Source organism: Pituophis catenifer, unplaced genomic scaffold (genome assembly GCF_029215685.1).
Source record: "Pituophis catenifer annectens isolate HBS135680 unplaced genomic scaffold, rPitCat1.0.hap2 SCAF_1, whole genome shotgun sequence".
Lineage (NCBI taxonomy): Eukaryota > Metazoa > Chordata > Lepidosauria > Squamata > Colubridae > Pituophis > Pituophis catenifer.
The window spans coordinates 179,778,561-179,897,446 of NW_027256881.1; the positions used below are offsets into that span (position 1 = coordinate 179,778,561).

The 118,886-nt window shown below is 39.0% G+C and overlaps 2 protein-coding genes across 2 annotated transcripts; one reads left to right on the forward strand and one right to left on the reverse strand.

The window, feature by feature from the left end:
• Window positions 1-27,639: 27,639 nt before the first annotated feature.
• Window positions 27,640-49,386, reverse strand: CNBD2 (cyclic nucleotide binding domain containing 2). The gene is made up of 11 exons (XM_070956807.1): window positions 49,012-49,386; window positions 48,735-48,788; window positions 47,178-47,341; window positions 44,927-45,083; window positions 44,047-44,198; window positions 42,681-42,819; window positions 36,213-36,339; window positions 34,527-34,722; window positions 32,995-33,157; window positions 31,523-31,662; window positions 27,640-28,022 (listed from the first exon to the last, which is right to left on the reverse strand). Exons 1-11 carry the CDS (start codon window positions 49,384-49,386, stop codon window positions 27,692-27,694), a joined length of 1,998 nt encoding a protein of 665 aa, XP_070812908.1. The 3' UTR covers window positions 27,640-27,691.
• Window positions 49,387-67,163: 17,777 nt separating this feature from the next.
• Window positions 67,164-95,870, forward strand: WDR12 (WD repeat domain 12). The gene is made up of 14 exons (XM_070956808.1): window positions 67,164-67,258; window positions 70,602-70,696; window positions 71,504-71,598; window positions 80,302-80,408; window positions 81,705-81,820; window positions 82,953-83,107; window positions 84,166-84,211; window positions 85,130-85,221; window positions 85,737-85,877; window positions 85,985-86,090; window positions 88,991-89,123; window positions 89,838-89,910; window positions 94,693-94,772; window positions 95,049-95,870. Exons 1-13 carry the CDS (start codon window positions 67,218-67,220, stop codon window positions 94,768-94,770), a joined length of 1,278 nt encoding a protein of 425 aa, XP_070812909.1. The 5' UTR covers window positions 67,164-67,217; the 3' UTR covers window positions 94,771-94,772; window positions 95,049-95,870.
• The last annotated feature ends 23,016 nt before the right edge of the window (window positions 95,871-118,886 follow it).

The following is a 118,886-nucleotide window of genomic DNA, read 5'->3' on the forward strand; positions in this document are numbered from 1 at the left end:
ATTTTTTTTAACAGTATTGTAGATATTTATTTTAATATTCCTTGACAAAAAGTTCCAATTTCTCAATCTAAACCACCTGTCATATTCCTAACAGTGGTATACTTAAAAATAGTAATGGTAATAATACTTAAGCACATTTGATGACTGGAAATACATTGAGGATTGCAGAAACAGAAAATAATTACAGAAAATAATTACAGAAATTCTTCCACTATTGTATAGATCTTTTATTACTCCTCTCAAGATTTTCCTCAATGTTTTTCCCGACTGACTCTACATCTACATGGTAATTCAGAGCAATTCAAGTATAACACTAGATTCCTCGTGATTAGCTAACCTCTAAACAAAAAGGTTGCTGTGGATTACTGCATTTCTATGATCATTTTATATGGAATGAGATTCCGAAACTGAGATAAACGTCGCTATTATTAGAGTCACCTTAATAGCTGGCACGCCTACTGTTTAACACAGTAATTAGAAAAAAGAACTTGACATATTCTTATTTACTTCCCAATAGAAAAACTCTCCCCTGCAGTAAAGCAAACAGATTTGCACCAGATAGGAAGGTTTTTACCTTTTCCGATATAAATAAAACAACATGCCAAAGGAACTTTGGAACATGCAAAGGAGGAGAGGAGATCAATCTTTCATGTTGCACCAGCACAGCTGCCAAAAGACTGATTGTAATATAGAGTGCTTGGCTTTTCCTCAAAAGAGAAGCAAAGCACCATGAACGATTTTGGTCTATACATTCTTACAAGCTTGCACCTTCCCAGTGAATAACATTCTTCCTGTAATATAACACAACCTTGTTTGTTGAGTTACCTTGAGAAAAAAATTGGGCGAGAAAAAAATATTAGGAGAATGTCTACAAGACAGGGTGCCCTTAAGTCAATTGGCTTCATCCTATGTTTTTCAAATGTAATGGCCAAGAAAAACCTCACAAAATCCTAGAACTAAAAGGGAACCATTGAGCCACTCAGTCTTGCCCCTTCCTAGGACAGTCTCCCAACTCGAAATATTTTTGATGGGCAGTTGTCTAGCCCCTACTTAAACTTGTCCACTGTTCATTGTCTCCTTTAATAGCTAATTCCCCTGTTGAATTACTCTTACTACGGTATTAGAAAGTTTCTTCAACTGGAATCTTCTGTAATTTAAGATTGTTCCACATCCTGCGTTCCAGGATGAAAAAAGAACAGGATCTTCTTCCCTGTTACATTCTTTCAGTTGCTTAACAAGAGCTGCAATATCCTCCCAATCATCTTTTCTCAAGGATCAACAGTTCCTTCTGTACCTCCTTGTTTTTCCTTCCACTTGTTTCAATTTCTTTAAATATTAAAGTGTGATGCTGGTGGCTCAGTGGCTAAGACACTGAGCTTGTTGATCAGAAAGGTCTGTAGTTCAGCGGTTCGAATCCCTAGTACAGCTCTCCTGCGTGAGCAGGGGATTGGACTAGATGACCTCCAAGGTCCCTTCCAACTCTGTTACTGTTACAAATTAGACACAGTGACTTAATGTGTAGATCTGACCAATGAAGAATATAGTGGAACCATTGCTTTCCATATTTTGGGAACTTTACTTCTACTGATGAAGCCTAAAATTGCCTTTACCCAATCCATTCACACAGCTCACCCATTATCAACTTGTGGTCAACTATAATTTCTAAATCCTTCATACTTGTATTATTACCCAAGTCCACTAACCCTCATCCTATACCTATGCAACTTATTTATTTGATAACTCTCCATTTGCCTTTATAAAAAATTGCACCTGTTATACACACACAAAAAGGTTACCAGGCACCCAGTATTATTTTTTAAAAATACACAACCATTTTTAGCAATCCACGTCCTCCATTTCAAATCTATTTTTAAATTCAGTATTTTACCACTATTATAAAAATGCATCACCGATATGGGGTGATATATTCCAAAATATGTCATTCTCAGTATAACTGAATACTAAAATGATAGCACCTTTAATTGAAAACACATTCCATAAAATACATTATTTTAGAGAAGCAATTTTATACCATAATCATCTTCACCTTTACCTCCCTAGATATTTTGTCTTATAGATCGGTAAATTCAATCCTGTCAATATCAAAGAAAAACTCTAGATTTTATACTGAACACTTAACAACCCTGCTGATAATCAGATCTACACTTTGCATATTTTCTCCCTTTTAATATTTTGTTATGCTAATACCTAAAAACACTATTAGTTAAGAAATGACAAAACAATGCAAGCTTAATCAAAAAGGTATCAACCATACAGTAAAAATCCAAACTGATTTGTAGGTCTTCAAAATTACTATTGCTTTAAGAATATGTTAAAATTAGTATTGCGGTACAACTGAAGAATTCTGTGACCAGGAGATTGTAAGTAAGGATCCACTAACTGCTCTGTTCAGTTCAATCTCCTAAAGTTGATTCAAAGAATTTACCCTCTTTTGATTGTACTGCTACAAGGAGTTCCCTCAGCAAAATGTTACTAATCTTCATTCTACGTTCAGTATCCTGTTTTCACTTGAGTCAAACTTGAGTCAAACAATGAAAATCCATCCATGATTATCAGGCTATGATTCTGCACAGTGATACAAACTGGTAATTTTAGAGTTAAGACTTCATGGTCTAAGACACTCCCTGTGTAGCTGGACTACTGTTGTGCTGCATTTGAGGACATTCCTGATCACTCTACTGGGGACCAGATTTCTGTCCAAACTGCCATACAACTCAAAGTCTTTACCACTGAGTAAGCTCCACTAGAGACCACAGGGACTGACCTTTGAACAAGCACACAAAGAATTCATTCTGCTAAGAGAATGCATTATCTAAGGCTAAGTACATTCAAAAAGCACATTCCAAGGTCATTTCCTGGTTTAGAGCAAACAAGAATGTTTACTTGACTCTATAATTTAACAACTCAAAGCCCATTTTTTAAAAATGTAAGCTAGGACAAGAAATACCAGTGTGGAACAAAGGAAGAATATCCTAATGTAAAATAAAGTTGATTAATACCACAACTTTACCTTGGGGGACTGCTGATTTTGATCCTTTTGCCGACTGTTGACCTGTAAGGTATGAGATGAATTGGACTGGAACTTTTGTGTGTCAGGTTCCAAGTATACTTTGGAGGAGAACAACAGCTTAGGTCTTCAGGCTATGTGATGTTTGTGCATTTTGTGTGTATCAGGATCAACATACAGGGGGCCATGAGCTATCATTTGTATATTCAAATCTGGGGATAGTATATTGATGCACATGTGCAACCCTTCCCCCTTCCCCAACTAAATTTGGCAACCAACAGAAAGCCTTGCTCTCCTGCAGGTCTTCTGCACTGAAAAATCAGCAGCTAAGATTTAAATTTTGGCAGCATTGTTCCATTTACTGCTGCTCTACATTTTAGATTTTCATGTGTCCATGAGTGTCCATGGAGGGAGGAATAAAAATCCTCAAGATGGTGTGTTCACGGTCATGGTAAAAGCTCTACCCCTTTTGTACATATGGCAATGTATCTCTATGTACAATTCAATCATGATACTAATCCACCACCTTGCAGGTCTAATCCACTTACATCATGGTGTGTTTATATGTGTATGTGCGTGGAGTCACATTTTCAGTTCTTCAAGAGAAGTTAATATAAAATATGATTTAAAGAGATAATAGAGTTAAGATTAGAGTAGCTTGCATTTTCCAGAAAGAGCATCAAATGGTGAAGAAAAAATTAAAGAAGCACAAAATGTGGGGACGTTATATATTTTATACATTTTATCAGGATTTAAGAGTTGACCATCAGATAAAAAGATGTGCTGAATTCTTCACTCTGATTTGTGCTTTCATTACAGTATGTGTTTGCATACTATACTTGATTAAAGTAGTATCACAAATATTTTTATATCTATTTAGCCATGTCATATATCAGATCAAATAAGATCTATTTCAACATACCGAGTTGGCAGTTTTTCGAAGTCCACATCCAGAAACTGCTCATAGCTAGAAACAAAACTGTCCAACCATAGCTTCAAGTAGTCTGGATCTTTCTGTGAAGAAAAATAGACTGGTTTAATATATTGATTTTTTTTTAATCCCACAAATATTTGAACATGTTTTTGTACCTTGCTGTATATTCTTTCTGTACTTCTGACATGACTAATTTAGATGTTTCTCGTTTAATCATCAATTCAGATAGTATATGTTCATGAACTCATGAATTCAGCTCAATTTAAAAGAAACTTTACATTTTACTCCAACTGAATAAAGTTGGGAAAAGGAGAAGCTATTTACTAAATTGAGAAAAACCTGGTCCAACCAATCATTTAAACAAGACATGAAGAGTAAAGAGAAAGGCGCAGGTATCAGTGGTAGGGTGTGTACATTAAAAAGACACAGGTTTTATACCTATCCCTTAAAGCAGCTTACAGAAAATTAATTGGAAAAGACTTGGATATCAGAGAGCTACAGCCAGCAACATACTGAGTGAGATGGATCAATGATTTGATTCACTGGTCTGCTTCATAAAACAAATCCAGCAACAATGTGATGTGTTTCAATCTGGCTTTATATGTTATACAAACTTAGCTTCTGCAGTCTACACTAAATCAGTGACTAGTGTGAAGAGCGAACTACAGTTTGCCTAATAAATTATGATCAAACCTTGTAGTGTGAAATCTAAATCAAGTAAGATTAAGTAACTACAGGTTTAAGATATCCTTCAATATTGGATCATGCTTATCAAGGCATTACACAACTAGTTTATAAAAAAAATAACAGCACATTCTTAAACCATTGGGTTTCTTCTCTACAACAATTTTCTTCTACTTATTATTGCAATTAATTGGATAAGCAGTTCACGAAAATCAATATAGATTTTGCAATTCCAACTTTCAATATCAGATATATTTTGTAAATACAACCAAATTTATCTTTTCTAGAGAGCTTCTGAGAGTCACTTGCTATAAAATCCTTCTTCTGCACACCTTGGCCCAGCATCTAAACATCTTACAACATGAATTAGGAAAAAACATTCCTTAAACATGGTAACACAGTTATTTTTTTTTCCTGTTGGGGAATTTAACTAGTGGTAAAAAGTGGACACACTTTCAGTATCCATGGAAATAAAGACTCTTTCCCAAAATCAGGAACATGAGAAGCCATTAAAGCTTCATTCCAAGGCAAAAATATATCTTGAAAAATCAGACTAGGAGGGTGACTCAGTTCCAGAGTAAACAGGCATCCATCACTAGACTCTTGTGATATTTTTAAAACATTTGTGTCTTTCCCGATGACAAATCAGTATATACCCAAACGCAATAACGAACATGCCAACTCAGAGAGCTAGAAAGTTGCCTACATTACAATGTCCTCTCACAAGAAAAGCCAATGATGCAAGTGATTAAGCTGCTGTCTTTTTTTGCTATAAGTTTTCTTGGTTTTTGACATCACAAACCTCTCCATTTAAAGGAAACAGCTAGGAGGTTTAGTTGTTCTATTCTTTATTATGTAGCTCCAAAGTTATTTATATTGCTCCAGTCAAAAGGGCATTGAATTATTTTAACATCATGGTAAGCAGTCAGGAGAAAGCCAGTTTGGGCTACTGATTAAGACATCAAGCTAGAATAGTAATAGCAATAACAATAGCAGTAGCACTTAGACTCATATACCACTTCATAGTGCTTTGAAACACTCTCTAAGCAGTTTAGAGTCAGCATATTGTCCCCAACTATCTGGGTCCTCATGTTACCATCCTCAGAAGGATGGAGGACTGAATCAACCTAGAAATCAGGGACTGAGTTCTAGTCTACTTTAGGTACAATGCCAATGACTTTGGGTCAGTCACTCTCACTTAGCCCTAGCAAAAACAGACAATTGCAAACCATTTTTGAAAAAGCTTGCCAAGAAAACTGCAGGGACTTGTCCAAGCAGCTCCAGACACAAGTGAACAGAAGGAAAAAAAAGTAGGCAAGACAGCCTTTTTAATTGTTCCATTCTCTATTAAAAGGCAATGAATAAGTGCAGTTTTTGCAACAATCTATTTACTTCTAATTTACCAGAAGGCAGGGAATAATTGGCATCATATTTTACTACTACAGGGTTTTTTTCATTCAGGCAGAACACACCCACATCTATTTATATAGTGCCATCTGTATAAAAGGGCACTTTATAAAACCCAAAATGATAGATGCCCCAATAAATTTACAATCTAAAATGCAAGTCATCATTAAATCTTCTGGTTACCATTATCAACAAATTAATGTTGAAGAAGCAATGACAAGCATGACAAGTAGAAATGTTTGGTTAACTTCAAGCAAACTTAGCAAAATATAATGCTAAAAGACTTTGTTTAGGTAAAACAGAAACAAACTAGACTGAACACGTGTATAAAAATTATCAATCATTTCAAAATATTTCAACAATCAATTGATAGGTAGATTTTTTTTTCCTTGAGGCTTTTCTTAGAATTATTCAATATGCCGGGTTTTAAACAGATTTGCTAGTGCCACCTATAATCAAGGTATATCACCTTTTATAGAAGTAAAACCTCCTAATTCAGTACAGCTAGTAGTCAGATAAATTTAAAAACATATAATCATCGCCATCATACTTTACAACAGTCAAAGACAAGTAAAACACAAATTAAAACAATTCAATTACAATCCCAAAATATAATAACATCATACAAAAAACAGTGCATGTGAGTAAAATAAAAACAAAATCCCTCAAATAATAAGTGAATCAATACAACAATCATGTTTAAAAGAGAAATACAGCTCAACTTTCCAACAACAAATTAAACCATGGTAGCATGAAATCATATTGCTCAGTCTTCCCTTTGAGCCAAGAAAGAGGTAATTCAAAGGCTGAGGACTCAAGGAAACCACAGTTCAGCTTTATCTTTAAACTAAATTAAAGTTTGAGCAAACTACAATTGGTGTCTCAAAAGCACATTCAGAAACAACTGCTTCAGATATGTCTCTGGGGCACATATGGACAGCTAAAAACAGGAAGGAATTTGATGATCATAAATAGAGAGGGAAGCCACCTGTAAATCCTTTCTGTATTTTATTACTTACTGTAAATATAGTTTTCCACAGATATAATGTGAAACGCTCTGTATGTTTTTATTGTTTAAATTACCTTAAAGGTAGGACGCTCAGTTGACTAATACCAAGGAGACTCAGATTCCAGTTCTCATCCTGAGTGGAGGATTTTTTTCCATTCAACCTGCCACCCCCTCAAGGAAGTTGCTAAAGACAGACAGACTTTTATTTCAGTCATTGACTAATAAAAGTACAATCAATAAATGAACAACACAAAACTATCCCATAACAACTAATATTATTCCCATAATAACTATCCTATTAGCAACTATTAGTAAAGCTTACACATAAATTATTTTATTTTTATTTTATTTTATGAGCCGTGGTAGCAGTGGTTAGAGTGCAGTACTGCAGGTTACTTCTGATCACCGGCTGCCAGCAGTTTGGCAGATCAAATCTCAGCAGGCTCAAGGTTGACTCAGCCTTCCATCCTTCCGAGGTGGGTAAAATGAGGACCCAGATTGTGGGAGGCAATATGCTGACTCTGTAAACCACTTAAAGAGGGCTGTAAAGCACTACGAAGTGGTATATAAGTCTAAGTGCTATTGCTAAGTGCTATTGCTATTTTTATTTTTATTTAAATACAAAGAAATAAACTCATCTTAACAGATAGTGCCCCAGAAATTTAAATAAAAGAGATGTAATCAACTTGTGGTATATGTTACTGTAGAATTAGCAACACAGACCACAGGTTGTGGAGTTGCTGTGGGGAAACATTGTAGGAGGGAGTTCCATCTATACTACCTTGAACTCCTTGGAGAAAAATAGTGTATAAATCTAACAAATGGACAAATAAATAAGTTAAGAATGTGAGATAGGTGGGTATATAAATGGAATACATACATACATTTCTAAGACTTCCATGCAGGGCTTCATTTATTAGCTGAACAGAATAGCCTCTAGGCTGCCCACACAAATTCCTATACAAAATAAGTTGCAGGCAAGATGATTGGGGCTCCTATTTCAATGCCCCCAAAATGACCTACTAGTACAAGTGGTCTTTGTTTAGTTTTGTATTAATTATAACTGTTGGTTTTATGACACAAGCAATGCCAGGTAGAAAGGGAAGAGAGCCATTAGGCAGACATTAGTACTGCTACTGATTTAACTGCATCTTTGATAGTTGTAAAACTCTTGCTAGTTTTTAGAAACTCCACAAAGGTTGAATACTGGAAGTCAAGAAACAAGGAAAACTCAGTAAAAATAGTTTATGGGAGACTCTAGGGCAGGGCTGTCAAACTCACAGCCTGTGGGCCAGATGCGTCTCGTGCTGGCCACGCCCATGCCCACGCCCAGTTTAACGAAGAGGGGGGAAGTCCCGATACGTCACGTGATGCCACCGTGACACTGCGAGTTTGATAAGGGATAAGCCATTTTGCTACTGAACTGAAAGACCAAACACTTCCTCTTTCCTTGTAAAGAAACAGAGTGGCAGGCCAAGTAAATCAACCCCTACCACATCAGAAGAGACAACTACTGTAATTTAGGGAGTGTAGAGCATACTCTCTGGCAAACACAGCTGCATCAATGGTCACAGCCAACTGAGTTAAGCATTTTTTCTTTGCCTAATGTCAGGGCCCGCCCAGGGAGTGTCACCAGAGAGTCTCATTTTGTCAATGACTAATCCATCAATCAGGTCTTTATTATGATCATAGATCAGCAAAAATAACTTTTCAAAAGTAGGCTTATCGTATCTAAAGAAAAAGTATATTGATAGTCCTTGACTTATGACCACAATGGAGCACAAAATTTCTGTTGCTAAGTAAGACATTTGTTAAATGGGTTTTACCCCATTTTATACGACCTTTCTTGCCACAGTGGTTGGCAACACTTAATCATGTTAAGTCAACACAATTGTTAACTTTCCCATTGACTTTGCTTGTCAGAAGGTCCCAAAAGGGGATGTCTGCAGAGATTCTCAGTCATCCAGGTCATAGTTGTCTCAAACATGCTTTTTCAAAAGGAAACTGGACTTTTTTCCTTGAGGAAGAAAAAAATGTTTTGTTTCTTATCTAAGAAACTTCATCAGATGAAGTTTGTTCTTCTTCCTCAAGGAAAAAGTCCAGTTGCCTTCTGAAAAAGCACTTTTGAGTCACAAAAGGGAATCACATGAACCCCCAACGTCGCAACCATCATAAATATGAGTCACTTGCCAAGCGGGCAAATTTTGACCATGTGACCATGGGGATGCTGCAATGGTTTTAAGAGAGCCTTGGTAGTACAGTGGTATAAGGCACCCTGTTATTAAGCTGGTTATTAAGACCAGCTGCCTGCAATTACTGCATGTTCGAATCTCGCCAAGGCTCAAGGTTGACTCAGCCTTCCATCCTTTCTAAGGTAGGTAAATTGAGGACCCAGTTGTGGAGGCAATAAGCTGACTTTGTATAAATATACAAAAAGGATGAAGGCTATTGCTGAGCACATTGTAAGCCGCCCTGAGTCTCCGGAGAAGGGCGGCATATAAATCAAATTTAAAAAAAAAAAAAAGTGTGAAAAATGATCATAAGTCACTTTTTTCCTTGCCATTGTAACTTCAAATAGTCACTAAATGAACCATTGTAAATCAAGGACTACCTGTATTTGTATGCGGTTATTTTAAATGGACTTTTAAAATCTAGCTTTGCCTTTGGAATAGTCTTATAGAAGCTTGTCTCTGGAGTCAGAATGTCTTTTCAATGTTCTGGTTTTCAAGAGTTTTTTCTAATACTTGAAACAATCTTAGAAATACTAGAAAAAAGTTATCCTACTAAATCAAACCGAAAGCATCTGTCGTTCATCATTTTTTGATCGATGGTGCCCAAATGAATTTTTTAGCACACATACACAGCAAGAAACCAAGACAATGTTGGATTATTCCAACATTCAGTTCACTGGTTTCCTGTATATATTTAATTATAAGAAGACAAATGCATAGCCCATGAACATGGATGCTGGTGAGACAAGCTGTGTCACACCCATCATGACTTTATTGCACAAATGATATGAATTATGTAGAGTATATAGTTTGTGTCGTGATAACAAACTACAAATAGCAAGATGCATAATCCATGTGGTTTGGATGATGGCATCATGATTTGTGAAATATGGTTGTGGTTTCTATCACATGTTATGATCATGAATTTATCTAGTTGCTTTTAAAAACAACCTTAGCCCACAATTCTAACTACATACAATTTATTTAAAGCATTTCCACACGCCTTTAGCCAGAAATAAAATCCTAGAAGAGCTTTACCACAAAGTACTAATATACGTAAAATGTAAAATACTTGAACAGAACAAAAATGAAAATATAAAAAGACTTCCTTACAATTTTTATATTGTTGTCTTGGGTAGCCTGGAGGATTGCCAGCAAGTGAGTTAAGGGAAGACCAAAGGTAAGATATGAGCAAACCAATCTGCTTCTTTGTTCTCTGTTCTGCAATTTATTGAAGTGACTTGTCACTAAGCAACCATTTTGTGACAGTGAAACTAATTTTGAATATAAAATTTCCTAGGAGAATATAGACATAAGAAGCATCTTCTATTGCCTGATATATACTGCTCTTAATATATTTGTATGATTTGCTAGCACTAAACAGACAAAACTCTAGACTGACAACTCACTCAACACTCTCCTCAAGCAATTCAAGCCAATCATGTCATGTCCCATATGAGGCATAGATTCTGCTGGGAGATTTTAATGGAGTCTCGGTCTTACTTATATCCAACTTACTTCTTCAGCAACTGTCTTTTTGGATTTCAGAGATAAAGGCAACTAGCTATATCTGGAGATTACCCAAAACAGGAGACCACAACTCCTAGTTTTATTTTGACTTGAAAAGGAAAAAATGTACAAACGAGATATTTGCAATACAATTAATGATCTCTAGACAATTTGTTTCCCATCAGATTCTGACTTTTTAGAAAGCAAAAGTTAAGTATAAAAAAAAGGTGCCTTCAATGGCCATAGCAAGAGATTTATTTTGCATTAACAATATGCCATGCTAACCAAGATTTTTGGTTACCCAAAGCCAAATCCCAAAGTTGTCCTAATGGCTCTCTCTTCTCTCCTCTACTACGGTAGAAATACAAATTTCTGTCTTTAATTTTTCTGACGCTTTAAAAAACTGATTCCTGTCATTAATTTGGATGATCTTGTGAAATCTGCCAGATAAAGTAATTCATCTCCTTGCCATACCACAGAAGGATGGAGATGACCAGCAGTTACTTTAACTAGCTTTTAAGACCTATATTTCCCAAAAGAATCACCCATAATATCTATTGAGCTTCAACCAGACTTGATGATACAACTTGAGGAGCAAAGTTCAGCACAGTTTATTTTCCTATGAGGAAGTGCTGGCTGCTATAAACAAAAACTGGATCAGCCGGTGGCTATTTTCAGTACAACATTCCACTCTCTAAGAGGAAAGATCTGTCACTTCTCAAATCAGAAATAAACCATTTTGCATCATAACTCCACCAATCATTACATTAGTCACTAATCATATTCTAGCCAAGTTTTAAAATAGTAGATAATAATTTCTAATCACTGTTTCAAATGTCAGTGTTTGTTTATTCAAAACTTTATATATTTCATGCACTGGAACTGTAATCCTATTCCAATACATTGGACAGAGTTACATTCCATGTAGTTCTTGATTCTGCATGTAAAAGGTTGATCCAATACAAAGTTTTCATCTTTGATAATCCCCACATTAAATTCTCATGTTTCATTTGAACCTATGTGATTAGCAACAGCAGAGGAGAATCAAATTTAAGTTCCAACTCAGTTCTCAGAAATTATATAATGAAGAAGTAAAAAAATACTTTCCCAGACATTTCAATCCAATTAAATTGTTCTAAAGCTTTCTAAAGAAATGTATTTTAGTATGAGACACTAAAGTATTAGGCTGCTGGTATAGGCTTCTCCAGAGATAAAGAAAGGATCAACTCTCTTTAAGCCTACTCAGCATAGGCCCCATTCATTGAAAGAGGAAAAGTTAATTATGAATTAGACCTCATTTGTTTCTGCTTATAGATAATTATGTGCAATAGATGTAGTTTACATCCAATATACTGAATCTACTTTCTCTACCAAGAGAAATAAAGTTTGTTTTCTATAGTCAAGTGTAGATTTCTTATAGTTCATACAGATATTATTTCTGTAATTTCATACTAACTTGAGTCTAAGGCAACTTGGTCTCTCTCTTCTCAAAAACAACTATCCATGTTTTTAAGGGTCCCCCCCCCCTTTGAGCTATCTATACAAAAATTACAACCTCATGAAAGTATCACTAGCAAATGGCTCCCGAGATTAGGATGAGGGACAATTAGACTGTACAATTTGCCAAAAGCAATATGAAGCAATTCTACCTTCCAAGAAGCAGTAGCTCTTATGCTATTACAGAAGAATTAGTTTACAGCTAATGGAAACTTTAAAACATATCTTCAAAGATATTTTGTATTTATTTACTTAGAAAAGTACTTAACTTTATCCTGACTAAGTATCTATATTTATCTAAGTATCTAAGTATCTAAGTATGTATAATTTCACTTTAGATTATCTTTTAAAAAAAACTCTCAGTTATCCTGAAGCATTTTAATTTAAACTTATAACTTCTTAAGTACGATTTTCCCCATCCTCAATGTATTATTTTGTATAAACCGGGAGACCATGAGGCCTAGTCCTGGCTTAGGCACAGAGCCAGTTGGGTGACCTTAGGCCAATCACTTCACTAGCCCTAGGCAGGAGGCAATGGCACTTTTAAATAATGGATTTTTAACCAATACAACATACGTGCACACTTTAAGCCCAGGAATACAAATACCCAGACACAAACAGAGCAATGTGGTATATGCAATGCACTGCAGCAAGACACGTGCAGACCAAAACAACCACTACACAAACGCATGGCACAACACAGAACAAACTCATGAGGACAGGATTCAGCAGTTCATCTGCATCTGAAAGACAAGGCTCACTCTTTTGAAAACAGCAAAGTTCATATTCTGGATAGAGAGAACCACTGGTTTGAAAGAGGAGTCAAAGAGGACATCTATATTAAAATTGGAGGAGGGATAAGACACCACCTATTTCCTGTTTACAATGCAGTTGTTTCAGCAGTCCCAAGAATCCATTTACACTCTGATTCAGGTGACCCTGAGAATACAGATAAACCCCAGAGTGGCCTCAACAATTCTCAAGAGAGCTAACCCTCAGACTGCTAATGACCAGATGACTGCAAAGAATATAAATCCTTTCATTCCCCACCTGAAGAAGCTTATTGGATGAGAAGCAAAACCTTTTCAAAGAAAGAACCAAGAAAGTCCAGTTGTCTTTTGGAAAAAGCACCTTTGGGACAACCATGACCCGGATGATTGACAATCTCCATAGACACTTTAGAATAACTTTGCCAAGAAAACTGATTGACTTTCCAGGCAGTCTTGAAGAATCAGACATGACTGAACCAAAGGAGAAAAAAACCTAATCAATTAATTGTGCAAGGCCAACTGTTATACATTAAATTTTCATGGCGATGAATACATGTCGTTGTCGTGAGAGCTCTCATAGCCATGCCTGACAAAGATCATCAAACAACAACAAAAGAATGTTGAAGTGATTTAATGTTTATAGAATTCCTAAGAAAGAATGCTGAGCATCAAGTGAAGTGAAGCATCAGCTGGGTTCAATTATTCTGAGGATTCCATTACAAGGACAGACTTTTCCAATCATCTGCATCTGAATCCCTGCATCTTCCTCTTACCTCTTCTACCTTTGGACAGCTCTTTTTGCTGTAGCAGATGGGTGAGAAGGATTGCGGATGACATGACTGAGCATATCTTTCACTTTCTGAAGGAATTTTGGTGGGAGGAACAATTCCTAAACAATCGGTTGACTGTTGCGGTTGCTCTACAAGAAATCCATTACCAGAACCACAGACTACTTGATGACAGACCCTTGACCGCTATAAAAAAAAATGGCAAGGCTTATAATGGGGTATATATTAAATGTATGCACTTGTAGGATGTTAGCACCCACCCCTCTCCTAGGAACATGAAATATTCTAGGAAATATTAAAAAGGCAGAATATTTCCCCTAAAAGAGAAATAGAAATCTTAAGACAGAAACTCACACCCAGCTCCCTGCCCCCAGCAGATACTTTGATTATTTATAAGACAAAAGGCTGGGCCATCTTATCTACAACACAAAAGACATTCATCCTCAGAACATAATAGGATTAGCCCTCTACCCATCTCACCACATGGCACCTGGGAAGATTACATCACCCAGCAAGATTCAACCAAGCATGGGAGTCTGACAACTAATCAGGATTCATTTCTTGCCACAGGAACAGGAAACAAGTTCAAAGCCCAACAGAGGGTATAAATCTCTCCCTCTCTCACCCATGTGCTCTTTTTGCCCAAGACCTCAAACCATGTGGTCCTGTCCACCATTAAACCATCTTTCCAAGCAGCCTCCGTGTTTCCAGTGTCTTTCTTTCTATTTGAAACTGAACCCAGATGGACATTTCTTCCAACACACTGATATAACAAATAGTGCTTTGAGACATGGCATCATGGTGGTGTTTAACTCTGCCTCTGCTAAACTACACACACTGCATAAGAGACTCTATGACACCCTAGCAAAAGGTACATTAAATGGGACAAAAGTAAATCCATAGGAAACTTCTTTCCCTCTCCAGCTGCATGCCTTTCCATACGGAGTTATCAGTGCCATCTGACCAAATCAATCAAATGTTATCCCTCTCAGGCCACCTAGCTGATTGAAAGGTTCTGGAAATTTTAATTTTTTAATATGCTATGTTGGTTGGTCGCAATATAGAGCATATAGGGGCTGTCCAAACTGCTCACTGATTTTGCTGTTGATCAGAATCTGCTCACTGCCAGTCATGGACAGCAAGGTGAAACTAACTGTATGTCATCTATGAATCCCCTTATAATGGAGAGAAAGCAGTCTATATAGATTGATCTCTCTCTATATAATCACACAATACTGATCTTACAAAAATTTATAAAACATTTATTTGGTGTTTGATATACCGTGTTTCCCCAAAAATAAGACCCTGTCTTATATTTTTTTGAATCCCTAAATAAGTGCTTGGCCTTATTTTCAGGGACGTCTTATTATTTTGGGATGCATGGAGGAAAACAGAAGAAATGGCAGGGACCAGCTGCGCATGCATTTAAATATTTTCAGGGAGGGCTTATTTTCAGGGGGGGCTTATTTTAGTGCATGTGCTCAAAAGCCCGATTGGGATTATCCTCAGGGGATGTCTTATTTTCGGGGAAACAGGGTAGTAATGTTTATTGGAACGATGCTGAAACTTGGTTTCATGCAATTCTTATCTGGCCACTTGAGACCATATTTATACCTCATGCCCATAAGACATACAGTATATGATTAAGCATATATGAAAAAGAATAAATGAAAAGAGAAATTATTTTTTAAAAAAAATCAGGCAGAGGTTTAGTGCTACTCATTCCCATGCTAATACTTAATGTCATTTGTGTTATTTTGAGCATATTGTATGAGCCCAGTTATTGCACTGAGCAAACTATTATTACTAATCATACACAGTGTCTGAGTCAAATTAGTGTCACAATGCCTGAGACCTCAACCCGATTAAAATGAGAGCTCTGCATCCCAGTTATAATTCATTAATCTAGCAATATGCCTTGGAAAAGATAAACCAGAAGCAGATATAGTTACCTATATAGTACTGTAAAACAAGAAAAATGTCAGCCCTGGAGGCCATCTTTTTCTTTGGATCTTCAAGGCTGCCACATTTAGTGCTGTGGGAAATTGGGAGGGGGGATTGTATGGAGTGGTGGAGTGGTGGAGATATCTAGCCATAACAACATTACTTTTTCTGAGAGTCAAGGACATTCGGCCTACACATGGAGTGGCGTGACTGGGAAGCATCTCCAATTGGGACAGTGCATTGATTGGACCATGTGATGGACATGTGGGTGCAGGAGAAGGGACTTGGACTTTCTTTTGGGTGAGGAAAACCTGGAAGCTTTCAGATTCAGGTTTTCCCAGATGTGTCAATATGACATCTCTAATAAAGTATAACTTTGAGGAACTTCTAGCCTTGGAGGGTTTTTTTCCCGCTGGGGGTGTTTTGGAACCCTGACCAAAAAAATATTCATAAACTAAGCAAGCAGAATGATTTTGTGAAAACACACCTATCAGAATTCAAAACTTAGCCTAATGTGCAAACATGGAATATTACAAAGAAAAAAGAATAATTATTTTTTAGTTTTGAGCTCCAGCTTTCTCCAGGCAGACAATGGTAGAATCCCTTTTTAGACATCATGTTAAGAAGAACTGATCAAGCAACAGATGGCTCTCAGTTTATCACATTTGTTGAAAAATCAGCTTTCTGGATTTGTGTAACACATGGATTGTCCCTTACTGTCCCTTGTTATAATGAAAGCTATGGATTGTATAACTAAGAAAAAAAATGTGAAAACACTTGACTTATCTGATAATGTTCCTATATATTTGTGCAGACAGAATGCCAAATAATACTTTAGTAATTAAGAATTCTTCATCTGTTGGGTACTCCCCACTTAGTTCAATCCTGATTTTTTGTAACCATTGTTTGGTTACAACAAAAACCACAAATTTGGTTTCATCCAAATTTATTGGCTTGTAATAGTACTATAATATATTTAAGGGAGTCATATAATAGTATTAATTCAGTAGTATATACAGTACATGATTCTAAGTAGAACGTTTACCATTTTTAAAATATTTTATTTATAATCTACAATTCTGATGCTCAAATATAAAACTCTTTTTTTCTGAGTAAGAGGACACCCAAAATATGAGAAAAAAATCATTCAAACTTCAACATAATAGGTTTCCACTAAACATTAATCTTTACAGAGGAAAATATTTTCTAGTTTTTCATAACAAGTTTCATAAAACAAAGACAGATACATTCAGCTTATCAATCAATGAAAAAGCATTTACATAGCCAAGCCCTAGGAAATCAAGCCAAATTGTCAAGTAATTGCCATCACTAGAGCTAGCTTTACAATAAGAATAATTCCAAAGTACTGAAAAAATAGCTTTTCTGACTATTGGGAGAAGCAAATATTTCATTTTAGCAGAATTATAAGGATGAATGGATGATCAATTATAGAAATTTGACATATAGTTGTGACAAGGTCAATACTGGAATCAAAATAAATAACACACTCCACTTTCCACAACAGTTAAGGCTTCAAATCCATCATAAGTTTCAGAGTAATTCCCAATGACTAGACTACGTAGTTTTAATTTCAGATTAAAATACAACCCATTTCCTTCTCCCCATCCTGCCCTTGCAAAAGGATTAGATACAGCAGAAAGAAATGACACTAAATACTGCAAAAAATAAAATAAAATGCAGTTAAAGCAGAGATTGGTTTATGAAATTTTTGGTAAAAAATGTTTTATGATGTGCAGCAGATTGTGCCAATGGCTCTACACACATGGTATTCAGCAGCACCCATGTCTTTCCCAAAGAAATGTTCTCTCCCTTCTCTGCCAGATACACTGACCTAAAATGCAATTAGGATGAATTATACCTAGTAATTTCTTTGCCAAAGAACCTTATTTGCTTCCATTCCAAAGCTCTAACCACAATTTCACTGACAAAAGTATTTGTAGCACAACAGCGGTCTATTGACCTATGCCTACAAAGGCTTTTAAATTACTCTGGGAACGTTTCAGGACATTAAAATTGCTGATTCAATAGCTTTTAAGGAGAGAGATCTATTTATTTAAAGTACTCTTTAAATACTTTCAAGGAAAGTGTTTTGAAATTTTAAATTCTAAAAATGTTTTAACATGTTGTAATATATCAGTCTTTTAAATGTTTTCTGAAAAACAACCCTTTACCTAGTATAGATTTCATTAAAGCATTTCCAAGGAAAAAAATTTGCTTTCTAAAATTATCACACAGCTGTCATATGGTTTTTCCAAATACATAAATCCAATCACTTCACTAGCTCACATGGAGAACTAAATGAGGCTCTCAGCAATAGAAAGCAAACATCCTACTGGTGTACTTGGGTACAAAATAAGAACCTGAGATTTGATTTACATTCAAACACAAACATCCTGGGTTCAAGAACACGAAATTTTACAAATAAAAATTAACAAACATTAAAACTACATAAAAGAAATGAAATCAACAAACACTGTTATATATTTATAGGTAGAGTAAAAAAGAACATTTATACAACTATATAATCGTAAAGCGGTTTATCATGCTGTTTATCATGAAGGGGAAGATCTTCATCTGATTTGAAAGCATTTTATCCTTGAAGTTTATATTTACTAATCAGATTTACAACAAAACAGTCCTGTCACTTAACTTTTCTCATTGCCATTCTCAGGATCTGCTCACAACCACTTCCATCAATCAGCCGGCTTTATTTAATAAGCAAGTTCTCATTACTGGTTTTTTTGGCACAACAATGACTGAATTGAAGAAGTAGAAGACTTCTGAAGTTGCCAATAGGAAAATATAATGGGCTAGAGGAACCTCTGCCAACCCTTAAAAGATTTTTTTTTCCTCCTGTCTTTTCTGCAGGGTATTTTCTTGACAGACCAATTTTTTTTTCTTCAACTACTTTTTTAATAGGAAGATATTATAGGAAGATATTTAAAGAAACATCTTAAAAAGGAACAAGTATTCATGTAATATGCCAAATTACCAATTTGATATAAAAAGAGGAAATATATTCAAATTTTCTACAGAAATCCAAAATGCACTCTGGTCAACGTTCTAATAATTTAAGTTGAAAAAATGTGGAGACAGATTTTGAAAACCTCTCAAATTTTAACTGCTATATACTGGTATTTAGTCTGTGGGACATGGTAATTCTAGCACTAGGAAAGAGCCTTTATATTGATTTGGCTACTTAAAATTTTTGTTTGGTTTCATGGTTTACGGTATTTAAAATAAATCTATCAGTCTTAGATTCACAGCCCGTAGCTTTAGGCTATAAAACTCTGCATGACTACAAAACAGGACCAAAGTGCTATATTTTTCTGTATCTCTTTGTTGCCATCTAACAGTCTGCAACTGAGATCTAGCAGCCATTATTAACTTAGTTATTATACAATCCATGGAATAGCATGTCATGGTAAGCCAGATTTCTCCAGTTATAGCTACTGTTCATCAAGGTGTACTGGTATACCTATCTGGATTCTCCTACCAATGAGGGCAGTGGAACAAACCATTAAAGCTCTATCATTGATTTATTTCAACATGTTACTGGCTGAGAGACAGAAATTCAAGATTTGTTCTTGGCTTCCAATTCCTAGCTTATCTGAGAGACAAGCTGGGAACTTAAGTTTACATATCATAGTAAATAACCAACAGAAAGAGCTCTGATTCGTTCAATCAATACCTGCTGGCAACAGAAATTCATGCAAGCCTGAATTCTTCAGAATGCTGGTTTATCATGATGGGGAAGATAGTCATTTGATTTGAAAGCATTTTATATTAGGCTTTGATATTAAAAACAGATGTATTTCTACTATTTATGACAAAAACTCATACAATTGTTTCTCTAATGCCATAAACATATCAATATCAGCTTTGTACTTACTTAGCCTTCCTCAAGCAACTGCTCTCACATCATTCCTTGCATTGTTAGAAAGTGTGAAACTCAACTAATATTTGAGATCCAATATAACTTGTAGATCCAAAACAAGAGACCATTCCAATAAGAAAATTCAGAGCTGACTTGGCAATACTTGTCAGCAATAGTTATGAATTTAACTATTATTTGAAACTAAAATTCAATTAATAATCATATAGGGAGATGCCAGTACTAAGTGGAAAAGGAACCAAAGAATGCCATGCATCATTGCAAAGCTATCATTAACTGAATAAACCATGAAAATTGAATTAGATATACTAAACCTTAAACCAAGCTAATAAGCTACAATGAGCAAATGTACACATTGCTTCATATCAAATAACCACATCAATATGTGAAGTCAGTAATAATAGATAGAGAGTAATTGGCTTTCTGATATCTCAAAATAATCTTAGAACATATTGCAACGTACAAAGATACAGTAAGATTGAACTGGCTCGTGTCCATTCTTGCATTAAAAGGCTACAGTTCATTGTCATTCTCTTGGATGACTATATACCACATACATAATCATTGTAACTAGCTTTGTAAAAGCAGATAGGATGAACCACACAATATTTTGCTGCATCTCAAAAGAAGCAATTTCTGAAAAAAACTGGATGCTTTTTGTCACCGGAATTACCACCTTGTTTATTTATCAAATTTAGTTGCCACCCATCTTACAGTTCAGGTGACTCTGAGCATTGATCATGAAGAGTTATCCATCCTGAGTTTTAGCTATGAAATTTAGTAATCCCTCAAGGTTGTCGTCTGCAATGGGCTATTCTTCTCCCATCACAGAGCAGATAATCTCACTGTTACCATGTTTAGATCCCAGATAAAACTTTTTCAGATACTTTTTCCATAAAACAGCTATCTTTAAAAAGGATAAAATATCTATTTAATTAAACTTTCCTATTTGATAGCCAGTAAGTTATTATCAGGAAATATTTATATGTAAAAATAATGTACCACATGAAAACAGAAGTGATTAGAATTCTTAGGGAAAAAAAGTTAGAAATTACCCCTACTTTAAACTCTAGTTCAGTATCAGACTTTTTTAAACATTATGTTATTAAGTACCTGCTCATAAGCTTTGTCAAACAACAGGGTATTTATATTTGAAAAGCTTGCCAAAAACTAAAAATTCAACAATACATCTTTGCTCAGAGAAGCATTTCTGCAGCTTTCTTTTTGCTACATAATAATGGGCACACAAATATCATACGTTCTGTACAATAAAGCTGTTGAAGAAATCGTAATGGTTACAAAACTAAAGTCAAGGAAGATACAAGAAATGTACTACATAACAAAACTAAGGATAATTTCTAGAAAGAGATGATGGTGCATAAAATTATGTTGATGTTCATATATCATTTTGTTAGTAGGCAGCTATTTCTTCAGTTTAAATCTTTTTCAACATCACCCATCAAATTTACACAAGCCTAAGAATTATTTGTGCAAATACATGTCTACGTTTGCCAATGCATCTACAAGAAATTGCTAATACAAGGCCTATGGCAAGCATGATGCTTATGGCCTGCATATTTATTACATTCACAACCTGAATGAACAGAAACAACCTTTACAACCTGAATGAACAGAAACAATTATAATCTGTGCAACAGAACTTAATTATTGGCAGCTAATTCATGATACTGAAAATACATTCTGAAAAATATTTTATCACTATATTATGCAGCATCTCTATTGTAGTCTTAGCTATTCAGCATCTAGAAAGCAACTGCAACTAATGTACAACTTTTTTTAAAAAAAGAGTTACCTTATTACAGTAGAGCATCCAAAGTTCATAAAGCCTCTCCCTGGATGCCATCCTACACTCCCTCTTATTTGGTTGGGAAGTATCCTCTAATCAGGATCCAAACATTCTCCGTTTCAGTTTAAACTATTGGCTTCAGTTCATGGACTCAATCAAAGAGGAACAGAATTAATCTCTAATGCCACCGCACAGTTTAAATAATTAAATGTGACAATTTGCCCTTTCCTTTTCATTAATGGCACTTTGGAAAATCTGTCCTCTTCCAAATAAAATTAAGCTTGTTGATGGATACAGAATATGCAAAAAAAATAAAGGAAAATTCTTCAACTCTATATTATAAGAACCATGACTCCAAGAGACTCCAAGGAATGTTCTTGTGGCTTGATTAAATGTCAGTATAATCCCATTTAATTTTAGGTCCTCAGCATCTTTTCAGTTGTGATATCCTGAGATACTTAGTAGTTGTTAGCAGTAACAGAAGATGTCTTTTTAATTCTCCAATAAGGCAAACAACATGATGGGACACCTGCCAAAAAAAAAAAAGAGACTGTCAATAAAAAAAAAAAATCCTGCATTTGGAAACATAAGCCCAATTTCAATCACTCAAACTGCTATCCTAATTAAATTATATGAATGTTGACTTGCTTTATTTCTTTCAGGAAAGATGCAAATCAAAAACACCTTGCAACGATCTTTTTTTCCCACGGAAGGCTCAGTACTTCCACACCGTGAAATGCTTTTCTTTTAATGCTGAATACTAAACTTCAAAGAATGAGTCTCCCCTTCAAGCTTCAAACATTGATGAACAAAAATGAGACGGTCCACTGATTGAAAACGGGATACCCTCCTGCTGTAGACACAAGTGTAATTCCTTACACTCTTCCAAAAGTAAATAATCGGAAAGCCAATCTAGCGTTCCGGTTTCCAATGTTTACCCTCCGGGTTTCTTTTTTTCCTCTTCTACTAAAAATGCCTCCTCTCGACCCAACCCACCCTCGCCACCGCTTTTTTCATTTGCCCTGGCAAGTTGTACTCCGGGCTCGGCGATGATTTTCCTCTCCTTCGTGTTCCCTTCTCGCTCCGAGCCCTCGGCTCCTCCCCGCCCAGGCGAGCCCCACCGCCAACCCTGCGGTGCAGCATCAAGAGCGAGCTTCCCTCCTTCCCGGTTCCTCGACCCTCCCAGCCTCCGGGACCCATTTCCGAGCTTTGCCTCCCCGTCCCCATCACTCCGGACAGCCTCCTCGGCGAGCCCCCGAAGTAACTTACCGGGGACCTCGGGAGGAGATTCCCCGGAGAGGGGCTTCGCCTGCCACGGTCCGATTCAGCCCCGACGGAGGAGTCGGCTGCTGCGGCTGCTGGCAAATAGGAAGCCACATCGCCCGCTTCGCCGTCCCGCCCACATTCCAGCGCTTCCTTGGCTGCCCCGCCCGCTTTTCTCCTCACCACACCCGCCCACTCCCTTTGCAGGCGCAGGGAGATGGTGTCATCAGAAGCGCCGGTAGCCATCTTCCTTCCTGGCATTTTTTTTCCCCCCCACTCCCCTCCCCACCCCCCAGCGCCTCAGAGTTCGCAGGAACTTTTTCTTGCTGGAGGGCCGTTGGTGTTCTAGCCTTCCTATTTTCCCAGAATGGAAGACGAGAGGAGATGAACAACTATTCGAATGTCTTAGATCTTAGGATCTGAATGAGCACGGAGGAGCAGCGCCCTACGGACGCCGCCCTATTCACATTTGCTTAGTTTATTCAGCCCTGAGTGGCATAGCTGGGAGTGAACCTTCTGGCTGAAGTGGTGTCCTACAGCTGATCAGCTACAAAGCAAGAAAACATTTTTTTTTCCAATAAATATTTTGTGTAATGGGACAGCGGGCTAGACATACATAGAGTAATTATAGATCCTTGTTTTATTATTTAGTATCCCGCCTTTATTATTTTATAGATTACTCAAGGATTATCTTTATTTATAATTATGCAGAATGGAGAGATCCTACTTAAATACTAGTAAGCTCTCCTCTTTGCACTATACTGTACCAAATAATTAAGGAATGCCTTGCAGACTTGGCCATCTTATTGTTTTATACTTCCAGATAACTTTTAATCAAAGTAAATATATTTGAGAGGTTTTAATTACTTTTCCAAGCAATGCTTAAATGAATCCAATAAAAATTAATGATACTGCACCTCTGCTTATATTAGTCAGATTTGAATTCAAATCCAAAACAATGACAAATCTATGCAATATACTATACCATTCAGCGTTAAGATGAGGATCCCAAACTACCATGACCACTTTATAGGAATCGTCTCTACTTATAGGAGTCGCCACTACACTTCTCATCTTACCTTATGTTACAAAAAACAGTTACGTTATGTTACAAAAAACAGTTGGGAAAAAACTCAAGAATATGTCTTCTGTTTTCAGTTACCATTTATTGCTCTTTGCTGTGGAGATAAGGTACCAACAAAAGGTAGTTCTTTGTGGCTCAGTGTGGCAATACATAATAGCTAACTAGCTTTTATTACTTCCAAATCTATCTGTAGTTTCTAAAAACCTTTACTTGGAAAACAATATAAACTATGTATAATGCAATTATTTGATATTTTTATTGCTTTGTCATGGATGCACTTGGCACACAAGATGGATTTGTGCAAAAGGCCTCTGGCCGTGACTGCTACCTATTTTCCAGCAGGAGTTTTTTGTTTTGTTTTTTAATTTGATTTATATGCCGCCCTTCTCCGGAGACTGAGGGCGGCTTACAATGCGCTAAGCAATAGCCTTCATCCTTTTGTATATTTATACAAAGTCAGCTTATTGCCCCCACAACTGGGTCCTCAATTTACCTACCTTAGAAAGGATGGAAGGCTGAGTCAACCTTGAGCCTGACGAGATTCAAACCTGCAGTAATTGCAGGCAGCTGGTCTTAATAACAGGGTGCTTTAGACCACTGTACTACCAAGGCTCTTTGAGTTTGAGTTCATAAAGACCCTCTCCCCAACTGCATACCATGCAATTGTGGGAACCCCCCCCCCCAAAATAATGAAATATTTTGGGGAATATTAAAACGATAGGATAGAATATTTCCCTAAAGGAGAAATGGGGGAAAATCTTAAGGGAGGCAGAAACCAGCCCTAGTTTCCCTGCCCCCAAGCAGAAACTGAGGCAGCCAACTTTTAGAAATGCAGATTTGGTAATCCGTTCAGAAAAACTGGGTCAGACAGGAAACTCCAAATAAGCAATTAGGCAAGCCAAAAAGGTTAAGAGGATTAGCTCAGATAAACACCTAGAATTTGCATTTCTCATTTTACCTATAGAGCCAGCCTTGACCCCATAGGAATATGATAACAGCCAATAGAATATTAAAGGACATGTTCTTGCACAGGAGCAGCTCAAATACAAAGCCCAAAAGTATAAAAACCCACCCACTCTCAACTCCATTTTGTCAGCTGCACCAGAACCACAAAACCTGGTGGTTCTGTTCATCAATAAATGGACCTTCTTTCAAATTGTTTCCAGCATCTTTCTCCCAGCTTGGAACTGAATCAGATGGATTTTCCTTCCAACATTGATGACACCAAGTACAATACCAGTGCATGACCTCTCCCAGTAGCTTCAAATAGCTATTATATAGAAGGAAAGAGAGACTTGAGTCCTGAGGCAGCCCCACAAACGGGCCTAAGCAGGGGTGAAATCCAGCAGGTTCTGACAGGTTCTGGAGAACCGGCAGCAGAAATTTTAAGTAGTTTGGAGAACCAGCAAATACCACCTCTGGCTGGCCCCAGAGTAGGGTAGGAATGGAGATTTTGCAATATCATTCCTCTAGGAGTGGGGAGGGAATGGGGATTTTGCAGTATCCTTCCCCTGCCACACCCACCAAGCCGTGCCCATCAAGCCACACCACACCCACCAAGCCACGCGCACAGAACCAGTAGTAAAAAAATTTGAATTTCACCACTGGGCCTAAGGCTAGATCTCTTCTTCCCCACTAGCACTGATCAATATCAATCAGGAAAAAAGGGGGAGAACTACAGCAAAACAGTGCCCCCACTCCCACTCCTCAGAGCTGGTCAGCAAACTACCAGGTCAATGGTATCAAAAGCTGCTGGGAGATCCACAGGTGCCAGGATTGTTATGCCACCCCCATCCCAAGTCCTCCAAAGGTCATCCACAAGTGCAACCAATGAAGAATCTGTATTATAGCCTGAATCTTAATTGAAAAGAATCCAGATAAAACAACCTCATCCAAGGTCCTTTATAGTGGGAGCCCACTCCTTCTCTGCAACCTTTCTTAAAAAGGGAAGGTTGGAGATTGGACAAAAGTTATCTAAAACCAACAGGTCCAAGGATGGCCTTCTGAGCAGAGGGTGAACCACCACCTCTTTCAAGGCTTGCAGAAAGGCATTAGCCCAAACTCCAGGTGGCAGAACTCACAGAAGTAGAACCTCTGTCCACTTGTTCAAAATTGATCACCTCAAACTCCCCTCAGATAACCAAGCTAGGATGTGACTTGGCCATTTCAACTGGAACTGCTTAGCCAAAGTCCACTCCAAAGACAAGACTTTATCCAACAAATGCCTAGAATATTTCTTACCATTGTTGACATTATTGTTGACTTTAGCAGAACATTTGTAGATTTCTACAGCCTAGATGGCTTCCTGTAAGATGTCTGTTCCAAAGTTGAGCTAACTTAAACAATATATGTATCTCTCCCAGAGGCTTTCAAAATTTGGATTTGAGATATCAAGGATTTTTCTATTCTGACTATATTTACTGCTTCATCCAGGGTCAAATCATGTTATATGAACAATTTCTCTTTCTGGATGGTTTATAAACAACATAGGCAGTTCTCCAAATTCACACGCTTAAGTCTTTTTGGCATACAATCAACACAATCTCCTTTACTCCTTGAATCCTGATATTTAAAAAATGCATTTCAAAAATTATGTCCTTCTATGGTTAAAGTACGCAGGAAAGGTGTCTATTATTATTTAACCCCTTTTGCATAAACAATAACAGATTATAAATCATCTCTGCTTCTTTTCAAGTAAAATGCAAAAAGCTCTGAAGTTTATTTTCTTTTTCCTAGGACCTGCAAACTATCAGACTGAATTGAAGCGCTGGAGCCACTTTTGCCAATATTTGCAGTTTTCTGCTGTGGGCAGGACATCAGAGATTGGAAGTTTGGCCATTTAGAGTACATTCACTTTTGACTCAGAGTAGCTTTCATTAGCCCAGCAGCACCATCCCAAGGCTGTACCTTAGATCTGAGGTCCCCTTCGGATGACAAGCAAGTCCTTTTAGACATAGGAAGGGAGCCAAGTACACACAGCGACCAGTGTACGTAAGGTGATTGAAAGTACCTCAGAAAGCACCTTGAAATATATAAGTAAATCAGACTAATTAGAAGTAGCTGTCTAATGGGCATCTGCTGGCTATCAACTCTCCTTAAAAGCACAATACTCTTATTCCACATTGTAGCATCCATCATGTGTAGCACTGCAGAAATGAAAGCCTAAGAAGATCTGGAAAGCCACATCTCCATTTCTGGTCTATTGGCTTTCCAAATACTCTGAATCACTTTAAATTATAACCAGTGCAGTTTATATTGCTATTTGATTATAAAGCTTTTGGTCTTAAAATGTTGGAGTATATGTTTCCTTTTCAGTCTCATGTTGAAACAGTAGGTCATGCTTATTCAACCATGCATGTTATGTTAATATGACATTTGCAGGATATTTCAAGAATGACAAGAGTCAGGAGATCAGCCTACAGAGGGAAAGCCAGATATCCTGTAGCATTTTTGTGCATTAAGCCACCCAGAGTTACCGTATAGCAGAGATAGCTGGCATAAACATTTAATACATAAATAAAGAATTAAATATAGTATGTAAGCATTTCAGCACTAACCACAAAACATGAATTTACTGATGCATATATATATGCATGGGGAAACCTACCTTATAAAAGAAATTTGTCTCCCTACAACATCATAAAAAAATGAAATGGACCAGATACACAAATCATTGTATCAATCAATTATAAAAAGAAATGTAGTCTTTGACAAATGCATATTTATGTGCAAATAGCCATAAACACATAAGTAGTATCATCCTTCAGTCTTTTAGAACTGTGCCTATGTGGCTGACTTATACATCCAAACCCTGATGCTATTAAAATGCGCCATCCAAATTGGGACGCACAACTGAGATGCCATGAATCAGCTTTGGTAGAATAACTGGTAGACTTTCTCTTGTTTGGGTTAATTGAATAGGAATGTATTTCAGTTTAGGTGGTGGACGTGGTATTCTGTAACACAAAGAAGTAAGATCCAAGATTCCTTCTTGATTCAAACTCCAGGAATCAAAGATTTCAGCTGTAGGGCATGGATGTGGAGGATGTACCATTTTCATGAGTTTGGGCTCCATCACAAGTTTCAATAGATCTTTCTTAAACATTTCCCAGGCATTCTGTCGAAGGAAGATCTGACACAGCTCATCATCACTGAAAAGTGAAAGCAATATTAAAAACTGGATTCCTCTTTTTAAGCAGCAGATCTTTCTATTTCTAAATGTCTTAAGTATTGTTTCTCTACATTTAAATGAACTCATCAGATATGATTGTCACATCCCACCAGCATCTTTCCCTCTTCCCTGTAGTATTTAGAAAGTCATGATAGAATAATAGAATAACAAGAGTTGGAAGGGACCTTGGAGGTCTTCTAGTCCAACCCCCTGCTTAGGCAGGAAACTCTACACCACTTCAGACAAATGGGTATCCAACATCTTAAAAATTTCCAGTGTTGGAGCATTCACAACTTCTGGAGGCAAGTTGTTCCACTGATTAATTGTTCTAACTGTCAGGAAATTTCTCTTTAGTTCTAAGTTGCTTCTGATGATGGCTCTCCTTTTTTCCTTTTGTTTCTTTTGGTTGAAGCTTATCATCTCACTTGATTCCTGACTTGTATTTGTAGGTTGAGGTATGGCATGTATGCAAGATCTAATCTGGATCTGTCACTGCGACTAGAGGTTTACTCTTCCAAGCTTTCAAACTCGTGCTGGAGCACACCCTCAGGAACTTCTCTCTATTGGAATATGTGCTTTGGGCTCCAGTTCCCTGAGGATGGGCTGCAGCATGAGTCTGAAAGCTCGGAGTTATGATATTTCCAATAAAGCTATTCTTTGAGAAATCTACCTGCCTTAGAATTGGAACCCTGACACTCAGAAGAGTAAACTCTGATCCTGGTGACTGACCCAGATTGGATTTTGCAACATTATTCTGGGACACATATTTGTTTATGGCATGTATGTATACATTCATTATGTCCATGTGGAGAGCATTTTAGATACTGTTCTTTGTCTCTACACTTTATCTTCTTCCTGTTCTTTTTTATTTTTTTATTTTATAAACAGTTTTTTTTTCTCTTCATAACAAACATTACATCATTAATCAATCAGTGTATCATCTGGGTACAAATTTTTTGTGTCATCATATTTAACGCTTACCACCATTTTCTTAATATGTACATATGTTTACTTTTACATTTCAATTTATTGTATCTCCTGTTAAAGCATTTTCCTTCCAAATGTATTTAATTTTATACTACTTTTTGTCCATATTCACTTTCCATCCAATGATAATGCCCCCATATATTATAATACTCCGATTCTTCCTTCCCTTTAATTGCCAGTGTTAATCTATTCATTTCTGCACATTCTAGTATTTTCTTAATTACCTCTCCCTCTGTAGAGATTTTTTCCGCTTTCCAATTTTGTGCAAATACAATTCTTGCTGCAGTTATTACATGAATAATCAAATATACATTTTCGTTACTAAATTTCTCAGATATAATACTGTTCTTTGTCTCTACACTTTATCTTTTTCCTGTTCTTGACAGTTAGTCAAGTACCTTTGCATGGTGGGGAGGAAAGGGAAAGTTAAAGTGCTCTTTGGGATTTGAGATACAAAAAGTGCTGAAGCTGAGTCAGTTGGATTCCAGTCTGACAGTTCATGGTTTCCCACCCAGTGCATGTCTATAGAGATTCCACAGTGCTGGACACACAATTCTCTGTTACAAGGATGAGAATCCTTCTTCTATTAATCAACTCTCAAAACTCCATCAGGGCCCTTGCTCCTTGCAACCACCATGCTAAAATTGCTTTCACCAGTACACAGATCCTCCTGAACACTCAGAGATACTCATAATGATTTAGTAATGATTGTTCAGTACTTTGAAAAGGAGGTATTCCTGGCTAGAGCTGCTGCTTAAAGTCTTAAAACTGTTAAAACTGTTTTGGGAAATATTCTGAATAATTTGGGAAGGATAAAAGTTGTGGTCAAGGAGAAGTTTGGTATTTGGAGGATAAGGAGACCAGTACTTTCTCTTTTGCTTTCAGACCCATCCATCCAGTTGTTCTCCAGCTTACTTACGAACCTGCCCTTATGTATTACAGTGCTGCTGGTAATAAATGCTTATTTGGATTCAGAATTATGAAGGAGAGCACAGTGTACATCTCTAATAGAGACTTAGATACTGGAGGAAAACGGGGAAGTTAAATTTACATAGTTATCCATAGATCACCAGTTTAGGCCAGGAAGCCCTTTAGAAGAGAAGTAGCTTTTGAGGAAACCCATGTGTAGCTGTGGGTATATGGAACATTTTTGTTAAAAGAAGAAGAAAAAAAAACCCGACCACTTTGTCTATTTTCAAATATGACTTTTTTTCCTTGGAAAGGACAAATATGAGCCATTAACCAGCCTGATGAAGAATACGAAGGAGACTCTAGTGATTCCAGTTCTCCCTACAGACCAAAGGATTTCCAATTCCAGAATGGCAAAAAGTGTACGTTACTAGCATTAATAGCAGCAGTAACACTACAGGTAGTCCTCGAGGTACGAAACTAATGGAGCCTGCCCTTTAGGTTTGTAAGTAAAAAAATTTGTCTCAATTTTACGAATTTTTAAAATCAAATTCATTAATTGAATCAAAAGGATCTTTAAATGAATGTCGGTAAATGAATGAAGGTAAAATGAGGACCTAGATTGTTGGGGGCAATATGCTGACACTATAAACCGCTTAGAGAGGACTGTAATGCACTGTGAAGTAGTATATAAATCGAAGTGCTATTGCTAATCTCCAAAATAAAAATAAAAATAAAAGCAAGGAAAAACATTATAGAATGCTTTGTCTAGATGCTAGCTAGCATTTCTACAAGCAGTTTCAAGGCAAACAAACTTTATCTTTGCAAAGTATTGTACTTACAAACACAATAGTTTGCAAAGTATAGTACTTAAAAAGCAGAGCAGTTCCCAAAGTACTTACAAACAGTACAGTACTATAGAAAAACAAAAAAGAATATTTTAAAATAGTTACAGAAGCAATTCTAGCATTCAATTCTAGCCCTAGTCCTCAATCCCACGCAGCATCAAAAACAAAAACAAAAATCCAAACTTGCATTTGGTTTAATTTCTAACATCAGTACCTTTCTGAATAAATTCGTTCTTGTGAAAATTCACTAAATGAAAGTTTCTACCTGGGGGATTACCTGCATTGTTTAATTGTTCAATAGATAAATTGCCTTGTCTTCCAGGAAAACAAGGCAGCTTCCATAGGGAGCTTCATTTTATCAACCACAACCACAGTCCTGTGAGATAAGGGAGGGCTGAGAGCATGGGACAAGCCTGATCACTCAGTTTCCAGAGCTGAGCGTGGACTTGAACCAAGGTCCCTCCAATCCTAGTAGAGCGTTTATCTGCTATATCACACTGGTGATAATTCTGTAGAATGATTCTTGGCTTCTTTTTCATCCCAAAGAAAAAAGTAAGCCAGCTGCTTGGAGTTCTACACAAAATTTTTAAATTTGAATTCTATTCATAGTAAGGAAGTTCTGCAAGACTTTCACTAGATACAGTAAATGATGCATAAACCTCTTTGACCATGATCCAGTGTTGATCATGAGCATTTTCACACGAATTCAGCAAATGCCAGCCTCAGCTACACCTACCTGGGATATTTAATCTTTAGTTTGTTCAATTTCATGATAATAACGTCATCAGCCCATGCCTCAATCTTTTCTTTTTTCAGTCGGATTAGTTCAACTCCTTGACTGACCATAACGATGACACGACTGTCATCCAGATTTACCTAAGAAATACAAACGATGCACCTGTCAGCTTTTTTTTTTTTTTTTAATATATATGCTGCCCTTGTCTGGAGACTCAGGGCGGCTTACAATGCGTTAAGCAATAGCCTTCATACTTTTGTATATTTTATACAAAGTCAGCTTATTGCCCCCACAAACCGGGTCCTCATTTTACCCACCTTAGAAAGGATGGAAGGCTGAGTCGACCTTGAGCCTGGTGAGAATTGAACTCGCAGTAATTGCAGGCAGCTGGATGTTAAATGCTGCCTTAGTAGGAGGCATTAGCCTCCTACGCCACTCACTCAGGCGTATCATGGATACAATGACTATATGTTCTTTCTTATAAAGAACATTATTTCAGAAAGCTATCCTTTGGGTTTATTTTTCAAAAACTCACTTTTGTCCTTTATTTTGGTGATTTAACTTTTAGCATACAAAGAGTACCATTTAATGCACAGTCTGCAGAAATATTTGCTTCTAATAGCGTTTCATGCTTTTTAGATATTTTTATTAGAACATGTGTTTTTGTAAAAAATTTCTTGGTTTTCATCTTGAATCTTCCTTTGTAAAGCAAAGTTATAACATAAGCAATTAAACACTTTTATCCTTATGAAGCTCTCAGATTTCCCCCCCTTTTTAGGTTTGTCCTTTATTTTTTCCAAGAAAATATAGTCATTGTAACCATGGAGCAACTTTTGAATGTTTCCAATTGTCCAATGGAATATTGGGTGGGGAGGCAGCCACTTCCATATAGGTTCAGAGTTTTTACAAAATCTAACTTTAAATCTTTAAACTTGTCTTTTTTTTCTTGATATAAGGAAAGATGTGCAATAACTGCCATTGTAGTTGCTGAGTAAATACCAGGAGCTTCCTCTCCCACTATTCCTATTTGTAGAAAGGCCTTACTTATGTTGGGTTATTATAGAACAAAATCTACAATCTAAATTTCTAAGAATTAGAATTAATTAATTAAGAATTAAGTGTGCCTAGAGCAGTCATTTGTCACGAATATGATGTGATTAGATTGGAGTCCAGCAGGTGGCTATACATATTTTCATTTTGGTTGAAACTACTGTTTTCTTTTTTTCTTTTTTTTCCCCCATGGTGCTTTGATCCTTGATCAATTTTTACTTTTTAAAAATGGAGTTCTAGTCATTGATCCTGATGAAGTACTACATACACATACACATAGCCCTCATATGGCTATCAAAATATATCATAAATGAAGTAAAGGAAATACATTAAATCACACTTATTCAGGATTATTTTTGCTTTTTTCATGTTCATTGTATCTTTATCACTATCCCCAACTGTCAGTTTACAGATTTACTTACAATGTAATCTCCTTTATAGAGTTGATCTAGTCGGATATATACAGCCGCGGCAACAGAATTTGGCATTTCTCCATAGGCTGAGTGTGATTTCTGTCTGAATACTCCTGATACAACGTTTTGCACCAGCTCTTGTTCTTCAGATGGTACCGGTTCATGAAGGATGCTTGAATTTAAGCAGATAAACTTATATATTAACTCTTGCTTGGTCGGTGTAGGGTTTTAGTCTCAAAGACCAATACTTTCCCCTCTGAATTCACAACAAGAACCAACTTTAAAAAACAAACAAACAACACACATCTTCAAAACAAGGCAGCCCCTGCTGTTATTTTCCTTCCCTATATCAGCCCTTGGAGAAAGACCAAATCAGGAAGCAAATTCTGCAGGAGAACCAGAATTCTACTTTATTTAGGTGGGTTCTAATGCAAACTCCTGCAAGTCTGATTCTGTTTTTTCTCCCCTCTCTCTTTAACCCTGGGAGGCAGGGAGGACCCAACCTGAGTCTCCTCCTAATGCAGTCTCCATTTCCAAGATTTAAGGAATGCACCTGTCATCAATTTCTGATGTTTGCTTTAAGGCAGGGGTCAGCAACCTGCAACTCTGGAGCCGCATGTGGCTCTTTCACCCCTCTGCTGCGGCTCCCTGTCATTCAAAATATGCGTCACAACTACCAATGTGCAACACCCGCTAGCATGCAATTTATTGAGCTTTTCAATTCCCGGTAGGCCAACCATGGATAAATCCAAGAAAAGAAAAGTTTCAGAAGAAACCAGAACATTTAATCCAACTACATATGCTAGTTTTGTAGCTGCTCAAGAAATAGTCAGGCACGGGAAGGGTTTTGTGCAGGGGTGAAATTCAAATATTTCAGAAGGCAGGGACTGTGGCAGAGAAATAACATGTCCAAGTCCCTACCAACCAATATTCCTTGGCTGATGGGATATACCAAACCTGCCTGACCAAATTGAATGGATAGAAATGACTGAGAGAAGATGGTCCCTAAGGTGATCTGGCCCCAAGCTACTCAGCTCCTCTTAAAGAAAAGCTACATTTGACAAAGGCAGTGTGCAAGTACACCACAGATTCATCCAGGCAAGAGGATGTCAAGATTGTAGTGGGGAATTTGGTGTGGCTCTCCTCTGAATTTTTACCATCTGTGCCCTTGTTTAAGAAGCTGGACTTAAAGTTTATTGACTCTTTCCAGTAACCCAGTAAATTAACCCAGCGGCCCTTGGTGTAAAAGTGCCCACTTTGGTGAAAATTCATGCGGTCTTTGGCAAAATGAAAAACTGGCCTCCAAAAGTATTTCTATGATTCATTTATCTTCTACACAACCATATCACAGCCTTATAGCCCCCAGTTCTTGATCTACAGCTTTTTCCTGATCTATCCTCTACGCACACATGTCTTCAATTTACCTGTATCATGCTTGGGACTCCAAGGCAGCTTGCCCTCAGCAAGGCCTCAGACCTCCCAGGAATGAAAGTGCCAACAAATATGCCATCCTTCAGAGACTCAAGCAATGCTCTTTGTACCTTTTCTCAGGGTTCTGCTCATCTATCACTACACTTTTACAACTCTTATTGGAGCGACAGATCTGCTTTTCATAGCTTTTATAGTTTTCACAGGATAAATTCTTCCTCTGTAAGTAATATGTTTTCAGGTCCCTTAATTTGTGTCCAGAGTAGGAGGTCCACATACTGCTTTTAAATCTATCAACACAGGCAATCTCTGGAAAGGGGAGGGGGAGAAAAGATATTGCAGAAGTTACTCAATCCAACTCTATCCTTTGTTTTCATACCTGGTATGCTTTTAAAGTCAGGAGTTAAATTAGAACATTTTCACATTTCTTGTTTGTTTGTTCTTACAGTGTTTTACTTACAGTGTTTTACTTAATGCAATACTGTATTAAGATTCGGGCAGAACATAGAAAAGGCAAATAAATATGATAAGAATGAAGATTTGCTAATAGTTCTGCCATGCAGTTGAAGCAAACTTCTGGGTAAAAAAGTTATTAAAACCAAATGCTGATTTTGAAATATGGAAAAAGGGAAGTAATAGCTTTCAGTTGTGAAGGATGGACATTTTTCTTGTTTTGTCTCTCTATTCTTCAGTAAACTTTGAAAATGATAAACTAACAAATAAAAAATATTTCCTGTTTTTTTTCTCCCATTTCTCATTTCCTACATTTTACCCCACTCCCTTCCTCTCTCCCTCCCTCTCCCTCCCTCTCTCTCTCTCTCTCTTTGATGCCATATATAGTATGGCATCTATACTATATAGTATAGTATACTATAGGATATTTTAAAGAAAGGCCCTACTTTGCTTATTCCTTTCTTTCTTTCTTTCTTTCTTAGTTTAGGTGAGCTTCCAGTCTTCAACTATTTTTTGTTGTACCTTCTTTAAATAAATAAGTCATTTTCTCTCTATCAACAACTATTTTATAGCAACAGGTTTCTCTAGAATTGCACAAGAATGTTCCATAGAAATGTAAACTAAATTGTTTGATTACATGCTTTCCTGAAAAGCATTTCATACAAAGATTAGCAAAGGAGAATAAAACTTGATAGAATAGTATGACATAATATCTGCTTTTTATCGTAATCAAAGCTTAAAATTTTAGAGTCTAATATTTTTAGATTTCCACTTGCAAATTAAATTGGGAAAATAATTTAACACAGGTAAATATATAGTTGCATAATAAAAATGATTTGTGTTGGTGTGTATACATATATATACACAACACATCATCAATAAAAAACAAACTAAAAAGATTAATTATGATGGCAAATGGGACTGGGAACCAAGCAATGCAGTCATGAAGTGTAATGTCACATAACCACATCACTTAGCCATGGCAATTCCAAAATCTCAAAAATTGCTATCACGTGACCGCGGCTTGCTGAAATATTGTAATTATAAACTGGGCAGAAAGAACCTTGATCATGATAATATGACTGCAGGAATGCTGAATTCTAAGGACTCTTTGCAAGTTCCCCTTATTCAGCACTGTTGTAATTCTGAACAGTCATTGAAAAACTGGTCATAACCCAAAGACTATCTGGAGTTGATATTTTCTCTCTATCTTCCAATCATAAAGTATTTTTGCCTTAAATATTTTGCCCACAAAGAACTAATTATTTGGATTGTAAGACCAATACCATTGCTATATGTTGTGTTTACAAGAATTACACCTTTATAAAAGTCAACATGTAACATACCAGAATCCATATGCTGCCTTTCTTTTGTGGATATTTTGTTTTTGGGAAAATGCAGCTGTTTGGCGATCCATTTTTGATAAGATGGACAAGTGCTGAGATTAACAAGTCGCAATACTTCACAAATGCCCTGATGAAACAAAACAAAAATAAAAAGCAGTTGATTTGTCTGGTTGAATGGAGATCTGTGAGGTGAATGAATGAACAAATGTGGGCAGCTTATACTATCGAAAAATTTGTTCACCTAAATTATCAGTCAGAGTTTTAAAAATCAGTATCTAAACCAGTAATTAACAAAGTGATACAGAGTCCATATATGATCCAAGATTCTATTTGGGGGTTCATTGACAGTTCAAAGTAGACCAGTGGGTTACAATAACAGAATCTTGCAAGTCTGAAAGTAATTCACCCCCATCCAACTTTATGCTAAAGAGAACTAGGGAGGGTCAACTCTGAATCCTTTCTTAAATTACATTTCTACCTCAGAACCAAGATTTCTCTTATCTGAGGGTTTCCTTGGCTGCTCTTCCTCCTGTTCTTCGAGGTTATTTGCATATCCCATTATATTCATGGAGCTTCCCAAGAGCACCTAAATTCAGCAATAAATTATCATGGACAGAGAGGTCATTTTTTTTTGTTTTTAAACAACATCTAATAAATGTTTATGTTTAAGTAAGAGCTAAAATAACTATAACAACTCTCTCTAGGTAATAGATTTAACTCACCTATTTTACTTTTATCCCTCTCTCCATCTCTCAATAAACAGGTCCAATTTTTAAGTCTTTACTTCCAGTGGTAACATCCTTGAGGTACTCAGAAGTAGGGGGAAAATAGCTTCAATAATTTGGTCCTAATAAGCCTAAATTGGCTAATAAATAGTTTTGGTTTGCTTGTATTTGGTAACCTCTCAGTAAGAGCAGCAATTGCTTCTTACTGAGAGGTTTAATAGAATATCACTTCCCAACCACAATATTTTTCTGCATAAAATGTTAGCTTTGCTCCACTGGCAGCAGAATGCTTAACTTAAATATCAACACTGATAATGGGGTATCATTATCTGTCACAACCAAACCCAATAAAATAGTTAAGAAGGAAAAATAATATGTATTTGTTAAGTTCTGCCATTTAAGACAATCATCTCATTTTGCTTAATGGTAGGACCAGTGCTCATCTCTGTATTTTTCTTTCATTTTCAGACAGAAAAGGGAATTTTAAAAATTAAAGATAATTTAAAGCAAAGGGGGTCAATCCTGTGGAAAGACTTGGAAGTGGTTCAGTTTGTATTTCATTACAAAAGAGTTTGTATGACTTGGAAGCAGTTACTCACCTGAGAATGAACTGATTAAGTCGGCATATACTTGCTTGTGACTAAAATGATTATTTTGGAATAAAAGGTATACAGTACTGCAATTATACGTATCAAAGAAACATTATCTTAGAAGAGACCTACTGTCCTCGTGAAGGAGTAAGGCTAAAGTATTTCTTATAAAACAATATTCATAATATCTAGGGTTTTTTAATTGTTGGTTTTTTTCAAGTACGGATTTAATCATGGATATTTGCTCAGCTGAGCAAAAGATTCTGCTGAATGAAATTTGCCTCAGGCCCAAAACTATTTGGATAGCAGAAATGGCTGAACAATGTGGGCTGAACAATTGGTGATCTCCCAGTTCTTCAAATTCTGGCACTGTCTCTTACCCTGAGATAATGATTTAGTGGGAGCATGGTGGCTCCCATAGTTACGATGCTGCAAGACCTGAGTGCTGCTGCGTGGTGAGATGAGCTCCCATCATACACTCCAGCTCCTTGACAGGGACATGAAAGGAGCCCCCATGGGCATCCCACGGGCAACAGTGATGTCACCAGCTAATCCTTTCAAACCGGAAGCGCCTTATATGTGCCTCCAACACAAAAGGGGAATGATTTGGTGGTTTCCACTGTCACAACCTATCTTTCATGGGCTACTGCTCTTGTCACTCTCTCTCTAATCCCACTGTATGAGAAAGTAGAACTCTCACAATTTGTATAGTCTTTTTGTCAATTAAAAGGTAAAAATGAAAGGGGCTTGAAATAATGGCTATAATGCAACTACATAGCTTAGAGGCACTTACTGAAGGCTTTGAACCTGGAAATAGGCCAACCTCACAAAAATTAAAGAATTTTTTTTAAAAAAAACATATATACATGAAACCTGTTTTACCTTAAAATAAAATTACAAAAGTATAGACAATGTTCTATGATGGAATGTAATGAGAAGGTGGATCCCTAGAAGGAAAGGGCGCATTGCACAAGAGTAAAGGACAACTTAGCCCAAATGTCATGTGTGAGAGAAATAGAGTGAAGACAGCCCCTCCTTATTAGTTCACAGAGTGTATTGTGGTTGCAGATAGAGTCCTTAATCTGGCAAGATTTTGTCTGTAGATGTGAAATAATAAATTAAAAAAAAAACTTAGCTTAGAAGAATTGTCACATGTTATGCTTGGTTTGGGACCTGACAGTTCTAGGAAAATAATAAATGGCCTTGTCAGTTCTCAGTGAATGCTTTTTCCTGGTGAATAGGAGTCCTCAGAATTCTATATTGTAGACTTACTAGAAAACTAAAAATAAAATTAAGTTCTTTTTGCCCGGTGAAAGAGATGGCATCCTAACTTGTACGGAGAAATAAGAACTTTAAGTGCAACTTAGCAGCACATAGAAAACAGAAAGAAACAATCTAATATAATTTGCTGAGTGGAATTTTATCCTTTTTTATAGAAAATAGCAACTTCTTTAATTAAAAGTTCCCCTATTTCATTACATAATATCCTCCAGCTTTCTGGGGAGACCTCTTGAATCAGAGGCTACTTGGTTATTAATTTGCATTCTTTTTCAGCCTATCTCTCCCAGCTTCTCCCCAGTTCAACTATATTTAGTTTTTTAAAAAACAAACAAATCCTTTCCATATCTGGCCTGATAGCAAATGCAATCATGCAATAGCTTGAACATACATTCCTGCTGACCATCCAGCCAACATTTCGGGTACGTTACGTGGATGACACTTTTGTCATTATTAAACGCTCCAAACTAGAAGACACCACCTACTTAATAACATGTTCACTGGGATCAGTTTCACACTTGTGTTGTGACTCCGACCCCCGAGCCCGTCTTATCGGAGGGAGAAGACTCCGAAGGTGAAGGAGAGGAGTTGGCCAGGCCTCCCTCTCCAGGACCCTCCTCTCTGGCAATGCCTCAGGTGTCTCCCGAGGGAGAAGAGATTGGCTAGGAGCCAGGTATCTCCGAGCAGTCGCAGTCGGACAGTGACGGAGATAAGTCTTGGCTGAATCCACGTCAGTGTCGGAGAGACAAGCGCACGCAGCAGAAAAGGAGGTGTGCCAGAGATTAAGCTGAGTCACTGGACCACACCCCACAGGGGATAAAAGAGGGTGTGGTGGCCATTCAGACTCTGTGACGGACAAAATTAAACAACTAGCGAGTCGCATTGTATCTCTGAAACTACGTTATCTGCCTGCCTTGGATTTAATACGGACTGGACTTAACAATTCTTTGACTTTGTGTATTTGTTTTGGTTTATCTGACGGAGGAGGAACACCTCCCTCTGTGAGTAAAGTTCTTGGCAAGCAGCTACTGGGTTGCTGCCAATCCTGTTATCGAAGGAATTTATTGTCTGCAAGTTTTATTTAACCCCTGGCTGACTGTTTGTGTGCGTGTGTGTGTGAGACGGGGACAGAACAACTTGAGGAAGAAAAGGACCAATGACTCCCTTTCCTCTACATTGACATAAGAAGACAGGTTAACGGTGAACTAACAACCAGCGTATACCGAAAATCTACACACGCAAACCAGATTCTTAGTTTCGCAAGCAACTGCCCTACCACACACAAGAGGAGCTGCATCCAGACCCTTTTCAGAAGAACACAGAGACACTCTGACGCACCAAGTCACTGAGAAAAGCAGTGTGTTTCCCTCTGCAATGGCTATCCCAAAAACTTCATACTCCGATTCATATCATCCAAACTCCAACAGACCACTCATCCAACCACAGCACGGAAACAAGTCCTAACATACACCAAAGGAACATCAGAAATGGCTGTCCAGATTCTACAACCCCTGGGAATAATGGTGGCTCACAAACCCATGTCCATGCTCTGACAAGAGCTATCTAAGATCAAAGACAAACTATAGAAGGAAGACATCAGCAACATACCGTATTTTTTGGAGTATAAGATGCTCCAGACTATAAGACGCACCTACCTTTTTTTGGGGAGGAAAAAAAGAAAAAAAATCTGCCTCTGCCTCCCAGCAATTTTCCTCCTTGCAGCAAACAGCAAACAACCTGCTTTAGTTTCATTTACGTTTTCAGCACAGCTTGATTAGCACAAGAAAAAAAATCTGCCTCCCAGCAATTTGCCTCCTTGCAGCAAACAGCGGAGGCCCACATGACAATAGGCATTGGCAACCCCTGCATCCTGAAACAGCTGAGGGTCTGGAAGCCGATCCAACAACAATCAACTGCAGGTGCTAATCAGGCGGTGCTGAAGCTGAAATGGGCTGTTTGCTGTTTGTTGCAAGGAGGTTAATTGCTGGCTGTGCTGAAACTGAAATAGGCTGTTTGCTGCAAGGAGGTAAACTGCTGGTAGGCAGAGGCCAAAGGGTGTGGGTCAGCGGGTGGTGGGGCTACATTTGGTGTATAAGACGCACCCAAATTTTCACCCTCTTTTAGGGCGAAAAATACAGTAATATACAAAATCAGTTGCAGCAATTGTAACCATATCAGACAAACAGGATGACAACTAAAAGCAAGGATTCATGATTATTGGCTAGAGGTTAAGTAACACCACCAAAAATCACTGATCTCAACTTACATTGACACTGAACAACACCAATTTGACTGGGACGGAATGAAAATCATCAGCCATGCCAACACTCGCCATGCACACCAATTTGCTGAAGTCTGGCATTCTACAAAGGGTTCAATCTATAAACATATGGATTTGGAACCAGCATATGAGCCTATAAGAAAGTAGACCATCAGAACGACCAATCAGTGACAGAACCGACCACCCCCTTACCAGCTGACTTTCATACCACGCCACTAGCCAGTTACATGACTGACCATTCCACCACACAAGACCTATTTAAACTGAAGAGAAATGAGACAAGACACTTCAAACAAAGTCCACTGATGATGTTACCTAGCCTGGTAATGAAATGTTCAGAAGCTAAACAGCAAGCTCAGAGTGCAAACCATAACCAAAATCCTTTCCATCTTTAATCTTTTCCAACCACAGGAATGGTTGTAGTATCTGTCTGTGCCCAGATTACAAAGAACATCTGCTCCCTCACAGATGTTCATTGAGGGTGTATGTATTGGTAAGAACATCAGAACCTATTGACTGACAAGAAGAACCCATTCACAATAATACAAGAGACGCCACAGGGTTGATTAAATCAGATGCCCAAAAGGCCGTTTCAGGGAATTGCCTTGTATTTATTGCCAATATAGAGGGAAACAGGTCGCCTAGAACATGTGTGAAAAATAAGACACGGATTTGCATAAATATTATATTTGCTATGAGAAAGAGGGAAGAAAATACTAGAATAAAAATGTCTACCTGATAATACTTTTTGCCTGCGAATTATGCTGTGCACATGCTTATTGTTGAAGAGAAAAATCATTTAAGTTCTGGCTATTCTGTCGCATAGATATTTTCCCTTAAACCAGGTATGGACTGGGGAGTGTCTTAAAGAAGACGTTTTCAGACAAAAGACAATCTTCACATATCATGTTCGGCCATAGGGCTCTTCCTCACTAGCATAATCCCATTGCTGCAGGCTACAAGCTACGTATAAGCATATAGGCTGAGGTTGGTGAGGTGGAATCAATAGTTCTCAGGCTAAAGCAGGCCATTATGCAAAGATGTCTCAACCAGTTACTAACATCATCAAGGCATCTTCCAATTTGGAAGTGTGGAAGAAGCCGAGTCATAGATGTGCACAGAGGAATGCAGGTGAATGCATAGGAGTCAAAAGACATCATCCTTTTATGAAACACAAGTGAAGATACAACTTATGTATTTATGTCCAACATGGTACAAGTGATGCAAATTACATAATTCTGTTATTTGTGGGATAGTATGACATGCATGTTATCATTTTGATATCATGATGGCCTAAAATAGATACCTATGATCCATGAACCACCGGTAGTCTATATTAATGGATTCCCTTACTTTGGATTTATTTTTAACAGATACCTCTCAAAAGACTGCAAAACTTTACTAGATTTTGGTGTTCCAGATATAACACCACTGAATCTGAATTTTGCATAGATCATAGGTTCATAGATTTTGAGTTAGTAACTGCTGTGCAAGTCCATCTATTTTTGAATTTGTAGATTTAAAAAAACTGTAACTAGTAGAAACAAAATGGTGCAAACCATACTATAAAATATGAAACTAAAGTAAATCTCACCTTGGTAACAAATACCATACAGTGGGTTTCTGCAAGATCAGTGGTAATCACCTGTCCAGAATAGAATCTCTCAACTTTGCAGTAATTAGCTATTTTATCTATTGAAGAATCAGGCAGTGTTTGAAAAAGATCTATAGCCCTGAAAATAGAAAAAAAAATGTGGCTATTCTCATCAGCTATTTATTTAACTACAAATTGAAAACTTTTGGCTAACTACAGATCAAAGCATTCAGTTATGGCTCTGAGATATGTTGCCTCTAAATTCAAGTCTATTCCACTACGTATGGAATTCCATTAAAGATAAAGGGGAACACAGGCAAAGGAAACTCCAATAATCACTTGTTTCTAAGTCTATCACCTGAAACAAATTTGTTATTTTGTTGGCTTTATGCAGCTCAACATACAACCCACCATTTAATGTCTCTGAAATGTCCTATATATCGATGTGCATGCTGTGCTGTATTCTGGAAAAATGAACATGATGATAAAGCCTGGAGCAGATGCTTAACTTCTAAATAATATATATCACTGCTGCTGCTGCTCTTCCCTCTTGTTCCCAAGCTAACAGCAATAAGTGACAAAATAAAGAGGAGGAGGAGGAGGAGGAGGAGGAGGAAGAGAGAAAGGAAGCCCAGGAAGAAAAAAAATTGAAATAGTTCCTGCCCAGTTTCTGTAGGGAGTCTTGGAGATGACCTTGGAGAAACCATCCAGCAACTGTTAAGAAAACAACAGGTGCAGAAGAAGTTTGTGTTAAGCTCCCAAGACAAGAAGATACTCAGGCCAGTTCCCCTTTGACTCTGGAGCATAAAAGATATGGCAGGGAAAACATAGGTGGACTTGCAAGTTTTAGCTACTAGCACACATCTCAATAAAGCAGAATTCTGGCCTTCTCTGTGGAATCCATTTTCTGATCTGGTCCACCTTATAGGGCTGAAATCAATTTTTCTCAAAGGTTTGGGAAATTGTGGTTCCTGACAATTTCAAATCAGCAACATTTGATTTGTGAAGCAAACATTACAGGCAATGTAAAGGGAAGGTCTAAAAGGCCCTGGAGCTAAATTTCAGGTATATTCCTACCTCTGCAAAGAAGCCATGAACTGTGAAGGGTAGACTGCAATAATCTGAAAAGCTCTAGCATTCCTGTCCAAATGGACAGGAATGCTTGAGGCAATATAATTGGGGAAAGTGCACTGCAGAAACAGGTGAGTGGGGATTTAGAGAGGGTGAAGCTTCTGCCTTCCAGAAGTGGCTGCCTGGATCTTCTTCTGAAATACTCCTTATCTATGGACTTCTTTCTATAAAGGTTGATTAGTTGAACCAAAGCCAAAACCATGGAAACAATGGACAAGAATGATATAAGGAATACCTCAAATAATCATAGCGAACTTTGAATTCCCGTTGAAGTTCCTTATCTAGTTTATAGGCAAAAAAATCCTTTTTATCTACCACCAGCAATTCCGTTTCTTCCATACAGACAACAGTGGCAATTCTTTTTGTTTTTTGTAAAAGGGCAATTTCCTGTTAATATGCAAGGGATAAACGAGAGCAAATATTGTCATGGTTGATTCTTCCTCTTTTCCTATTATATACCTGGTCCCTTTCTTTTTATTTAATTTCTCTCTTCTCATCCTCCTCACTGGTCCACTCCCCCTTCATATTTCCTAAACTCAAGCTCTTCCCATCTTTGCCTTTCCTTTTGTCTAGGCAGCAGAGTAAATCTATCAATAGAAGCCTTCCTGAATCCACCATCATTTTTACTCTGTAATACCTCTGAGTTTATCTGGAATCCTACAACACTTTAGGAAATACAGATGATCCAGAATGATGGAGTTGGCTTCACAGTATGCCACTTGATTTTGAAATTTATATAAAATTCGTTTTTGTTGTAAGGATTTTATGGCCCCTAGGCACTTTACATTGTCCTAGCTTTGTAACTCATTCACAAGATTTTCTGATTATCAATTTCCCTGAAAGGTATCTCACTTGACAATGCTACCTGCTGGATTCTGAAGCTGAAACTTCCCAATGCTTGAGAAGAGCAACATCTTCAATTGGAAAAGCAATACTATAATTCTTATATATTGAGAATGCTCAGAGGCATAAAATTTATTGAAGCTTGTAAACTTATATAGATATTTCCTTTGTGGAAAAAAGTGTGTGTGTGTGCATATGTTTCTATTATGGAGAACACCATTTTCTTTGCTAATACTGAAAAGTTGAGAACCGCAGTTGCAGATCACACTCACACCAAAAGAAGCACCCCTCTGAATCGTAGTTGGAGCTGTTTCCACAAAGGCACTGCTACCATCATCATCATCCGTGATAGCGACTGTACCACAATAAATGAAGTAAAAGGCAGTTGCTTCATGCCCTTTTTTTATGATCACTCTTCTGCGGCCAAATCTGGAAAACAGATCATCAGGTGACATCACAAGCTGGCAAAAATGAACCTGAACAAGAAGACTTAAAACGCTAGCAACAGTTCACTAGCTTTCCGTGACCTGATGCCCTTTCAATTGTAGATTTATTTATTTATTTTTCAAATTTATACATACCCTGTTTCCCCCAAAATAAGACATCTCCTGATAATAAGCCCAATCAGGCTTTTGAGTGCATGGCAATAAGGCCAAGCACTTATTTCAGGGTTCAAAAAAATATAAGACAGGGTCAATCAGCTATTATATATCTTTAAAAAATGGAGAAAAAGAGACAATCTTGAGATTCTAGACCATGAATGTCCAAACATTTGGCTTGCCTGGGCCACAATGAGTGAAGCGGAATTGTCTTGGTTCACATAAATATATATATAAAATAGTTAATGTATATAATCCCACAATAATGTTAAAAGTTTACAATCTTGTGGGCTTGCATTACTAGCTCACCAGGGCTGCATGTGGCCCATGAGCCGCAGGTTGGAAAACACCTGATCTAGACATTGTAATAATGATATTCTTCAGTGTATCTCTTTCCAATGTCTCACTCTTTTCTCTACAAAAGCAGCTATGAGATACTCAGGTTAGATCTGATCTACAAGTAGAAGAAGTTTTAAGATTTTTCTTTCTACCACTAGTTAGCAATTACTGGGAAGCAAAAACAGAAGGATGCTGCTGCGTTCCCTTTTATGCTACCGGAAGACGATGCCATTCTGGGACTAGAACCCTGGCCTAAAACAATTATTCTGATACTCTGAGTAGTATCAAAGACACTTTTTGTTATCTTTTTGATAACAAAAAACAATTTGATGTGTTCTATCAAATCCTAGGAAGCCGTAGGAAGCCCTGGGCCAGAAAACAAATAACTTTGCTTTATTTGAATGATACATGCAAAATTACAACGCTACCATAGGGCAGTAACTTGGAACAGATTCAGTGGAGGCAAGGTAGAGATAGGCAATGAAGGCAGTAAATTTTATGCCAGTCTAGTTTCAGATAAATGGCTCTTTGGGTAGCTAGAAAGGCAATAACTCTATTTCAGTAGGTCAGGACTGTAGGAGAATATAAAAAAGAATATAGAATATAGGAAAAAACTCAGGGCCTAACCAGCTTTCTTGTTTAAAGAAACTGTGTCCACTTAGCAAATGTTTGGGAAGCAAACATTGTACTGATCTGTATTGAAGATTACTTAATACATATATCATATCTGATAAGGTGATCTACCTGCATTATTTCCTCCCCTCCAGCTACAATCTTTTCTAATGGTAGCAGCTGGGGGAGAATCCCCCCATTACTAACAAAGAGGTGCTGAGCACTGTGGGAAATATTAATAGGATAAGCAGTTTTTCAGAGTGAATGAGAGTCGGGAGAATACAGGCAACAGTTCCAGAAAGCAGATTGAGACCTTGCAAAAATTTTCCATAGACACTGTCTAGGATTTTGATAAAGATCTTATGTGATATCGACAGCAGAAGAATGCAAAGTAGGGGGATACCTTAGGCCAGTGATGGCTAACCTTTTTGCCATCACGTGTCAGAAGGGGGGGGGCGGGGGACTGATGTGCGTGCGTGCCCACACCCATAATTCTATGCGCCCTGCCCTCACACATGCATGCACGAACCCCCTCCCCCCCCCCGCTCATGGCACGCGATGGCCTGGTAGGCCCGTTTTTCTCACCTGGCTCAAGAGCCTCTCTAGGAGTCTGGGGAGGGAGAAAATGGCCTTCCCCACCCCCCAGGCCCTCCTCAGGCAGAAAACAATCTGTTTCCCTACTTCTGGTGGGCCCAGAAGACCCGAACATCAGCTGGCTGGCGTGTGCACGTGCGCCAGAGCTGAGTTCACGTGCCCACTGATATGGCTACATGTGCCACCTGTGGCACGCGTGCCATAGATTCGCCATCACAGCCTTAGACTATTCCAATTCCTGCAATAAAATATGTTGGGTAACCTTGATGGAACATTACCTTTAATTAGAATACTTGGAGAATTTTAAAGCTACAGATATGGTTTGGATTCCTCCAAAGCCATTATTATCTTCCCCAGCCCACCTTCTCTTCCCGATTACCGTTCAAAGCGAATCACTTTGGCCAACAGATACTGCAGCGTTGGGCTATATTGGCGGAAACTTTCTAAAAACTGTAAGCGGTTGCGCAAGTGCTTTATTTCTGATTCAGTCCTCCATGTTGGCGGCTTCTTAGTTATTTGGATTGCTCTAAAAGGGAAATGTTCCTAAAGGCAATATCAAATACATTTTAAAATAAATATTCACAGGGGCAGCAGTAAAAGATGGCAATGTCGTTCTCTCAACACTCTAGGCATCATTAGTCCTCTCTTGTTCTCTCTTTTACTTTTGCCTCCCTTTAAAAGATGTAACTTCAAAGTTCTATTATTGCTTGCTAGTTTGATCAGTATTTTATCAGGTCTCCTTGCAATTACTTCTCAGTTCCATGGAGAATTGTGTGATTTCCATCTTCACAAAATAGCAATAAAGTTCCATTGCAATGATGGCCTCAGAATTTCTACAGCTTTACCCATCCACCCAAGCAGTTCCCATCCCACAGACAGTAAGAAGCCTGTGAAACAAGCCTAAGTTAATGCAAATAATTTGAAGTAATGAAAGTAATGATGGGGGAAAAGCTTGTGTACTGTTGAGGCATTCTTCCAACTAAGAAAGAAGCCGGCTGTGGAAGTAATAAGTGAAGCATCAGCAGGAGAGAGGGGACATTAAAGTGAATTTGGGTCTGTATTACATCTTTAAAAGGGGTGGGTCCTTGATTATGCAGTCACAGAGGCCATTTTGACACCCTCCCCCACCTGCAGATGCTCTTGGAAATAAGATCCTCTCAGGTACTCCCATACTTCAGCTATACTGTTTACTGTTTGTCTTTAATTTTTAACAAAGTATCAGGAATGGCTCAGATGACTGTGAATTGGATTTCAGTTCAGCAATTATATGAACCTTCCCTCCTGGCCTTTTGCTATGCAGCTATTGGACTATAATTCCAGCATTCCCCAGCCCACATGGTCACTAAGAGATTGTGGCAGAGATAATACCAATCAATCCAAGGATTCGGGAAGACAACCTTTAGTCCCCGTGCTCAATCATACTGAAGAGCATCTACTTCAGTATATTCCACTCACTCTTTTGCACACCTTTCCTCCCTCAGGCATCTCACACTCGCCTCCAGTCAAGCTCAAATACTGAATCCGCTGCAGCAGACACACAAAAGTTTTTGCTACTGTGATTCTGTAAAGCAGGACTAAATAACAATAACCGGCATGCAGGAAGTTGACAGTGTAATTCACCTTTGGGTCAGACTCAAAACATTTTGAATTGTTGTTCTTGTTTTTGTCTTCTGAAGAGATATTTGTTCAGTTTCCCTACTGCTATATTCCTACCTTGTCCTGTAATTGTCTGTCACCGCAGATGCAAAACAAATCCAAATATATATATATATATATATATATATATATATATATATATATATATATATATATTTGGATTTCATCAGTCAAGACACTTCCAATTTTACGTGGGAGAAGACCCGAATAACCAAAGATCTACATACAAACACCCACGAAAACCTGAGAAAACATATATATATATATATCTTGTTCATACCTTTGAAACGCTGAATTCATGTCGATCAAACACAATATTGGCACTTTTGATGTCCTAAAAAGCAGACATTGAATGGCAGTTAATTTTACATAGAATTTTGTAAAATAAAATAAAAAAAGGCTTTAAAGTATTCTATACTTTCCATGTTAGTTTTTAACAAATAATTCCATTTTATATTTATGATTTTGTGATTATATTATAGAATACCAATGGAAGTTAATGTTAAAAAGCAAATAATAAATAAAAGATCTTCAGTTATTTTTGTTGAACCCCTTACGCCTTCAATTTGCCGACGACAGTCTTTCTCTATTAGGTCAAAACCTGCAAATCCTTTCAATGCGCTGCGGAATCCTCGGCATGCTTTTATCATCAGAATAATGTTCACAATGAGCCTGCGAAAATTCTGGGGGGGAGGGAAAAAAGCAATAAATTGGCCACATATTAAACATTTGTCATCTGTATCAGTATAAATCCTGCAGCAGAGGATGCTATCCTCACTGTCCCCTTTAATACATGGATCCTTGGAGACAAGAAAACAAAATATCCAGTAGTGGGATTTACAAGGGCAGCTAAAGCAGATTATTGTGTGGAGGAGTTTTTCCTTCAGTACAATGGCTCCACTTTCTAAAAAGCTGATGATCATTTTACCCATCTCTTCCCTCTCGTCAGCATTACATGTGGCTACAGAGAAAACCCTTAGAATAAACAATACAGGTAGTCCTCAACCTATGACCACAATTGAGCCCAAAAATTTATGTTGCTAAGTGAAAAATTTGTGAAGTTCCATTTTACAACTTTTTACAACTTTTCTTGCCACATCTGTTATGTGAATTGCTGCAATTGTTGAATTAGTAACATGGTTGTTAGAGTGAATCTGGTTTCCCCATTGACTTTGCTTATCAGAAAGTTGCAAAAGGGGATCGCATGACCCCAGGACACTGCAACTGTCATAAATGTGAGTCAGTTGTCAAACATCCGAATGTAAATCACGTGACCATGGGGATGCTGCAGCAGTCATAAATGTGAAAAATGGTCATAAATCACTTTTTTCAATGCTGTTATAATTTCAAAAGGGCACTAAGTGAACTGTTGTAAGTTGAGGACTACCTATACATTGTAAATAGATCACCCAAATCTGTATATATGTTAGAAAATATTCCTTACAGGTATACAAAGTTCCAAGACAAGATATAGAGCTAATCTCAGGTGTCTCAGTACTTTTCACATTCTAGAAATCTGCTGTGAAAAAAAATTAAATGTACCTCCTTGGTACATTTAATTTTTAACAGAAATTTTTTTTAACAATTAACAGAATTGTTTGGGGAGGTGTTAGAAAAAGGGCAGAAAACAGGATTAAAGAACATCACTGATTATGAAGTCATCCCAAATGTCTAAAAAAAATATTCACTTAGAAAACGCAACAAAATATAGTAGAACATTTTTTCGTATCTTTAAAGATTTATATCTTACCATTCTGATGCACTCATTAATGCAAGAAGCTGATTACCTTAAATTCAGTGCAACATTTAAAATGTTAAACATATTTTAAAAAAACAATACTAAAAAATCTATATAAACAAAACACAAAAATATCTTTTAGAAATTACGAAGCAGACAGTAGTTTTTGCTAATACTTTTTTAAAAAAAACAAAAAGTCTCGTTAGTTGAGGGAAAAAGATAGTAAGGTGCTTTCTCCATTTATTGCCAAGGTAGAAAGTTTCAGAGTTTAACAGAATAACAAGAGTTGGAAGAGACCTTGAAGGTCTTCTGGTCCAAACCCCTGCTCAAGCAGCAGACCTTATACCTGTGATGGCGAACCTATAGCCATATCAGTTGGCACGTGTGTGTTGCCCTAGCTCAGTTCCAGTGCGCATATGTGTGCCAGCCAGATGATTTTCAGGTCTTCCGGGCCCACCAGAAGTCAGGAAACAGGTTATTTCCAGCCTCTGAAGGGCCCCCGGGGGGGGGAGGCTGTTTTTGACCTCCCCAGGCTCCTAGAAAGGCTCTGGAGCCTGGGGGTGAAAAATGGGCCTACTGGGCCCACCTTGCCATCACATGCCAATAGCGGGAGGAGCGCAGGGGTGTCACGCGCGCATGCGTGGGGGCGGGGCGCACTGAATTATGGGTATGGGCACGCGTGGTCACAACCCCTCCACGCCCCCCCCGCTTTTGGCACACAACGGCTAAGAGGTTAGCCATCACTGTCCTATACCATTTCAAACAAATGGCTGCCCAATCTCTTTTTTAAAATCTCTAGTGATGGAGCACCCACAGCTTCTGAAAGCAAGCCGTTCCACTGGCTTATTGTTCTCACTGTCAGAAAGTTCTTAGTTCTAGGTTGCTTCTCTCCTTGATTAGTTTTCTTTGTTTCTTGTCTTGCCTTCCAGTACTTTGGAAAATAGGTTGACCGCCTCTTCTTTGTGGTAGTCCCTCAAATATTGGAACACTGCTATTATGTCACCCTGGTCCTTCTTTTCACACTAGACATACCCAATTCTGCAACTGTTCTTCATATGTTTTAGCCCCCAGCCTGCTAATCATCTTTGTTTTCTCTGTACTCTTTCCAGAATCTCAACATCCTTTTTATATTGTGGTGACCAAAACTGGATGTAGTATTCCAAGTGCGGTCTTACCAAGGCCTTATAAAGTCATTAGATGTGGTCATTCTGTCATTCCAATCAAATATGCCAGTTCTAGAAGTTGGACATAGAGAATGACTCTTCTATCAAATGACAGGGAAATAAGCAGGCCAGTATGGGAAGGTAATTTCTGAGATACTATACACCTAATTTGTTTGGAGTTTTAAAATTTATCACCAATACTCTGATTAGTCGCTGAAAACAAATTGGCAGCTATCATAACTCTTACATGATGGCATAATATAAACCTCCAAACTTTTTTTGTACTCACATTCAAGATTAGTTATAGTTTTCAGAGATTTTTCAAATGTATTTCCGAATATAACACATTGTACTAATCTGATCTGGCTATAACTATGATACCACAGAAAGGTATGACCAGAAGGATACCTAGTCAAAGGTACTGAATGCCACTAAGAAGCCCAGCAGAACCAAGTAGATGTATTCCTCCTCTCTCATTCATGATGTAGATAAGTTCACTGAATTGTGATCATAGTCTCTGTTCTGGATCTACTCCTGGAATCGGACTGAAACCTTCAAAAATTTGCAGTTCTGTGCTAAGGATTTCTGCCTTAATAGATTACCTCTGTTTAGGCAAACAACTGATCAGAAATAAAATATGAACTGATAACAAAAGATGAAAATTATGTCTTCAACTCAGTTAATGATAGTCCATAGTAATAATCTTTTACTGGGAGCCTCCTGGAAAAAAGAACTTCTGCTAGTAAATTAAATTAAATTAAATTATTACTTCTCCCAACTCATAAAAGAAGGTGAAGCTGGGAAATACATGGAAGACAAAAACTCTTACCTGGGATAAAGGTCCCCAACTGAACTCCTCAGAAGATACACTGTTAAAGATACTCTGTTTCCTGATCAGATCTTTTTAAATCTCCTACTGTACTATCTCAGTCGCAATTTCTATCCACATAAACAGAGCTGCACACATCAAAAGCTGGTCCAGAATGCGGCCGCGCGGGTAGTTATGGGAGCAGCATGGCGCTCCCATGTGGCTCCCCTCCTGCGTGAGCTGCACTGGCTCCCTGTGGTCTTCCGGGTGCGCTTCAAGGTCTTAGTTACCACCTTTAGAGCGCTCCATGGCATCGGACCGGGGTACTTACGAGACCGCCTTCTGCCACCAATAGCCTCTCACCGCCCAGTACGCTCCCATAGAGAGGGGCTTCTCAGGGTGCCGTCAGCCAAACAATGTCGACTGGCGGCCCCCAGGGGGAGAGCCTTTTCTGTGAGGGCACCCACCATCTGGAACGAGCTCCCCCCAGAGATACAGAAGATTCCGGATCTGCGCACTTTCCGCCGTGCCCTCAAAACATTCCTGTTTCAGCAGGCCGGCCTGGCCTAACTTTCCCTTTATATTACTTTTTGATTTTATTTTAAACTGGGATGTCTTGAATTATCTAGGACCAGAATGTTTAGTATATTTTAATTGGTTTTTTTATTATTAACGTTTGTATTACATGTATTTTTATCGTTCGCTGTTCACCGCCCTGAGTCCCTTAGGAATAGGGCGGTATATAAATTTAATAAATAAATAAATAAATAAATAACAGCAGAGTGGCCCTGTGCTCATGGGAAGTCAACAGTCTTTTTTCATATTTATTTCTGATCAGGGGTGAAATCTACTTACCTTCCTTACCAGTTCGGAAGTGTGCACGTCGCGCCCGCATGCGCTCCGCTTGCACACGCACCATCATCACGTCTGATTTTTTACCCTATGCGCATGTGCAGAGAATTAAAACCAGGAAGTAACGATGTCCAGGCTGCCACCGCTACCGGTTTGCCAAACCAGCTGCTGCCGCCGCTACCAGCTCATGTGACCCGGACAGAACCAGCAGGATTTCACCACTGTTTCTGATGCATGCACAATCCTATTCTTTATGAAATCATTCGCAGTCTAACTCTGGTTTACCCAACACACTAAGCCATAAAACTATGTTTGACTAACATACACAAAAGAAAATAAAGGCATTATTGCATGTGTGGATGCAAATTAGCCTAAACCTGTATCTTTACATTCTCCCGTCAGTTAGTAATGCATCTGTTTTCATCATCACTGGCTATTGATGATGTTAATGTTGATACTTTTCCTTGTTCAAAAAAATCAAAATATGTACATAGAAGAAGTAACATACCTTAATTCCCCTTTTGTGACTAGCCAATTTCTCCTTGTAACCTGTAAAAGAAAATGGCTATGGACTTTATTTTTCTTTATATTTTCCATCAGCTGAAATTCTCCCATTTTCATTGTACTGAAAACATCTGTATGCAAACAGAGATAAATATTTCTTCCTATCTTTTTTCTCTAGTCATGAATGGAAAAATATATCAAGAGAAAGGGAAGATTTCCCAAACATATGGAATAGCCTATATCCTTTTTTACTCTTTTTCCATTGTTTATCAGATTGATAAATTCTAAATGGAAGAAATGGATTATCATAGGACCAGCAAGGAAAGACATGGAGTATTGTTGGATGTAGGTTGTATGAAGATTTGACCTACAATTGACATCCCATGTATGAGAAATGGCTGTCAGGTACACAGGCTGTCAGTTTACTCTTACTCCACCCTCTACTGGAATTGGAGAAAGGTTTATTTTTACTTTTTAACACAGGAAGAGTATAGTAAAGAATTGGGCTTTTATCATCCCTAACAGCATTGATTTACACTGGGAAATCCAAGCGTGGAAGTCTATGCAATTGAGGCAATGGGTGCTGCTTTCATTTGCCACTCACATAGTTCCTTAAATTGCTCCCTTCCAGATATCTCTGAATGAGTGATTGAGGTAATAGTCTGAATACTTAGTAAGATACCCCCTGGAGTATAGGTGATGGCAGCAAAAATTATCGACCTGCTGAAGCAAAGCAGGAAGGAGACCAGGATATGAAGAACTTGAGGGCTTTCAACAGATAGGATTCGAGACCTCCTGCCTTTCACAAAACAGTCTTGCATATTTTAAAAATTCAAATGAAAAATATCAAGTGACAGAGTGTGAAATTTAGTAAAGGCTCATATTCACAAGAAATGCCTATTGGTAGTGAAGATGATCTACAGAACATTTCTCATGGCTATGGTTCATTAGCCACTTCATTTTTGGTCAGATCCCAGCAAACTTTGTGGTGGCCTGAAAAATTAATCACCAAAAGACCAATATGAGGTTGAGGCCACCAACTTCAAAGGAGGAAAATTAATTCTACCTGCAGCCTGTTACGTTTTCAGAACAGAACCTCTGTTTTGCATTAGAAAAGGTGAAAAACAAGCAGAGATACTGTTATAAGGAAAGTTCAGCTTTGCTAGTATCCCTAAACCCCACCAATTTTGCCAAGGACAAATTCCTGGTTAAACACAAGCTATTGTTGTTTCAGATTTGTACTACTGCTTAGCCTAACCCATCTGGCAGGATAGCCAGAAAGGTAGAGATGATGATTGATGATGATGGATGGTGTTGATGATGATGATATCATGTATTTCACTCCAAACTTTCCTGAGAAGACTGTATGAGACAAAGGAAATATAAATAATGATTTTTAAGAAATTGAACTCTCAAGTAAATGATTTCCAGCTAGGAGTGATGAAAAAAAAAATACAGTATTCAAATACAAACTCAAAATTTCCCCTTTCCCTTCCACCAGGTATAAAAATAAATTATTCTATTCTGTCTAATGCTTACTAAGCCAAGGACGCAGCAGGAGTCGTGTAGTAGGCAAACGTTTTTTCCATAGTGAGCTAGGCATATTTAGGGATTTTCTCTAGACATCTTTCTTGCAGAAACTAAGATGACTTAACCCAAAGCATTTTGTAATAGGATCTGAACCAACTGTAACAGAACCATCTAACAGAATTCTCCAGACAATCTTCATTCCATTTTTTTTTTCAAAAAAGCTCCTATGAATTACACCAGATTGGAAATCCACTTCATACAACATTCTGGTTCAGTAATAAATTTTCCAAATAATGATGGAATTTTATAACTAAATGAAAGAAGACAGTAATTCCTTCTTCTTTTCAAAGCTGTGAATGGTGTACATGGAATTAGCAATAGCACTCAGCATTTATTCTGCTTGTCTCTTTCCACACTCAAAACTTGGGGCTATTAGGGCTTAAGAAGCTCAGTATTTAAAAACTACTTAGCAGCTGTACCTCAACTTCTTACAATACACTTAGAAAATTCTCTTCCTCCCCCACAAAACATTTAGCAGAAATCGTAGTTTCTTCAGAAATTTCATGCCAAAGCTTGAGTTTAATCAGTATCCTTCTTTGTGGTGCTTCATTCCTTTCTTGAAATATGTATCACACACACACACACACACACACACACACACACACACACACACACACTCAAAGCCACACATATGGATCTGTGAATAGCTGGCGCTATGCAAAGTCAATAAGATACTAAGGACATTCTTCAAGAACTCAATGGGACTGTGGAAGACAACACTGGAAGTCAACTCAAGACAGCTCATATAAGTGGTCATCAAGTGTGGCATATACCAAGGTGATGCACTGTGCCCACTATTACGCTGCGTAGGCTTGAACCCCCACAGCCAGATAACCACAAAGACTGAGCGTGGATACGGGTTCAAGCATGACTACCATCAGCCACTCCTCTACACGGATTATATCAAGTTGTATCAAGGGTGAAATCTTAAAATTTTCGCTACCGGTTCTGTGGGCGTGGCTTAATTAGTGGGTGTGGCTTGGTGGTCAGGTGACTGGGTGGGTGTGGCTTGGTGGTCAGATGGGCGTAGCCAAGTCGACGTCACTTCTTTGCCCTTTTTTAACCTACAAAGCACAACACAACACAACTGGCTCACCCACAATGTAAAAGCAGCTGTGCTAGATCCAAAATGGCCCCTGCAACAAGCAGGAACCTCACACAGCCACAAAAAGCCCAAAAAACCAACTTTCACACTTTACACATACAAAATTTCACATACAGCTTTGTGAAATTTTGTGTGTTTGTGTAGTTAAGAGTGAAACACTACAGAAACACACTAAATCTCAGAAAGCTGCACAAATATTATTTTATTTTATTTTAATTTTTATATAAAAGCAGCTAAATTTAAAACTTCCTAAACTTTAAATGGCTAGGTCTAAAAAAAGAACAACTTAAAAAAAACCCAATTAACTATTTTTTTAAAGCTCCCAAAGGAGAAAAAAACTTACTCAATTGAAATAGGGGCAAGGCAGGCAGGCAGGCAGATAGAGCTGCTCACCAATGAGCTTGATTGCAGGCAGGGAGATTCAGTTGCTTGCTGATGTAATGGATTGCAGGGATTACAGCAAGTGAAGCAAGGCAGACATGCAAAGGTAAGCAAGCTGGAGGCTGGGGGGGGGTGGGGGGAAGGAATTTTTGCTACCGGTTCTCCGAACTGCCTGCTGCCGTTGCTACCTACTTGCCCAAGCTGGTCTGAACCGGGAGCATTTCACCCCTGAGTTATATGCAAACAATGAATGAGAATCAACTCACCAATCCACCTGACATAGATCTACAGCAACGACATTGGGATGTCATTCAGATTTGAGATGTGTGACTGGATGATAGTAAAGAGAGGGAAAGTAACTAAGACTGATGGGGTGGAACTACTAGAGAGCCACATAGCAGACATACAGTTACAAGTACCTTGGTATCCCACAATCACATGGGAACCATGAGAAGGAGGCAAAGAGGACAGTGACATCCACCAAAGGATTACACAGGTCCTGAAGAGCCAGCTCAATAGGGAAAACAAGATCCATGCAATTAACATATAAGCCCTGACATCAGATGTCCTGCTGCTATAGTGAGCTGGCCAAAGAAGGACCCAAAAGCTGCCAATGTGAAAATCTGGAAGCTCTTCACAATGTACAGAGGTTTCCACCCCAAGTCCAACATCAGGGACTGTAAACTAGATGGAAAGAGGGTGATTGGGGTCTGGTGAGTAACAAGGACACACTCCTAGATGAAACCAGAGTATCCAGGAATACATCAGTAATAGGGCATCCAAAGATGAGCTGATGAGAAAATTCCTGAGGCAGCAGCAGACATGATAGGAAGATCAAGCAGGGGAGGTGACATGGCAAGATAAGAACCTGCATGGGATGTCCCATCGATAGACAGACATTGGGAAGTCCTAACAGTGCTGGAAAGGGCTGTACAAAAAGACAGCACTGAGGCACTGTCCAGAACAGCACAAAAACAGATTCTAAGCTCCAAGTCCATAGAAGCAGGAGTCTACCGACTAGAGGTGCAGACTATGTAGAGGCCTCAGAGACACTCCAATACAGTGGCAGGGTGATACAGACAGAAACAGCATACACTGAATGGTACAACCAAGGAGCTGGCATTGTGTACAAGAATGTCTGCACAAAATATGGACGACGAGACCATCCTATGTCTGGGTGGGAGATTCCACAGAAAGCTGTGGAAGATAAGAAGGCTAAGAGCCTGTGGGACTCCCAGATCCAGGCAGACAGATAGATACTAGCCAATCAACCAGACATCATAATAGACAAGAACCAAAGACAATGGTGGTGATAGATGTAGCAGTGCCAAGTGCCAGCCACATCAGGAAGAAGCTGGAGAATTATCAGGATCTGAAGGAGGAACTGGAAGGATATGGAATGTAAGGGCCAAAGTGGTCCCTGTGGTAGGACTTGGGTCTGTGACTCGTAAACTGGGAGAGCGACTCCAACAGATACCAGGAATAGAATTGTTTCGATACAAGATGGGCAGTAAATAGATTTAATAAATGTCGAAGCTTTCTGTCCAAAAGTGTGCAGTGCTAGGAACTGCTAAGATCCTCTGCAGAACTCTCAAACTTCCAGGCCTCTGATAGAAGACCTAAGAAGACAGAGGAAGACCCAAACCACCCATAAAGGTGGGAAGAGAATTTTTTTAATGCAGTGTTATGACTATTTTGGGGAGAGGAGAGAGTATATCAGTGGAAAAGATTCTTCAGAAAAATTAATTATTCCTCCAATAACATAAACATATGTTAAACATATTTGATTTCTATACTGCCCTACTCCTTCAGGAGTAGGGCGGTATAGAAATCAAATAAAATAAATAAAATAAAATAAAATTAAATAAATAAATAAATAAATAAATAAATAAATAAATAAATAAATATTAGTAATACAAACATTTTCAGTCACATACATCCCCTATTCTTGTTGATCTTCTACTGTCCATTTTTCATTCAGAACTTATTTCCTTACAGCATCATATTTTATTCAGTTTGTCTCATTTCTCTCAAAAAATCCTTCTCTTCTCAAATAACTTCTCTCTCCATCATTAGCAGAAACATAACAGCAAGCATTACCATCATGAAGCACAGCATGATTGCGGGGGACATATCATTAGGGTCTGAGTTGCCTGGGCAAAGGTAGGTTTTGCTATATCAAAGTAAACGATCTCAAAAGCAGCTTTCAGAATTCAATTAATATATGAAATTTGAATATATGAAATTTGGACTTGGTTTGTATACTGCATCAAATCATGAGATTGGTTTCGACTTAGTGAGCTATAGTCTTATGTTCTTTATTAGGATGGACCTGATTAATCTAGCATGGATCCATAATTGGCCACATAGAGACTGAGAACATGGTGGAGCTGGATTTCTGTAAAATCTCCTAATAGCCAATATCTGCAATGCCAGCTACACCTTTCATAAGAATGTCAGGAAATAGTGTTTTTTCTCTGAAATTTGAAAATGCCTTGCATCTGGAGGCACCATAATATGTTTCAGTTCTGGTTTAGATATCCCATCACTCAATATAGGTTTGCCACTCAATTAATACATTTTCTTTGGAATAGGCTTGTTCAATAGTTCAAATCTGAAGAGTAAACAGTGACCAAAGTACACGTGGCCATCCACGTCACACCTATTGACATTTCCTTACATCAAATATGTCTTTAATGAATTTCCAGCAAAAAGTGTGCACATGCATATGATCTGAATCACCTTTCCCACTTTGAATCCAGGTTGATACACAGCCTTATTATGCATTGCTACATCAATTCAAAAATTGAAAATTCCATGAAAATGGAAATTGGTGATTGATCTAAGGCAGGCCGATTTGTAACTAGTGAAGTGATCAGCATTATATTTTGAACATAATATCTAAGATGTATCATAATTGGAATATTAGCTTTATCATTTCAAGTATTTTCTTTAGAAATATGCAATTTTATGTAAAAAGAACCTGAGGTTTGCATTTCAGTATGAATATTCAGTGTACACAACAAAAAATGAGCTACAGATTTGTTACAATTGTTGACATTTTAATATTAACAAAATCAAGTGTAAATCTTTTCAGCTTAAAAATGGTTTCTCTAAACCATTTTAAATATTTAAAAGCTACTGTAGAAAGTTCGCACACCCACCCCTCTCCTAGAAGAATGAAATATCTTGAGAAATATTTAAAAAGGCAGAATATTATATTTCCCTGGATGATAAATTGAGAAACATGTTTTTTTAGAGGGAGAAAGCAGCCCCTACCTTTCTTAATAGCCCTCTGCAGATGTCAGCACTTAAGAGATAAAGAGTTTATTGAAAGAAGCCAAGTATCTAGGCAGCTCTATTCATAGGCAGAAATTCCCTGCAGTAAGTGTCGGGGCGTAAATCAGCTTCGATACTCCCCCCTAGGGTAATTGCACTTGATTAAAGACAGATGGATCTTGTTTTTCCATGTCTGAACAAAGGTAGGATTAGCCCTCAGCCACAATAGGAAATGCCCAATGCCCCTTCATTGCATCAGCAGTCCAAACTTCAACCACTTAGCTCAGACAAACATGACCCCTACATTGGCCCCATGGGAATCTGACAACAGCCAATAGAATACAGGAACAGGAGGCTCAAGTTCAAAGCCCAAGAGAAGGTATAAAACCCCTCGCCCTCAACTCCATGTGGTCAGCTACCCAGAATCACATGTGCTTGGTGGTTCTGCTTCATCAATAAATGGACCCTCTTTCCAATCAGCCTCCAGCCTCCAGCCTCCATTTTGTCTCCAGTGCCTTCCTCCCGGCTTCAAACTGAATAGCAAACAAGAATGTTAAGCATTTCAGAAAGTCTCTTTGCATAACTACAGTATTAATTTGTGCATAACTTGTGCTTGATCCTAAATTACTTTCATTTAACTCATAGAGATCTGGGTAAGAATCTCAATCTTGGAACATTATTCCAAGCACATTGACTGTTCATTGTAAAAGTGGACTTTTGACATTCATTAGTCTGTATGTGTTTACTCTTTTCCTCTAACAGTTTCAAATAAAAGGAACAGCAGCTGCCAACGTAGCTTTATGACTCATCTAGAAAGATAATGGCATCAAATGTACTCACATTTATATTTTAACAAAAGCTACACCGTTGACTTATAAATATAATATTTTAACTTTTTCCCAAGCTAGAAATGGAACAATAGGATTCAGGAACTTCTTTAGAAATGGGGGCCATGAGCAAGCACCCTAATGAACCCCACTCAATCATCCCTAACTTTAAAGGAAAACTTTCTTAGGAAATTGGTTTCGTACAAGGAATAAAGATAAAGCTTAGAAGGACTATGCATGTGCATACAGAACACAGAAATTACATTTACAAATACAGAACCATTACATTGTTTGTTGTTTGAATTTCATAAATTTCAGTAATGCTGAATTCTAACTTTATACAGATAAATATTCTACCATAGTTCTTTACAATACAAAGTAATCTTCTGACTTGTTCAGAGCTCTGACATCCAATCATTCTTTTACTTTGAATTTCATGACTTTTCAGAGAAAGGATTTTGCATTTTAAATTTTTTTACTGTGGAGGAAAGATGCAAAATACAGATGAAGCTCAAATTATTCAAGAATAATTCAAGAAAGCTATAGATAGGACTACGATACATTTCTTCTAAAGTGAAATGTATTGAAGATTTTCTTCTGCACAGTAAACTGAAAAGACGTGTCCTGGTATTCACCTTTTTATCCAAATGTGTCCCAGGAAGTATAGGGTAAACTGCAAAAAGAAGGCTCCAGCTGGTGCAGAATGCGGCCGCGCAGGTGATTATGGGAGCGACGTGGCGCTCCCATGTAACACCTCTCCTGCGCGAGCTGCATTGGCTCCCGGTGGTCTTCCGGGTGCACTTTAAGGTGTTGGTTCTCATCTTTAAAGCGCTCCATGGCTTAGGGCCAGGATATTTGCGAGACCGCCTGCTGCTACCGATAACCTCTCACCGGCCAATACGCTCTCACAGAGAGGGCCTCCTCAGGGTGCCGTTGGTCAGGCAATATTGGCTGGCGGTCCCCAGGGGGAGAGCCTTCTCTGTGGGGGCACCCGCCCTGTGGAATGAGCTGCCTCCTGGAATACGATTGATCCCGGACCTCCGGACCTTCCGTAAAGCCCTGAAGATGTTTTTATTCCACCAAGCCGGCCTAGCCTAAATGGTTCTTAATTGGGATTTTAAATTTTATGGATTTGGGGTTTTTAAATTGGGAAGCTAATAATTTAATTCTTTTTTAATTATCTTAACTTTTGTATTTGTATGTTTTTTAATTTTGGCTGTTCAACGCCCTGAGTCCCCTCTGGGAGAAGGGCAGTATACAAATTAAATTAATAAATAAATAAAAAGCTGAAATGTAATTCACCAAGTTTTCACCAAATGTATCAGATGTACTTAGTCTGTATGATCCATTGGTCATAGAAGAAATGTTATCAATATGCCTAAAAGTTAGAGGTTAAATGCACTGGGTGAGAAAGTTTTTCTTCCATAATTATTTTGTGACTTTTATTTGCCATTGTTTAGAAGGTTTTCTTGGCAAGTACTGTAATTTCTTTTCCCAGAATCTGCTCTCTCCCATATTCTGCATTTTTACTTTTCATCCCCCCCCCCATTAAAGAAAGAGAAAAGGGGGAATCTATCTATTATTTTTTGTAAAACAATCTCTATTAGATATTGGAATTGAAATACTAAAAAATATCCATGTTTGTATCCCTTGGTTAAAAAATATGATATCCAGCAATCCAGCAACTTCATATGAGAAATTTGAGGTCTCAAAATTAGCCATAAATAAGGTTGTGGAGAAAGTGATCTAATGGTAGCTGCACAGGACCCTGGATGAAATAGATTATTATGACCCCTTTTACTCAGAGCTACAAGTCCTCATTCAAATTATAGAAGTCTTCTTTAAATTTCAGATTCATAAAATATCAGAGATAAGATTTAAATAAAAGGCAAAAGCTGCAGTTTTTCCAATTACAGTGCAGATCAGAATTATTTTTCCCCAAATAGAGTCAATATATAATTGTTTAATCTTTATTCTTTTAAATAATGAATAAATCAGTCATCTCTATGCTCAGAAGCTTTTATAACATCCTACTACAGAAAATGAACTCTGCTTTACATTTTTGAAACATTTATTTATTCAATTTATATGGCTGCTCATCTCACATGACTCTGGGTAGTGCACTATTTTAAAATAAGTAAAAATGTATACAATAACTAAAAAGAACCTAAACAATAAAATATACATACAAAAATAAAAGGACACTGCAACCAATCATAAAATGTTTTTAAGATAGCCAAAACTGTTATATTCAAGTGCAATATAAAATATTGTCAACTTTGGATAAATACTCAATTTATAAGGGAGTGTTTTTTCTATTTGATGAAACAAAGTAACTGAAACAAGTACATGCAGCTCTATGAGGACACATCATTCTGTTCTTTAAAATGGCAGTTCATTCATCAGTCTGACTCTAACCAATGGTGTTTTTTTTGCAGAGAATACAACATGGTTCTTAAAGCTTAAGATAACCACATAAACCAGGAGATGGCAACTCAGACCTGTGGTTACCATGGCATATATGACAACATCCATAAAACCACAAATTAATTTTAAAATTTTAAGTTAAGGTCAACATTTAAAAGATTTTGGTGTTTCATGTCTACAGATTATATAGCATTTTTTAAAAAATGATTGGGACCAGTACTTTTGCAAATGCATTTACTCCACAGATCAGAGAACAATGATTCAATTAGCAAAGTCTGTTACAGAGCTAAACAGTGTCATCAAAACTAAGCATCCATTTGGCATGTGAGAATGTTTAACATGTTTACAAAGTACAACTTTTAAAGAAGGAACAAGCAAATCGTGTTAAATATTTGCCGATAGTTTCCACATGCAATTATCGATACTGTAATTGAGTCATTGCAACTCTTCAGCATCCTTTACTTAGATCTATGTCCACTACTTCTCTAAGTAAATGCACTTACGATTAATAATTTCAGCATTAGCCAAAATTGCAAATATTACAATCACATGCGTTTTTAATTAAAACAAATTTCCTTTTCTATTCAGTGCGGGTCCTTTTCAGCAAAATGAGTGTTGCCTCTAAATTATTGTAAACTGCACGGCATACTGTTATTTCTTTTTCTTTAATTTTCAAAAGTACTGTCCCCATTTTGTATTCCAACGTCTTGGTAACGGGCGATAATGGGAATTATAATCCAACACTAGAGGTTGCATTGCAATACCTGGTTACAAGGAGAATGGCAGGCTAATATGGTGGTCCGCCCACCCCGGATGACTAACAAATCCTATAACCCGTCTCCTCCCCTGTCATGTTTCTGCCTGTCCCTTTGAGCAAGCAAATCGGAGGCATCTTTACACAGCAATCACAGCCGAAGGAGGCTGGAAGCTAAGGAACAAGACTTCCACCCTGGCATGGGGCGCTCTGACTCCGCCTACCCCAGGGACTAGGAAGGAGGAGGCGGGCAGTAAATTGAGAGCGCGACTCAGCCCTGATTCAGCACGCAATAGGCACGTGGCGGAAAAGGGGAGGGGAAAAATCCAAAGCGAGTCTACCCAACCCCGTCTAGGAGTTCAGCACTCACGTAACCACTCGTACAGCGCAAGAGCAGTGCTAACACTACGCGAACGCTTTTCAAGGCAACCTAATGGGCCACCGTACTTCCCGGAAGTTGATTGTCGGTGATTGCCAGGCCCCTGGAAGGCCTTTTTGTTTTTCATCTTTTCCGGTTCCGATGAATTTTAGGCCATTTAGATTTAGAGACTTTAATAAATAAAAAGCCGGTCTTTGTTCCCCCCTATGCTTCATAGATTGTTGGAGGGATTCAACTTTGCTCTAGGCCAGTGTTTCTCAACCTTAGCAAATGTACGATCGCTGGACTCCAACTCCCAGGATTCCCCAGCCAGCCAAGCTGGCTGGGGAATTCTGGGAATTGAAGTCCACACATCTTAAAGCTATCAAGGTTGAGAAACACTGCTCTAGGCTTTCTCCTGATAAAAGTGTTTACAAAAAGTAAGCGCTCTCAAACAGAATAGGTTTTATTTCCCCATTGCGGCTCGTATGTGCTATAGATTATTTCTTAGCAGGGCCGGATTTTCCTATAGGCTAACTAGGCTTCAGCCTAGGGCCTCAAGATCAAGAGGGGCCTACATTCAAATTGTTAGCAAAATTAAAATTACACTTTCACTATAGGTGAAAGGGCCTCATAAGTGGAATAGCCTAGGGCCTCTTTTCATCTAAATCTGGCCCTGTTTCTTAGTTATAGCTATTGGCAACTGCATTGATTATTATAACTACCCAAAGAAATGTTCAGGTGTTTGAGTTAATGGTATAATCAATTTGTTAAATGTTAAGATTACAAGCGAACTAGAGCGCAAGCATTCTCAAAATTCAATACTTAGCATTCCTACTGGTTTTCATTCCTGTCTCTCCAACTGGCACTTTCACTAAGATTTCACTTTCTATATAAATGATCATATACAGTTTTATGAATGAGATATTTTTATATGATTTCCAGAGAGAAAATAGCATATTTCAACTCTGGACTGGAAATCAATTTTTAATAAATTTAGAAGTACACTTGACTGTTGCACGTTGTGGAATTGCAAGGTTGTTTTTTTTTTTTAAAGTTTGAATGCTGTCCAGGGCCAATATACAGTACAGTAAATATACTACTAAAACTCAGATTCCTGTAACTTTTAATTGGGCAAAACGGTGCACCATGGGGCAAAACTTTTTGAATCAGGGTACCTCAAATAACCTAATGAACAGAATGTGTCCAAAATCTGGGACCTTTGACTCTTGTGAAACTGAAATTTGGCAAATTTTATAAAACATTTTATGATATAAATATTATCAAAAAGCAGTTTATGTTATAATACAAAAAGTTATAAAACATTTCCTGTGCTGAAGTTCGTGCTGTACAGTTGAATATGTTATTTTCAGGGCAAATACATTTCTGAATCTATCCTAACTTTTGCAGTGAAAGCTCAGATGATCTGTCTTGTTGAAGATACTGAGGATTATGGTAAGAAACGATGACCCAAGAGGACACGGGTTATCTAGTAACAAACTATACTTGAAGTAAGCTACGTATTCAAAAAATACATTATAGGCATATTATCGAAAAGTTCGAATTTTAAAACATTTTTTTTCCAATATTTTCATCCTGCCCACCCGAGAAATCTATCTAACGCAGTCCGGAATTCATAAGTTATATATTCAGTATACTTATTACTGTAAATAGTCCCCGCTTTTGTCTCAGATAAAAATAGCATGGAAGGCAGGCACTGAAGTCGCTGCTCGAACGTATGATATGATCGCGAGTTGCATCATGGGAATTGTAGTCTAAGATATCTGCGCGTTTCATTCAGCTTGCTCTGTCCTAAATACACGCATTCCCGTTCACTTCATATTCTTTTAGCGGAAGAAAACGGGTGCCTGGCTTAAAACTTCAATTCGACGTGACTCGCCCTGACTAAAGAGGGGTTTACTTCTGAGTAAACACGCCTAAATTGTGCGGTAAACATAATGTGATCCTCCAGATGGGAATTCTCCTACTCCCTAAAAGAGGTCTCTTAAGTCTAATTCTACAGAGGGTTGAAATTATAATCAGCTAACGAAATAATGAAAAGGGAGTATAGTAGCTGGGAAACTCGGGCCTCATCAGAAAATTAAGACAGCTTTATTAAGCCTGTTGCACTTCTGGTAGGGGTGGATTTCAGTTCTCCTAATTCTCCTAATTCCCAGGCATTCCGACTTAACCGAGTCTACAAAAATGCTAATTTGAAGGGGGGGGGGGCAGCAGTAAGGCAAATGTTTGCAAAAACAAAACATGCACATACAAAAAAAAAATCCCCAAATATTATAACAGTCACCATTCGCCTACTCTAGTAAATTAAAAAAATAAAAGACAAACTGAACTCGGAAGACGGAGAAGAAAGTGCAAGAGAAAAAAAAAGGACAAAGAGGAAACAATTAAGAAAAAGAGAAAAGGAACAAGTAAAAGAAATGACTTTCGATCTTCAGGACACATTTAGCTATTCTTCCCTTCATTGGGCTACTATATTATCAGTGCTACAAGAGAATAAAATATAAATACTGACATTGACAGAATCACCCTCTGTCTAAAATTGTACGAGTAGGGCTTTAGCAAACTACGAACATCGCTGAAGAATGTCAGAGCATTGTTCGTGTTTCTTAAAGAATAAGAATAAGCTCAGGGTTGCAAGAATGTGAACCACTTCCACGATAACACGCGGGTTGTAGAAGAGAAAAAGTAAAAATAAAAACGGCACCGGGGAAGAAAATGCTCCTCAAATCAGGGATCTCTCCTTCCTCCTCGTGGAAAGAAGAAATATTAAAACTCCAAGGCTGGGTTTTGACCTTTAAGAGTAGACCTTACTAATCACTCCCGGAACTATCCATGAGCCCTGCAGGACTGGGCAAAGGGGACTCTCAGCCACGTGGGATCTTAGGATTTGGAGAGGCCGGGCATCTGTTCGCGTGTTGCGTGACCGCTGTGGAGCTCGCCAGCCGGAATCGTTGCTATGGCACAGCTTCAGGCTCGCTTCTTCACCAGCGATACGAAGTAAGTGGAAACGGAAAGTCTCCGCGAAGGAGAATCGGAGCTGTAACTTTTTAAGGGTCTCCTTGCATGGGACCATCGTTTGCATGGGACCATTAGTTTTGGCTCCCTCCTCACCTTTTGGCCCGAAAGTGAAACAAAGCTTTTGCCCTCTTCGACTTAAAATTCGAATTAAAGCTGAGACGGAGGCAGAGGGGCATGCCCACCTAAGCAATTTTGGAAAGCGATCTCCAAGATCCTGTGCTGGAGAGCGGGCCGCTCTTCGTAGCCGGAGCGCATCTGGGCTTTGCAAACGTATCGTTTTCTAACCAAGTTTTTAGTAGTAACTATGGCAATTGGATAACTTAGGCAGTTTGTTTTGGAATGGCCATGTAGCCTTTTGTTGGGGAAGCCCAAATGCAGTTTGAGTGATTAAAAACCCATCATCCACGATTTCAGGGAGCAACGTTATATACAATAAACTATTGGTTGCCGCTTCTTGGAAGGGCAGTCAGCTTATTTGTTAAACACTGATTGCAATAGAAATATAATTGAAACAAAAACGGGATTTTGAAGTGATATTTGTTGCAGTTAACTCTCACTTGATAGTACATAAACAACTATATTAGTCCGTGTGCAGAGGAGTTCCGGTGACCAATAATTCTTGTTTCCTGATCAAACGAAGGCAGGAAGGAAGGTGTGCTTACACAGTTCCATAATAAATGGAATCACACCTGCCTTCTATCTTGTGGGAAACCTGTTTTGTAAAAATACTCATGGAAAAATTGTATAATAGAAATAAAAAGAAATGGTAAAAATTATTAACTCATTTATAGATTCTCCAGGTGAGTTATGTGAGTGTAACTATGTACTCTAATAAACCCAATGAAATATAGTAAAACTTGTATAGGCAGCTTGCTGCCACCCAAACAGTTGTATTTTCTGTTCCCACCAAATTCAACTTGCGTGGCTAATGACAAGGAATTGTAGAAGCTTTAGTCCAAAATTAACTTGCTTGGAGAACATGATAGAACTGAATAGTTTTGCATGCATGGAAGCTTTCTACCACTTGGATGCTAATTTCTATTGTACTTGGTTTCTCTGAATTGGTTGTGGTGCCATTGTGGTGCCCTGTGAGATAGACTAGCTTTATACATATTGAGATTTATATCAGGAAGTTACGGTTTTAATATCAACACTAGGATTTGAAAAGTCACGTGAAGCCTGTCATGTGAAGCATTACAGTTGTATTGTGTTTATCATACTGATTCTCTTAGAATCATATTACTGCAAAGTGTCAATTTTAGACCACTGAATCCAACCACCTACTTAGTATAAGAATTTAACTTAAAATATCTAGACAGCCAGTTGTCAAGACTCTGCTTGAACACATCCAATAAATGTGAATTTTTTCTAACATTGCATTTGTCTTTTTTTTTGCAGCCACATCAAACTGTTGACTTGTATTTGATTTGCAATCCATGCTATTTCAAGATTTTATTTCATCCTTACATTTGATTTTTCTGTTAAATGTCGTTCTATTATTTCATTTCTCTCACCTGAGATTGTTTTGAATTTTATTTCATTTGTAGAATAATTAGCAAAATTTTGTGTTGTCTACAAAATTGATTAACATTTCCAACATTTATTCTCATCCAGCATTAAACAAACATAAATAATCCCAAATTGATCGTTGTGGCACCTATTTCCAATTTGGTGAGGAATAGTTGATGAGCATTTATAAGAGTACAACTTTCCTGAAATTGAGATATAATACAGAATTTCCACACCGATCAAAGTGTGAGATAAGAGCTAATCTTGTTTAGATTATTCTTAATGCTGACTTCTGGAAAGACCCATACTTATTATGTTGTTTCTAAGATCAGTATCTTTATAATCTTCTCTGGAATCTTCCTAGGTATCAATTCCAGACTGAATGATTTATAGTTCCCTAAATCCTTGTTGCTAAATTTAGAGATGTTTACTTTTCCCAGGCATCTTGCATTTCATTAGTATGTTAGAATTTCTCAGTGATAGCACCTAAGGATTTAGTGGTGAGTTAGTTCTTTCATTACTCTAATATATTTCATTTCATTTCATTTCATTTATTCGAATTTCTATACCGCCCTTCTCCTTTCGGACTCAGGGCGGTGAACAGCCAGATAAAAAACATCTATACAAACATCACAGTTAAAATAAAGTTAAAATAATTTATAAATTTGGCCCATAATTTAAAACTTGTCAATTAAAATAAATATTAAAATTTTAAAACTAACCCTAAAATCAGGACAGACCGGCTAGCTGAAAAAAATGAGTTTTTAGGGCCCGATATACCGGTAAGTTAGCATTCTGGAGATACAAACTCATTCAAAGGCAAGAGGAATTCTATGACCATGTTTCTGTCAATCTCAAATTTGCTTTTGGTTCTTATTCTACCTTCTAGCTTTGTTTCTATGGTTGACTGCCAGTTTCTGCTATAGAACCAGGGTGGTGGTAGTGGTTATTTTGTTTTTTGATCGAATAAATCTTTCTTTACACATCTTAGTGGGTGGTATGTAGGCTTCAGGGGATCAATGTTCAGGTGTTGATCAGAGTTTTTTCAGGATGTTTCACTCACACCCCAGAGAGGCCTTCTCAGTGCAACCATTCAGAAGCGAGGATTGTCTTGTAGGATTTCTACTAGTATTCAGCCAGCTATTATAGCAAACTTACTCATTCTTGCTCATCAACCAAAGTGTGGCCATTAACTGCTCCTTTGATTTTTTCATGAAGGATACCTACAAGCTTGCATTGGCTATAAATATATGCTTTATTCAGGCAGGAAGATAAATATGTTACAGGAAATGCAAATCACAAATGCAGATTGCATCTATTAATCTTTGCTTTGGCTGTTTAGGGTACCAACAGTACAAGAGCTTTCATTTTTTCAGTGTTTTCTCCTCTGATCGTTTCACTTAAGGAAAAAATGGTAGATATTTTCTTGGAAAACTGCTGAGTCTGCTCTTCTTGGAACCAGGCTGTATTATATTCCTCTTAAGAGTTGCTGGTTACTCTGTAGGAAGTGGTTGTCAGTCACCCACAGTGATAATGAGCATATCTCAGTAGGTCTTATAAACAGAAGCCATTCAGGAGAGCACTGTTTTCATTGCTCACAGCTAAGCCCACCATCATGCAGAATACAAGACTTTGAAGTTGTTTTCTTCTTCTTCCTGTGGAATTCTTATAAAAATGTCTGTGAGTCCTGTTAGTTTCCTCTCTGAGCAGAGAGTCTTGAAAACCCAAAATTTCAACCATATTTTTCTCTGAGAGAGCTGAAGGTCTGAGATGCCATGTCTTGTTAAAATATGTGATTCTTTTCTCTCTGTAGATATACAGTAGATGATGTTCCCTTTTCTATCCAAGCTACCTCTGAAGTTGCTGACCTCAGTAACATTATCAACAAATTGTTGGAAGCCAAAAATGGTATGTTTATATTTGAGATGTGGTGCCATCAATATTGATTCTAACCCTCTGGGCTATTGCAAAATCAGGTATCAAAAACACATAAATAATCACAGTTATTTTGGATTTATAATTATACAGACTTAACTTATTTTGATAACTGCTTACTATAGAGTTTTCAGATTCAGTATTATTTAATCAAAAAATTAGAAGTGATTATAATGTAATCCATGCACTAGATTATAATGGATTGTTTAACAGTTGATCTCTCTATGCTTTCTTTCACCAACCCAGGATATGGATATGGATATGGATATGGAGTCTCCCACAGTATGGAAAAATAGATTAGACTAAGGGATAGTGATGTCAGACTGGGTACTCCATTCAAAATATAGTCGTATTTACTTACAATTGAATGTTCATTTACTTGAAATGAGAACAAACGTTAAAAAAATTCCCTCTTTCCCTGGATGCTTCTTTACACACACAAATTTTTATCTCAGCAGCTTTGGAATGAAGCCAGATTGTCTGCAATAGCAGCTCAGTTTTGTTCTCATTATTGTTTTTAGAAAGCAATCCAGAGGAAGTAATATATTTTGTGAAGAAGTCTAGCAAAACATGTGATTGGAAAAAAACCAAGATTCTGCATTCCATTTTATGTATATTGGTAATATTACTAGTGGACTGGAAAGCAAACTTGTTAAAGAAAATATGGCTATTCAAGAACAGCGAAAGAGAGACTATATCTTAAGAGACTATCCATTTTCCAAATCTGCTCTTAATGTAAATTGTAACTTAAGTAACTTGATACCTTTGATTTGTTTCTAGATGACCACAGTTATGTGGAATTTGACTTCCTTGTCAAAGGACAGTTCTTGCGTATGTCTCTGGTCAAACACATGGAAATGGAAAATATTTCAACAGTAAGTCATTTTAATGTTTTTTGAAGAAAGAGGTGAATGTTATGAATTTTTAACATTTCTCAGAAATGTATTTTTAAAAATACAGTGCAATTTTCTTCCTAGAAGCTATGCGGGAGACTTGAATGGGTATGCTGCCTATTTATTTATTTTTAATCTCTGCTTCATGCATTGTAGGTTTTGAAGCACATAGTGTCAAACAGTATTCACTTACATTAATAGCTACATTGGTAGCCGCTTCTAGTAATGCCTTTTGTAATGATGACCTAAACCGTCAGATTTGCAAGCAATGACGAGAGGGGATGGAAAGATCTGGGGTTGGAGAGTCCGGTGGATGGCTCTGGGATGGGGCCTCCATGGGTGGCCTCTCCTCCCCCTCCTCCCCCCCTTTCTGGCCCTGTTATCGGCCTGGGAGTCAGCCTTCCTCCCCCCCCCACCCTCTCCTCTCCCTTGTGTATACATCTATCCTACGGAATTACTGGGCAACTACTGGGCAGCTTTATTTGTACCCCGCTTCAAATCAAATCATATTAAATCTAATTGAATCATTTCCATCGAAACTCCCGGCAGATGGGGACTTGGACAGTATTTTGTGGACCCTGAGGGAAGTTGGCTGTTTTAACCATCTTTTATCAGAAGGGATAATATCATCAAATTCCTTGCCTTTGGACATCTGGCCGGCCACTGTGAGAGGGTGGCTGGGAAAAACTTTTCTCCCGCTGACTGTATAAACCAACTCCTTCCGCTGCTGTGAGAGAGCAGGGGATTCCGGGTTGCTGCTTATATAAAGACCTTCTGTCCTAGGACTCTGTGGACCCTACCAAACTGCTTTCCCATTCTGATCTTACTTGATGTACTCGGCGGCGGAGCTATGTGCACTGCGAGACTCCCCCCTCTCGCAGGTTTGGCCCTCCACTCTATCGAGGGCCTACCTTAATGACGGGCTTTGGAACCCCGAGAGGTGGCATGGTGCGAGAAGGGGGTTGAGGGGTTTTTTAGCTAAATTTTTAACCAAAATTTTAAGGGGACCCGGAAGGAAGGGAGGGGGTTGTAAAAGTGGACCCGGGGGGGTTCAGATAGCAACTGAGCGGGCTGATGGGTCGATTGGCTGCAACAGAGGGGTCATGAAAGGAAATTTAACTGGGGAGCAGGGGGACGATAGGAAGGGCTGTGTAATTGAAACAATGAGTGGGAGGGGCAGGTATGACGGGCGCAGGGGGCCATATGTGCTGGGGGTGCGCACATGCTGTTTACGAGCAATTACGCACCCCGGCCCCCAATGCGCGACTCGTGTCCTGGGTTGTGCAGAGTCTCAGGCCCAGGGTCCGCGGCTGATGTTGTGTAATGCCAGGTCGGTCGTTAATAAAAACCCCCTCATTTGTGATCTTATTTTAGAGGGGGGTGCGGACCTGGCAGGTATTACGGAGACCTGGTTGGGCCAAGAGGGGGGGGGTTCCCCTCGTTGAAATGTGCCCACCAGGTTTCCGTGCATTTCATCAGCCAAGGGCCCAGGGGAGGGGTGGGGGAGTGGCGGTGATTATTAGGGAGAGTCTTTGTCTTTGTCCGAGGGAGACCACTGTTCCTCAGATAGCCGGACCACTGTTTCTCTTTGTGAAGTGGGGCCGTGGGGTGCAGATGGGTTTGCTGACTGCGTACCTGGCTCCCTGCCACGTGGCAATGACCCTGCCCGAGCTACTCGACGTCATTGCCGGGGTGGCGGTTGACACCCCCAGACTTATTGTCATGGGGGATTTCAACCTTCCGTCTGCGGGTGAGGCATCAGAGGTGGCTCGGGAGTTCATGGCTTCCTTGACGGCCATGGACCTGACCCAGTTAGTTCAAGGCCCAACTCACATAGGGGGACACACTCTGGACCTGATTTTTGTCTCTGGTCAGTGGTTGAATGATCTTGGTAGAGGGGACCTAGACATCAAATGCTTGTCATGGACAGATCATTTGCTCCTTCACTTAGACTTTCCTACCGCTTTCCCCCGCCGCAGGGAGACGGAACCGACCAAATGGTTCCGTCCCAGGCCCCTGATGGACCCCGAAAGGTTCCTGACGGAGCTTGGGCCGTTTCCTGAGACTCTGGCACACGACTCGACTGAAGAGCTGGTGGCCGCCTGGGAGAGTGCGGCCACCGGAGCTTTGGACCGCGTCGTGCCTTTGCGGCCTCTGACCCGATGCCGATCTCAATTGGCTCCTTGGTTCTCTTGAGTTGCTGAGAGAGTTGAAGCGTCGGAAAAGACGCCTAGAGAGCATTCGGAGGACTAGTCAATCCGATTCCGACCGGACACAGGTGAGGTCTTATATCAAAACCTACCTAGTGGCGATAAAAGCGGCGAAATCTAACCATTTCTCCGCTCTTATCACATCTGCAGAGAACCGCCCAGCCGCCCTGTTTAGGGTGACCCACTCCCTTCTTCGGAGGGGAGTGCGGGAAGATCCCTTGCAGGGCCGCGCTGAGGATTTTGTGCAATTCCTGCATGATAAAGTCGCTCGGATTCGAGATGGCTTGGACTCCGATTGGATGAGTCCAGGGGAGGAGACAAGGGCAGGTCTTGAGAATATTATCTGGGAGGAGTTTGATCCTGTGGCTCCCGAGGATGTGGACAGGGTTCTGGGTAGGATTAGTGCCGCCACATGTTTATTGGACCCGTGTCCCTCCTGGTTGGTACTGGCCTCCCGGGAGGTTACACAAGGCTGGCTCCAGGGGATTATAACTGCTTCTCTGAGTGAGGGTGCCTTTTCCGCCGCCTTGAAAGAGGCGGTGGTGAGGCCCCTCCTCAAGAAGCCTTCCCTGGACCCGGCTGAATTAGCTAACTACCGTCCGGTCTCCAACCTTCGTTTTGTGGCGAAGGTTGTTGAGAGTGTGGTGGCACGACAACTGCCCGGGCACCTGGATGAAGCTATCTATCTAGACCCGTGCCAGTCGGGCTTCAGGCAGGGGCACAGCACAGAAACGGCATTGGTCGCGTTGGTGGATGATCTCTGGAGGGCTCGGGACAGGGGTTGCTCCTCTGTCCTAGTCCTATTAGATCTCTCAGCGGCTTTTGATACCATCGACCATGGTATCATGCTGCGGCGGTTGAGAGGGTTAGGAATAGGGGGCACCGTTCTGCGGTGGTTCTCCTCCTTCCTCTCCGACCGCTCGCAGTTCGTGTTGGCAGGGGGGCAGAGGTCGACCTCGAGGCGTCTCGCATGGGGAGTGCCACAAGGGTCGGTCCTCTCGCCCCTTCTGTTCAACATTTATGTGAAGCCGCTGGGTGAGATCATCCGTGGTTTTGGGGTGAAGTGTCATCTGTACGCTGATGATACTCAGCTGTACATCTCCACCCCAGACCACCCCAACGATGCCCTTGATGTGATGTCTCGCTGCCTGGAGGCCGTGCGGGTCTGGATGGGGAGGAACAGGCTCAGACTCAACCCGTCCAAGACCGAGTGGCTGTGGCTGCCGGCGTCCCAATATAGTCAGCAGGTGCCATCGCTGACTATTGGGGGTGAATCTTTGCCCCCCACAGAGAGGGCTCGCAATCTGGGTGTCCTCCTGGACGCACGGCTGTCTTTAGAAGAGCATATGACGGCCGTGGCCAGGGGGGCCTTTTATCAGGTTCGCCTGATCCGCCAGTTGCAGCCCTTTCTGGACCGGGACGCCTTGCGCACGGTCACTCATGCCCTTGTCATCTCCCGGCTGGACTATTGTAATGCTCTCTACATGGGGCTCCCCTTGAAGAGCACTCGGAGGCTCCAACTGGTCCGGAATGCGGCCGCGCGGGTGGTTATGGGCGCAACTCGTTGTGCCCGCGTGACACCCCTCCTGCGCGAGCTGCACTGGCTCCCAGTGGTCTTCCGGGTGCGATTCAAGGTGTTGGTTACCACCTTTAAAGCACTCCATGGCATAGGACCCAGGTACCTTCGAGACCGTCTTCTGCCACCAATAGCCTCCCACCGACCAGTCCGCTCCCACAGAGAGGGTCCCCTCAGGGTGCCATCAGCCAAGTTATGTCAGCTGGTGACACCCAGGGGGAGGGCCTTCTCTGTGGGAGCCCCAGCCCTGTGGAATGAACTGCCCCTGGAAATACGTAAGATCTCCAACCTCGGGGTGTTTCGCTGCGCATTGAAGACCCTGTTGTTCCGCCAGGCCGGGCTATCAACATAATAATTTTAAATTGGGGTATTTTAAATTTTTGGGGTTTTAAATCGGCCAAATCTATTTAATTATTTTAATTTTTTTTTTTTTTTTATTGAAAAAGTTTTCAAATACAAATTTTTTCCCCCTTTTTCCCCCCCCTCTCCCTCCCCCTCCCTAACCCCCCCCTCCCCACCCATCCCCCCCTGTGACTTCTTCGTAAAAACCCCTAATTCATAACAGATTACTTACTCCCTCCTCAAAATACTGACCTTTACTTACTAAAAATATTATAAATATCATAACATCCCCCTTTATCCATACGTTTCAGAAAAGAAGAGAACAAAAAAAAAAAAAAAAAAAAAACATTATACTATAACTATTATAAAATAACTTCTAATTTAACATAATAGTGTTTTATATCTATATATTATTACAACAATTCAAAACCACCTTCCACTTTAAAACTATACGATAAATCCTACTTTAATATTTAATCTTCTATATATATTACTATAACATTTCAAAGCGGCCTCCCCTTAAAATCTAATTTAACATTTATTCCACTCTATCCATTTCCTCCACTCCCCTAAATATATCACTTAAAAATCCCTTTTCTTAAACTAATCAGTCTGTAGTTAGCTTATTCACCCACTGTCCTGCAAATTTACCATACACAACAATTCTTAATATCTTTAATTCACTGCCCACACTACTTAAATATATATATATATATATTCCATTATATCTAAATAAAAAAAAAGAAAAGACAATAACTTTAAATTTATAGTCCATATAATATCTTCTTTGAGGTCTTTCCGCTGGATTGTTAAAACCAACATCCATAATAGGGTAACATAGCTTACTGATGCAACAGTTTATTCAAGATCTTCAATCATATCTGCCCCCATCAGTAATAAATATCTTCTTATATGTATAAAAGTAAAAACAACCACCCGAGTGACATTATAATTATATTCCATATAATAATAATTGTGGGTTTCATCAGGATTATTGATTTCCATCATCGTAGTGGGTAACAACCGGATCTTCTGCATGCCCCAGCATGATTCTCTTGCCTTATGATTCAAGATAATTATAATATATTTATCAACACAAAAAGAAATTTCAAAGTAGATAATTCAAATCCATCAGTTTGAGGCTCTTTCCACGTCCCAAAATTACGGCAATGCAGAGATCTGCCACTATCCTCAGGATGATATTGACCAATATGTCGCCTCCTCTATGTTTTCACATAATTATTCATATTTTAAAGTCACTGGCTTCACTGTTGCTTGGGTTAGAAATTTCTATTTTTATACAACCTATTTCTTTTTTTGTTTTCTTTTTGTGGGTTTGACTTCCATCCTGGTTTCCTTTCTACAGATTGTGTGTCAACTGGTCGGTTTTCATTCTGCTTTGTAGATTGGTCGTGTTGATTTTGTTTTGGTGTCTCATGTTTCTTTTTTATCCCTTGTATATCCCCTAATTGGTTTCCATGCTTGCCTTGATAAGTCATCACATTAAAATCAGATGGCACTTCTCTCAAATTTGTAGATAATCCAGCTGGGGTGTCCGGTAAATCCAAAGGCAATTTATCTGGTACAGTCTCTGTAATTCGATATTTTCCCTTTATTTCCAGCTCCTTCTGCTTATCCTGTATCATTCCTGAAGATGTTAAATTCATGTTCAACCTATTTTGATAAAATTCTTCCGCTCTTTCAATAGTATCTAACTGATATCTTTCTCCTTGATGTCTCAGTATAATACCAACTGGGGCATTCCACCTATATGAGATATTTCTCTTTTTTAACTCAGACACCAGAAAACCAAATTTCTTCCTTTCTGCTAATATCTTAGGTGGGAGTTCCTTGTAGATCCATATTTTTCTTCCATACAATTGCAAATTAGAATTAAAGGAATTTTGCACAATATTATTCCTAATTTCCTTGTCCGTAAAATAAATCACCACATCTCTAGGCAGTTGCCTTTGCTTAGCAATCCAGGAATTTATTCTGAAAACTCTGTCAATCCTACAAAACACTTCGTCAGGTTGAACCTTTAAAATCCCAGCTAGAATTTCAGAAGATATTTTCCTTAAATCATCTCTATTATTTTCCTGCAAACCTCTCAGTCTTATCGCATATTCTGTAAAATTATGTTGAACCATTAGAACCTCTTTTTCAATCCTCTGTTGCAGATTTTCTACATTACCAGACTTTTGGTCAGCATCCATTTTAGGTTTTTCTTCTGAGCTATTATCCTGAATGTTTATCAAATCATTTTCAATTTTTTGAATTCTATTGTCCAATTTATCTTGAATTTCATCCATTTTAGACTCTAGTAAATTAGTATTTGTATCCAACTGTATTATAAATTCTGAAAAACCATTAACCACTTTTAAAATTTTTTGCTCCAAAAAGTCAAACTTAGATTTTACCAGTTCTTTAATTTCCTGCTTAAATTCTTCAAGATGCTGATTCACAATCTCATCCCTTCTTTCAATCTCCTCTAAGAGAAATTCTATTATATTAAAATCAGGTTTCTGAGACTGAAGAGTTAAAACTTGTTCCTTTAAATTGTGGGTGAGGGAATTCCCCCCCCCCTTCTTGTTTATCTGACTTTGTAAGTCTCAGTGCCATGTTTCCGCCCAGGCAGGCTTTGTTAAAAAGAAAAAAAAAGAAAAAAAAACAAGAAAAAAGACTTCTTTCCAGTCAACAACAATATCAAGTCTCCAAAAAAAGAAAGAAAAACACAGGAGCGAGGTTTTGTCTACAAATGTAGCCAGTGGTATTTATTCCGCTACATTGTAATAATAGAAAACGGAAGGACTTTTCCTTTCTGCCTCTTCTCCAGCTGCTGCAAGCGCCATTTTAAAAAACTTTTTTCCCCTCCTTTCCTTTCCTCTTTTCTCTTAAGTTATTTTTTATTTTTAAAAGATAAGTAAAATACTTGCGGTTCAGTATTACAGATCCAGCTCACATTTTCTTTAAGTAATCTGTTAGATTCACAGGCTTGCTCTTGACGCCTGGCTCTGCATTAGCAGAGGTCTCCCAAAGCCCGGAGCGACGGCTGGGGATATGGGGCATCTCATCCGCTCTGTCCCAAAAGAAAAAGAAAAACTTTTGGGACTCTGCAGAGAGTTCTACCCACCCCTGCCGGCTCTATCTCCGTTTCCTCATGGAAACGGAGTTTTTTCGAGCCGCCGTTCCGTTGTGAAGGCGGCTCTGACAGGCAGTGGAAGCTGACGATCCCAAAGGAACGTCTGACGGCGGCCAGCAGCAAACAGGAAGTCCAATTATTTTAATTTTTAATCATTGTTGTGTCTTGTGTTTTTAAATTGGCTGTACACCGCCCTGAAGGGAGAAGGGTGGTATAGAAATAAAATAATAATAATAATAATAATAATAATTATTATTATTATTATTATTATTATTATTATTATTATTATTATTATACAGGTATAAGACTAAAACACTACAGGTGATCCTCAGTTATTGACATCTCATTCAGTGACTGCTTGAGGTTGTGATGGCATTGAATTAGTGGTACTTACAGTTGGTCCCCAAAGTTACAGTTGTCCACAGTATCCCCGCAATCATGTGGTTGTGTTCCAGCCACTTGGCAACCAGCTCAGTATTCCATGGTCATGTGATTGTAACTTGCAATCTTCCCTGCTGGTTTTCCACAAGCAAAGTCAATGGGGAAGCCAACAGGAAGTCTAAAATGAGTTTTTGCTTAACAGTAGTAACTGGATACTGTTCCAGTGCCTATTACCATTTTTAAGGAAAGACTGTGTGTATTTTATTTTGAAAGGGTAAGACTCAGTCTCATGTGAATAGATTGAACATGTCTAGCAGCAGAGTTCCTACCTGCCCATACTTAGGATCATCCGGACCTATACAAAAGTGTCCCCCAACTATCTGGAGCATATTTGGAAGGAAGGGGAAAAAAATCAGATCTATTCCCTTGTACCTGTTATGATGATGGAAGACAAAACTGGATACAAACAACATTTGTTCAACTTTTCCCAAACTCAAAATCACTGTAATGAAAAGTGAATGACCTAGATAGGGTCTAGATAGATAGCTTCATCCAGGTGCCCGGGCAGTTGTGGTGCCACCACACTCTCAACAACCTTCGCCACAAAACGAAGTTACTTTTTTTAAGGTTATATATTTAACTGTATTTTTGACCACTAGAAACTTTATATTACTATTCTGATTCTAACTCAGCAATGTCCACCATGGAATTGACAGGTTCTAGAATTCAAATGCAATGGATGAGCGAATGGGCAGTGGCATGTTGATTTGGAAGTATGTTCCCTTGGTTCCATTGAACCGTGGCAAGGGACAGTAAATGACAAGGCTGGGGAACTTGTCGTTTTCTAGATTATGATGATAAAAGGTCCCAGCATTCCTAAGCATTGGCCATGTTGATTAGGATTGATGGGATTTAGTTAATACAGCAACATGTTTTCCATTCCTAGGAAGTGGGATTATAGGCTTAATCCCTCATCTCCTAGATTTTGTTTTATAGTACAGTAGTTGATTTTTCTTTCTTTCTTCCGCGTACAGGAAGATGTAGTAGAAATTGAATATGTAGAGAAGTATACAGCACCCCAGCCTGAAGAATGCATGCTACATGATGACTGGATCAGTTCCATTGAAGCTACAGAAGAATGGTAAGATATTTTTAAATTAGCTTTCGGCTCTTTTTGATTTCTAATTATCCATTTTTCCTTGTCCCTTTCTCTCTTCTGTATATCAATAGTTTAGGAATGAGATGCTCTTATTAGCTATATTAGTATTGTCATTGTCCTTTGCCAAAAGTTTTTTAAATCAGTTTTCAGTTTAATTTCTCTGAGGGACTATTGCTTCTTTCAGAAATTCTTATAATCCATCTTCTTTCCCTACATCGGGGTTTTAGGTAAGTGATGCATTCAATGAGAGTTTATTCTACGCTAATATAGCAAGGCAACATAAGAAAATTTCTATTATTTAGACATTTCATTGCTATTTAGAAATAACAGTGAAATTGAGCAGTGCGGTGGCCTAGAGGTAGAGCTCTCAGCTGTGAATTTGATCCTAGATAGCAGCAGATATTTCTCTCTCTGGACACAGCTGTGAACTCCATGTAGGCATCAGGAAGGGCATCCGGCCAATAAATGCTTGAACTCCGTTTAGTTGCCCCGACTCCACTCTGATGCAAGAGATTACCAGGTCATTAAAATAAAAAAAAAATGAAGCAGTGAAATTAAATGGCATCACCAATAAGGTTAAAATTGTTTTTCCAGATATACCACTGGTATCGTAGAAAAAGTTGAGGCCTTAAAAGTAAGGGTAGAAAGCTTAAATTACAATAAGCTCCTTCCATTCTTTTCAGACAAATCCCAAAAATGACTGTACTGTAGTTTTAAATTGAGTGGATACATTAGGCATGCATGTTATGTTAGTGGCTTTTTTTCTCACAGAATGATTGGCAAAATAAAAGATGATTGCTTTTTTTGCCATGTTTTTCTTTTTTTTACATAAATTAATGGGAAAATGAATAGGTATGGGTGGAGTTGGTAGTAAATTTTCAGATTTACTTGTAATAGCCAAGTTCTTGCCTGCCTTAAATTGTTTTTGGTAACAAATCAGAAATATGGAATTTCTAAACAGTGCAAAAGGTGTTTGAACCTCATAAACACCTTGACATGGCATTCACATGTAAACTGTAATGATTGCTATAGGGCTATATGGACAATAAGAATTATTGGGGAATAGCTATATTTTTCTAGAAAAAAATGGAATGGTGGTTGCTTTGAACTATGCACAGTGTTTATAACTCATTACCAGTCACATCTTGGCAGTACATTTACAAAAATACGGCTTTGTATAGAATCTGAAAGTTCTTTGTAGTAGGTATAATTGAAATTTTTATAGGCAAAACTCCTGTGCACACCTTCAAAAATGTTCTTTACTTCTGACTTCCATAGGATCTTGACTGGTTCCTATGATCAGACTTCCCGGATTTGGTCAGTAGAAGGCAAACCTATCATGACTCTTGCTGGGCATGTAGATGTGGTAAAAGATGTAGCTTGGGTTAAAAAAGGTAAGTAAAATTCATTATCTGTAGGGGAAAACAGATTTTGTCAAAAATCTTGTGATAGACTTTTATTACAGTCAGCTCAGGGGGGTTTTGTTGCTGTTTTGATTTCCACTAGGTGATGACTGTTTCTTTGTTGTTAAATCTTCAGTTGTTTTTTTAAAAAATTCTTTCACATTTGTTAAGGATTTTTTTGGAAAAAAGATCTGCAGCATTCACATCTTTCACAGATTTGACTGGGCTGTGTTACCTTTGTCCTGGTGTTGTTTACATGCAGGAACAATAGTGCAAGAGGCTTCAGACTTCTGCTTACCTGACGTCATGACGTTTCTCCTGGCCTCTCCTGTTTTGAGAGACAATTCATGAAACTGGGGAAAGGGGGGAAGCGTTTACGTTATTTAAGGCGGAGCTACATGCTATTTTAAAATGCTTAAAAATGTGGCTTTATTTTTACTCTAGATTTAGTGAAAAGGACCCAGTTATGACCCAGCTTTAGTATAAAAGAGGATGTTTGACTGGCTTTTATCCTTCAGCTATGCTTCTGACATAGATGTGGATATGGCAATGGGGCTGTACCTGTAATTTACAGCATCAGAAAGTGTTGTGTTCTTAGTAGTATAAGTTTATGCAACATTGATCCATGTTGGTATTTCAGCAAGATGCAGAGGAATATAGTAGCTGGATTCCGTAAGTTTACTGAAAAGTAAAATAAAAAGCAACCAGATTTTAAAGCAACATCTAGATTTCACCTTTAGAAACATAGGCAATCTCTCTCCTAAGGGCTTGTCCTTCAAGGGCTAAGAGGAGCTGTATGACCTAACAGGCAGGTCAAATGTTTCTCAGAATCCCATATATTCCTATTACTTTTTCAGACAGATAATACTTATATAGGATTATTGGTTCATACAATAGTAATCACTACTTATGGATTGCCACTGATCTTCATATTCCTTAAAATGTATGTATTATATTTCCTTTAGGTGTAGTGGAGTGTCCCATTTTAAATACCCTAAATCTGATTATGGTTTTGCTGTACAGTTTTGCTTTTTTATCCTATTCTGAGCTAGAGTGAAATTAGAAGATTGGTTTGGGAAATGCTCAGTATACATTTATTTCTATTATTGCCTGTATTCTTCAGACAGCTTGTCATGCTTGCTGCTCAGTGCCTCTATGGACCAGACTATCTTGCTCTGGGAATGGAACGTGGAAAGGAACAAAGTGAGAGCTCTTCATAGCTGCAGGGGACACGCAGGAAGCGTAGAATCAGTAGCTGTGGATAGCTCAAGGACCAAAGTAAGTTATATGCCTTCCTCCTCTGCTCTCGTGTTCTAAAAAGTAGACAGATGTGTTGTACTGTAAGTACTACTGCAGTTCTTTTGAACATTCAGATTAAAACCTCATAACATGGCCTTGTCAGGCTCTGAAAACTAAAAAAGACAGATTGTGATTCTTGTGAGCACATTTCTTTATTGCTCCTCACTTACAGACAGAAATCATGCCAAACTAAAGCAGACTACTTGCACCATAAATCATACATCCCGGGAACTATTAGGGAGGACTCATCTGCATCCTCTTTCTCTCACACAAGCTATCTAAACTACATTGTCTCTTGCTCTTCTGGAATGTACTCCTACCCTCCTGGGAATCTAGGTAACATTCCATCACAAGTCTTGTAAGATGATGATTTGCATTGGCTCTCTAATTGTTTTTAAATAACATCAGTTATAATTGCCAAGAGCTTTAAATGCATTTGCTTCTGAGTTTTTAATGAAATACAGATGTTTAAAGTTTGCAAAAACTGATGGATTAGGACTAGATGGGTGTAGGTTCAGGTAGGGGAAAGGAGGGATATATATATCGAACAAATAACATATGCTGGTTTTATGTCCTCCATTTCTTTCATCCTTAAATTTCTAGGGATTCCTATCATCATGTATGAATTGCATTGTTATTTGTTGATGACACTAAAGTCTCTTAATCTGAGTTGGAGTTGGATTAGTGAAATAATGGGGGCAGCAGTGTTGGGGAACATAGTGGCAGCAGAGATTTTACATTTTAAGACCATGAAGATCCTGGAGGTTTCTATATATTCAGTGTTTTTGGAATCACTGAGAATATTTTTCTGCCACTGATGGACAATGTCTGGAAGTAATTGGAACTTCAGCTTCTCTGCTGCTGCTGCTGCTGCTGCAACTCTACCAGGGCAGGTTGGACAAGTGGGGAGAGCTGATAATGAGCACTTTCCTTGGATTCAGTGCAAATCTGGTTTGAACACAAGCATATTAATTTAGGCTGGAATCAGATCAAATCAGATATTTATCTTTTTATTCAAATGTTGTGCTTTTTATTAGTTTTGCAGTGGCTCCTGGGATAAAATGCTGAAGATATGGTCTGCAGGTAAGAGAAATATTTTAGATACAAGAATTCTTTTTTCCCACAAGTCACCCCTTCAGCATACACATCTTCCTAACAGTTGTGAATGTACTTCCATCGTGCAAAAATGCTGCGTTTGTTATCTACAGACAATTCCAAATGTAGCATTTTAGTGCAAAATTGTAGATTACTACACATAGGGTGCTACTTTTGACTCTATAGCTGCAAAGTATGAAACAGGCATATATATATATATATATAAATGGCACATCTTGTAAAGCATATGATAAGCCAATTTCATGCTGAGAAGACTGAATAAATGGAATTCAACTTTCGTTCCATCCCGTTTAATCTCATTTGTACAATAAAGAAATGAAGACTAGACTTTTTCATTCCACGAAGGTTGTTAGCAAGGTGAATTTTATGACTAAATATTTTTTTTATTATCTGGTTAGACTGAAGATATCAAGAGATAGAACATTTCTGGGCAAAACAAGTTGGTCTTTTTCAAGATTTGAATTATCCTTTACATTCCATAAAGTTGAGAACAGTGCATAAGAAAATGATAATAGGTACCGTGTTTCCCCGAAAATAAGACCCTGTCTTATATTTTTTTGAACCCTGAAATAAGCGCTTGGCCTTATTGCCATGTGCTCAAAAGCCTGATTGGGTTTATTATCAGGGAATGTCTTATTTTGGGGAAAATAGGGTGGGTAGGTAGACAGACATGGACAGACAGACAGAATGCCTGCTCAACAACATCCAAGAAAAGATCCAGATCGCTTCTCTCCTTCCATTTCTTGCAATGAGCTTTGAAAATGTGTTGAAATCCAAGAGATAAAAAATAACTTATAGCTAATTTAGGCTATTTATGTTTATTTGAGATTATGAGTGTGTGATTATTGACCTCCCTGTTTTTGTCTTATCTCATTTTCATTTCAGTGCCTGCTGATGAAGAGGATGAAGCAGAAATGGAGGATGTAGTAAACAGACCAAGGAAAAAGCAAAAAACTGAGCAGCTGGGACTAACAAGAGTAAGAAAGGAATGAGTGGAGTCAGACTTGGCCTGACAGTCTTTCATGTGGGCAGTTGTCAGGGTTGATGACTGATAGTGATGCCCCACCACCACCGACCTTTACTTCAAAATGAAATTTGCTGTAGCTGTCTATTATCTTAATACTTCCCAAAGAGCTTTTTATCAAAAGTTCAGTTTTGTTTGCCAGTATTTCACATGACATGCTCTATTCACAATTCACTTCAATAACTGAACTCCCAAGGAATGTAACTACAACTAAGACGTGCCAAGGTTCTACTCAGCTGCTCATATACCAATATGTTCTGCTAATGCTTTCTAAAGCAACATCTCTCTCAAGCTCTTAGAAAATTCCATGTTACTTGGCAACATTATGGAAGTTTTTTGCCATTGTCTTCTACTGGGACGCTCTAGTTCACTTCCTCAGTCTAGTTTTTAATTGATAATCAGAGTTTTCCATTTTTAAGAAACCCAGTGTTACCCATTTTTTAATTGGTCTTTATTCCTCATGTCTAGACTCCCGTTGCAACCCTCTCTGGTCATACAGAATCCGTGTCTTCCGTACTTTGGTCAGATACAGATGAAATCTGCAGTGCTTCATGGGACCACACCATTAAAATTTGGGATGTTGAAACTGGAAGCTTTAAATCCACTTTGGTAAATGCCACTTTAACATGACTTCTCTGCATTTAATTTGTTTATTTTTTTTCCAAAAGGGGATTTCTGTAAAATGCTACTTATCACATTTTTGTATTGTATCGTAGACAGGAAACAAAGTGTTTAATTCAATAGCCTACTCACCCCTTTGTCGGCGTATAGCCTCCGGGAGCACTGACAGACACATTCGGTTATGGGACCCTCGGAGCAAAGGTGAGTAGAAGTGAATATATATTTATGAGATTTTTTTCAGTGCCTTGATTTTTCAAGTTTAAGTCACTCATTTACTGAGTTGAGTAATTGACTTAGCATTGTACAGAGTTCATGTGCTTTCTAATAAAGCTTTATTCCTTGAATAATAATGTGGCATTCTTGATGTGGCAGAAAAGTAATGGCCACGTCTCGCCTTCTTGGCCCCTTCTTGCAAACGCAGTGATAGAGGACATACTTTACATGCAGAAGATCCTAGCATCTCCAGATCAAAGAGTCAGGGTTGGGATGATGGGAAATATCTCTACTTGATTCCTTGCAACATTTCTGCTAGTCATACCATGTTAGTAAAGCTGATATGGCAGTTTCCCCTATCTCTCCTGATGGCCAATAGGTGTCCTGTTTCCACAGTCGTATCAATATCATGACACTTTAGTTTAACAATCTAGTTTACATTTTGAAGGAAGTTATTTAACTCATGAGTGGCTGAACTCTGGAAAGGTGGCCACCAATAGCACAGGTAAGGCTGTGTTAGGATTATTTATTCCCCTACCATTCTCTGTCTAGCTGAGATGCCATCTGTCCTCTACCCTGTGTTAGTTACTTGGCTGTAAGAATAACTTTAGGAAATAGAAGAAAGAGCTGCAACTTAGGCAACCATCTAATAAGCAAAATTTGAGTCCAAAGAAGGAAGGGAGCGGAGTAATGATCTCAGAAGGGTCCTAGTTCTCTGGAAAGTAAAAGAAGAGAGGGGAGAGGTGCTTTCACACTGCAAGTTTCTATTACAGTAGCCTTACAATAAAGGTAATACTATTACTTAACATTTTGGTTTCCTGTCTGGACTACCTTGAAGTGACAGTGGTGTGGACCTTCGAGTTAATGTTGGCTACTGGTGACTATTGACGGGTCCCTGAAATTTTCTTGGCAACATTTTTGAAAATAGTTTGGTGCAATGTCTTTATAGAGCTGTGTGATGGTATGTGGGAAACATCTTGAGCAATAGGCAAAAAAGATGCTGCCTAGGGAATGGTCAGATAAGAAAAGGCATAGCCCACAGCTGGATAGTGGGCACAGCAAAAGGCTCAAAAGGGACCCTCCCTAATTTCTTGGGCTGTAAAAGAAATGGTAGGAGAATTGTACCTCCAGACTTGCAAGATTGATATCAGTAATGTAATGGAACATGAGAATGACCATAATAAAAGGGAGCTGAGGGGGTGGAGAGGGATGCTGCCTAGGGAATGATTAGATAAAAGGATTAGTCGCCCAGAACTAAGTATCGTATTTTTCAGAGTATAAGGCGCTCCGAAGTATAATACACACCTTCGTTTTGGGGGAGGAAAATAAATTTTAAAACATCTGCCTCTTCCTACCAGCATCCATCGGTATTCATCTGAATAACATCCTGTCAGTGTGAGAGGGAGTTGAGGGCTGTTTGGAAACTGAAACAGTATTTGCTATGTGAGCAACAAGGAAAGAGACAGCAAGGAATCTGGGCATGGCTTAAGTCAATTGTTCTAAAGCTGCATGCTGTGCTGGTCTCTGAAACTAAAACTGAAACTGAAACTCCTCTCCTCTGCTTGTGTTTTGCTTGCTGCTGCAAACTCTGACAGTCCTTGCAGCAAATAGCAAACAGCCAGGTCAGCTTCAGCACATTATTCTGCCTGATTCAGCACCAGCACTGATTGGTGGGTTGATTGGCCTCCTGGAATACCCCCAATCAGCTGTTTCAGGCTGCAGAGATTGCCATAGACTATCACCTCCTCCGTGCCTCGCATTTTTGGCTACATTCGGTGTATAAGACGCACCCAATATTCACCCTCTTTTGGGGGGGAAGGTGTGTCTTATACTCTGAAAAATACGGTAATGGGCAGAGAAAGAAACTTTAAAGAGATCCACCCTAATTATTCAAGTGATAAAATGAGACTGTAGGAGATTTGTACTTTCAGGCTTTAAGATTTTGTTACTGTAGCCTTAAAATAAAGTAGATTTAGCTCATCATTGGGTTTTTTTTCCTGTTTGGTGTACTTGGGAGGCTAATAGCAGACAGGAAACCAACCAGATGAGATAATTCTGCTTTACTCTAAGGCAGAGGTGTCAAACCAGATCCACAGGGTGCTTAAATCTGGTCTGCAGGGCTGGCCTGGAAATAGCAAAGGACCGGCCCTTGGTGCCTCTGGCAGCCAAAACATTTTCGGCCTGAAGGGCCTCCTGGAGCACTCTGCCGACCAAAATGGGTTGCGGGAGGAGCCACGCAGGGCTCCCCCGTGCCCCTTTTTGGCCGGCAGGGTGCTGCAGGAGGCATCCATCCCATCTCCCCACCACCACCACCCCAGCCAGCCCGCACAGGACAACTACAATGCTGATCTGGCCCTCAAAGAAATCCAGTTTGATACCCCTGCTCTAAGGCTATAATACAACAACCACGCAAGTCTGAATATACAAATCTGCCATCTCCTTTACTGCTCAAGAAACTAAGGAGGGCTTTCGAAACCTCTTGCCCCTCCCCCTATCCAGCAAGGGAGTTATGCATTCTGTGAGAGAGAATAATTCTGACATTCCGCTAGGCGGTATCTCTCCTCTCCCAAGGTCTTTCCCATATATCATTACAAGTTGAAAGAGAATGGCTGTCACCACTTGGCTGAGTGCCTCGGACAGGACTAGAATTCAGCTTTCTCCATCCATAGTCCAGCTTCACTACACCAAATTGCCTGTCAACGTCTACCTTAGCAAACTAAAATCAGAACCCTACAAAGGTGTATAGGCTTTTATATTTTTGGCATTTTTTCCCCCAAAAAGACCATTACAAGCTTCTGTGTCAAATATACATTTATCTTGGCTTCTTTTCAGTAACTAAATTAGGTGTCATATTGTACCTTATGGCTATTGAATCTGTCTTGTTTCAGATGGCTCTTTGGTGTTACTTTCTCTCACCTCACATACTGGCTGGGTGACTTCAGTGAAATGGTCTCCTACTCATGAGCAGCAACTTATCTCTGGTTCTTTAGATAACATTGTCAAACTCTGGGATACTAGGAGGTAAGATAAAATCTGAAGTTCTCATTTGTTGTATTTTATATATGATTTCAGATTACTGTATGACATGCAAAATAAAGAACTGCAGCTTTAAGGTTTTGGAAGTTCTTGCTTTAAAATATACTCATTGGTTGATAAATCTTACTTCACAGATACTCTTAGTGTGCCATTAGATCTGAACATGCAAGTGAATTTTGCAAATTTTGCCTTCAAATTCTCTACCAGAAAGCACTTACAGTACATGAAGTTGTCAGCCACTCGGAGTCGGGTGACTGTGAGATGGGCAGCGTATAAATTAAATAAATAAAGTGATATAATCACTTTAACTTGTGAATACTGTAGAGCCCAACATATTTTTTTAATTTGAATTTAGTACTGAAGCACTTGCAAGGCTATCATATCATGCCTGGTCTTGAAAAAGCTACATGGTACATGGGAAATTGGGGGGGAAAAACATAGAAAAGAAAATGGCGTATCTTTATGAACATGATCAGGAGTCAAGATCAACTTAAGTAAGATTTTTGTTTCATCTCAGATGGATGGACAGTATGTGTGTTCTGGTAGATTTACATTTAAAGAAAAAGAAAATAGAGAAAGAGGAGTTGGAGACAAAATGGATTGAGAAGGAACTTTGTTTCAGTAAAGAACCATCAGAGTTATCCCACTTAAGTAACAACACAACACTAAAACTGGCTTTAATAATCTATATCTCATCAGTTGCAAAGCTCCTCTTTATGACTTGGCGGCTCATGAAGACAAAGTTTTCTGTGTGGAGTGGACCGAAGCTGGGGTAAGAATTGATATTTCAAGAAAGTATAGAATCTGATGAAAACAGAGAACAGAGCTAATGTTTAACTCTGCATCACATAAAATATTCCAGGACTGTTGTCAGCATCTTCTGTTCACGTGAACGTGTAAACTTGTGTGTGTACAGAGACAGATGTCAGAACAGGTATGAGACATGCAGGAATCAGGTGTGGGCACTGAAAATCTTTAATTATGGAAATAGGTACTTCTTACTTCTCAGGAGAAGGTATTATAGCCACTATCCAAACTCACAAAAGGACACTTAAAATTGATTGAAATTACTGTTAATGTTAAAAGGTACAGAAGTTAGTATTGCATATGTAAATTCACATGAATCTTACATGAATGCATGGATATGTATAAATGCCACAAAAGGGAAAATAGCCCAGGCATAAAGAGTCAGTTTTCTTAGGGCTAGGATTCCACTTGTTTTTAAAGTCAAGTAACGTAATACCTCAGATGGTTGGATCAGACATTGCAATCTATTAGGAGTTGGTGGTTGGAGGATTTAAGTCTTCAAGAGACTTAAGGCATTCCTGTTTTTCTTAATGCCTCCAAACTAGGGAGAATAAAGACAATTTGTTGTTTTAGAATGAAGCAACTTCTTAAATTCTCCAAGATTACCTCAAAGGGTTAAGATTACCTAAACCCCAGGAATCTTCTATAAAAATAAGAGGCAGTTACCATAACAGAGAAAGCAAACTTCCTGACTCCCATCATATGACAGTGTTTGATTGTTGGGACATAGAACATACTTATTTTATAGCATGGGTGTCAAACTCGCTCCGTCACATGATGTTTTGCGATGTTTTTTCCCTTTGCGGAGCTGGGGTGGGCGTAGACTGTGTGTGACGCATTGGGCCCACAGGCCGTCAGTTTGACACCCCTGCTTTATAGGATTGTACAGGATGGGTCAGAGGTAGGTAATTCCTCAAATAGCAAAGTCCTATGCCATGAAAGCCTTTTTTTTTAAATAGTAATTTTATGGAAGATTGAAATTACAATGATACCATGAAAGTCTGCACAGGTAGTCCTTGACTTACAACAGTTCATGTAGTAACCATTTAAAGTTACAACGTCATTGAAAAAAGTGACTTAGGACCATTTTTCACACTTATGACCATTGCAGCATCCATGTGGTCATGTGATCAAAATTCAGATGCTTGGCAACTGACTCATATTTATGATGGTTGCAGTGCCTCAGGGTCATATGATCACCTTGACAAAGCAAAGGCAATGGGGAAACCAGATTCATTTAACAACTGTATTACAAACTTAACAACTACAGTGATTCACTTAACAACTGTGGCAAGAAAAATGGGACACCGTGGTGGTTTTAAAGGAGCTGGTATCTGAAAGCCAAGTAAGTGGTCACTAGTGAAGCTTGTGGAGCAGCAATGTTATATGGGCATATCACAGCATCCACATCATCATTCACATCCTCCATTTTGGACCAGCTGTGGCTTCCCAGTGGTTTTCTGGGGCAGCCCTGGCTACAGCACATTGCAGTAGTCATCCTGTGCGGTGATTAGTGTGTGAATGACCAGTGCAAAGGCCTCCCTGGCCACAGCTGTCATTTGTTCTTTGAGCATAAATTGTGAGTGTAGAAAAACTCAGATTGCCCACAAGGCCCAAATGGGGATATGTAACCCCACCCAGAAAATTTTTGGGATTGGGGGCTCAAATATTAAAGCCACTCAGTCTTGTTAGGGTTGAGCCTGAGTCAGTTCCTCTCCATTCAAACTTTTACACCTACCAGACACTTGAACAAGATTTTGACAGCATTGTTGTCAACCCCAAACCAATAGATGACTCACACAGAGCCTCATGTAGCTAATATTAAACAGAAAAGGTAAAAGTGTTAAGACTTGAAACACTCCATAAGTTAGGGGCTTCAGTCTCAACCCCTCCTACCCCAGTTGATTAGAACAGTACTGCCCACAAAGAAAGGGAGAGAAGCACTGCCATACCATGCTGCCCCCCCCCCCCCAATCCTTACAGATGGTCCAGAAGGACACCATGGCCAACTAAAAGCCACTGAGGGGTTAGGGAGAATGAGGATGGCAGCACCACTCCATCCCAACTCTGGATAATCTTTTTTCCAAAAGGGCCATCTGGAGCTGTAGCCCAGCCACTTCTTAAAAAGGACAATTGAAGACAGGATAGAAATTTTCCACACTGTCGGATCCAGCAATAGCTTTTTCAGCAGGAAGTGCACTGGGCTTCTTTCAAGGCAGACAGAACCCCCCCTTCCCTCAAAGAGGCTGACGCTGCTGCATGGATCCAATCGCATATCACCTCCCTAGCGGCCTTGACAAGCCAGGAGGGACATGGATGTCGTAAACAAATGATTGAGCTTGCGGTCCCAAGGGCCCTGTCCTCTTCCTCAATCTCATCCCAAGCTATTAGACGTATAAATATTTAGAATTCATTTTTCTTCAAAACTAAAACAACTGAACCCAGAGGTAGTTATGTTAATAAAAAGTGGCTGAGGAAAAAGATAGTAAACGAACTGAGTTTCAACAAATCCAAATTATTTATTTCCTTCTCATTCTTATATCCAGGTTGGGTTGGGTTTGTTGTTGTTGTTGTTGTTGTTGTTGTTGTTTTTTGCATTGTGATTCAACTAATTTTGTAGAAAGATCCCTTTGCAAAATTCCCAAGCAGCTGCAGCCCCTTCACCACCCATTCTAACAAAATAAGCTAAGCCTTTTAGTGTCGGGTTTATAGGACAATTAGATAACATTATTTTTACTTTATAGGGTAGGCTCTATGCATGAATTCTCATCTCTTTAGTTTTAGATAGACCAAAGGTTAGTTCAGAATGTCCTGATTAAAAGAGCATAATGTGATTTGTTTCATTTTTGCTTAAATGTAATACGAATGTGGCCATTCTACATTGCAAATTACTGTTACTCATGTAGGCATTTATTTATTTATTTGCTTAGTAAAACTGCCCTTCTGTTTACGGTTTAACATTTAGGAATCAAACCATGATGGTTTACTTAGCAAGTCTTGTTAAACAGTCACTCCTCATGTGAACTGAGTATGACACAAGGGATTGTTTAACAAGACTTACTAAATAAACCATCATGGCTTGATTCCTAGATTGCATTGCTGTTTCCACGAAGGTGTCCTTAAATATACCTAGAAGCTCCAGCTGATCCAGAATGCAGCAGTGTAGATAGTGATAGGCATGCTTTGGTATGCATGTGGAACATTTCTGCTTTGTCAGTTGCATTGGTTATTGGCATGTATCTGGATCCAATTCAAGGTGCTGGTTATGACCTATAAAGCCCTACATAGCCTATCTGTCTTCCATGGTATCAGGCTGGCTGGTTCAATATAAAAGAGTTGGCATACTGAGGCCTTTCAATTAATCAGTGTCATCTCCTGGGAACCAGGAAGTGTGCCTTCTCTGCAGTGAGGTTCCTCCTCCTGTCTGTGTGGTTGCTATTCTGATGGCATCTGGAAAGCCTTAAACACCTGGCTATTCTTCCAGGCCTTGCTTAGGGTATTGGGAGATCCTGTCAGATTGTGTGGAGGTGTGGTTATCTAGACTCACTTTTGGTTCTTGTTTTTTTTTTATTCTTATTTATTTTATAATCATTGTATTGTACTCTGTACAATACTTTTCTGTATTTCAATTTTTCAATTTCAATTTAATTCAATTTATATGCTGCCCCTCTCCGAAGACTCAGGGCGGCTCACAATATATTTAAAATCCTAATAAAAAACATTTAAAAATTAAAAACATTAAAGCTCATACCATACCATTCATATCTGTACTGTACACAGCCCAGAGCAGGGGTGAAATGCTCCCGGTTTGGACCGAATCGCCCGATCCAGTAGCGATGGTGGCGGATAGTTCAGAAAACTGTTAGCAAAAATCTCCCCCCCACACCCCATGCCCAGCTGAGTCATCAGAGGCTGTTTTTTGTTTTTTTTTTAAAGCATTTTTTTCTACAACTTCTTCGGCTGAAAAAATGCTTTTAAAAGTAAAAAAAAAAAAGCCTCTGATAAGCGCGCGGCTCAGCTGGGATCGTCAGAGGCTTTTACAAGCATTTTTTCTACAACCTCTCCTGCCGAAGAGGTTGTAGAAAAAATGTTTTTAAAAGTTTTGTTTTTTTTTAAAGTTGACCATGCCCACCCAGTCATATTACCACGCCCACCCAAGCCATGCCCATAGAACCGGTAGTAACAAATTTTACATTTCACAACTGGCCCAGAGTTAATTTGGAGTTGAGTGGTTCCTATGTTATGTTAATTATTTTTATTAAATTAAATTGATGCATTTTGTTAAAACATGTTAATCTAGTCAACATCATGATACAAAACTGAGCTGGAGTTGCATGAACAAGAAACAGAACATGACTACGCAATTATAAATATTATTGGATATAAAGATGCTTCTTTTTCAAGTACAGGAGTAGAGACTTTCCAGGGATTCACTACATTTTGAATCATGATGCTGTTTTGTTTTGTTTTTTCTCATGGCTTTGAAGATCTTACTCTGATAATATAATAATCAAACATGAGAACATTTTTCTATGTTTTTTTCCATATTAGGGATAATGCTGTTAGGAGAATATTTCCTGCTATTTGGAAATTATTGAGAAACAAAAGTCACGGTGATTTTTTATTATTTAAATAATACACTTTTCATGGACTTTCGTACCTTTCATTTTTATCCCTTTTGATTGGAAAAACAATTAGTTTGTAATAGTGTCTTATTATAATTTGATCCTCTCCCCCTCTGTTACAGCTGCTGCTGAGTGGTGGAGCAGACAACAAACTATATTGCTACAGATATCAATCAACCATTTCAGATGTTGGAGCATGAAAGTGAGTGAGAGGGCAGTTAAAGCAAAAACTCTTCCCCTGGAATCTACAGCTACCTTGTTTACTACATATGTAGAAAATGGGTTGTTTAATAGCTAGTCAAATCATGGGTTAGACCCCAAAGTTCTTGTGAGTTCAACACTGCCTTTTAAAGAGGTGTTGTTTGTCCATTCCTTCTTTCTTTTCCCATTAGACTCTAGGGATTTTCCAGACAGTGTGGGAAGTGACCTAGGGGTTAGTAATGATGAATTGATAAAATTTCTTCTCTTCTCCTTCTAGGGAGGATTTTGCTAGATCTACATCTCATATATGAACAGAAAGTGGCCTGCTATTTGTAGAAAGGATGTTCTGGAGCCAGTCAAATGTGTATTCTTGTGGCATGCAGCAAAATTCATTGCCTTGTCTTTCTTCAGGGTTGAAATTGCTGTCCTTGTATTTAAAGCTTTTTTAATGTACATATATGAACTGTACAAAAAAAATTAACCACTTAAAACATATTGGATTTCAGTATAGTATTTATGTCAGTTAATCTTATTTTGTGCAACTATATTTAAGTGTTTCAGTTCATTATCGTTTTCAGCTTCCCAAACCATTTGAGAAGAAATGTCAAATTAAATTGGAAATCTGTTTATTGCAGATGGCTAGTCGCGATTCTATAAAATGTATGGTTTTAAGAATTTTTAATTAAATAAATACATTTACCTTTGAGAAGAGATGATAAGATGAAATCCATGGTTATTGGGGGAGGGGGGGAGAGGGAGAAGTGGAGGTGGAGGCTTCCATTTCAGCTGACTTATGAGGAGAAACTGGAATCAGGACATTGTCAGTCTTGCTCTTGGTTAAGACATTTCCTACTGATAGCCCCAAAGTTTTCACTAGTATATTACTGTACCTTGGATATCTATTTGAGGACTTATTTGATGGATTGAATTTGAAACATGGTCCTCCAAGAACCGATTTGAAAATTTCTTCTGACTTCATGGACATTCTCTGAATATCATCCTTAAGGGACTGGAGAGTTAGCTGCAGAGGCTGGATGTGATAATACATACCTCTGTTCATATTTCTTTCTGATAGCGCCTTGCACTATATAAATGCCTTTTCCTCTTCTGGTCAAAACTTAATAAAGTCTTGAATTTTTTACGACTGTTCCTTGATTATCTGTGTAATGTTCAGCAAAGTACCTATTCTTCAACACCCAAGAGCAGTTGCTTTGAAGGGAGTTTTGTGATGTGCCAGTTGGGCCTTTCTAAAGTCCTGGGCAACATTTTGCATGGATTCCTTGGCCTCTTGCCTTTGACTTTGTGACTGGGTGCTAATATTTACCAGTGTAAGTGCACCTTTAGAGACAGCAGAAGTTTCCATTTCAACTGAAAACTCTTTAACAAGCAGCAGCATTTGTAAAAGACTCGCACTTTGGGTCATGGAGAAAGTGGGGTGGGGGTTGAGTATGCTTCTCATTGCTTTAAAAAGTGTTTTTTAAAATAACATTTTATTAATTTATCAAAATATAAAATACAGAAATACAAAGAAAAGTGAAAATAATGGTAAAATAAGGGAGGGAAAGGAAGAAACATGTAGGATAGAGGGGAGAAACCAAAAAAAGAAGAAAATTTTATGGAAGGATACCAGGCAGCTCATAACATTTCTTTGTAAATTTTCATCATGTTTCATTCAAGAGCTTGTGCAGAGGGCTCCAGCCTCCTTATTTTTCTCCATAATGAAAACACTGGTAATTAAACTGAGCTGAGAGGGTTGATCAGCCAAAGTCACACAGTAAGTATATTTCCATGGCCAAGGATTGATTTGAAGCAGCATCCCCCTCATGTCAGTCCAGCACCCAAATCACATTATATTAGTTCTCAAAGAGTTTTCTCTGTCCAGATTTAGCACCACAGCCTGATGTAAATACAGGTACAACCATTCATATACTGATCATTCAAAGTTACAACCGCACTGAAAGAGCTACAGTAATTTGCTGTCCTTGGTAACCTTTATATTTGGTTTGCAACTGGGTGCTTAGTCCTAGTCAGCATGATCTCTTTATATGTATTCTTTTTCTGTTTATAAGCTATCGAGGAGTCAGGCATATTTCAAATTGGATATAGGAAAAATAATTTATCCGTATAGATGTACTGGAATACTTGGGAAAGAATGAAGTAATGATGTCAGTTTGGATATTGGTGTCAATACTGAGAAAAGGCTAATTATTACTTTGTACATAATGCTGTGCTTATGGAGAAAATAGGTGTCAGCCACTGCGCTTCCTATCTCTGTCCTATGAGATATTCCTGCATGTCTGTTGTTTCAGGAGAACTTGCAATCCCACTGCACAAGAAACAGCCATTTTTGCTGCATTTAGGACTAACCCCTACTTAATGAACAACTAGGGCTTCTGCTTAATTCTCCATGCCTCCTTGCAGCAGGCTTTATATGCAACATGATTCAATTGAAGTCTCCTTCAGCAAGTGGATATTATGTTAAGAGTTATTCCTAGTCACCGGGGATGGCAGCAAGAGGTCTAATCCAGGGGTGGGTTCTAAAATGTTTTACTACTGGTTCTGTGCGCGTGGCTTATTTTGTGGGTGTGGCTTGATGGTCATGTGACAATTATTTAGGATTTAGCAGAGGTACTGGTCTACCAGGCTTTTAACTGCTTGCAGAGCTGTACCAGTCTACTCATTTGTTTTTGGAGGCACCGCTCTACCCATTTGTTTTTGGAGGCACCGGTCTACTCATTTGTTTTTGGAGGCACTGGTCTACTCATTTGTTTTTGGAGGCACCGGTCTACCCATTTATTTTTGCAGGCACCAGTCTACCACCACACTGCCTTTTAACACTGATCAGCTGTAGGGCCGCCTTTTGAAGCCCCGCGGCAAGAATTTAAACAGTTTTTTTCCTTCTAGCCGATCAGCTGGGACTCAAGAGGCAGCAATAGATTGGGGGTGGGACCAAATAAAAGGTAAGAATAACGGAGAGGGCAGGAGGGCCCAGCTCCCGAACAAAGAGAACCAGTTCAGTGATGTCATATCGTCACCGCTACCGGCTCCGTGGAACCGGGCCGAACCAGGAGGAACCCACCACTGGTCTAATCCTAGCTGGGTATATAACATGGAATCTTCCAGCTAAGCATATTTCTTGGTTAGAGTACAAAAATGGGATAATTCCTTTTCTACAGTGGGTGGGGAGCATCTACAGCTAGTCCAATGTGCCTTTCATTTTCAACAGCCTATTTTTATTCCATCTGGTGACTGTGAAACCTGAGATTCATCAGGAGTCACACTTTACACTTAAATGGAATACAGGGTTATTTTTGAGCCCTCTGCAGCATTGAATGTTACTATGTACTAAGCTTGTATCTCCCAAAGGATGCTTTTTTTTTCCCCAAGGGGAAAAATAACCTCATTCCTCTGCACAATATATTGATTGGAATGGGAGAAGAAAGGAGCAGTTAGGGTTGGACATTGTTTCTACTTTTTTCCCCAATTTCTAGAGCAAAGTTTTCTGAATATTGGGGAGGAACGGTATTGTCTTGACAGATTGGGGAGGCTGACTCAGCTTGTATCTGTTGAGCATATTTCATCTTCCAAATAGTATTAATTAAGCAAAAAGTATAAAATGACATTTAGGATTTGGTATGTATAACTTTCATCATACTTTTGCATATATGATATGGTTTATCTGATCTGAGTTACATATTTGTAATATATACCGTAATTCTTCCAAGAATGAAGATTTTTTTTCCCATGTGCAGAATCAAATAAGCAAAGGAATTGAAAATGTTTGGGAAAAAGAATTTTAGGAAGAACAACTTTAACTGCAGTTACTCTAACATAACATGCCGAAGTAAAATCTTAAATTCTTTTCTACTGTCACAAAAGAAAGTCATAATTACATTTCCTTCTTTGCTCTCTGTCTTTTGTAATTCCCAAATATCTCATCCACCTGAGCTAATAAAATTTGGCTAATTCTTGAAGCTGTTTCTGTAATTCAATTAATATTATTGATTAACAATATATTGACTAATTAATTGGTGATCTTATTTATTCAGATGATGCATTTATGATCAGTCTGAAGCAATGCCTCCTGATTTCATCCCAGCATGCCACAGACAGTATCTCCCTACTTACAGTACAGTAGCTCAATACTTGCTAAGCATGAATCCCACAGGAGAAGAGGAGTGATGTGGAATGCTACTTCACATGTGAAATTCCCTTAGGTGGCATCATCTTTACTGTGGATTTTCAACAGCCCTGAAAAAAACATGTTCCCCCAGACTTTTATTGCCAGGACTTCTCTTTGCTTTTAATATGGTTGACATATTTTTATTTACAGTACATATGCTTTAATTTGCAAGCTATGCTGGGGATTTAATTCCTCCCTAAAATACAAACCAGCTTTTTTTCTACTACGTGTGCGTGTATCCCACTGTGTTAATGATTTCCTGTAGCAAATAGGAAGCAGAGCACCCAGGCAACAAGAGTTCCTGCTCACACGGCCTTCCGGAAACTTGTAACAATTTCAGTATGGTAGGCTTCCAGGGGCCAGGAATATAATGTTAATAATAATTATGTAGTTAATCCTAATTCCTGTTGACTGCCTGGGCTAATAATCCCTTTCACTTTTCTTGGCAAGGTTTTTCAGAAGTGTCTTGCCATTGCTTTCTTCCTAAGGCTGAGAGTGAGTGACTGGCCTAGGTCACCCAATTGGTTTCACACCTAAGGCAGGACTAGAGTTTATAGCCTGGTGTCTTAACCACCACACCAAAGTGGCTCTCACAGACAAAATTATCGTCACTATCGCCATTGTGATCTAGTGTAGTGGTTCTCAGCCTGTGGTTCCGTGGATTCCTGGGGGCAGCGATGTCACAGGCAATCCGCGAAGGCTTGAAGAAATGTTATGATTTAAATATTGAATTAAGTCTTGGTGGTCTCGGCCATGGTCCGTGGCCACAAAAGCTATTTAAAGGGAGTCTGTGTTGAGAACCACTAGCCTAGTGTACTACCTGAGCCTAGTCTATTATTTAATTAATGTATCTTAGGTGAGACAGGCAGTAATGTGATGAATATAATAAATGAAAAGATTGTAAGAACCTAAAAAATGACTTAATTCGGTAACTAGGTTGATTGTAGGACATGAACACAGCAATTACAAACTTGCTTTCGCTTTACGATTTAAATACATTTTGATGGAAAGTTAATGCAATCTTCACAAACCTTTTACATTTATGGTGCAGCTGGGCCATAATAGAAAATTATGGCTTAAACTATTAAAATGTTAATAGAATTGTGAGCTTTGATTGTCTCTTGATGCATACCTGCAGGCCAGTGTGGGCTTAAAAAGGACATTCTTTGAAAAATATAAAGGAATTGCATGTTCATGCTATTAGTATTCACTGCTTTTTTATCCAGTGAAAGTGATACTATTATTATTATATACTTTATTCATTAAACAGGAAACTCAGTCAACTGAACATCTAAAGATGTGACACAAATACCATTGACTGGTCCTAATAGCTGATACGGGTTGCTGCCAGCGTCCTAGGTATCAACCAAGTACCTTCTTAAAATAATATGATGTTCCGAGTAGTGTAGTTTTTTGCAGTTCCACTGGTGTTATTACAGGAAGCTGCAATTTCTTGATGAGTTTTGTAAAATTCTTGGACATGGGACCAAGTGCCCCGATAACAATGGGTATCACGGTTACATGTTTCTTCCATAGCCTTGTAGTTTCGATGGCCAGGTTGCGATATTTCGTGATTTTTTCCAGTTTTTTTTTCTTCAACTCTGGCATCTCCTGGTACAGAGATATCAATAAACTGTATGCTTCAGCTCTTGACAACTGTGATATCTGGCGTGTTGTGTTCCAAATGACGATCCGTTTGTATTCGAAAGTCCCACAAGATCTTAACCTTCTCATTTTCTATAACTTTTTCCACTTTGTGCTCCCATGACTTTTTGGATACAGGTAAGTCATATTTTTTATATAATGACTAGTGGATTAATTTAACTCGGTCGTGTCTAGCTTTGTAATCAGTTTGTGCAATTTTGCTGCATTCACATATTAAATGTGAAACAGTATCAACTGTTGTTGCATAGTCGGCAGTTTGGATTGTCAGTGGATTTTTGTATCTTCGCTTTCATGGTATTAGTTTGTAGTGCTTGTTCTTGAGCAGCGAGTATTAAACCTTCCATTTCTTTCTTGATGGTCCCATCTTAAGCCATGCCCATGTAAGGTTGTCATCACATTTTCCTTCAATGTTTTTCAAGTGTTGTCCATGCAAAGCTTTGGTTTTCCATCTATTGGTTGATGATCTCTGGAGGGCTCGGGACAGGGGCTGTTCCTCTGTCCTGGTCCTATTAGACCTCTCAGTGGCTTTTGATACCATGGACCATGGTATTATGCTGCGATGATTGGAGGGGTTGGGAGTGGGGGGCACCGTGTTGCGGTGGTTCTCCTCCTTCCTCTCCCACCGTACGCAGTTTGTGTTGGCAGGGGGACAGAGGTCGACCTCAAGGTGCCTTGTTTGTGGGGTGCCACAAGGGTCAGTCCTCTCGCCCCTTCTTTTCAACATTTATGTGAAGCCGCTGGGTGAGATCATCCTTGGTTTTGGGGTGAAGCTCCACCAATATGCTGACGACACCCAGCTGTACATCTCCACCCCGGACCACCCCAATGATGCCCTTTACGTGATGTCCCGGTGCCTGGAGGCCGTGCGGATCTGGATGGGGAGAAACAAGCTCAGACTCAACCCTTCCAAGACCAAGTGGCTGTGGTTTCCGGTGTCCTGGTATAGTCAGCTGGCTCCATCGCTGACTATTGGGGACGAGATCTTGGCCCCCTTAGAGAGGGTTCGCAACTTGGGTGTTCTCTTGGATGCACGGCTGTCTTTCGAAGATCATATGACGGCCATGGCCAGGAGAGCTTTTTATCTGGTTCGCCTGATACGCCAGTTGCGTCCCTTTCTGGACCGGGATGCCTTGCGCACGGTCACTCATGCCCTCGTCACGTCACGTCTAGACTACTGTAATGCTGTCTACATGGGGCTACCCTTGAAGAGCACTCGGAGGCTCCAACTGGTCCAGAATGCGGCCACGTGGGTGATTATGGGGACGACACATCGCACCCATGTAACACCTCTCCTGCGCGAGCTGCACTGGCTCTCGGTGGTCTTCCGGGTGTGATTCAAGGTGTTGGTCACCACCTTTAAAGCACTCCATGGCTTAGGACCTGGGTATATACGAGATCGCCTTCTGCCACCGATAGCCTCCCACCGGCCAATACGCTCCCACAGAGAGGGACTCCTCATGGTGCTGTTGGCCAAACAATGTCGACTGGCGACACCCAGGGGGAGAGCCTTCTCTGTGGATGCACCTGCCTTCTGGAATGAGCTGCCCCTAGAGGTTCGTATGATCCCTGACCTGAGTACCTTCCGCCGTGCCCTTAAGACTCTTTTATTCCAACAGGCTGGGCTGGCTTAATATGAATTTTAAATTGGGTGTTTGTTAGCTTTTAACCTTGTGGGCCAAATTTTATATATTCATTTTAAATTGTTTTTAAATTTTGTGAGTTTATATGTGTTTTAATATGGCTGTACACCGCCCTGAGTCCTTTGGGAGAAGGGCGGTATAGAAGTTTAATAAATTCAATTCAAATTCAATTTAATCTGTCATCCAACTGTTTTTCTTTATATTATGCCTTTGTTTCTGTTTCTGTTGTTTTTATAATGTTCTCCATTTTCACAGTCTGCAGCAATTTTTCTGTACTTTGTTCACATAATCATTCAAACTTCGTTTTTCTTCTTCTACAGTTTGATGGATTTGTAATAGCCCTCTGCCTCCTATTTTTCTTGGCAGGTACAACTGTCGATGTCACTTCGTGGATGTAAAGCGTGGTACATATTCAAAAGTTTGTGTGTTTTCCAGTCCAAGTTTTCCAGTTCAGCCAAAGTCCACTTGATGATTCCAGCTGAGTAACATATCACTGGAACTGTCCATGTATTAATGGCTTTAATTATGTTTCCAGCATTCAGCTTTGATTTTAATATTTTGCGGATCCTCCTGATGCATTCCTTTTTGTGTTGACTCTTTGGCTTTTTCATTCATGATGTTATCTGCTTCCAATATGCCTAGGTATTTGAAACTGTGATCCTTTGCTAATGCTTTCGCTATGCTTCCATTTCCTAGTTCTATTCCTTCTATTATTTTTGTTTTTCCTCACTGCATGAATAATATAGCACATTTTTCAAGTCCAAAGTTCATTTTGATATCACTGCTGTACAGTTGAACTGTGTTGAGTATTGATTTAAGTTCAGTGGGGGGTTTTGCATACATTTTAAAGTCATCCATGTATAGTAGATGGTTTATCTTGCCATGTTGGCTTGAGATTTGGTATTCCAGTTTTGTGTTTCGTAGGATTATTGTCAGTACAATTAATGCGATGTTGAACAGTAGTGGTGAAAGTGAGTCTCCTTGGAAGATTCCTCGTCTGATGTTGACTTCACCAATGTTCTCCCCATTTGCTGTTAGAACTGTTTTCCATTTTTGCATACTTGCTTTCAAAAATGTACAGATATTTTTGCTGATTCCAAAGTCTTCCAGACAGGTGTTAATCCAGTTGTGGGGTAAAGAATCAAATGCCTTCTTGTAGTCAATCCACGCCATATTTAAATTCATTTTTCTTCATTTTGCATTCTTTAGTACCATTTTGTCAATGAGCAACTGATCTTTTGTTCCTCTTGATTTTTTATAATTTCCTTTTTGTTCTACTGGATACAAACTGTTTTCCATCAGATGATTGAATACTGAATTTGCCAATATTCTTGTAAAAAGTTTGAACGTTGTTGGCAAGTAATTGAGCGGTAGTTGCTTGGTTCTGTGCCCTTTTCTGGTTCTTTCATTATTAAGTGTGTTCAGCCAGCTGTTAACTATTCTTCGCTTGTTGCATTTTGAAGCATTTTATCAAATTGAGTGGCCATGCAATGATGGAGGCTGGTCAGGTGTTTTAGCCATTATCCATGTAATTCGTCCAGGCCAGGTGCACTCCAGTTCTTGATCTTCTTTGGTTGTTTTGCAACCATGTCAGTTGTTATTATAATATTTTCCATTTTGTTTCATATTGTTTGTTGTTGTATATCTTTGATCCAGAAGGCAGTTTTGTTGTATTCCACTGGGTTTTCCCACAGTTCTTTCCAAAAGTTCAAAGCTTTTTCTTTACATGGGTGAACATTAGTTTGGACTCGATTTTCATCAAGGAATCAGTAGAAAGAGGTGTTGGTTTCTTCTGAACTGGACATTTTCACAATATTGTTTTATTCGTCCTTCATATCTTTCAATTTTCTTTGCTATTGCTATTACATGTTGCTATATTTCTTCTATGATTTCTGTTATTGTTTTTTCCTCCAGGTTGTATATTTTGTGTAAACTGTTTTTCAGCTTTTTGTTCCTTAGTTTTCCTTCTTTCAAGTACTTTAAATTGCTGACATCCTCTCATAGTTTTCATAGTTGAATTTTCCACTTTGGTGTTCCAGTGGGTTTCTTTTTTGGCATTTTATAACCCAGTTCTGCAGTTATAATGGCGGCTGTGCTATACATTAGTTCAGAGGTGGGCAAATGTGGCCCTTTTACAACCTGTGGACTTCAACTCACAGAATCCCTGAGACGGCTGTCTCAGGAATTCTGGGAGTTGAAGTCTACAGGTTGTAAAAGGGCCACATTTGCCCACCCCTGCATTAGTTGGTTGGTTTCATATAGTGTGCTGGATGGGATGGAAGTTAAAATGTTGTTCACAGCAGTTAACAGATCTTTCACTCATTTGTTATGCACTTCGCGAATGGTAGGTAGTCTTTTTCTTTCTATTTTTTTCTTTGATGTGGTTTTCAATCTTTTTTTTCAGCATTTTTGCTACACTTTAGAGTTGTTGCACAGGAGGATCTTCATCCTGTATGTTGGTTTCTTCCACTGGCTGGTCAGTTTGTTCATGTGTTGCAGCTTCAGCTTGTTTATCATTACTTTTTGTTTTCTTTTTAGCCAATATTTCTAGATGTTGCATTTCCACATCTGTGGAAACTTTATTACGGATGATGAAGCGTCTTTGATCCATTAATATTTGTTCAGTTACATCACTTTCCAGGTGTTTTTCCTTAATTTATTACTATTATTATTATTATTATTATTATTATTATTATTATTATTATTATTATTATTATTATTATTATTTCCTGAAACCTTGAACTCACCATCTCCTGGTTTCTAGGCCAGCATCTTCACCATTCCATCATACTGGCTCCCTTAATAGGGCTATAATTTACTGCATTTTGCTCTAATAATGCACTTTTTAAAAAATGAAATAGTTTGGTAATTTTGGATTATTTTGAGTGCAGTGTACTAAATTTAAGTAATTAAAATCTTCATTTATTTGATCTTTTTTAAGAAGCTAACTGCTAATTCTACTGAGGTATTCAGATAATACAATTCTCAAGGTAGGTAATTAAATTGTGCTTAGGCAATCACTTGCTAACTCTGGCAGAGGGAATTGTACCAGAAACTGTGCTAGCTATAAAACAGAATGGTAACTGCTCTGTTAGAGAACTTTGCAGCTGGTGCTTGGACAAATTAAATGTGAAAGCAGTGAATTGGGTCAGGCAATCTAAACCAGAAGACAAACGAAATGAATTTCCCTTTGTTTTACAACCTGCATTGATGGCAGGATGCTCATCCTAAAACTTGAAGTGAGATGATAGACATGGTTACATGGTTATGAGTAGTTCAGGGAGAATTACTGCAAAATAATGAAACTATTATATTCCACTAAGCATATCAAGACAATTTGATTGCGGTTTACCTATTATCTATAATTCACATTCAACAATTTTATGTTTCAGGAAAAACTAAAATAGTTTTAAATACTTTTAGTTTTTGGTAACAATTTTCTTTTGAAAGAGTATTGGAAAAACTCGGTATGCTAAGTAAATAATTTATTTTGATGTCAGCTGATTTAAATATAGACTATTTATTTTGAGCTATGCTTTTTTTTTTAAATATAGCTTTTCTGATTTTTTTTCTAAAATGAATTTACATAAATGTAGACATGTAAACACATATTTATTAAATATTTTATATTTAACTGGGATGTACTGATTTGTTTTAAGGATTCCTTTTATATAGATATAACAAAGATTGCTAAGGATTTGTAGAATCATGGAATAGGAATGTTCTTACAGATGGCTACTTAAGTATTAAGCCTTTGCTTCTCTTAATCCATACTGGCATTATAATAAATCTCTTACTTGCAGATGGTAAATAAATTAGTAAACTAGCATTAGCCTCATTTCTGTGTTTGGATACAGATATACATTTATACACATGTGTGCATGCACAAACACATAATATAGTTCATGGACAGCAATCCTTTTTTCTCAATTAATGACTCATGCTTCCACTCCGTGAAATAGTGATGATTAGTAGTAGTTCAGGCTGGGAAGAAAGAAAAAAAAAAGTAATTTACATAAATATAAAACATCAGACACTCTGTTTTCCAGGAACTATTTCCAGTGGCAACTAATCAGAGGCTTTGCTGGCAGCACCACTGATTGCAATTATCATATATTCCTAGCAGAAACCCTTAGTAAATAATAGGCAGCATCCATCTTCTTTGAGTGGTATGTAGCAGGGGTAGTTCTGGAACTGGCTAATCCTAGTCATGGCTCTAAGTAAGGATTTAGTTTCATATTTTTTTTATCACCATTGGTTAGAAGCATAATACATAGAAAGAATTACATTCCATTTTATATCCACATTGTTTCTTAGACGGCAATCTTGCACACACCACAAAAAGCTGTATGAAAATTTCAGCAATTGGGATACAGTATGATCTCTTTGACCACTAACTTAAGGGCATACCACAAGAGCCAACCGCCACTGTTTCCAAATTTTAATGATCTTGATAGAGAGCTTGAAAGCAGGAAGCAGAGACCTCTCCCTTCCTTCAGGAGGAAGGGAGAAACATGCCTAGTCATTGTATTATTTTACAGAAAACAACTACCACCATAGAATTATGCCGAGCATTGCCTAAGTCACCTGGCAACCAATTCAACATATAGAGCCTGTAGTACAGTGGACTAAAGCACTGTTATTAACAACTGCTGCTTGCAATTACTGCAAGTTCAAATCTCACCAGGCTCAAGGTTGACTCAGCCTTCCATCCTTTCAAAGGTAGGTGAAATGAGGACCCAGATTGTGGGGGCAATAAGCTGACTTTGTATAAATATACAAAAGTATGAAGGCTATTGCTTAACGCATTGTAAGCCGCCCTGAGTCTCCAGAGAAAGGCGGCATATAAATCAAATTTATACATACATACATACATACATATATATATGTATATATATATATATATATATCTACAAAAAAGAAAAAAGATATATATATATATATATACATACACACATATATATACACACACATATATATACTGATTGATTGTTCTCCCTATCAGGAAATTTTTCTAGTTCTAGGTTGGATCTCACTTTATTAAGCTTCCATCTGTTACTTCTTGTCTTGGACTCAGGTGCTTTTGAAAATAGGTTGTCCCCCACTTCTTTGTGACAGCCTCTCAAAAACTGGAAGACTGTTATTATGTCACCCGCGGTCCTTCTTTTCACTAGATTAGGCATATCCAGTTCCTGCAACTGTTCTTTACATGTTTTAGCTTCAGCTGTTTTTTTTTTTTTTTGCTGCTTTATATTGCTCCCCATCATTTTAAATAGACATTCTGGATGCAAGAGTTTGTCTTAGATGGGGTGGCAATATGTCTCAGAAGGCCCAATAGGTTTCAGATTGTCTACCAAATGTTGCAGGGGAAGGCTATTCCCCTCTTTTGACTTCGTTTCTATAACCCAGATAAGGAGAAGAAACAAAACAGTGGCAGCAAAACCCAATGTTGAAGGCCATAACTGTTGCTATTCTTGTTGGATGGAGTAGGTGAAAGAATATCCTTACAAAAAACCTGTATTATTTAATGTGGATTTTCTGTTTATTCCCCCACCCCCAACTGCTGCTAAATTGTACTCATTCCTATTGTTTTTATGTTTTGACTATGGTAATTGGCTTCTACTTGAAAAGCAGGATACCCCCTCAAGTAGTCCTTTACTTATGACCATTCATTTAACGATGGTCAAAGTTGCAAAGGCCTTGGAAAAAGCAATTTATAATCTGTTCTCATACTTACGATCATTGCACCACCCCAGCAGTCACATGACTGCAAGTCAGAGGTGGGTTGCAGCAGGTTCTGACCAGTTCTGGAGAACTGGTAGTGGAAATTTTGAGTAGTTTGGAGAACTGGTAGTAAAAATTCTGACTGGCCCCACCCCCATCTATTCTCTGCCTCCCTATTCCCAGCTGATCAGGAGGAAATGGGGATTTTGCAGTAACCTTCCCCTGGAGTGAGGTGGGAATGGAGATTTTACAGTATCCTTCCCCTGCCATGCCCACCAAGGCATACCACCAAGCCATGCCACACCCACCAAGCCATGCCACGCTCACAGAACCGGTAGTAAAAAAATTTGAAACCCACCGCTGCTGCAAGTGGAATGCTTGGCAACCAGCTTGCATTTACTAAGGTCAATTTGCCACTTTTTTTTTGCCAATTTTTGGCAAAAAAATGCCCATTGGGGAGCTGGATTCATTTAATGACTGGTGATTTATTTAATGACCACCACAAAAATTGTTGTAAAATCTGGTATGACTCGATTTATGACTACAATGATTTATGACAGAAATTCCTGTTCCAGTTGTGCTCATAAATTGAAGATGTGCCGTACATTTTTTAGGCAAATATGCATATAGCCAAAACAATCTTTCTCCAGTATCCTGACCGAGGAAGCAGCAGCGAACATATCTAACCACAACATTTCAACAGTCAGAAAATCAGTTCCAGCAACCAGAGAACATTTCTGGATCCCACCCTACTGCACACAGCTCATTAAGTAAACGTTAACATCCCAGCGTGAAATGGCTGACATACTCGTTTTCCAAAAATGGTTCCTTCACATTCAAAGAAATCTTGGATGCATTCCCAGTTTCTGGAAAATTCAAACTGCAGCTGCTTCAGGTTCAGACAACACAAATTACCACAAAGCTTGATTAAAATGCAGCACTAAAATGGGGTAGATTGTGGAAATAAAATTGTGGTACTTGCAAATTAATTAACTTTTTAGCTCAACACATCTTGTCATGCAAAAACCTCCCTTAATAAAGAACCCAGAATCAGTTATCAAGTACCTTAACGAATATTAGCACAGTAATCATCTTGAGTTTTAGATCAATTGATCAAGTAATGTTGTTTTGTAATTTAATAAAGCCATTTCTACCTTGGAAGATGTACATAAAAATGTTATTATACAAGCACTGCAAGGTTATTTTTTGGAAAAGAGCAATTATTTGGGGGTAAAATTGTTTTGGCATACTTTGCATTTCTCTGAGATTCTTTCTCCTCACTTGTATATGTGCATGCCCACACATGTATTTACAGGACAAACATGCCTTTTTTTCTGCAGTCAATATGCTTGAGGAAAAACTCTGGAAACTCAATTCTGAGATATTCATATTCCTTTTCAGAGTAAAAAAAAAAAAACCTTTTGGGTTCTTACACATATTTGGAATTTTGAGTTAATCTACTTGTTTCACCAAATGACTGACATAGTAAATAAGTCAAATAACGTATATATATCTACAGATATATATGTACAGTATATATGAAAAACCAACAGTTGAGATTGTTCCTTACCCAAACAAAGCATTGGTCTGGAGCCATTTTTATTTTTCAAAAATCGATTTAGGAACTACATAATCTGAGGGACATGCTCACTTATAATAATCTACACTCAGTGTAACAAAATTGACAAAAGTGAAGGTGGGTCTGAATACTTCCTGAATGCACTGTAGATAATGCAAGCCAATGCAGATATTTCAAATATGATTTTTCAACTTTTCCCTTTAAAGGGATTTTTAAAACATGTAGTAGTGTTTGATGGGCACAACAGTACTTGAAGCTTCAGTAGTTCTTCCAATTCAATTTCAGAAATATATTTTCTTGTGCTTAAACATTTAACCTGGATTTCATAATGTCAGAGGTTGTGTAGGGTTTTCTCTTTAAAGTCTAGCTATTTGATTTGCTTCCCAGCTGTGGTGCCACCACTAAGAACAAGCTATTTACTGATAAACATTATCTTCTTGTTAGTCATCTGTAGCAATAAGAATGTCATGTTGTAAACTAAATCCACTTCAAAATACAACCCATCTCTGCAATTTTAGTCTTTCTTGCTGTTATATAATCATGATCACATTGGAAATCTTTAGCTTATTTTAGCCTATGCTTTCTAACAAATATTTTAAAAGAATTGTTTTACTACTACATTTTAGGAAGAAACAAACTAAAATAATGTTTTTACTCTAAGGACCAACAATATATTGAAGCAACTGAAAACAGAAATAATTATGATTACCTAGAATGTTAGCAAAATTCCTTTCACAGTTTAGTATTTATAAATTACCACACAACCAGTGATTTGTTGGGTCATTTCAGACATACTCCGTTACCTAAAAAGAGAAACAGAATGACCATAGGGAGGGGGAAAAAGCAGAACAACTTCGGGATTCCTGCTGGCTTGCCCATTGAATTTCCATGTATGGAAGCCAGCGAGCAACATTGGAAATAATGACATGACTATGGTTGACTGTGGCAGTGTGACAGTGCTGTAGTAGCCACAATCTTGCCAAATTTCAATCCCATAGGATTAATAGGTCCCGGATTTTGGACTCCTTTGTTAGTCCATTAGAGGTATGTTGATTCAAAAATTGTTGCCATGTGATGCACTGTTTTGCCCAATTGAAGGTTACAGACAGACTGGGCGTTGGTCCTACCTGATACGCCCTTTCTCTCATGGGAGGAAACGGCATTCAGCGATGGGTAGACTCCGTCAGCTAGCCAATCAGGACTGGAGTTTGCACTTTGCTTAGGCCCTGTCCTTCCTTCCTGTCTCCAGTTCGTCGGCGAGGACCTCAATGCAGACTGTCGTGTCTCCAACTGAAACGAGAAAAAAATTAGTGAACCCACCCTCCCCGGCAATAGGTGGGTCGGCCCCAGAAAGGGAGGGGCTGACTGCCGTTTCCTCCCATGAGAGAAAGGGCGTATCAGGTAGGACCAACGCCCATTCTCCTCCTTGGTGGAAACGGCAGTCAGCGATGGGACATACCAAAGCTTGATGTCCAAACGGGAGGGAAGAACCACAGCCGAACCCACCTCAGGAGGGCAGCACTTGCTGCAACATGCGGTGGCCAAAGGCAGCATCCGCCAATGCATAGACGTCCAGACGGTAGTGGCAAATAAAGGGGTCGGGGTAGACCAAGTCGCAGCCTTGCAGACCTCTTCTAGTGATGCTTGAGTCGCCCATGCGGCAGAAGTGGCCGCACTCCTGGTTGCGCGGTCACGTGACGAGGGACCCTCAAGGACTGCGACTCATAGGCAGAGGAAACAGTGGCTCTGATCCAATGCCCCAGCGTCGGAGCGGAAACCTTGGAACCCATGGTACCAGGTTGAAACAAGACGAATAAGGCGTCTGTGCGACGAAATGAAGCCGTGCGCGCGATGTAAACCTTCAAGGCCTGCGCACGTCCAGAGTGGCTCAGGGTGGGTCAGGTTTCCTTGGAGGAGGCATATTTGGTCGTCGGGAATCCTCCAAGGGGGTGCCACTGATAGGGAGATCAGATCTGAGAACCAAGGCCTCCTAGGCCAATGCGGGGCAATCAGGATCAGTTCCGCCTTTTCTTGCAGCAATCTGCGTAGAACCTTGGCAATGAGGGGTAGAGGGGGAAGGCATAGAGTAGCAGGCCTTGGGGCCAGGGAACTAGGAGAGCATCTACTGCTTCCGCACCGGGAGATGGGTACCTAGAAAAGAAACGTGGTACCTGATGATTGACGTGAGAGGCGAACAGGTTTACTGCAGGGAATCCGAAACGAAGAGAGAGGTCACAAAAAAGCTGCGGGTGAAGACTCCATTTGGCGTGGTCTACAAAGTGATGACTGAGGGAATCTGCCAGAATATTCGATTTCCCAGAAATGTGGGACGCCCGCAAGGATGCCAGATGATCCTCCGCCCAGAGCCCTAGGTGAAGGGCTTCATAGAAGAGGGACTTTGAATGAGTACCACCCTGTCTGTTAATATGAGCCTTGGCGGAAGTATTGTCAGTACGCACAAGGACATGTTGGCCGTCAAGCAAGTGGCGGAAATGAAGCAATGCAAAATAAATCGCTTGTAACTCCAACTGGTTAATATTGTATTGCTTCTCCTGTTCTGTTCTGACCAGTGACCCTGGACCATGTGGGTGTCTAGGTGTGCACCCCAACCAGAAAGACTAGCATCAGTGGTGAGCACTAACCTGGGCAGTTCCCTATAACTACTGCCCTTGGAAATGGCGGACAAGACCCACCACGCCAAGGATTCCAGGACCTCAGAGGGAAGGGAAACCTTCGCTAGGGAGGTGACTGAAAGGGACCATTGAAAGGGGAGGAGAAACCATTGTAACTGTCGACTATGGAGACGGGACCAGGGAATGATGCCAAAAGTAGACACCATTTTACCTAACAACCGGGAGAGGGTGATTAGGGGAACGGAATGGCCTTTAATACATCTAGAAGCCAGGGCAGCTAAGCTGGACTGGCATGCAGGGGAGAGGGAGACCTGAGATAAGGAGGTATCGATGATAGAGCCCAGGTGTAGGATACGGGTGGATGGGGACAAGGAACTCTTGGACCAGTTAATGAGAAACCCATGAGCTTGAAGCAACTGAATAGTACTAACCTCGAGATGGGCTTGGGACTGAGAAGCGGAGAGGATGAGGATATCATCCAAATAAAAAAGAATGTGAATGGGTAAGGACCTAATGTGGGCAATGAGGGCCGCCATAAGCTTAGTAAAAACTCTAGGGGCCGAGGAGAGGCCAAATGGGAGGGCCTTATATTGGTAATGATGGCCTCTATAATAGAAACGTAAGAATTTACGGTGGGCAGGAAAAATGGGTACGTGTAAATAGGCCTCTGTTAGATCAACTGATGAGCAAAAAATCTCCCTCCCGGATGCACTCCAAAATAGACTGGAGGGAGTGCATCTTGAACCGGCAATAGGTTATGTACCGGTTCAAGGATTTCAAATCTAAAATTGCCCTCCATCCGCCCGAGGACTTAGGGACCAAAAATAAACGGGAGTAAAATCCCAACCTATGTTGGGCAGGAGGGACCGCCTCAATAGCCTTGATGTCTAATAAATGGGAAATGGCTGAAGCCATATGCTGATGATATGCCAGGTCCCGAGACAGGGAACAAAAACCCTTGGGGGAGTGGAGCAGAATTCCAGGGTTAGGCCTTCCCTAATCGTATTGCGCACCCAGAGGTCAGAAGTAGTGGAATCCCAGCGGTCGGAGAAAAACGAGAGACGTCCCCCAACATGGGAATCCGGGGGCATGTTAACGAGACTTGCGGAAGGGACGACCTCTCCCCACTTTGAACCTTCTCCTGGGGAAGAAACGTGAAGTGTGTCTAACCTGGAAATCTTGAGGTTGAGTGGCTCTGGAGGAAAACTGTCAAGCCGGTCTGGCCTGAGAGAGGCCGCTGTCTGAGGAACGAAATGGCTGAGAATGAAAATAAGGTTGTTGCCGATAGTCAGACCTTCGAGAAACAAAAGGGAAGACTTTCTGATAATCCCTGGTTTCAACTAAAATGGGATCGAGGGAGGAACCAAAGAGCTTATCACCAGCATAGGGGGAAGCAGCCAGACGCCATTTGTTTCTGGCATCGGCCTGCCAGTGACGTAGCATAGAAGCCTCCTGGAAGTTACTGAGGAACCAATGGACTTGGCAGCAAATCTGGCCGCATTAAGTGTGGCATCCACGGAAAATTCAACAGCTGCTAAGATTTTATTAATGTCTTGATGAGGCCCTGTTGAAAAATGAAGCTGCAGAAGCAGCTCTTACCGACCAGGCCCTTGATCAGGGTACATTTGGCCCGTTTGTCTTCCGGTTTCAATGACTCATCGGGAGGACGTCAGGTAGGTGAGTAGTCGAGGAGAGAGCTACAACGGGAGCATCCACTGAAGGGACCTGTAGTAAATCAGAAAACTCTGAAGCTGAAGTGTAGAACCGCTTGTCCTGGGTATTGGGCAAAGGTCTGGAACCCAGAGAAGTCCATTGTCTTTTCACGACATCTGAAAAAAGTTTAGGAGCAGGCAGGGTTTCAACTCGAACAGCCTGTTCAGAAAAAAGAGAAGAAGAAGGATCCCCCCCAGAGGCTGATCCCTGTCCGGCATTAGACAGTATCATCTTAGTAGAAGAAAGAACCTTAAACAATAATGAATGAAACAATTGGGGCTTAAATATGCCAATAAATGCGGGCTGGTCTGGCTCAAGACCCTCATCATCAAACAATTCCTGGTCCAAGCCAAATCCTCAGCAGACACAGAAACCTGACTCGCAGAAGTGGGAGAAATAGGCCGCTCCGGTTGTACTGCAGACTCTTCTCCATGATGAGAATGACTAACCTGGCTGACATAATCAGAAATTTCAGACTCAGACCTCTGATGAAGCCCCTCAGCAATCCCTTGGCGAATGGCCTCAGTGATAAGGGATGCCAAGGCAGGAGGGATTATGGAAGGCAAAGGTTCAGGCTGAGCAGGGTGCTGCTGAAAAGATGGAGTAGCAGGAGCTTGAGTGTCACTGCAGGCCATTTCAATTGGAGCAGCAGCAGGCAGGGGAGGGTCTGCGGGTGGCAATGTGGCAAACAAAATGGCCGCCTCAGCAGAAGAAGGCGAGGAACCTTGTTGCACACAATCAGGGGACAGTGAAGCCCTATGGGTTGACTGAGGCGCCGCCTGGTGGTCTGTGGCTGCTCTATCAGGCTCCTGGGGGGAAGGAGAGACCATGGGAATCTGAGCCCTGGCCTGAGTTAAGGACTCTTGATGAGCCTTCTGAATAGCCCGCTCTAGTGCCTTGTGATGTTGTTCGTCATTAAGAGTCTGAGCTGACTGCGAAGGAGTGGTTGGAGGCACTCCCCTGCCCCGTTTGGATTGTCTCTGGGCCCCAGAAACTCCTTCTCCGGGATCGCTATCATGGCGCCTCCTGACCCCTTGAGTTGCTGCCATGTGGCTTGATTTAGCTGGGCGGCTGTCCGCCATTTTGAAAAGCCCCACACTCACTAATAAAGAAAATTAAACAGTTGGGGCCCCAAATTGTACTCACTGCGTAGTCTGTAGAAAAACAAGCGACTCACAATAATGGCAGTAATGAAGGATCGCTCGCCCACGGCGAAAAACGCAATAACACGGGTGCGGTGAAAAAATCGACCTTCGCGCCAAAAGCTGCTCAGCAAAAGCCGGAATCGCAGCTAAAGCTCCCGCAAATGCTTCTGATGGTCTGGGAGCGGGGCCGATGCAGGACAGAGCTGCGGAGCTAATTCGTGCGTTCAGCCTGTGAGACTGCCGGCCGACAGCCTCTCGCCGCCACGCAGCCTTCAGTGGCACCGGACGTCCTTCACACTGGGGGCTTCTTGCAGGAAGATAGAATCAAAGATCAGCCAAAAATCAGAAGGAATAGAAAGCCAGAGGCAGGCAGAGAAAAACAGGAGACACGACTGTCCAACCAGACCGAGTCGATAAACTGGAGACAGGAAGGAAGGGCGGGGCCTAAGCAAACTGCAGACTTGGTCCTGATTGGCTAGCTGACGGAGTCTATCCATCGCTGACTGCCATTTCCACCAAGGAGGAGAAAGGAATGTTTTACTAATATGTAGCTAGCATACATACATTCTGTATTCTTCATATTTCAACTTTAAAGCAACCAAATCTGAACTCATTTCAGAGATGGCTGTTCAGGGTTTTCATCAGGGAGAGAGCATGAATTCAGCTCACTTAAGGACAATATCCATGACAAACAATAAACTTCTACAATGTAACTAACTTTTAAAAATCTTTAAATTTTACCTTAATTAACTGGTTTTTAAAATAAACAATTTTACACCAGTGTTTCTGTGGGGAGAAAGCAATTCGAAATATATCTCTCAGTTTTTCAATTGTTTTAAAACTTCTAGTAAGAAAAATCAGATTTATGTTATGTGTTATGTTATAAACTAAACAAAAGCAATACATGATTTTGTTGAAGTATTTATTGAAAGTGTACAAGTTCCATAAAGGTGAGGAAAACATTTTTTTGTAAAAAAATTCAATAAAATTTCTTGTTGACATATTGTACATCAATCATTAAAATAAAAACAATAGAAAAACAAATGCCCAAACACACCAGTGTGCACTGAGAAGAAAAATTTAAAAAAATCTTACATATTCAAACATCATTGGCCTTTGCAATTATAGCACATAGCTGTAATACCTTTATCCCTAGTACTGGCTCTAGCAAGAGAAGATGAACCTGGAAGGGAAATAACACCCCATACATACCACTGGCAGTGAACTGCTGTAAGGAGGTTACTTATACAATATTTAGGCAGAACTAGAGTGTGAGGAAAGATACAACTTCATAAACATTTTATTGGCATTTGAACATATCTATAGCTAAACAAAATGAGGAAACCAGAAATCATAAAAACATTCATGTTCACTAACTCATCTTTGAAAATTAGCTATTCATGTGTGTGTGAGAGAGACAGAGGCAGAAAGTCACAGAGAGAAATTTGACCTTTTTGACATTTTTTAATATTCTATGTATGACCTCAATTAGCCACAACTGTACTCTTGAATACAGTTTTATCCTGAAGCACATACTATAAACATAAAAATCTTCAAACTTGCTGTCTGGTTAGTGGTGCAGCTACATTCACATGAAAGTCACAAAAACTTCTCTAAAGGGCCCATTTTCAGGTCACCAATAGATTACCTAAGCAGACAACCATTTCATCAAAAAGAATGCTTTTTTTTCTAATAAGGAGTTATGATACGTAACACTGGCAGAAAGTGAAGTAAAAAAAGCAGCATCTTATATTGTAAGGATTAAGCCACGGGTGTCAAACTTGCTATGTCACGTTGCCATCACGTGATGTATCACAACCTTTTTTTCCCTTCACGGAACTGGGGTGGGCATGGCCTGTGCAACGCAACCGGCCCATGGGCTGCCTGTTTGACACCCCTGCATTAAGCATATATGCAATTAGTTACAGGTAGTCCTCAACTTACAACCATTCATTTAGTGATCATTTGGTTATAACAGCACTGAGAAAACTGTCTTGATTGTTTTTCATATTTATGACTGTTGAATCTCCATGGTCATATGACTGGCATATATTTATGGTGGCTGCAGTGTCCCGGAGTCATGTAAACATCTTTTGCAACCTTCTGACAAGCAGTCATGAAAACTGCAGCAATAAACTCTTAACAACTGTGGCAAGAAAGTTCATAAAATAGGGCAAAACTTACGTTAAGTCTTGCTTAGCAATGGAAATTTTGGGCTCAATTGTGGTTGTAAGCTGAGTAATACCTGCATTGTTCTCCAAGGCCTTTGCAGAACTTTGCTATCTGTCCCATTTAAAGTAATCCCCTGCCTTAGAGTAACAAACAAATCACCAAGGCAAAATTCAATGCTATCCTTAGACTTTCTCATTATTAAAGTTTCCTCTTTTCCCTAAAAGCACTCCAAAAACATGAACAGAATATTATCAGAGTGTACAAAGCAATATCAAGGGATTTTTGTTCTTCATATCATTGTTTATTCTGTTGGTGATGGAAATAAACCATATACTACTCTTCAGAGCAGGCCTATTGATGAATTTGATCAGGCAAGAATCCGTGTTTGTTATCTTTTATAACCGATGTTTAAAATAGTAATGTATTATTTATAGAGTATTATCAGTTCTTAATAATGTATTTCCTGTTATATGCTACACTGAACATGACTGCAAATCAGTTGAAGACATTGGATTTTTAATGTCTTCACATAACAGTTACTTTACTATGTTGTAATTTCTATTTCCAAATCAGGATACAATAATTAATTCTGTTTTTGAGAGATTTCAGGAATCCTTGCCACATGACTACTTCTGTTCAATTTACATGTCAGCAGTCAACTTCTAAGTAAGTGTGTAACAATACTAAACAGGCCATTATTTTTCTGGATTTTCAACTCCAAAAAGTTGCAACTCATGTAGTATATATTTTTAGCTAATTTAAACTTGCAAAGAGGCACAAGGATAAAGAGAAGTCTTTTCCTTGAATCTCATTTTGCCATCAGAAACCTGTCTTTACTTTGCTTTCTTTTTTGCTTTCTTTCATTTTCCTAGTTTTTCTTCTCCCCTTATCTCTATGTTGCTGCTTCTCTACAAGTTGGGTGAAAATAAGATGTACTCCCCCCACCTTTTAATGAAAGTAGGGAATATTGGTAGCTCTAGGACAAAAGAGAATAAGGGGCAAAGGTACATGAAGAATACACAGTTCAACTTTGGTCACTGCCTTTAGGAATAAGAGGAATTATCCTGTCTCATTTTTTCAAATATATAGCCCTCATGAACCATGAATCATCAATGGCAAATAAATTATCTTCTTTATCAAACCAACTCCTAGAAAATGCTTCTCAACAATCTCACAAGTTCTTTAGCTGCATTTGGAAGAGAGAGGAATGCTTCAAGCTCTCCATGTGACTTGGAAGTACAATGCCTCTGACTGTGGAAAAAAGTCCAAGTTCTCTGCTTTGTTTTGACAATTTCCTTGAACTTTATCATTCCTATCTCTCTTGAAATCATTAGCTTAAATGCTCACATACCACAGAAGGGTAACTTATCACACAGACAGCTAATATGAGGTTTGAAGAAACATAAAAACTGCTAAACGATAACTATGCTTGCTATGAGCTAACATCTTGTGGCTGCAAATCAATTGAGTCCTCTCACTGCATAAAAGTAGAAATACTTTAATTAAGCCCTTGCTGGTTATAATATACAAATCCTCAAATTATTACAATCACAGGGGCTAAATAAATTCTGTTCTCTTAATAAAAGTTGAATTGTCAGTTTTTTAAATGTGCATTTGAAGGCCAGCCTCAAATGTCTTGAGAGTCTTTTACTACTAACATT

What these genes read in the sequence shown, in the direction of transcription:
- CNBD2 (XM_070956807.1), bottom strand. Translation starts at nt 49,386, where the DNA reads ATGGGTAAAATGATCATCAGCTTTTTAGAAAGTGGAGCCATTGTACTG. An exon ending in GTCGTCGGCAAATTGAAGGC is followed by an intron (nt 48,789 to 49,011) that starts GTAAGGGGTTCA and finishes TCTGCTTTTTAG; the next exon opens with GACATCAAAAGTGCCAATAT. An exon ending in AGAGGGGTGCTTCTTTTGGT is followed by an intron (nt 44,199 to 44,926) that starts GTGAGTGTGATC and finishes GCATATTAACAG; the next exon opens with GAAATTGCCCTTTTACAAAA.
- WDR12 (XM_070956808.1), top strand. Translation starts at nt 67,218, where the DNA reads ATGGCACAGCTTCAGGCTCGCTTCTTCACCAGCGATACGAA. An exon ending in ATTGTTGGAAGCCAAAAATG is followed by an intron (nt 70,697 to 71,503) that starts GTATGTTTATAT and finishes ATTTGTTTCTAG; the next exon opens with ATGACCACAGTTATGTGGAA. An exon ending in AGCAGCTGGGACTAACAAGA is followed by an intron (nt 85,222 to 85,736) that starts GTAAGAAAGGAA and finishes CCTCATGTCTAG; the next exon opens with ACTCCCGTTGCAACCCTCTC.